The sequence below is a fragment of the Bos mutus genome, chromosome 12 (assembly GCF_027580195.1).
Source record: "Bos mutus isolate GX-2022 chromosome 12, NWIPB_WYAK_1.1, whole genome shotgun sequence".
Classification (NCBI taxonomy): Eukaryota; Metazoa; Chordata; class Mammalia; order Artiodactyla; family Bovidae; genus Bos; species Bos mutus.
In genome coordinates this window covers 24,786,864-24,931,042 of record NC_091628.1, presented here as the reverse complement: position 1 = coordinate 24,931,042, position 144,179 = coordinate 24,786,864, and the positions used below count along the sequence as shown (strand labels likewise).

General features: G+C 41.3%; 1 protein-coding gene and 1 long non-coding RNA gene across 5 annotated transcripts in view; both read left to right on the top strand.

The window, feature by feature from the left end:
- The first annotated feature begins 57,384 nt into the window (after positions 1-57,384).
- Positions 57,385-114,023, top strand: LOC138990257 (uncharacterized). The gene is made up of 4 exons (XR_011466376.1): positions 57,385-57,502; positions 109,169-109,264; positions 113,411-113,564; positions 113,847-114,023. It is a non-coding gene; the product is annotated as an uncharacterized lncRNA (long non-coding RNA).
- Positions 114,024-122,600: 8,577 nt separating this feature from the next.
- Positions 122,601-144,179, top strand: part of SERTM1 (serine rich and transmembrane domain containing 1) — a 25,132-nt gene continuing 3,553 nt past the window's right edge. Inside the window, exons 1-3 of one of the 4 annotated variants that reach the window (XR_011466304.1) lie at positions 122,638-123,074; positions 123,617-123,909; positions 124,860-124,925. Coding sequence is in view for 1 of the 4 variants with exons in the window: in XM_070380412.1 (XP_070236513.1) it covers positions 122,629-123,074; positions 124,860-124,925 (512 nt within the window). In the remaining 3 variants the exon portion in view is untranslated. The other 3 variants (XM_070380413.1, XM_070380412.1, XM_070380414.1) reach the window with 3 other exon arrangements.

Genomic DNA, 144,179 nt, shown 5'->3' with positions numbered 1-144,179 from the left:
GTTGTGTGCTTGAGTATGCCTTAGATAGAGTTGCAAATTGGTAATTCATTCTGGCACTGGAATTAAGGTGCTTCAGTGGGGTGTGAGCACAAAATTGCTCCTGGTCATGGTGAAAGGAGGTGAAAGGTCTCCTGCTTTCCCAAGAGAATTGTACTTTATGAAGCTTTATTCCATACCTTTTATGATCCAACCATCACCAAAGCATGGAAGGAGGCTTTGAGATATGCCAAAGTATCAGTGACAGTGGTTCCTCTCCACACCCTTCATGTCACAATCATGGCAGTCACCAGCTGTACTGTACTCTGGGGGGGACATTCACTAACAGAATATTATGATGTGGTTGGACTTAGTTAACATGATTAAAGAGTTTCAGGAAGGAGATCAAACCACTCAATCCTAAAGGAAATAGACCCTGAATATTCATTGGAGAGACTGATGCTGAAGCTGAAGCTCCAGTACTTTGGCCACATGATGCGAAGAGCTGACTCACTGGAAAAGACCCTGATGCTGGGAAAGATAGAGGGCAGGAGGAAAAGGGGAAGACAGAGGATGAGATGACTGGATGACATCATCGACTCAATGGACACAAGTTTGAGCAAACTCCAGGAGATAGTGAAGGACATAGAAGCCTAGTGTGCTTCAGTCCATAGGGTTGCAAAGAGTCAGACACTACTGAGTGACTGAACAACACCCATGGTTTAATAAAAGACAAGTCTATTTCTAAAGCTGGTGCAGTGCAGACAGAATGTAAAGTCCGCCCAACAGGGCTGCTGCTTTGATGAGCAGCCACCTTGTGAAAAATACCAGGAGCTGATCAACGGAGGGCAAAGAGACAGAGGCTGCAGGGGGTGGCTTAACCTGAATTCTGCTGTGGGTGGTGAATAAAATTCAAAAGTTAATTGGCCAGATTACCTATTCATAGAACTGGAAGGAAGAATGGAAATTAAGCAAATGAAATTGAAGTTTTAGATTTGATCTCTGGATTTATATCAAAGGGGTAGGGAATTCAACTCTCATTCCAAAACAGGCAACTTTCCTCTGAGGATAGTTTGTGACATCTGCTATGAAGGAACAAGAGGGTTCTTAGTTGTAAAAATAGAGACTGACTCTGGAAAGGAACTTATCAGATGGAGACTGCAAGCTCACAGAATCACTGAGAGAACCAGGCTTGAGGCTCTGCAGCCATGACTGAGACCCACGGTCATCCTGGGGAGGAGACTAAGCGGGGGACACTGCCAGGAATTGGACCGGGCAGTTTGTTCCCTGCTGCCGCTGGCCCTGGACTCTACTACCACCATCACCAGAAGATTCCCAGAGTCTTTCCTTCTTTGCTTTAATGGCCCCCAAGTCAAAGACCAGGAGCCTGGTGGTGATTGGTACCTATGTCACCTGACTATGTATAGCTGCAAGGCAGGGGGTGGGGGGGGTGGGGGGCAGGGGCTGAGAAAGTCAGTATCTCGCATTTTCAGCTTCCAAGTGGGATGTAAGCCCTGATTCTGTCTAAAATGCATATGGAGGTGCAGATGGGGAGATTCACCAAATGCAGAAACAGAGCAACTCCCTTAAGAAAAAAAAAAGTCATATTAGTTTGAAAAGGTCTGGTTTCTTTTTCTTCATTATTTATTTTTTAATTGGAGAATAATTGTTTTATAAAGCTGTGCTGCTTTCTGCTGTACAATGTGAATGAGTCATAATTATATGTACCTCCCCTCCAAATTGAGCCTCCCTCCCCACTCCCATCTCCCTCCCCCACCCCCCACCCTGCCTCAAGTCGTCACAAACAAGGCTGGGTTCCCTGTGTTATATAGCAGCTTTCCACTAGTTATCTGTTTTACACATGATAGTGTATATATGTCAATGCTACTTTCTCAATTCGCCCCACCCTCTCCTTCCCCTGCTGTACCCACGCGTCTATTCTCTGCCTCTGTGTCTCCATTGCTTCTCTGCAAATAGGTTCATCGGTACCATTTTTCTAGATTCCGTATATATGTGTTAATATACAATATTTATCTTTCACTTCATTTTGTATAATAGGCTCTAGGTTCACCCATTTCTTTACAACTGACTCAAATTTGTTCCTTTTTATGGCTGAGTAATATTCCACTGTATATATGTACCTAGTTTCTAATTGAAGGAAGAAGAGAAGGTAAGTAGTGGTGTCTAAGTGTCATTAATGACCAGGGGGATTGATTAACTAGGAGATAGTCCTCTGCTAAAAGGACCCAGGAAGGATAGTGTTCAGTGGTTCTCAGCCTTGGCTTCACTTAGGATCATCTGGGGAGTTCTCAAAAACTGCTCTTGCCAGGACTCCATTCTAGACCAATTAAGTCAAAATTCCTATTGATTCTAATGTGTGGCTGGGTTGAAAACCACTGAATTATACCTGAGGTACCTTGAGAAGAGGAGCAGTTGGGCTCTAGAAACCACAGTGGACAGGTGCTCAGAAGGGGCATTAACTCACAGCCCCTTTTGCAAGTTTGGTATTTTTCTGATCAGAGCTGCTGAGTGACAGCAGGAATCATCCCGTATTTCACTGCCATCTTTAAAGGCCTAACATGATGCAGACGTGTGAAGCTTTTTCAAATCTGAAAAGCATGTTGCCTGATTAAGAAAAACTCTCTCCTCTAAGTGATGGACGAGGCTGGGAGGGTATCTATGTAGGTCCAGTGGCAGGTCTGGGAAGCTGCAGGTTTGGAAACCAGAGCCAGAGCCCTCCAGCCAAACTCGCCTTCACTGGCCTCAGAATAACTCACTCTTCTACTCACATGAGCCGTGAGAGTGAAAGTGAGCAAAGTCTGTTTTGGGGTCTTTAGAAGAGTTGCCCTGGAGTGCTCAGCTGGGCAAAATGATCAAAGAATGCCTGTAGCCTGTCCAGGAAACTCAGGGGGAGACAGCAACACGAGGAGAGGTCTCCAGGCTGGATGCCTCTGTAAGTCACACAGCCTTCTCAGCTCAGTGCAGCCTTTGGCTTGGCTGGGAAAGATCTGGAAAGAAAGATCCGAATACCGAATGCTTCCGGGTTCAAGGACATTACCTGTGAGAGAGGGAGGTTTGGAGTCAAAGCAAATTTCCACAAGGCTAAATTTGCTCCCTAATTTCAGACTAGCCGGGAGATGAAGGGAAATTATTTAGAAAAGAATGTGTATCAAGGAGCCAAGTATTTAATGAAAAAGCCAGCGGCAGCAAATATCAATATTTGTCTTTCAAAGCAAACACCTCAGAGGAAACGTTTGGCGCCAGATGAGAGAGGCATTGAGCGTAGCAAGCAGAGCGTCGCCAGCACACCCTCAACCCTTGCCACCCTCACCCAGCTGCAGCCCAGCACCTTCATCAGTCTCTATTTGCTGGTTAGGAACATGATGGATGAAGCCACTGCCAGCAAAGATGCTGTCTCTGCCCTCTGCACTGTCCCATTAAGGTGGTTTGGATGTAACCTTGGAGGGTAGATTCTAAAGGGCACCGTACTGATTGATGTTTCCAACTTAACTATGTGACAGCCACCACTGGTGAAACCACCCAAATGTTCACATGTCTACATCTGCCTCCACCCTCTTTTCATATATAAGAAAGTGGGACTGGAATTAATCATGACAACAGAAGCTTTCTGAATGTTGTTTTATGTTTTTGGAGCAAATCTTTGTCTGTAAGAGCAGTTTTGGGGAAAAAAAGGCCATTAAGAGGATTAATGGAAATGCATAGTACTAATTAGGCTGCAGAGATACAGAGCTCTGAGAATGGTTGGCTCTTTTAGACACCTTTTACTTGACACTTGAAATTATTTAATTTCATCAACTGGAGTAGTAAAAAATGGACCTTCAAAAGATGAGTGATTTTCTTTGATAGTTGCAATGGTAAGGTTTTTGTTTGGCATATAATTTAGCAAATACCTATTGATTGTCTACTATGTTATTGGTTCAGGATGAACACTTCAAAGTCCTTGTTCTTGCAAAACTGTTGTTTTAATGGAAGAGAGAGAACCTTAAGCTATTTAATTTCCATCAAATAGAGTTAGTGAAGAATTGAGGAAAGTGAGGAGAGATGAGAGGTTATGAGAGAGGGGAGAAGTAGATGTATGGAAATTGGAGTCTAACCAGATATCTTCTCTGAAGAAGGAAAGAAATGTCAATCTGGGTGGTGTGTGTGTGTGTGTGTAGGGGGAAGGGTTGACCTCAAGCAATTTGTTATTTAGGCAGCCTAGAGTACAAATCGGGAAATGATGGGATGAAGATAAAGAACCAGGAAGGGGCATGTCCCGGTGGGCTCCGTATGCCAAGTTAAGCAGTTTGGATCTTTTTTCATACATCAGAAGATCTTGAAATTCAATTGCATTACAATAATTTAGAACCTGATACATACTACCTTAGCCAGGTGATCAACGTCAGCATCAACAGAGACAAATCATGTTGGATGTACGTACCCTAGGGAAGATGTGATGAAAATGACACTTTGTCTCTGTGGTCTTCTTTCCCCAAACCCTTGACCCCTGTCTAATGATGAGAAAATGCCAGCCAAATTCAAACTGAAGGACATTTCTAGAAAACACCTGACCACTACTCCTGAAAACTCTCAAGGTCATCATAATCATGGGAAAAAATCATTTAAGACTTTGCGACTTGAAGTGTGGCCCCCAGATCAGTTCCCTGGGGAACTGCCGCTGCTTTTTTCAAGTTCATCAGTCAGCAGAACTTCTGTGCATTCCAACAGAGTGTACTGCCAGTGCTGGCATAGTGCCCTGGTTCTCAAACTCTGGTTTGCATCAGAGTCACCTGATAGCTTCTTAAACCATTGCCGGGCTTCACCCATACTGTATCTGATTCAGTAAATTGAGGTGGGGCCGGAGAATTAGCATTCCTCTCAAATTCCCACAGGATCCTCTTTCTCCTCTCCACACACCACTCTCTATGTGAGCTCATCCCAGCCTCCTGTTGAGCTTTTTGAATCATGCTTCTCCTCAAAGCACAGCTCAAGTCCCATCATCCCCATGCAGATTTCTGGGCTTCAGTCTCTTCCTACAACCCAATCTGTATGCTAGATCGTCTCTGTGCTGGAGAGGGGAAGATATGGAGGGGGCCAGTGTGGAATAAACAAGGGCCAACCAAATCAGAACAGGCAACGACTGTTTATTCAGAGCTTGCTGTAGCACGAAAGTCAGACACCATCATCTGTGTCCTGGCTGAGACACACAGGAAGGCAGAGGAGTGGGAAAACCTGATCATCAAAAAGGGGGAAGGTTCAGGTGTGCCGTGACTAGAGGTTGTCGGCAACCTAATTAGCATCATCTTTGTGACGGGTCAGAAGTGTATATTAGACTTTCTCTGGTTGATCCTAAGTTGGAAGTAGGGACAAAAATTAGGGAAGCTGTCATTTATTCATCAAGTCCTGGATATTTTGGGTCAATTAGCAGAGAAATTTTTGTTGGGCTCCCTGGACTGTTGCTATTTGTAAGGCCTCCCCAGACAGCCATTTTGCTTTTTTGCATTTCGATGGTGTGATCACTGACCTAGAGCCAGACATCCTGGAATGTGAAGTCAAGTGGGCCTTAGAAAGCATCACTATGAACAAAGCTAGTGGAGGAGATGGAATTCCAGTTGAGCTATTGCAAATCCTGAAAGATGATGCTGTGAAAGTGCTGCACTCAATATCCCAGGAAATTTGGAAAACTCAGCAGTGGTCGCAGGACTGGAAAAGGTCAGTTTTCATCCCAATCCCAAAGAAAGGCAATGCCAAAGAATGCTCAAACTACCGCACAATTGCACTCATCTCACACGCTAGTAAAATAATGCTCAAAATTCTCCAAGCCAGGCTTCAGCAATATGTGAACCGTGAACTTCCTGATGTTCAAGCTGGTTTTAGAAAAGTCAGAGGAACCACAGATCAAATTGCCAACATCCGCTGGATCATGGAAAAAGCAAGAGAGTTCCAGAAAAACATCTGTTTCTGCTTTATTGACTATGCCAAAGCCTTTGACTGTGTGGATCACAATAAACTATGGAAAATTCTGAAAGAGATGGGAATACCAGACCACCTGATCTGCCTCTTGAGAAATTTGTATGCAGGTCAGGAAGCAACAGTTAGAACTGGACATGGAACAACAGACTGGTTCCAAATAGGAAAAGGAGTTCTTCAAGGCTGTATATTGTCACCCTGTTTATTTAACTTATATGCAGAGTACATCATGAGAAACGCTGGACTGGAAGAAACACAAACTGGAATCAAGATTGCTGGGAGAAATATCAATAACCTCAGATACGCAGATGACACCACCCTTATGGCAGAAAGTGAAGAGGAACTCAAAAGCCTCTTGATGAAAGTGAAAGAGGAGAGTGAAAAAGTTGGCTTAAAGCTCAACATTCAGAAAACGAAGATTATGGCATCTGGTCCCACCACTTCATGGGAGATAGATGGGGAAACAGTGGAAACAGTGTCAGACTTTATTTTTCTGGGCTCCAAAATCACTACAGATGGTGATTGGAGCCATGAAATTAAAAGATGCCTACTCCTTGGAAGGAAAGTTATGACCAACCTAGATAGCATATTCAAAAGCAGAGACATTACTTTGCCAACAAAGGTTCATCTAGTCAAGGCTATGGTTTTTCCTGTGGTCATGTATGGATGTGAGAGTTGGACTGTGAAGAAGGCTGAGCACCGAAGAATTGATGCTTTTGAACTGTGGTGTTGGAGAAGACTCTCGAGAGTCCCTTGGACTGCAAGGAGATCCAACCAGTCCATTCTGAAGGAGATCAGCCCTGGGATTTCTTTGGAAGGAATGATGCTAAAGCTGAAACTCCAGTACTTTGGCCACCTCATGTGAAGAGTTGACTCATTGGAAAAGACTCTGATGCTGGGAGGGATTGGGGCAGGAGGAGAAGGGGACGACAGAGGATGAGATGGCTGGATGGCATCACTGACTCGATGGATGTGAGTCTGAGTGAACTCCGGGAGTTGGTGATGGACAGGGAGCCCTGGCGTGCTTCGATTCATGGGGTCGCAAAGAGTCGGACACGACTGAGCGACTGATTTGATCTGATCTGATCTAGACTGTTGCTAGAGATTGTGATCTGACTTCCTACAAGTCTGACTTACAGATAGCAGGCTGGCATTCTGGGTTGGCTTCTATAGATCACGGGTTGGTTTCCTGTACTAGTTGCTGCAGACTGTGGGTCAGAATTCTATTTTTACATATGGTTTGGCCTTTATTCATTTGTATATTCAGTCTCTCACAAGGGACAACACTCATGAAATGGCCAAGTGAGTTACTGAGATCGGTGGGAGTAGAACAGAAGGAATAAAAGAAGAGGATTTGGTAACAGGTAGGGGTGAGAATGGACAAGGCAATGGCACACCACTCCAGTACTCTTGCCTGGAAAATGCCATGGATGGAGGAGCCTGGTAGGCTGCAGTCCATGGGGTCCCTGAGAGTCGGACATGACTGAGCAACTTCACTTTCACTTTTCACTTTCATGCATTGGAGAAGGAAGTGGCAACCCACTCCAGTGTTCTTGCCTGGAGAATCCCAGGGATGGGGGAGCCTGGTGGGCTGCCGTCTATGGGGTTGCACAGAGTCGGACACGACTGAAGCGACTTAGCAGCAGCAGCAGCAGGGGTGAGAAAGGCTTCACAGACCAGAAGAGTGGTTAAAACTCTACTGCTACCACATTGCCTGCCTGTTAATCCCATTCCTGCCACTCACCTATTAAACTTAAGGCTAATAATAATACCTATGTTGTGGTATATAATTGTTAAATGTAAATTAAATTAGTTAATATAGTGAAGTGACTACAACAGTTCTCGACCTAAAGTCAGTGTCAGCTACTATTCTTGTTACCCTAGGACCAGGGAGATGCCATTAGCTGGCAGTTTGTCAAGAAGGGACCAGGCTTTGAAGCAAACTTAGGACCTCCAGGTGATGCTCAGGAGTGAGACTGATTTTTCCCTCCACCTTATATACTTCCAAGAGTACCACAGTGCATGTACTTGCTAAGGACTTAGTGTGTATGTCCCCTCAAAATTCAAATGTTGAAGCCTTAATCCCCAATGTGATGGTCTTTGGAGGAGGGACCTTTGGGAGGTAATTAGACTTAGATGAGGTCACAAGGGTGGGACCCTACTCTGGGATTAATGCCCTTATAGAGGAGACCAGAGAGGTGCTTTCTTTTTCTGAATATATTCACCCAAGGAAAGGCCAGATGAGGACATAACAAAATGATGGCTCTCTGCACACCAGGGAGTGAGTCCTCATCAGACCCTGGACTCTGTCAACACCTTCATCTTGGACTTTCTAGCTTCCAGGGCTGTGAGAAATAAATTGTTAAGTCACACAGTCTATCGTGTTATTGTTTTTTGTATATAATATTAATATTTTGTTATAGCAGCCTGAACTAAAATGAGACTTCCTCCTGTTTTGATTAAGGCATCTCTTTTAATTTTTTAATAGGTACTATAGTGCCTGGTTTTTAATACCTCTCCCTGCAAAGAATTAGCAACATGTCCTCTCTGGCAAACAGCATTATTGGTCTGAAAAGTTAACTTACCAGCACAATGAGTAAAATGTTTATAAAATGAATTTTAAAAAATTGACAATTTTAGTCATAAAGCTATCTTACTTGCATTTAATGCTGTGCAACTTACAAATAATTATTGGTTGATAGTTATTTCAGGCAAATAAAATAATTATTTTTTGACTGCTAAGGAATGCAGAGCATGGATACTAAATTACAAATTATTTGACCCTCTCTAATATCTAGTTTTCAGTTAATTAACACCCTAGCACTTTAAATTTACACTGATATTTTCTACTGCCATTTCTAAGTAGCAGATTTAGTTTTCAAATATGACTCATAGGCATATATTAATGCTAATGAGTTATTTACTAACCTTGAATCCTATGAAAACACCTTGTCTAACCTATATTTATTTGTTTATATAAGATCTATTTTAAAGTTTTTCCCCTGATGAAGTGAATGGCAAAGAATCTGTGTAAACATCTATTTTCTTAAGTACTTTTGTTACCAGAGTTGCCACCAGACCCTTGCTCAAAACTCATCAACCCCTCTCTTGAACAGGAATTAACATATATTTTTTTTAAGTCACAGGGTCTGGACACAAGGAAAGGAAGCTATAGAAAGAGAAAAGCAAAAACTGGGTAGAATCAGCTGAAACCAAGATGGTGACAAATCTGACCTCCAACAGACCCTGAGTCTCATTCTATGCTAATTTTACTACATGAGCAAACTAAATGACCTACCTACTGCTGGCCATAGCCAGAAGTCATTGATCTAAAAATAAGAAAACAGGTAGCACCCCATTTCCAGGAAAGCCCCGCCTGTTTCCCAGAAAACTAATGCATGTATCTGCTCATCTTTACTCTCACTCCTCCCCACATTGTCCTCACTCCTTAAAAGTAAATCCCTCAGCCAGACTAGGGCCCAACTGGCGGTCCACACAACCTAATTAGGTAAGGCTATTGTCTTTTCTCTTTTTTGTACCCTGGGGCATGTGGAGATATTAGTTCCCAGACCAGGGACTGAACCTACACCCCTGCAGGGGAAGAGCAGAATTTTAACCACGGGCCAACCAGGGAAGTTCTAGGTAATGCTATCCTTTTCTTATTTTACTGCAGATAAAGAAAAGGAAAGGGTGTGGTAAGGTCCAAAGAGAGTCTTAAAAATCAAGCCGCCTTTTATCCCTGTGAATTGTAGTCTTTTATTTAAAAGACATTCAAGAAGCCTGATATTTGATTCCATGCACGTATGGATGAATTGTCATCCGTAATATGGATAGCTTTGCTCAGAAAATAAACACATATTAAATGCTAGCTGAAGTGTCATTAATTTTCCCAACAGTCATAAACATATATTAAAGATGAAATGAACAGGAATTTGTTTTATCATCATTATGTAGAACAAGAAAGATGGGCCACTTAAAGAGGACATTAAATACCTACTGAATAAAGGCCAAAATGGGCTCTGTTCTTCCCTTGGAATTTGCTAGGCTAAAGACTATACAGCAACTAATCATTCAATTTGCTGACAATGGGAAGCAAAAAAAAATCTAAAATTATGGTGATTTAACACATTGTAGAAATGTATCACATTCTTGTATTTCTTAAAAAATAATACAACACACCTGTGGTTTGAAAATGCCATATTTTCCAGAATTTTAGCCAACAATTCAATTAAATTGCCAGGCGATTTAACTATGCCTCTAGTTTCTTACCTAACCATTTGAAGCTGCTTCTCCTGTGATTAAAACCATTCAGCAAAGGTGCTTTTCTAATTAAAAAGAAATTTCCTGTCAATTAAGTAATATCTTTTCATTTACAAAAGTGACAAAATTTATGGATGTTAGCCTTAATAACAAGGCAAAGAATATTGGCTGAATAGCCTGACAGTTAAATGAATCTGTCTCAATTCTGCTTCTCCTTTCACAGCTACCAGTGAAGTTAGCTAATTCCTAGATGGACTTAGTTTTCCAACCATGTAATTTTCAGGCGCCTTGAGTTTGCTTAGCAAGAAGAAAAACAGTAATTTTGATGGAGTTGCTAACTATGGATAAAAGGAAGAGCTTAGCTTTCTCACCCTTTATTATTTTGCCCCAGATGTGTAATGTTTGCCCTTTTATTTCAAAAGACGATTTATTTTACCTCAAGTTGATTAAACCTCATGAATATTTGCAGTTTTCCAGGATTCACAACACTTTTCTCTGTGTGTTTGCAGACTTAATTCTTCCCTTTCTTGTGAATTTTCTTCTGCAGTCTGTCCTTTGGCCCACAGCATATGAAAGGAGAAAGAAGTGAAGATAAGACACAAATCTATTTTGCAGATTGTTATGGGCTGAATGTTTGTGTCCTTCCAAAATGTGTATGCTGAAATCCTTAATCCCTAGCTGATGATTTTAGGGGCTGGGCCTTCGGGAGGTGATTGGGTCCTGAGAGTGCAGCCCTCATGAATGGGATTAGTGTGCTTCTAGAAGGAACCCCAGAAAGACCCCTTGTTCCTTCCTTCCACCACATGAGGTTATAGCGAAAAGACAGTGGTCAAGGAGTGGGCTCTCACCAGACACTGAACTGGCCCAACCTGTTAGCACCTTGGACTTGGACTTTCCAGCCACTAAACTGTGAGAACAACAATTCTGTGGTTTACAAGCCATCCAGTCTCTGGCACTTTGCTATAGAAACCCAGAAGGACTAAGGCAAGGTTGTGGAGTGCCCTGGTGTGACATGATGGAGGTGAGGTGGCTGGTGGTATTGTCATAGCTCAGTTTCCTGGGCTGCTGGAGTTCTGCATTCCTAGTCTCTCCAGTGGACACACCGGGAGTCCCACGCAGTCACACTGGAGATCCATGAGGGCCACAGTTTCAGCAGGCCTTCTATGAGATGTGTTCAGCCAAGCTTGACTTCAAGAGTTGGGGTCTCTGACATAACCTGATTTCTAATTGAAATTTAGAAAATTGAACCTTGTGAAAGTGATGGCACATGATCTGCTTCTACAAAACGAACACTAATACCTGATAGTTGCTGATTATTATTATTGTTGTTACTTTACTTTTGCTGTGCTGGGTCTTTGGTGCTGTGCACGGACTTTCTCTAGCTGCGGCGTCTGGGTTCCTCATTGCGGTAGCTTCTGCTGTTGTGGAGCCTGGGCTCTAGGCATGTGGGCTTCAGTAGTTGCTCTGTGGTCTCAGACCAGGGATGGAACCCGTGTCCCCTGCACTCGTAGGCGGATTCTTAACCTCTGGACAACCAGGGAAGTCCTGCTCTGATTATTAACTTTTGTGAGTCCTGGTACTGAGTTCTCATCTAGATTTTTTTTTTTTTTCATTTACTTTGGATGACTCTTATTTTACATACATATGTATATGTGAAATCCATAAAAATAATATTCAACCTCATCCAGAGTTCTTCACGTTTATCAGGAAGGGGTAAAACAGCCAGCAGTCTGGGTAAATGATAGGGGCTGTGAATCAATGAAATTAGTGGATTAATGATCAGTATTTCATTCTCTTATATCAGTGAACAAAAGTGCAGTGCAAATAGTTTCCTCTTTCTGTTAGAATAGGCAGCCTGTTTAGGTGGCAAGCAAGAACCCCGACCCTGTGACAGGATGGACAAAGAGGTGATGCAGGCTCTGTGCACAGCAAACCATGGTTTGAATCTCAGCCTTATATTACCCGTGGGTCCTTGGGCCAGTAATTTAACTTCATCATGCTTTAGTTCCCTTATCTTCTCTGGGAAATGGGGAAATGAAGATATCTATTTTTAGGATGGTCTTGAGTATTAAATGAAGATAGTACTGCAGCATAAAAAGCAACCAACATATATTTGTTTTTAAAAAGTGGATTCCACTTTCAACTTCTGTGAAAGTTAATATCTATTGCAAACTGCAGATAATTATTGCAGCTTCCCCTGACTGGCAGTCTGGGTCGGAGGATGCCCCACTTGTTACAAGGGTGGCGCGGGAGCCCTAGCAGAGGGGCTGGGATTTGGAGGACAAATGTTATTCATGCATGAACATGACTTCCCAGGGAGCGACAAGCCAGGCAGCAGCTGGCTGATTCCTTCGCTTCCTTGGGAAAGGAGAGAAGTACAAAGCGTAGTCTTTTGTGTCAGTTTTCTGACAGAAGGATCTACCCAGAAATCTCACGGACATGGAGAATCAAGACAATCAAAGTCCAATAAAATGCTATACCACCCCATTTGCTTCCAATTGCCTTGTCAGTCTTTGCATAATTAGCCAGGCCAATCAATGATAAGTTCTCTCTTCCTGAGTTGTAAAACAGATGGAAATAAAGGAAAGAAGAAAAACATCTAGCTACTTTCAGGCTCGTCCACCTGCGTCAGGTTTTTCCTGCCTCGTGCTTAGTCGTGCTCTTTGTGACCCCATGGACTGTAGCCCACCAGGCTCCTCTGTCCATGGAATTCCCTAGGCAAGAATACTGGACTGGGTTGTCTTTTCCTGCTCTAGGGGATCTTTCTGACCCAGAGATTGAGTCCATGTTTCCTGTGTCTCTTGCTTTGGCAGGTGGATTCTTTATCACTGTGCCACCTGGGAAGCTTATAGAGTGGGTTGCCATTTCCTTCTCCAGGGGATCTTCTGAATCCAGAGATCAAACCTGAATCTCCTGCATTGGCAGGTGGGTTCTTTAACGCTGAGCCATCAGGGAAGCCGGCAGAAGCTTTTATGGCTTTCCAAATACTTTAAAAAATGTTAACTGACACACTGCTTTTATTTATCAGGGTTTCCCTGGTGGCTCAGAAGGCAAAAAGTCTGCCTGCAATGCTGGAGACCTGGGATTGATCTCTGGGTCAAGAAGACCCCCTGGAGGAGGGCATGGCAACCCACTCCAGTATTCTTATCTGGAGAAGTCCTTGGACAAAGGAGCCAAGAGGGTTACAGTCCATGAGGTTGCAAAGAGTCAGACATGACTGAACGACCAGACTAACATTTTCACTTTCACTTTTATTGATCATCTTGCCAAGCAGTCTGAAGTCATGGCAAAGGTGTACCCCTTTGACCTACTAAAGGAAGGCACAGAAATAGCACAATCATAGTACGTTTGTGGCAGAGAGAAGGAAATGGTTTCCTTTCCTGTTCTTTCTGGAAAGCACCAGCCTCCTCTGCTTCCCATGAGAATAGATGCTCTCTATTCACCCATTTGGTCAATAAGAAGATTGCTCTTAGGCGATCTGATAACAGTGCTTTCAACATGCACACACACTCCCACTCGCCACTCTGGAGACTCATAACTCATCTGGATTATTTGTTCTTGGAGAAAACTAAGCATAGACAGGCAGGAGACATATCCCAGGGACATAGATAAATACACCTAATTATAGACTGAGCTATTAGCGTGACATGAATTGCAGTTTCTGAAAATGATCTGACAGCCCAAGAAAGCTCCTCTGTCACCAGCCTGGCCTGTGTGTCAGCGAGCAGGGCCCTGCAACGAGGAGTCATTCTGTGACACTCTTCCCAGCCGGCTCTGTGGCTCCAATGCTTCAACGTCTTTCCTTTTGCTTTTTATCTTGAAAATATTTCTAATTCCTTCTTTTATTTATTTTTTTTTAGGGACTGAACACAGCTGCTGGCACCCTCATGCTTTCCTGGATGTTGCCGATATATCTGTTTACTAAGTCAACGTCTAAACCCAGGTGGACACAGATGAAGGCAGGGCCCCTTAGTCCAAAGCCCTCAGCTCACTCACCATGGAGAACTGAAAATTCATCCTGCAGCACTTCCTACCCCAGGGAGAGCTCTCGTTCCTTTGATCCTCATGATTCATTTGATCCAATCAAACACTAGTTCATTCTCACGTCCCCTATGTTCAGTGAACACAAAGTGAACATTAATTTGTCTTCTCTCTGGAGTTCTTTTTATATCATTGGGATCAATGATGAGATTCCCCCTGCCACCCCCACACCGCTGTGTTTACAAAGCACCCAGTCGTGTCCAGAACAAAAGGTAAAGGATTTTGGTGCTTGGGCCTAGACCTGGCGTGTGTGGTGGATGTACACGGGAAAGAGGATTTTTCACAAATGCAAAATGGATGTTCAGCCTCTGGCTGAGTTGATTTGGAAAAAAGGCTCTCTTAAAATGTTTAGGGACCATTTTGGAAACAAATACAGACTATGTGGAATAAAGTGGGAGTAGCGGTTACATTTGTAAATGGGTGGTATTTAAACATTATTAACAAACTTTCTTTTAGCTTACTTGAGTTTTTCACCTTGGTCTGGGTTGAAAATATTTATAAACATCTTTCTATATACAGGGATGGGGAGAGTTTGAGAAATAGTAGAGAAAGATTATTGCAGAGAGAAAGATGGCAATATTTAACTGTTCCCATGCAAACGAACATTTTGCAACAGAGCAATAGCCCCCAAAACGAGGTGGCCATTATGATAGAGAATTTGCTGAATGACTTTACTCATTTATTCCCACTTGCCTTTAGTACGTCAATGGCCATGCCTGGAAGACTCATATTACCTGATTTTCCTCTAATGAGAAGATAACCTTTCTGTCTTTGATAACAAAGCCAGGAGCCCAGACAACCAATGACATAAAACTTTCTCAGGGTTTGGGCTTAAAGAGGCAGAGGGTCTCTTCTCCCCAGTAACTGGGAAAGAAGTGAGACCCTTGCTTACATACATACAGTTAGACTATATTCTAGGAATAGAAGCAGAGAAAGAGGGAGGGAGAGGGCTACCTAAATGACTAAGTTTTATTTTTTTTTCCTAAAGTGCCTAAAGAGTCAACTTATTGGAAAATGCTGGGAAAGACTGAAGGCAAAAGGAGAAGAGGGCGGCAGAGGATGAGATGGTTAGATCGTATCTCAGACTCAATTATCATAAGTTTGAGCAAACTCCGGGAGACAGTGGGGGACAGAGAAGACTGGCGTGCTACAGTCCATGGGATCGCAAAGAGTCAGACAGACTTATCGACTGAACAACAACAACAAAAGCGCCTGAACATTAGCTTAAGCAATGCATATACACACACAATGGGTTGGATCAAATTTAAACTAGTTTGGACACTTAGTTAAGTGCGTTCTTGCTAACTAATAGGTAGAGACTTGGGAGAAATGCTAGGTCAGCATCCTGGTAAAGGGTTTAGCAAATGGGCAGATTTATGCTTCTCACTTGGAAAAGAGATGTCACTATTTTTGGGACCTGCTGAGATGCTTTTCCCTTTTGCCAAATTTTAGTACCTCTGAGAGTGACTTTCTATTTCTTTTCATTTCTTTACATTTACTTGTTTCATTTTTAAAGATCTATCCTGCATCTTGTTGAGGAAAATGAAAGTTCTTATTAAGCCAAATATAAGCTGCACTATAGATAACCTGGATGCTCTACCAAGTTAAACATGAGTTTGCAATCATTCAGGCTGTCAATTGGTTTTACTCAAAAGGAGCATCTGGCTGCGTTTATTTGGGAAAGGGGCTCTCTTGAGATTTCTAGGGACAATTTTGGAAATGAACATGGAATACGTGAAACAGGCTGTGACTTGTGGAGCCTTGTGGCATTTCTGGAAATATTACAGTGGCCTGTTTCCCTAAAGCTCTGACTGTGATCTTTGGGTCATGACCATCCTGGTTCTTAGACACCCCTTCCCTTGGAAGGGGGCAGTGACTCAGTTCAGAGTCAAAGGCACCGGGTTTGATTGGTAGCCCCTCATCTCATTGCACAGACGTCAGATGAGATAATGCACACGGAATTAAACCTTCTACAAACAGAAGCTGTTGTTCTCAGGATCTTCGTCTTTCATGTGGTGATTGAGTACTAATCAACGGTTATTTGAGTTTTCCTCAAATAGCAAGTGTTGAAACAAACAAATTTCTCTAGCCAACTTGCTTGCAAGCATCCATCCTGTATTTTTGGGGCCCCAGGGTCAGAGGTCCAGGAAAAGAGCAGATTTCATGTCCATCTATAATGACAGGAAGAATCATAATTGCTGGCATATATTGAATGCTTATGCATGTATGAGGCCCTGTATAAACACATTATGAGAATTATCTCATTTAATCTTCAGACTACCCTGTGAGTCCCAGGTACTGTTTATCAGTCCTATCTTATAAATTAGAAAACAGAGACTGGAGATATCAAATAATTGACTAAGATCAGTAGCCAGCAAGTGGTGATACTGCATCAAAAGTTAGGAGATAAGAGTCAAGCAACAACTCAGCCTAATACCTAAGCAGTCAACAACTCCAGGAAAGTTAAGAATTGGTCTCCTGTCTCATGCTTGGTGGGAGCCTGTTGTTGTCTTATTCCCCATCCACTATCCTATGGGCAACAGGACCCTAAATTGAACTCTGCTACAAATTAGATATGCAGAGAAAATACAATGTCTTTTTTGTGTCTATAATTTGGTTTTCTCACTGGTAAGCAAGGACATAGAACTAAGGGTTCCACCTAGAAATGTTATGACAACTATGATGTAGATGTTGCAGATGGATGGAAGAAAATATGTTTGGGGGGCAGTCCACTGGGGAGACAGGAGGATTTCTGAGCTGACAGAGAAAAGCCAAGGAATCTTATGTACTAGTGGAGAAGGAGAGAACCATACAGAATAAATGAGGGCTAGAGGGAGAGAAATGAGAGACAGAAGAACTTCTCTCATGTAATCTGGGGGTCCCTGAATATACATGTTTGTGCTGTAAGTAAAGGCCATGCAGTCACACAGAGGGGAGAGATTTAGGAAGGAATATATAGTGTAGTTTCTATTATTACTGTAAACAACGATTCCTATTTGTTTATCACTTTAAAGCCTGTAACATACTTTCATATAATCTCACCAGTTACTCCAGCAATAATTGTTCCAACCTCAGGTCCTTTTCCATGTGGGCCAGTGGAAAACAATTAGCTGTGTAAGAAACTAAGATGGCAGACACTCTGTGCTTCAAAGCTAGTCATCTCCCAGTAGCTTTATTTGTTCATTCATTTTTATATAAACCGTTCACTGTGAATAGAATTGGGGACAATGGGGGTTACAGCATATAAAACCATACTCAGTGACTTTAAGATGTTGATCCTTGTCCTTTGGGGAGGCCCTGCCTAGGAATAGCCCTCATACATGGTGCCAAAGCTTATAAATGAGACACAAGACCTTCAAAACATCAGTTGCTTTTATAAGGGAACACCAGTTAAGAGATTTCTTGTTGTTTTTCCAGGCTGTTTGCAAATTCAAACAGGTTTTGCTCTTGGATGGTATTCGGTGGCTGTGACATATGCTATTTTGCAGAGTGGGTACAGTTAACCCCCGACTTTGCACACATGGATTACCCAGATGGCGAGGATCAGGCTTTCCCATCCATCTGCTAGATCACCCTGAGGTCGGGGATGCGTGCTTCTCCTCCCAGCACTGCTCCTCCACCCCAACCAACTGGGAAGATTATCTTCGGTTTTCAGTTACCCACTGAAATTCATCCTTTCTCGGAATTCACTGTGCATGTCAAGCAGTCCCTAACCCCACCCCCACCCCCGCCTCCCATCAGACTAACCGCAAGGCAATCAGAGAAGTGAGGCAGTGATTATTTTACCGACAGTTAGAGGGAACAGCACGCACAGAGCACCACTTCATTTAAACTGGCAGGTTTCCACTCGGGGCTTCATTTGCCAAACGCTGGCATGGATCGAGCCAGTGGGGCCGAGTTCCCGACACAGTTGGCTGGTGGCAGCCCCTCGTCCGGGAGGCGGCTCCAGCTGTGCTGGCCGTAGTGCTTCCTGCAGGGGCCGGTCATGGCCCTTGAGAGAGCAGGTGGGTCCTTCATGGGACAGACCAAAAGCCGCCTTTCCCTCCCTTTTCCATGTTCCCCCATGAGTCCAGTTTTAGGGGTTCTCCTGCCCTCATACACTACTGTCCTGATTGATATTTAAAAGCAGTACCTACAAATGTCTGTTTATCTATCTATATAAATATATATGCATATGTGAATGTGTGTGCATGCTAAGTCGCTTCAGTAGTGTCCAACTCTTTGCAACCCCATGGACTGTAGCCTGCCAGGCTCCTCTGTCCATGGAATTCTCAAGGCAAGAATACTGGAGTGGGTTGCTATGTCCTCTGCCAGAGGATCTAACCAGTCCAGGGATGGAACTTGCCTCTCTTATGTCTCCTGCATTGGCAGGCAGGTTCTTTACCACTAGTGCCACCGGGAAGTCTGCATACGTGAACACGTGCGTGCTAAGTTGTGTCTGATTCTGTGCGACCCTATGGACTATAGCCTGCTGGGCTCCTCTGTCCATGGGTTTCTCCAGGCAAGAATACTGGAGTGGGTTGCTGTGCCCTCCTTGTACATGTGGAAAAAAAAAAATATATATATATATATACACACACACACATAAATATTTATATGAATCTTAAAAACAATCTTGTCAGAAGTGAGACTATGAGTCATGATAAAATCTCATGTTAAAAATTGCTGATGTTCTTATCCTCTGCTGGTTCCTAGCAAATGAAATACTGTACTTATTCTTCTTACGTTTGCTCATTTCCACTTAAGCCAGCATCGTCCTCTTCCCATGGACCAGAAAGATAGCCTCTGAGATTCACACCCGTAGGTGATGAGGTTTTCTCAGAAGGGAGCTAGAGACACTACTGAGCATTTCCCAGGGGCTTGGAGGAAAGTGATTTTAAAGCAAAATTGTTCATGCAAAGTAGTTTGAGTTTGTATTGGGAGGGGACAGAAACCACCAGACCTAAGTTCTTTCATCATTTGTTTCTTCATTCATTCACATAGTGCGTATTTATCAAGAGCTTGTTTTGTACTACTCAGTGTGAGACATTTTCCCCCAAGGAGCTTATGCTATACATGGGGGAAACAATTCCTCTAGGACCGCCTTCAATCACGTACTCTGTGCTTTTCAAAACACTCTCATACTGCTGTCCCCTTTGGTCTCATGGAAAGAGGCAAGGCTGGCATTTTTCTTCTCCCTGACAGGTGAGGAGACCAGGGCCTGCTGAGGTTGTGCTGTCCATCTTGGGTGGAGCAGCACCAGAACCACTCACTCACTGTGTGACTCAGGGCAGGTTCCCTGACGGCTCAGTTTTCTCATTTGTAAAAAGGACCTAAGTAATACTACCCACAAATGTTCATAAGGTGTTTGGCAGTGATCTATATAATTAGATCAGTGCATGACACAACAACTAAATACCCAATTGATATGAGTTGTCATGAATTTTTCCTTGATATACTGGATCATTCTTTAAGAATCACATCCTATTAACTCTTTGCAAGGTATTAACTTCAGGAGAAAGGGACAAACCACTTTCTGTCTCAGCTATAACTAGTTTTATTCCTGACAGTGTTTGAGGATATGTATTTTGGTTGAGGGTTGGAACAGGATTCCAGTTGCTATCTTTTATGCAAAAACAAGGGCTTCCCTGGTAGCTCAGATGGTAAAGAATCTGCCTGCAAAGCAGGAGATTCAGGTTTGATCCCTGGGTTAGGAAGATCTTCTAAAGAAGGGACTGCCAACCCACTTCAGTATTCTTGCCTGGAGAATTCCACAGACAGACGAGCCTGACAAACTACAGTTCATAGGGTTGCAAAGAGTCAGGAACCACTGAGCAACCTACATATACATACACATGCATAAAAACAAAGAAGGATCAGTTTTCTGAGAGTCCAGCAAGAAGGTATGTGACTATTGTCACTCACTGATGACCTAAGGCCAGCCGCCAGTTCTAAATACAAATGGATAACCTGAGAGCTTCATAGGAAGTTATTAAAATGAGCAAGTGTGATGTACAAGACTCTAGAAATTGGCATCAAGCATAGGACTGACTAAATCTCATCCTACATGTGACTTAAGGCATTTCTTCAGAGGGAATAAAAGCTAATTAATAAAGATTGGCTATTGTTCTTGGCAATGAGCACTTCAAAGCACTCACTGGGGGAGAAAAAAGTGGTATCGACTCATCCTTCAAGCCAGGTATTGATGGGGCAGCAGAAGCCAGTCACACAATGCAAACACTTTCCTGTCATTTTCTCTTCAGTGGAGAGAGCAGAAATCTGCCAACAGTATAGTCACAGGTCTTGTAAGACTTTAAAAGAGCACATCAGAAATATTCTCTGAGGATGACGCAGCATCTTAGAACAGGGCACTCAAGTGTATTTTCGCGTCACTCCTGGAGCTCATACCACCCCGGAGAGCCAGGGCCGAGATTAGAAGCCCAGGTCTTAATGCTCTAACTCAAAAGACTTTCTTCTCCTTTTGTTTCCATAAATTTAAAAATCGGATATTGTCTCAGTTTGGGCTGTTATTAACAAAATACCGTGGATCGTGTGGCTTAAACAACATTTATTTCTCACAATTCTGGAGACTGGGAAGTCCAAGATCAAAGTATCAGCAGGGCGAACATAGTGAAGTACGTCAGAAAGAAAAAAACAAATACTGAATATTAATGCTTATATGTCAAATCTAGAAAAATAATACAGATGAATGTATTTGCAAAGCAGAAATAGAGACACAGATGTAGAGAACAAATGTATGGACAACCAAGGAAGGCGGGGGGTGGGGTGGGATGAACTGGGAGATTGGGATTGACCTATACACACTACCGTGTGTAAACCAGGTAACTAATGAGAAACTACTGTACACCGTAGGGAACTCGGCTCAATGTTCTGTGGTGACCTAAATGCGAAGGAAATCCAAAAAAGAGGATATATGCACTTTACTTACCTCAGAAACTATCACCACATTGTAAAGCAACTATCCTCCAGTAAAAGCTTTTCTGAAAGGATCAGCATATCTGATATCTGGTTCATAGATAGTTATCTGCTCATTTCATTCTCGACTGGGGGAGAAAGGAGAGCTGCAAACTCTACTGTGAATCTTACAAATGCACTAATTCCATTTGTGAGGGCTCCACCCTCATGGACTCCACCCTCATGGACTCCACCCTCATGTGGACTTCCCTGGTGGCTCAAATGGTAAAGTGTCTGCCTACAATGCGGGAAACCTGGATTCGAACCCTGGGTCGGGAGGATCCCCCAGAGCAGGAAATGGCAACCCACTCCAGTACTCTTGCCTGGAAAACCACATGGACAGAGGATCCTGGTAGGCTACAGTCCATGGTTTCACAAAGGGACAGACATGACTGAGCGACTTCATTTTCACTTTCACTTTTCACCATCATGACTTCATCTAACCCTAATCACTCCCATAGGAGGTTAGGTTTCAGCATATGAATTTTCTGGGGACAGGAATAGTCCATAACAGATGTATTCTGTGGTCATTCAGTTTTAGAATTTGGAAGGACCTTAGAAATATCATAATTCAAATCCTTTGTTTTATAGACAAGGAAACGAAGTCCAAACAGGGGATACGTTTTTTAGAGCTTCATGCAGTAAATGTCAGGGCAGTGACTAGAACACAGATATCACTTGCTTTGTCCAAACCTAATTCTGATACTTTGGCTATTGTTTGCCATTTGCTGTCTAATTCTCTGCCATTGCCAGGCTCAGTGCTGGTTATGAGGAACGGGAAGTTGTGGACGATGCCACAGGGTGATGTTTGCTGTCAACTGGTTTCAGAGCCATAAAGTTTGTAACTGTCTGGTTGGTATATTATTTTTTAACTGCTTGATCATTAATAGTGGGCAATGTGTGATCTAGGTGGGTGCGATCACTTAACTAGAGCCAGACATCCTGGAATGTGAAGTCAAGTGGGCCTTAGGAAGCATCACTACAAACAAAGCTAAGGGAGCTGATGGAATTCCACTTGAGCTATTTCAAATCCTAAAAGATGATGCTGTGAAAGTGCTGCACTCAATATGCCAGCAAATTTGGAAAACTCAGCAGTGGCCACAGGACTAGAAAAGGTCAGCTTTCATTCCAATTCCAAAGAAAGGCAATGCCAAAGAATGCTCAAACTACCACACAATTGCATTCATCCCACACGCTAGCAAAGTAATGCTCAAAATTCTCCAAGCCAAGCTTCAACAGGACATGAACCGAGAACTTCCAGATGTTCAAGCTGGTTTTAGAAAAGGCAGAGGAACCAGAGATCAAATTGCCAACATCTGTTGAATCATCAAAAAAGGGAGAGAGTTGCGGAAAAATATCTACTTCTGCTTTATTGACTATGCCAAAGCCTTTGACTGTGTGGATCACAACTGACTGTGGAAAATTCTTAAAGAGATGGGAATACCTGACCACCTGACCTGCCTCCTGAGAAATTTGTATGCAGGTCAGGAAGCAATAGTTAGAACTGGACATGAAACAACAGACTGGTTCCAAATCAGGAAAGGAGTACGTTAAGGTGTATATTGTCACCCTGCTTATTTAACTTCCATGCAGAGTACATCATGCAAAATGCCAGGCTGAATGAAGCACAAGCTGGAATCAAGATTGCCAGGAGAAATAGAAATAACCTCAGATAAGCAGATGACACCACTCTTACGGCGGAAAGCGAAGAATTAAAGAGCCTCTTGATGAAAGTGAAAGAGGAGAGTAAAAAGTTTGCCTTAAAGCTCAACATTCAGAAAACTATGATCATGGCATCTGGTCCCATCACTTCATGGCTAATAGATGGGGAAACAGTGCAAACAGGGGCTGACTTTATTTTTCTGGGCTCCAAAGTCACTGCAGATGGTGACTGCGGCCATGAAATTAAACAACGCTTGCTCCTTGGAAGAAAAGTTATGATCAACCTAGATAGCATATTAAAGAGCAGAGACATTACTTTGCCAACAAAGGTCCATCTAGTCAAAGCTTTGTTTTTTCCAGTAGTCATGTATAGATGTGAGAGTTGGACTATAAAGAAAGCTGAGTGCTGAATAATTGATGCTTTTGAACTGTGGTGTTGGAGAAGACTCTTGAGAGTCCCTTGGACAGCAAGGAGATTCAACCAGTCCATCTTAAAGGAAATCAGTCCTGAATATTCATTGGAAGGACTGATGCTGAAGCTGAAACACCAATACTTTGGCCACCTAAATAGACTCATTGGAAAAGTCCTGATGCTGGCAATGATTGAAGGCAGAAGAAGGGGACAACAGAGGATGAGATGGTTGGATGGCATCACAGACTCAATGGACTTGAGTTTGAGCTAGCTCTGGGAGTTGGTGTTGGACAGGGAAGCCTGGTGTGCTGCAGTACATGGGGTTGCAAAGAGTCAGACACAACTGAGCGACTGAACTGAACTGCTTGATCATTAACAGGGGGCAATGTCTATGGTTGTGTAGTTTTAATAATCAGGCTTTTTTTTTTTTTTTTTGCGTTCCAAAGACACCTTTACTTTTGGTCAATGAAATCTGCAGTTTTCAGATTTCCACAAAAGATGCCCCGCCTCCCCCACCGTTTACATACGAAAGACATTCTCAGCTCCCAGGGGCTGTAACACCAAGTGGCCGGCCTGGCCTCAGGAAACCTCTAACACGAAGAAGTGCCAAGGAATGGGCCAGCTCACGGACCTGACAAGACCCCCCTCCATGGGGAGAGTGGAACCCGAGGCTTCCACGCCAGCACAACCACAGCCTCGTTAAGCAACTGAGGACAGAAAGGCTCAAACCTGAGCAAAGGCCTCAAGCCCCAAACTCGGCAGACCAGGCTTTTTTTTAATAGAGTGTTTCCCATTCTCATGGCTGCTTCTTCAGGTCAACTCAGGTGCAAATCCTGTTCTGATGTTCCGTCTAAGCAGACCCAGGGCTCCCTCCTTGGTGGCTCCATCTGCTGTTTAGATCTCTCCATCTCTCCATCAGATCTCTCCATGCATTCTACTATCATTTTTAACTTACTTGCCTGTCATCCTATTTGATCATATGCTCCATAGGATCAGGTGTCAGGTCTTTTAATTTTGTTTCCCTGGAGTCAAGTTCTTAGCTGAAGTACAGTTCACCCACCAGAGCTGAAGAGACAAAGAAACTGGCCACTGGCTCAGAGAATCAGATGAGGAGGTAAGCGCATGTGGATGTTGTCTTCTGGTCTCTTCTGCTCGCTCTGTAAAATGGAAAGCAGGGTCTCTGCCTGAGAATGAGGCTGAGCAGGGGGCAGTTTTGAGGTCAGGGGAGAGAAGAGAATGTGTGAGGTTGTCAGGCAAGTGAGGGAGGGGATGGGAAGATAGTCTTGGGGTGACATTGCTTGTCTAGGACAGCAGGTGAGGGAACAGACCAGGGAAATGTCAGAGCATTTCTAAGCAGCATTAGGTCCCACTGAAGGTTAGAAGTCATGGGTTTCAAGTAGTACCACAGACAAGGCTGGATGTGTTTTCCAGAGGCAGTCATTTGTTCAGATGAAGATTCAGAGTTGATTGCTGTTGTTGTTCAGTAGCTGAGTCATGTCTGACTCTCTGTGACCCCATGGACTGCAGCATGCCAGGCTTCACTGTCCTTCACCATCTCCAGGAGCTTGCTCAAACTCAAGTCAATCGAGTCTGTGATGCCATCCAACAATCTCATCTTCTGTCGTCCCCTTCTCCTCCTGCCTTCAATCTTTCCAAGCACCAGGGTCTTTTCTAATGAGTCAGCTCTTCACATCAGGTGGCCAAAGTATTGGAGCTTCAGCTTCAGCATCAGTCCTTTCAATGGATATTCCAGACTGATTTCCTTTAGGGTTGACTGGTTTAATCTCTTATCTGTCCAAGGGACTCTCAAGAGTCTTCTCCAACACCACAGTTCAAAAACACCTGTTCTTCAGCATTCTGCCTTCTTTATGGTTCAACTCTCATATCCATACATGACTAATGGAAAACCATAGCTTTGAGTAGATGGACCTTTGTCGGCAAAGCACTGTCTCTGTTTTGTAATATGCTGTCTAGGTTTGTCATAGCTTTTCTTCCAAGGAGCAAGTGTCTTTTAATTTTGTGGCTGCAGTCACCATCTGCAGTGATTTTGGAGCCCAGGGGAATAAACGGTCACTGTTCCCATTGTTTCCCCATCTATTTGCCATGGGGTGATGGGACTGGAAGCTATGACCTTTGTTTTTTGAACGTTGAGTTTTAAGCCAACTTTTTCACTCTCCTCTTTCACTTTAATCAAGAGGCTCTTCAGTTTCTGTTTGCTTTCTGCCATAAGAGTGGTGTCATATGCATATCTGAGGTTATTTCTATTCCTCCTGGCAATCTTGATTCCAGTTTGTGCTTCATCCAGCCTGGCATTTTGCATGACCTACTGTGTATAAAGGTAAAGAAGCAGGGTGACAGTGTATGGCCTTGACGTACTCCTTTCCCAATTTGGAACCAGTCTGTTGTTTCATGTCCAGTTCTAACTGTTGCTTCTTGACCTACCTTCAGGTTTCTCAGGAGGTGGGTAAGGTGGCCTGGTATTCCCTCTTTAAGAATTTTCCATACTTAGTTGTGATCCACACAGTGAAAGGCTTTAGCGTAGTCAATGAAGCAAAAGTAGATATTTTTCTGGAATTTGCTTGTTTTTTCAGTGATCCAGTGGATGCTGGCAAATTTGATCTTTGGTTCCTCTGCCTTTTCTAAATCCAGCTTGAATATCTGGAAGTTCTCGGTTCACGTCCTGTTGAAGCCTGGCTTGGAGAATTTTGAGCATTACTTTGCTAGCATGTGAAATGAGTCAATTGTGCGGTAGTTTGAGCATTCTTTGGCATTGCCTTTCTTTGGGATTGGAATGAAAACTGACCTTTTCCAGTCTTGTGGCCACTGCTGAATTTTCCATTTTTTCTGGCATACTGAGTATAGCACATTCGCCGCATCATCTTACGAGGTGTACGTACCAAGGGTTAGGGTTTTGCCAAGTGGGAGCCACACTTGGAGAAAGGGAAGGGTGCAGTGGAGTAATGCCAGTGAGTCATGAGATAGACCATTCAGTCGCAGCTCTGTGGGAAGCAGAGTGAGAAATGAGGGATGAGAAGCACAGTGGTGGGTCCATATGAAGGTCAAACAATGACTGAGATCAGCCTGGTCGTGGAGAGAGTGAACAGGCACCTCAAGCTTAAATGGCTGGAGGATTCACGGTATGGAGGCTGAAGAGGAGAAGAAACACATTCTCCTCTTGAAACACTGTCACCAGTGGCAGTGTAGATGGTCTGGGGCCGTATTTCAGGGAGCATGACTCCCATAGGTTCTTGTCCAAAAGGAACAAGATTCTTCTTTTCTCATGCTTTGTTTTTACTCTTTTGTTCACTGCACAGATACCTACTGAGACCTAGAAGATCACAGACCTGAGATGTGTCAGGGAAGATGAGTCACTGCAGGCTGAGGGAGAGGAAGCTCCCACGGAGCCAGGCAGGGGACTGGGTGCTTTCATTCATTCCCTCAACTTCCTCTGGGGGATCATCCACCGTATTTTACAGATGAGGAATCTGAGGTCCAGGGAGATTATATTTCTTGCCAAGGTTCACCCAGTAAGTGTATGTGTAGGGCACTGAGACTTATCCTCAGTTCTGCCAGGTTCTTTGTGCTACAGAGTATCAGGCCACCCCATGGATACCCCCACATCCCCATCCCACTGAAACAGTCCCTGAACTTATCCATAGTTTCCTCCAAGTGGCAACATTTTTTGTGATCTCCCAAGATTCTGACAGGGCAGATCTGAGTGGTTTAGAGCAGTGGTTTTTCAAGAGCTGGGCTGTGGCAAAAAGAAAAAGAAAAAAAAAAAGTGTAACATTCACGTATAATGGACAGATAGGGCTGCTGAGTATGTTCTATTTTAGTACGGTATTAAAAGACCCTTTAGCTTAATTCCTTTTTGCTGTGAAAACGTCCATCTTGTTATGATATGAAGGCAGACAGCAGATAGTAGTCTGCTTGCTTGTTTTGATGTCCATACCAGGCAGAATAAATAGTTGGCACTAGATGAGTCCCATCGTGTTTTTTTTGGTCATTTTAGCCGTCCGTGAAATTGAAAGTCTGGGAACCACTTGTTTGGAGCAGACAGAGCTCTCAAGCCTGTCCTGAACTGACCCGGCAGGGTCTGCAGGGACAGGCAGGCTTTGCTTTGTGGCTACTCAGCCTTCCCGGTGCTGATGGAAGTGACGGAGAGACTCCTGGATTCAAGAAGCCCTTTCCTTGTTGTGTGTACAAATCCAGGCCTGGGTAGACTTCTATATCATTTACCCTATGAGTGGATTTGCAGTTAGCCTGCTTTCCCTTTAGTCTCTTAATGCTCTGAGGATGAAGTGTCCACAGCCTGACATCAGGGTAGAATCTCTCAGGTTGGGACTGCCTGGAAGCTTAAAGGACAGGTGTGGAAATCAGAGCTCCAGGCAGCTGCTGCGTGCTGGGGACAGTGAATGTTGGCCCTCCCCCTCCATCAGAGGTTTGCTTCCTGACGGTGCAGCACTGGACAGGCTGGTCAGGGTTTCCTTGGTGCCGTGGTAACCAGTGGACAGACCCACAGAAATTAGAAGTTGGACAGTGAGCGGCTCCAAGGTGAAGGAAGCAATTTTTCTTGGACCAACTCTGGAACACTATCTTAGCCTTGCTGGTTTGGGCTGAGGGGGCCTGTCGGTCACATCCTAATGAATAAAGGTGAAAAGATCAGAGAAGACTAATGACTTCTCCTCAGAAAAGGCTACTGAGTAATGGCTGTCATAATGGTTTTCTTAAAACAAGTTGTGGCTGGACATAAATTGCTAAGCTTGAAGACAAAGTCTTTGTCATAGTTGTTTTCACCCTTTGTTTCTCTCACATTCTCTCCTTTATTAAAATCAATGTCATCTCCTTCCTCTTCCTTGTGTAATTTATAGATCTCGTTTCATTAACCTTGCTCGTAACACACAGTAGTGTGGTGGCCCTGAGCACAGGACCTGGACTTCCAGGATTTTTCACTCTGTCACCCACACATACCAATATTTTGACCTTTGGCACATTATTTAATCTCTTAAGGAACATTTTTTTTTTTCATATGTAAAAGAAGAGAACAGTAGCATCCATTTCTCGGGTGTTGATGTGTGTATTAAGTGAGAAAATGCCTGTGAAGCACTAGAAGTGCTGACCACAGGGTAGGCATGCAATAAATGTTAGATATCGTGACTACTTCTAAACAGTACAGAATATGCAAGGAGCAGGGTGTACAGATTCTCATCAATAAACATTTATTAAACTTATCATTGTCTCAGTGTTCTGAAGAGAACAATAGAACTGCAAAGGAAGTCTTTTACTCCCTGGTATTACACTATTAATTCCACTGGTTTTGCTCATTGTTTAAGGTATGACTTAATCATCATCTTCTGACAGTCCTTCCTTTATGTTCTTCGTCATGGGGGCAACCTTGAGATTACTGTCCTCTCTTGCTTTACTGGTGGCTCAGACAGCAAAGAATCTGCCAGCAATGTGGGAGACTTTGGTTTGATCCCTGGGTTGGGAAGATCCCCTGGAGGAAGGCATGGAAACCCACCCCAGTATTTGGCCTGGAGAATCCCAATGAACAGAGCCTGGCAGGTTACAGTTCATGGGGTCCCAAAGAGTTGGACACGACTGAATGACCAAGCATAGCACTTGCTTTACTATTTTAACCCCTCAGCTAGGGACATCATTTGAACAAGGTAAGTTCCTAGTCTGGGTAGCAAATTAGAGCTTTGGGGAGCCACTTTACATATCCAAAGTCAAAAAGTACCCAAGTGAAAAAATACAATAAAAATAAATAAAAATAAAATCAACATAGCTTTCAAAACTCTGCATGTTATTTCAGCAACACAAACAGAAAACCTGACTAAATAAGTTACTTTTCCTATAACACCTGAGCCTGTTTTATGGGATAATTTGATTTCCGGCTTAGACCTAGCAGTACTATTTATTTCTCTTGGGACAGAAACGGTGGTACATTGAAGGAATGTTGTATTTGTTCAAAAGTAATACTGTTCTAACTCCAGGAGCACACAAGGCCTGAGACACAGGGTAATATACACCTGCTGGCTCTGTGAGGTGTTCAAGGGCAGAGATGGAATACATTCGGAGACCTGCAGTGTATTGACTGGCCCTGGGCAGACGCTGCCTACCTAATGTGTCCTCATTAATAGAATTGCTTACTAATTTGGAAATTCACTAGTCCATTGCCTCTGTTTCATTGTACAAATTTTATCAGGTGTGTTCACGTTGCATTGAAGAAGTAGTCTTTCTTCCATTGCTTTAAAAACATAACATCTAAACACTAATGCAAAAAGAATCAAAATTTTAATTTACCCTCCAGTGCTTAGTAGCATGTCCAGCTTTGAATACATTGATTTTAACCTTGTTTTAAAGCAAGATGATTGTGTTCTCATAAAATCACTGGAGATCTGGGGCTCTGATCGATAAGCTTTTATCATGAGAAAAGATTTTCATTCCAAAGTGCAGCAGCTTCACTTTGGTGAAATCCCAATAAAATGACCCAGTCAACTGATACAAACTTTAAACTTGCTCTTTGATTTGAAAATTCTTCACAAGAAAAGAAAACCAAGTGAAAAGATCAAGTCAACAGAACTTCAAACATTTTGTCTTGTATACCATGTGCGACTTTTGTCCAGGTATATGCCCAGTTGTGGGATCATATGGTAGCTCTGGGCTTCCCAGATGGTGCTAGTAGTAAAGAACCCACCTGCTAATGCAGGAGACAGAAGAGATTCGGGTTGCAGATGCAATCCCTGGGAAGATGCCCTGGAGAAGGGCGTGGCAACCTATTCCAGTATTCTTGCCTGGAGAATCCCATGGACAGAAGAGGCTGGCGTGCTACTGTCCATGGGGTTGTACAGAGTCAGACCTGACTAAAGCCACTTAGCATGAATGCACGCATGGTAGCTCTATTTTTAGTTTTTTTAGGAACCTCCATACTGTTCTCCATAGTGGTTGAACCAATTTATGTCCTCACTAGCAGTGTAGGAGGGTTCACCTTTCTCCCTATTCTCGCCAGCATTTATTTTTTATAAAGGGTCTCTTTTTAATGTCAAAAAATTTGCAACCCTTCAGGGAATTGCAGTCGTGTTCTTTAGTATCCATTAATTGAAAAAAATGCAAAATGACAAAATTTTAATTGAGCACTACAGGTTTAGTGGACAGAGGAGCCTGGTATGCTGCAGTCCATGGGGTCGAAAAGAGTCAGACGTGACTTAGTAACTGAACAACAACAAGTTCTCTATGCTTTTTAAAAAAAACAAAAAACACGGGGATCTCTCCATCTTCCATAGGTCTGAACTCTTAGTTTCATATGCAGATCCAGTCACACTCGACTTCCTCCTGCCTCCTTGCATCAGTTGGGTTTCTCTGGTGGCAACAGAATCAGACTCTGGTCTTGCTTCAGTTTATTAGGAGTTCATAGAATCAGTGAGAAGTAGAGAGAACAATGTTTGGAAACAGGTAGATGGTTCCATCACTTTCTGGAAGCCGTAACTACAAATAATGAAACAGAGTATTAGTCTCGTCCTGCCACTGGTATGCTCAGGCCATGATGAAAGTGAAAGTGATAGTTGCTCAGTCGTGTCCAGCTCTTTGGGACCTCATGGACAGTAGCTCTCCAGGTTCCTCTGTCCATGGGATTCTCCAAGCAAGAATACTGAAGTGGGTTGTCATTTCCTTCTCCATGAAATGAAAAGCCATGTTGGCATTCACTAATTAACTCCTGCTGTTTTCAGACTCTTTTCTCATTGGTTCAATATTCAAATTCCAGTCAAACTGCCCTCCTTGTAGCCATCTCTTTGTTAGGATGTGACACTCAACTCTAGATGCCCAGAGAGTAGACTTATATCATAAAATCAAGTCCTGGCATCAAACACTATGGGATCAGAAATGTCCCTTGTTCATTGAAACAGGAAGCCAGAAATCCATATTGATGTTCAGTTTAATTCAACAAGCATTCATCAAGGGCTTATCCTTGTCTAGGCAGGCGTAATGTAAGTATTACAGAATTTATTTATAGTGCAAATGCCCACAATGCTATGGTGGCCTGGACACTGTGACTCTTCCCAGGAAAGTCAGGATAGGATTCATGGATGATGTCACATTTGGAAGGGTGTGTAGGGGTTACCAGAGGCAGAAGAGAAAGAAAAGATCATTTCAAGAAGAGTAGGGTGAATAGCATGGGGAGACAGTAGGCGGTTGAGCAAAACTCCAAGCTGACTTTTGGAGTGGGGGCAGGGGACTCAGAGAGTGAAGTGATCACAGAAATAGTACAGGAAACCTAGATTTTCTTATGTGTTATCTTTTATTTATTTATTGGCTGTGTCAGGTCTTAGTTGAGGAACTCGGGCCTTTAGTTGGGGTGCAAAAGTTTAGTTGATTCGAGGCATGTGGGATCTTAGTTCCTTGACCAGGGATTGAACCTGATATTGTCCGAAAGTATCTAATTTTATGTTTTAAAACAGAGGAACTAAACCCCAGAAAGGTGCAGTGATTCACCCAAAGTCATTTACAATAATAATCCAAGGTCTCCGCCATTGCCATGGCTCTCAGTGGCCTGGGACACTCCAGGGCAGAGCTGTGCTCATATTAAAATAACTGACTTGAATCTCCTGGCTCCTGCTCTCCGGGAACTCTCTCTGTGGGCTATGCAAAACACTATCCCTAAGAAATATCTGTCAGGGAAGAGTTCTGAGGTCACATAAGAACATAAGTTGGGAAGTGCAGTAGCCCCTTTTCCAGAGTATATTAATATATTAGAAACTCAAAGGAGACCCACAATAAAGGAACTTGTTTAGCTCCTTTTGACTCAGGTTTCCCATGTTTATTTAACTACAGGATCAGTTTGCCTAAAAGTTATTAAATAAACAATTACCCGCCTGGTGGTTTGAGTCACAGTCCAAAATAGGCCAGGAGATAATGAATCTACAAACTAGAAGCAGAAGTCCTAAGAGGTTACCTTTCCTAGAAAGACCTACAGGGAGAATGAAGTTGTTTAAAGTTTACATTTACCAGGCTCTAAAAACCAGCAAAAACGCTTACTTTCCCAGAAATACATAGTCAATTAGCTTTCTTTTACTTTTATGAAACAGACAAAAGTTAATATCGAGCACATATGTATGAATCAATCAGGGCATAGCCTTATAATTATGTAAGATTCAGGAAATTGAAGATGAATTTATCCCAATTCCGGGCCATGTGCACATACATACAGACTTTGCTTTTCTCACTTCATGTTGGAGACAACTATGGGTAAGACACAGTGCCACTTAATAAGGAGCTCAGGATCATTTGGACAGGGAGTTACAATTTTCTTGGCTGTAACTCTCATTTAAAAACCTGGAGAACACAGCTTTTTGGAGAGTCCAGGATTCTTCTCCTTGCAAACATGAGATTCACAAGGTATGAAAGAAACACCTAGATTCAAGCAAAAAGCAACAGTAGAGTCTGATGCTTTTTTCCCAAGTCCCCAGCATCCTTCCAGTTTTGGCTCAGGCTCTCCTGCCATCATCTTTGAGTCTCTCCTGTGGGTTCTACTGCCCGTTCTGCAGGCAGGAGCTTCTCTCAGGTGGGTCTCTGGACGTAGCTTCCTGCCAGCATGCCTCCTGGCCCTCTGCCTTCCGCATGCTGTGCATTCATCTGGAGGTCTTCCCAGACATTACCAGAAAAGAGTCTGAAAATCTCTTTCCTCTAATGGGGCCACTGCCGAGCTTGTTCAGAGGAATAAGTGGCTAGATCAATGGCCTTCTCTTCCTACATCTGTTTGGTTGAGTGTCTGCCAGGCACTATGCTAGGTGGTGGATACAAAGGTAGATAAAACACTGTTCTTGCCCTTAAGGAATTTATGGTCTATGGGGAAGTAAGTCACACTCACAGATCATTTAAATTATCTGGCAGATACTACAGTAGAGAAATAAACAGAGCATCTGGACACTGGACCTAGCCTTGGACCTAGGAGGATGCCTCCTGGTTCCAGTGTAAGTTCTCTGCTGGAATACAGCCCCACAATCAGGGGTACAGATGGTCACTGAGAGGTGAGACCTATGTCCTCAAAGAAAAACACATTCAGATTTGGATTTTCTTTTCTCCTGACTTCACTGTCACAGACACCAACCCTATCAAGGATAACACTCTCCTTCCCAGAGGCCTGGTATTCTTTCAAACCCTAAAATAAGGTGGAGTTCTGGCTTCAAAGGATCACATCTAGCTTGTCTGAGGGTTGGCTCTGCCCTCCTGGTACTTTACTTCTCCCTTCCCTTGAGGCCCCAGGACAAAAACACTCATCCTCTCAAACCTCCTATTGTTTATATTGCAAAGAAAGATTAAGTAGCATTCAATGTAATTGCAATGTAAAATTCTGTTTCATGTTGTTTAAATTCAATGGCCATGAGTTTGAGGAATCTCTGGAAGACAGTGAATAACTGGGAAGCCTGGTATACTGCCATCCATAGGGTTGCAAAGAGGCAGGCATGACTGAGCAATTAAACAACTAAGTGTGTAAAAGCAAGCATCAGAATACAGTGGTCAAAATACTATTATAAACTAGTAGTTAAAACAGATACAGGCATCAGAAGCCACAGTTGCAAGTAATTGTCATTTCTTTAAAGATGGTTCTGCTGGGCAGATAGCAAATACACTATCATAGCATTACATAAATCTCACAGAAAAAAAAATCTTACTACTTCCATAAAATTTTTACCCTGTTTTTAAATGACCCAAACAATGTTACTGAGTATGATCATCTGCCTTATTTCTCTGATTCCAAATTACTTTTGATTTTCCCCCCTCCCCAAATAAAGCCTGATCTTATCAGATGGAACGATAAAGTCATTATTGTGCTTAACATTCCTTGGGAGTTGGCTTTTCATTGTTCTTCAGAAAAAGGTTAAAATCCTAAGCACCATGTGGGAGATGTATTACTGTTAACAAATGTTTGCTGCTCCTCCCATCCCACTGACAAACAAGATGTGAGTGGAGGTGCAAATTCTAGTTCCAGATAGATGCTTTGAAAGCTGTATGGGAGCTCATCAAGAGCCTTCTCCCTCTTGATGATGTGTCCTATTAAAAGTTATTCCTTAGGATTCCCACATGGTCCCATGGTTAAGAACCTGCCTTGCAATGCAGGGGACTCTGGTTCGATCCCTGGTCCGGGAAGATCCCACCTGTTGCAGGGCAGCTGGGCCCGTGTGCCACAGCTACTGAAGCCCACGTGCCTAGAGCCCATGCTCCACGACAAGAGAAGCCACTACAACAAGAAGCCTGTGCATGGCAACTAGAGGAAGCCCATGTGCAGCAACGAAGACCTAGTGCAGCCAAAAAATAGCACACCAAGAAAGCTGAACCATGAAGAAGGCTGAGCACCGAAGAATTGATGCTTTTAAACTGTGGTGTTGGAGAAGACTCTTGAGAGTCCCTTGGACTATAAGATCAAACCAGTCAATCCTAAAAGAAATAAATCCTGAATATTCACTGGAAGGACTGATGTTGAAGCTGAAGCTCCAATACTTTGGCCACCTGACGTGAAGAACTGACTCACTGGAAAAGACCCTGATGCTGGGAAAGATTGAAGGCAGGAGGAAAAGCAGCGACAGAGGATGAGATGGTTGGATGGCATCACTGACTCAATAGACAGGAGTTTGAGCAAACTCTGGGAGTTGGTGATGGACAGGGAAGCCTGGTGTGCTGCACTCCATTGGGTCGCAAAGAGTCGTACACAACTGAGCACCTGAACTGAACTAGAAGGCCTTGCCTGATCTGCTGCCCTCAGTCACCCCAAGCACACCTTTCACCACTCTCCCCCTCTTCATCCTACTCTGTGCCACCCAGTCTGACTTGCTCTTTATTTCTTGAAACTCTAAAGCTCTTCTTGCTTGAGGACCTTTAAACAGGCTGTTCATTCTCCTTGTGTTACAGAGATCAAACCACACAACAGGCCAATTAACTGAGAAATGAGGTGTTGAGGCAAGAATATGACTTCATTCTGAAAGCCAGGTGACTGGGAAGATGGCAGACTAATGTCTCAAAATAACTATCTTACTGGGGTCTGGGTGGTAGGTTCTTTTTATAGAACAGAGAGGAGGGGGAGGATGTGAGGAGGTAAAGTAAAAAAGGCCATTAATCTTACAAATATCTCTGGAATGGCTAGCCTCAGAGAGGGGATGTGTCAGTTTATTCCTTCCTATAAGCATCCATGGGTGGACAGGGTTCCGAACAAGGGCATTTCCATTTAACATTCAGGCAGAGGGCCAAGATCCCCTGATGCAGGTCACTATGTATGGACAGTATCCTTTTAGTGAACAAAAGCAACAGAGAGCAAATGTTAAATAAAACTCCAAAATGGAATCAGTTCTTCCCTATAACACTTAGAATGGGTTTTTTTTTTTTTTTTGATGCATTCTACCAGCCCTTTATCCCCTTTCCATGTCAAATGCCTACTCATTCTTTAAGTCTTAGGGAAGCTATCTTTACCTTCTCCAGAAAAAAAGAAAAGAATTATTATAATTGTATTCCATATGTTCAAAAACTGAATTAGAGACATAAATACAGGAAAAACCCACATAGAACTTAAATGTAAGCTACAATGTCTGAAACAAAAAACACATTAGATAGCATCAACAACAGATTATATATTGCAAAGGAAGGGGTTATTGGAAAAGACAGGAAATCAGCAAGGACGTAGGTGAATTAAACAGCACTATCAGGCAACTTGACCTAACACCGATTCAACAGCACTCTTGGTGAAAGAGTTGGTAACATTTATCAAGATCGATCAGATTCTGGGCCATAAAGCAAGTCAATAATTTTAAAATAATTCAAGTCATAGAAAATATGCACTCTAATACATGAAAACAAATCCTTACCTCCCATCGAATACAAAAATTAACTCAAAATGAATCAACAACAAAAATATAAGCATTAAGACTGTGATACCCTTAGAAGAAAACATAGGAGTAAATCTTCATTACTTTGGGGTTGGGCAATGTATTCTTAGATGTGATATCAAAAGTATAAGTGAGCAGTACAAATAGATAAACTGGACTTTAAAACCTCTCATGTATCAAAGGACATTATCAAGAAAGTTAAAAGCTATCCCAGAGAACTGAGAAAACATTTGCAAATCATGTGTCTGATAAGGTCTAGTATTAAAAATACATATTCATACTCTTAACAGCTCAGTAATAACCTAATTTTAAAAACAGGCAAGGAAGGTAACTAGACATTTCTCCAAAGAAGATATACAAACGGCCAGCAAACACATGAAAAGATGCTCAGCATCATCAGTCATTAGGGAAATGCATATCAAAACCACAGTAAAATACTACTTTCACACCCACTAGGATGGCAATAACCAAAACAAACAAACAGGAAAATCAGTGTTATCAAGAATATGAAGATGGGCTTTCCTGGTGGTCCAGTGGCTAAGACTCCATACTCCCAATGCAGGGGACCCAAGTTCAATCCCTGGCAGGGAACTAGATCCCACATGCCACAACTATAAGACAATTCAGCACAGGGAAGTGAATCAATAAATACAATTTTTAAGAAGAACATGGAGAGAAATTGGAATCCTAATACATCATTGGTAGGAATGTAAAACGTTCTAATTGCTATTGAAAGCAGTTTAAAATTTCCTTCTGTGCCTAGCTGCTCAGTCGGGTCTGATTCTTTGTGACCCCGTGGACTGTAGCCCTTCAGGCTCCTCTCCATGGGGGTTCTCCAGGCAAGAATACTAGAGTGGGTTGCTATGCTCTCCTCCAGGGGATCTTCCCAGGTCTCCTGCATTGCAGGCAGATTCTTTACCATCTGAGTAATATATAATTACTATATAATCTAGTAATTCTCCTCCTAGGTATATATCCCGGAGAAGGCAATGGCATCCCACTCCAGTACTCTTGCCTGGAAAATCCCATGGATGGAGGAGCCTGGTAGTCCATGGGGTCGCTAAGAGTCATATGACTGAGCGACTTCACTTTCATTTTTCACTTTCATGCATTGGAGAAGGAAGTGGCAACCCACTCCAGTGTTCTTGCCTGGAGAATCCCAGGGATGGGGGAGCCCAGTGGGCTGCCGTCTATGGGGTTGCACAGAGTCGGACACGACTGAAGTGACTTAGCAGTACCAGGTATATATCCAAAAGAATTAAAAACCAGTACCTATACATGCATGTTCATAACAGTATTGTTTACAAAAACCAAAACTAGAAATGACATCCAGTTTTCTATAAGGGTTAGGGTTAGGTTAACCCAGACATCCCAAATGTCTATAAGTGGGTGAATAGATAATCAAATCATGGTGTATATATACAATGGAATATTATTTAGTCATAAAAAGAAGTGGAGTACTGATAGATGTTACAACATGGATGAATCTCAAAACATGATACAAAGTGAAAGAAGCCAGAAACAGAAGGGAGAATCATATCATATGATTCCACTATGTGAAAAATCCAGAATAGGTAAATCCATAAATAGAATACAGATTGAAATGCCAGAAGCAGGGGGAGGGAAGAATGAGGACTATTTAAAGGATATAGTTTCCTTCCCAAGTCATGAAAAGGTTTGGAACTGTTTTGAAATGAGATAAAGGTGATGGTTGGACAACACTGTGAATGCACTAAATGTCACTGAATTGTTTACTTTAAAATGATTGATTTTATGTTATGTGGATTTCACCTCAATTAAAAAAAATGTTTGGCACAGTGGCACTGACACTGGCACATTGTGAGTACTTAAGGAAAGTTAACTATCAGAATTTTACTGTAGCTTTATCTAATAGTAGCTGAAAATGAGAAGCTACTAATATGCATTTTAAAATTGAATTTTAAAAATTAAGGTACATCCATATGTTGAAATATTCTGCAGTCACTCAAAAACAAACACAGGGATATTTCATGATCATAGAGAATATTCAGTATGTTAAATTCAATATTTTAAGTAGAAATACCTCAATAAATATCATGTTTAAAGTCTTGTTCATCACACTTTACATTCATCTCAAATCCTGCGGTAACTCTCCAGAAGCCAAAATATTCAGTCTCCCAAACTAGAACACTCGGAACCCATGTCAATTCAGGATTAAATGTATTTTCATATCTTAGATTGATTCAAGTCCAGAAACTGAGCTTTGAAGTCTGATTTCCAGAGTTGCTACTTGAACTTGCTTTATTTCCTGGAGTCACTATTCCCTTCATGCACCACCCTTTGTCTACCCACTCTCAGTTGCCATTCTCTTCTCTTATTCTCTTCTAGCAAGGGTATTTCTCCTCACCTCTCACTCTGACTCTCACATCCATGGTTCTAGTCTTGTCAGTTTCCAGAGGAACCATCTTCAGTCCCAGCCTCTTGACTCTCTAGACATCATCCAGACGTCTCATTCTGTCTGGTGGTGCGATTATTCATGCGCTAGTCTCATTTCCCCTGCCAGACCAGGGCTGAGACCTATTCATATCTGTAATGCCCAAGGCATCTGGCAGAGTGTTCTGCTTTGATTGTAGTAGGTGTTCAATAAATGTTTATGAAATTGAAAAGAATTTCTGAAACAGATGGGTGACTGATTCAGACACAAGGGCATAAAAGCAAACACTAATGCCTGTGTTTGAACAGGCAGTGCTCTGCTCTCTGCATGGTAAATGCTGCCACATGAATATTCAGTACAACATTTGTCAACACTAAACTATAATGTCACCAGGGCATGGACTGCGTCACCTGGGGATGATTTACAACTTATGGACAAATCACCATTAGCATTTACCACTTTCACTTGACATCACCATTAAGATCCCCTTTCTTCTTGGGTGCTTGCACACCCAAAGGGCTCTTCTCACAATCACATGATCTGACCACCAGGTTACTAGACACACTGCTCAGGTTATCTTTCTATGTATGGAATGTTGAGTTACGATCCACAAGTTCAAGGTTAGTAATGTCTCTTGGTTTGCTTTATTGATTTTTCAGTTTGACATTTGAATAGTGAGATGTCTCCTTAGGGACAAGAAAGCTGAACTTTTTTTCACATATTAAATTTGTGCAGAGTTAAATTTAGGGCATATCAGTAGTGTAGGTTTGCTGGAATGAAGACACATTACTGTTTTCAGAAACCATCCTATTAGTCACTCAGTCGTGTCTGACTTTCTGCGACCCCATAGACTATAGGCCGCCAGGCTCTTCTGTCCTTGGAATTCTCCAAGCAAGAATACTGGAGTGGGTTGCCATTCCCTTCTCCAGGGGATCTTCCTGACCCAGGGATCAAAACCAGGTCTCCTGCACTGTAGGCAGATTCTTTACCATCTGAGTCATCAGGGAAGCCCTGTGTTTAAAAATGGTGTCTGTTAATTCATATAGAGTTAGATAGCACACTGTAGATAAAGTAATAACAGAAATGACAATAAAAAATAGAAGTAACAGTAGTAGAACTAGTAATAATGAATAGAAATAATAATAATACCCAGCAGACCAATTCTGTTCAAGCTGACATAGGCAACACCATTAGACTAGCATGATGACCATTGACTTAGGTAGACAGTTGCATTCAGCAGAATTCTGAAGCCAAATAGTACCTCACCTAATGCTGTTTTCTGAAAATGAGATGTTGATATTAATATCTTAAATGGAAAACTTTTAATATGCCTCTCAAGATATTCTTTAATTCCAAAGTAGCAAAAGAAAATGCAAGAGAGTTTTACTGGCAAGAGAGCCAGAAAGAACTTTTAAACAGATTTATTTTATACTTTATGCTACATTTTGACTTATAATGTATATGATCTTAAGTCAATTCAGTTCAGTCTCTCAGTCGTATTCAATTCATATTCAACTCCTGGAGCTGGAGAAGGGAATGGCAAACCACTTTAGTATTCTTGCCTTGAGAACCCCATGAACAGTATGATCTTAGTAGAACATAGTAAATTTTAAAGAGAAAAAAAAGAATGCTTTTAAAACTGTAAAACTCTTGCAAGTGATGGTTACTCTTGGAGAGAAAACAGCTCTCTGCCCCTTTTCTCCATCTCACCCTCCAACACCCCCATCCACACCTACACACAAATACACTCGTTCCACACTTTAGGTCAAGGCTACGGAGCTTCACTAGCACCCACCTGACTTGGTCTTCTGCTACCATTAGAGTAGTCAGGATCCAAGAGGAATGCATAAGAAGCTGGGTCTATCTGCAGTTACCCTGGACAAAATTTCCAGTATTAAAAGAAATCTAGCTCTTGGCTGTTTAGTTTTTGATGGTTTTAAAAGGGATTCATTGCTCTTGTTACCACTCTTAATTGCCAGGGTACTGGTCAATCATATACCACCCCAGAGAACAAATAATCAAATGAGACCCAAAGTCTCCATTTTATTACACAATCTCCCATAATCTCCAAAGGAGAACTCTAAGAAAAAATAGGACAAGTGGCTTTAGACCCGAAGTCACACTGGAACTTCCTCCTTTCTCCCCTACTCACCACTGAATGGAAGATCATGAGGCTTATAGAGTTGGTATAACCTGTCTCACTACTCAGATTCATGGCTGCCAGTCTAGCTGCATGAGAATTCTGTGTTTTCTATGTGGGGAGGGACAACACAAAAAACCCACCTTTGACAACAGGAAGACATATTTTGATTTATTTTTATAAAAAGGAATGAATATGGGTTATGGCTGGCTGATCCATTTCCACTCTCTCCCCTGACACTTCTGTGAGCAAAGACATTGGCAGGATAAATGCTAGGACCATGGGTATAATCTGTGTCTGTGGAATAAAGAAGTCCAATAGCTAAACACTGCTTGTTTACCTTAAATTACAGGAAAAACAAGGCTTTGGGAGTTTGCCTTTAAATCTTCTTCACTGGATATAAAGTATTTGAAAAAAAAAATCAGTTTTAAATTTAAATTTCAAATGTTTTCCCTTTGGATGGAAGGTAATATATTGGTCAGAGTTCTCCAGAGAAATAGCACCAATAGGAAATATATAAATATAAGTAAACAAATACATTTGCATACATGAAAGATTTATTATAAGTAGTTGGCTCTTGAGAGTCCCTTGAACTGTAAGAAGATCAAACTAATCAATCCCAAAGGAAATCAACCTTGAATATTCATTGGAAGGACTGATGCTGAAGCTGATGCTCCGATACTTTGGCCATTCATATGATTATGGGGGACGTATATCCCCAAGATCAACAGGGTAAGTTAGCAAGCTGGAGACCCAGCAGAGCCTAGTTCCAGTCTGAATTTGAAGTTCTGAGAACCAGGAGAGATGATGGTGTAGTTCTAGTCCAAAGCTCAATAAGTTCAAGATCCAGGAAGAGTCAATGTCGTAGTTCAAGGACCGTAGACAGAAAAAATTCTGTTACTCTAGCAAGGTCATCTTTTTTCATTCTATTAAGACCTCCAACAGATTGGATGAGGCCCACCCAGAGTTGTTGTTGTTGTTTAGTCGCTAAATCATGCATGATTCTTTGTGACCCATGGACTATAGCATGCCAGGCTCTTCTGTTTTCCACAATCTTCTGGAGTTTGCTCAAATTCGTGTCTATTTGAGTTGGTGATGCTATCTAACTATCTCATCCTCTTCCACTCCCTTCTCCTCTTGCCCTCAATCTTTCCAGCATCAGAGTCTTTTCCAATGAGTCGACTCTTCACATCAGGTGGCCAAAGTATTGGAGCTTCAGCTCCAGTATCAGTCCTTCCAATGAATATTCAAGGTTGATTTCCTTCGGGATTGACTGGTTTGACCTCCTTGAAGTTAAAGGGGCTCTCCAGAGTTTTCTCCAGCACCACAATTCAAAAGAAGGGCCATAGCCTTCTTTATAGTCCAACTCTCACATCTCTACAAGACTACTGGAAAAACCGTAGCTTTGACAATACAGACCTTTGTCAGAAAAGTGATGTCTCTGCTTTTAAATACCAGAGTAAGGAGAATTAGTAATACCCAGAGTAAGGAGAACAATTTGCCTTACTCAGTCTACCAATTCAAATATTATCTCATCCAGAAACACCATGACATCCAGAATAATGTTTGGCAAACTGTCTGGACACTCCATGACCCAGTCAAATAGACACAAAAAAATAACTATTGTAGAAAGTAATTAATATTTAAAACTCAAATTTCTTATCTGAGAGCCATAAGTACTGTGGTTCCATAGGCCTTATAAGTCGCTTACTATTTATATATTCTTATTACAGAATTGCAAAGAAACAACTTGATCACCTACTTCTTAAGTTGTTAAATGATCAAAGTAATGTTTCCCATTTTAATTACAGAATAAGTTTTACATTTGCACTTTCTTCCTTTTCCACTCTACTAAGCCTCTTTCTTTCAAAGAATGCCTCTCACAGGAACTGACAACTTAATATTCAAGCTGTTTTTGTACTTTCAGCTCTGGATAATATTTTGATGAAAGGCCTGCAAGCACATCAAGTTACTGCCCAGAAGTCTGATCAAAATTCTCGATATAATGATGCCATTTTCAACAGGTTCTGAAGAGGTAATAATAAGCTTTCATTTAAACATAATAAATATTAATGCAAGTCAGAAACAAAGTACAGACAGAATTGTACCATACACATTAATAGTGCAAAGGTTTGGTCTGTGGACTATATGGAGCTCCTCAGGAATTGTAAATGGTCGACAACAACACCAAGGATCTCTGGTTTACACAGAGGAAATTCTCTTTTCATGTGCCAAGGGCTTCCCAGGTGGCCCGGTGGTAAAGAATCCCCCTGCAATGCAAGAGATTCAGGTTCGATCCCTGGGAAGATCCCCTAGAGAAGGAACCCACTCCAATATTCTTGCCTGGGAAATCCCATGGACAGAGGAGCCTGATGGGTTACAGTCCATGGTCTAACAAAGAGTCAGACACGACTTAATGACTAAATAACAACTGAGGACTGAAACAATATGAATAGTTTAAAAGTGCATACCCAGATTTTCCCTCAGCTGTGAATTCAAAAGGAATTGAAAGGTATTCAGTGTAAATATTTTTTGAGCTTAATTTCTTTAGTTCTGTGTATTACTTAAATAAGAAAAAAAAAAGCAGTGTATATCATGAGGTCAGGAGATTGCGTCAAACAATACCAAAATGTCTAGGGACTCAGGGACTTAAACAGCAATGTATTAGGATGTATGAGGTCAAGAAGAGTGGATATCTTCATTAAGGATGGTTCTCAGCAAAACTCACACGAAAGTTTAAAATTAGAAGAAAAAAAAACCCAAAACCATAATTAATTACCACTACATACCAGAATGGGTTGGAGAAGGCAATGGCACCCCAATCCAGTACTATTGCCTGGAAAATCCCATGGACGGAGGAGCCTGGTTGGCTGCAGACCATGGGGTCGCGAAGAGTCGGACACGACTGATCGACTTCACTTTCACTTTTCCCTTTCATGCATTGGAGAAGGAAATGGCAACCCACTCCAGTGTTCTTGCCTGGAGAATCCGAGGGACGGGGAGCCTGGTGGGCCGCCGTCTATGGGGTTGCACAGAGTCGGACATGACTGAAGCGACTTAGCAGTAGCAGCACCAGAATGGGTTTCCCAGGTGGCACTAGTGGTAAAGAACCCACCTGCCTATGCAGGTTAGACGTAAGAGACTCGGGCTCGATCCCTGGGTCCAGGGGATCCTCTGGAGGAGGGCACAGCAACCCAGTCCAGTATTCTTGCCTGGAGAATCTCATGGACAGAGGAGCCTGGAGGGCTGTGGTCCATATGGTTGCACAGAGTTGGATGTGACTGAAGTCACTTAGCACACACATACCAGAATGGCTAAAATTAAAATGAATGACCACACCAAGTGTTGATGTGGATATGCAACTCTTGTTAAGGAGAGGCTGAACCCAGGCACCTGGCTCTCCCTGGAATCCAGAGTCAGAGTACAGGCTGGTATCAGTTAGAATCCTTAAACTGTCAGTGACATACTGGAAAATCTCTCACACCACATCTATCCTGAGAGAGATAACAAACTTTCAGGGTGTCACCACAATCACTCAATAGAGGAGCATAAAAGTTTCTAATAACCTACACCATTCACTTAAAAGCTGGAATCTAAAAATGGATTCCACATTGAGAATTTATGTTGAAATAGCCTTTAAAATCTAGTGGGAAATCATTTCAGCAAATGGTGCTGAATATCCATTTGGACAAAAGTAAACCTTGAGGCTCACTTCATATAATATATAAAAATGAGTTCAAAACAGATCTTATACCTAAATATGATAGGTAAAATGATCAAGCTTGCAGGAAAAAAAAAAAAGAAACATTGGAGAATACAATAATGACTAAAGACTTTGAGGTATGCAAATATTCCTTAAGCATGATATAAAAAGCACACATCAAAAGGAAATAAATAAATTGTACTTCACCAGAATGAAAAACTCTTGTTCATCAAAAGCCACCATATCCAGAAATTGAAAAGGCAAGCTATGGATGCAAAGAACATATTCTCAGCAACATATGTAACAGATGACTTATGCCCAAAAGATGAATATATTAAAAAAAATACCATAAGTCTATAAGGAAAAATGCAAAAGACCTAAGTGAAAATGGGTTAAATAAGTTTAAACCACAATTAGTTACCACAGCAAAAAATGGTGGCTAAAATGAAAATGACTGACACCCCAAATGTTGGCAAGGATATGGGGGAATTAGAATTCTATTGCTCATTGGACATTAAAATGTTACAATCACTTTGGAAAATATCTTGGAGTCTCTTATAAAACTAGATATACACATACCATATGATACAGTTCCACCAACTTCATTAGGACAAGAGAAATGAAAACACATGTGCATACAAAGACATTTCTACACATATGTTCATAATAGCTCTATTCAGCTGTTATTTATGATAGCAAAAACTTGGAAATAACATAAACATCCATCAAAAGATGAACTGATAAACAAACTGTGGACCATCTATATAAGACTCCTGCTCAGCAATAAAAAGGAATGAACTACTGATATCCCCAACAACACAGATGCACCTCAAAAACATTATAGTCAGTGAAAGAAGCCAGGCATAAGAGAGTGCATACCCATTTAATTCTATCTATATAGAATTCTAGTGCCAGTAAAACTAACCTATAGTGACAAATTAGATGAGCGTTTGGCTGGGGCTGTGAATGTGGACACTGACTGCTAATAGGCATGAAGGAACCTTGGGGGCTGATGGAAATGTTCTATATCTTGATAGCAGTGGCAGTTACCTAAGTGTTTATAATTGTCAAAACTCATCAAACTGCATACTTAAAATGAGTTATTTTATATAAACTATGCTGCTGTTCAGTTGCTAAGTAGTGTCTGACTCTTTTTGACCCCGTGGACTATATAGCCTGCCACGCTCCTCCATCCATAGTATTTCCCAGGCAAGAATATTGGAGTGGGTTGCCATTTCTTTCTCCAGGGGATCTTCCTAACCCAGGGATCAAACCCATGTCTCCTGCTTGGCAGGCAGACTGTTTACCCCTGAGCCACCTGAAAAGCCCAAAATCTCATTATAAATGATTTGTTTTGGTAAATTTGCTTAATGACTGAAACAGGCACTCGACAAAAGATTTCCAAATGACCAAAAAGCTCATGAAAATATGCTTGATATCATTATTCACCAAGGAAATGAAAATTAAAACCACAATGAGATATTGGTACACAACCATTAAATGGCCGAAATTTAGACACCTGACAACTTTTGGCAAGGATGTAGAGTGAGAGGGAACAGAATACACCCACAGTACACTAACTTTGAGGGGAAGCCTAGAAGTTTTCAGTTCAGTGTGAATGAGTCTGGAGCAGGTGCCTGTACAGAAAATAAGGAGAGTCAAGAATATCCCATGAGCTCCTCCCAAGGACTTTATACTATATTCAGATTCTGGACTAGAGAACAACTTGGTCCCAAACAAGCAGAATTCTCAATGACTCTCATTTGCTCTCCGTAGTGGCTCACCAAGAATTTCTTTACCAACAGACTGCTTCCTTCCTGCCACGTATTTCTGTCTTAGAACAAAGCTATTTTATGAGGACAAAGTTTATTTCATTCCTGTCTCAAACAGGGTACAGTCAGATTCTTGTCACCCCATAGTTCAAAGTATTGAATTTTGTAATATAGTTATTTGAGAAAGAAACTCTTAGATTCTTCTCTAGAGTATGAACCATAGGAACTGGCTATGAAAAGTATTTGAAAAATATATATTTTTCTCTTTTGAATTAACTAGTACAGAATCAGCTTCACTTGGTGAATGTCAGTTTTTCTTAAGTAGGACACAGGTTACTCATATAGTTTCTTTACTCTTTGAAACTCTAGGGTTGCTTAAATATAAGGAATAATGAATGGAATATTTGAGTAAAGATGCCAAGGAGACTGGGGCTTCCCAGGTGGCCCTAGTGGTAAAGAATCCACCCACCAACAAAAGGGAGGTAAGAGACACAGGATCGATCTCTGGGTCAGGAAGATTCCCCTGGAGGAGGGCATGGCAACCCACTCCAGTATTCTTGCCTGGAGAATCCCGTGGACAGAGGAGCCTGGCAGGCTACAGTCCATGGGGTCACAAAGAGTCACAAACAACTGAAGCAACTTAGCACACAGGCACAACAAGGAAACCACTTGATTATTTTGTTTATAATGAATGGAAGTCCTGGCTTCCATTCAGCATGCATATTTAAAGAGGAACGTCTACCTCAGTCCTTTGTAAACTGGATACAGTACCAATTAGATGGTACATTTCCTGGGAAGAACAACAACAACAAAAATCCTAATGTATGAGACTTTCCACTTTCTTTGACAGATTGCATATTCCACAAAACAGCCCTGGTATTTGACAAAAAAATCAGAAGTTCCTTATAGCATTTTCCATAACCAGCCAACCACTCTTTGCTCTGCCTGCTTTCCATTTATCTCTTCCGAGATCACATCTGTCCCCCACCCTCCATCTGCAAAACAGACTGGATCCAAGATGCTGCCCTTTTCATGTTTTTGCAGTAAGCATTTTTTGAGCACTTGGTATGTGGCAGACCTGTATTTGCTTGGGCTCTCAAAGTATGCAGGATAGAGCCTGTCAACAATTTTGTGAGACGGATTCTATCCTCAGAAACATGATATGAAAGTGAAGAAACGTGTCTAGATTGTGGTTTGATGAGTTGTTTATTATCTAGCAGCAGGGTGCTGTTGAGTTGGATATAGGCACCGCAACATGGATTGCACTGGGTCTGCATTTCTCTCCGCAGAGAGAAAGCAGGTCCAGAGTCAGTATTCATGAGCTATTCCTTTGGTTTCCTTGATCGTCAGAAATCTGTTCTCTTCAAATCTGCAACCCTTCCCCAGGCTCTGTCAGTCTCTAGCAAGACTGGAGACTGAATCCCCAAATATCCATGATCTTGCTATAGGTTAAAATTGCTATTCACATCTGTCAGCTTCTGCTTACAAAATGATCTTTCACCTGCCCAGAAAGACGCCAGTTTTTTCCAGGCAAGGTGCCCATCACCTTGAAGAAGATATTTTAAACCTATTAAGGAAATCAAATAAAGGAAGAATGCTGTAGGAACGTAAGTGGAACAAGATGATTTTAATAAAAGACTCTAACTTTAGTCAGTGCTAGGGACTTTAGGAGTCCAAATATTACTTTAGAATCTCTTCACCTAAATTTGAGATAGATCTCTTGTTTCATTAAAAAAAACAAATCTGTATTGGGTGTTCTTGTATACTGAATGTTTCTTTATAGGAGTCTCAACAAACCAAGTGTTTGACCTCTGCTGTCATTAGTGGTATCTTTACTCTTATTTCAGTAGAAGACACACAAGTATTTAGAGATTCCAATGGACATTTAAAATTGATGGATAATATGCATAGAATAAAGCACGCAAAGTGTGAGATTTGCTTAAAGATGGAAATACGAGGCAAGAGGGAAGCATTTTGTTGGCAAAGAAATTCCCTGTGAGCCGTTGTGGAGAGTAAATGAGAACCACTGAAAATTCTGCTTATTTGAGACCAAATTCCCCTCTAGCCCAGAATCTGAGTGAAGTAGAAGGTCTCTGGGAGAAACCCATGGGATATTCTTGACTCTCTTCATTTTCTGTACAGGAATTCCCTCCAGACAGTCATTCTCACTGAAGTGAAAACTTCTAGGCTTCCCCTGAAAGTTAACTCATTTCTCCAATGAACAAATCTAGTTGTGAGGCTAGATGGACTGATACTGAAGCTGAAGCTCCAGTACTTTGGCTGCCTGATGTGAAGAGCCGACTCATTGGACAAGACCCTGATGCTGGGAAAGACTGACGGCAAGAGAACTGGGCAACAGAGGATGACATGGTTGGATGGTGTCACCAACTCAATAGACATGAATTTGAGCGAATTCTGGGAGATAGTGAAGGACAGGGCAGCCTGGCGTGCTGCAGTCCATGGGGTCACAAGGAGTTGGGCATGACTTAGTGACTGAAAAACAACAAGTTGTGAGGCAGTTCTTTTTTTATAAACCGAAATCTGCTTGTCTACAGCTTTCTCTCATTGTTTCCTCTCAATTCTGCTCTCTGGAAAAAGAGCAAGTATATCTGGTCTTTTCTATACACAATTACCTCTCAAATATTTGAAGGCAGCTAATTATGTCTCCCCTTAAAACTTCCACATGCCAAAGTCTCCTGTTTTCTTCATTTTTTATTTGGCTATGCAGGGTCTTAACTGCGGCATGTGGGACCTAGTTCTCTCACCAGGGATTGAACCGGGGCCCCCTGCATTTGGACTGCAGAGTTTTAGCCACTAAGACCACCAAGGAAGTCCAAAAGTCCCCTTGTTTTTTGAACTGTCTCTTGAAGAACACTTCTCTTCTTCTTGACCATCTTGTCTTAGAACCTTTCAGTTTTTCAGTGTCCTTAAATTGGGGTGCCCAAAATTGAAAGCAATATCCTGCTGAAATCAGACCAGTGGAAAACCCAGCGGGATTATTATTTTCTGTGATTTGGACACTATCATCTTACTAATGCAATCTGGATTTTTTTTTTTTAATTTTTGTAACTATTGATACATCAAATTGTTGGCTCCTGCTGGGGACAAGCAAAACTCTCAAATATTGTTCATGTAAATCAGTGCCAAATTCTATTTTTCCATTCTGTACTTAGGCAGTTGTTTTTAAAGGTAAACAAAGAAGAGAACATTTTGGTTTTGCCTATCATTCCAACCTGTCAAGACAACTTTGAATCTTGATTTTATCATCAATCTTATTCATTCCCTTTTCCAGCTTTCTGTCACCTTCAAACATGAGGAAATATCTTTTATGTCTTCATCAAGTTACAGAGAAAAAAAGCCAAACAGGACAGAGCTCTGTAGCTTGCCTCTAGAGATTCCCTCCAAATTCATGACCTTTTCTAGCAAATATTTTGGAGTACTTACTGTATACCAGAAACCATGTCAAGAGAAAAATAGGTTACTTAAATATATGTGTGTGTGTATATATACACACACACACACATGCATATATATATATATATATATGGTCTCTGAAAAAATAAAACAAGATATAGGCTCTGATTTTAACTTTCTTTTTCCATTTAATAGATTGTACACTGCTATTAATATTTTTAGGGTAAGGATCTTAAAGCAACAATTATTCTATGAAATTTTGATTTTTTCCATTATTTCAGACACAGAATAACCTGGAGACTTGATCAAACACCTAATTAAGCCAGGATATACTAAGTCTCTGGTAGATCTCTATACCTAGAATGTTATCAAAAGAGAGAGTAAATCTGACCAACATTTATCTTAATAAAACTGCCTGGATCCTTAGTGATCATCATATTTTTTATAAAATGGGGCAGCAAACACAGTCCGGGCTTTCCTGGTGGCTCAGTGGTAAAGAATCTGCCTGCCAGTGCAGAAGACATGGGTCCAATCTTGGGTTGGAAAGATCCTCTGGAGAAGAGCGGCTACTCATTCTTGCCTGGAAAATTCCATGGAGAGAGGAGCCTGGCAGGCTACAGTCCATGGGGTCGCAAAGAGTCAGATGCAACCTAGTGAGTAAACAATAACAACAACAAATATAGTCCAGCATCTACTAGCTGTGTGACCTTGAACAAATAACTGATTTCTCTGACACTGTGTTTCTCCGACACTGTGTTTCTCCGTCTTCACTTTGATAAGAACAATGAATACATCACACAGTTGTTATGGGGAATGGAATTATTTGGATAGGTAAATTATCATTAAAAATTAGTTCCCTGTTTCCTAAAAGCCCATTCATCATTTGACAGTCTCTTCAAGAGTTTTTCCAGACCTCAATCTTGTTAGTCCATATTCTTAATTCAACTACTTTCTCTTTTGCCAAGCAGGATCACATTTCTGTTTCCAGTGTTCAAGCCCTTCCTCATTCTCCATGATTTTGCTGTGAGATCTCAGAAGCCTGAGATCACACCTGTGGTTCTTCTGGGCTCTGGGATGTTCTTTTCTGGCTCCAGAAATGAGAATGCTTCTCTCATGTGACCAAGTCCCTTTCTATAGCTCCTCAGTGATGTTGGGCTAAAATTTCTTCATTATATGTTTTTCTTCAGCTTTCTATTTGAATTCTTCTATTCTCTCTGAAAACCATGAAAGTAAAAATGGGAACTAAGTGGTTTTGCCTACTTTCTGAGATCAACTAACTGAGATTAGCCATGCTAACTTTAAACGCTGATGGATCTATTAGTCTTTTTAACTCTAAAAGCTTATGGATCTGTTAGGCTTGCTAACTCCACAAGCTAATGGATCTATTCTCATAAATTTAATTTCCAACCATCTATCAGGGAGTACAGGCTCACAATTGGTGTCATCCAGTGCTTTTTCAAAGTCTGGTTGAGAGAAATATTAATAGTATTTGTAATGGATTGCCTGAATGGTATGCAATCCTTATACCTCTCTAAGATTATATTACTTCCATCTTCCTGACCATCTCCCAAATTTTGTTTGTATATTCTTAGTAACTGTGCTCAGTTTGATAATGATTATATTTTATTCAGAAAATATAATTTCCATAGTAATTTGGTAATCATTCAATAATTAGACATATTCAGTGGTCATCACTGGCCCCTTCCACCATGGTCTCTCTATTCCTGAGTTCTTCATTTTGAGTGTGTTATTAATAATTATCTGGATTATTTGTCAACTTGTTTCTCCAAGAAAAGTCCTTGTGTCTGGGATTCTGAGCTGCTTCTCTCTCAAGAAGGTCTGCCTGTGTTCATTACACTTGAATGACATCTGCCCTTGGTATGACATGCTTTGGTCACACTACTTTCCGCATGTCTTGATATAAGCTGTTCCACTGTCTTCATCAAGGAAAAGTCTAAGGCCAGCCTGATTTATCTCCCCCTATATGGTACTTTCTTTATTTCTGGACACATTATGAGTTATTTCTTTTTGTTCAAAGTAGCTTAGCTCTGCCATGTATCATTATGAACAATCTGTATCAGAATTTTCCAGAATCTAGTCATCTTTTAATCTGTAAATTTTTCATTTGGTGGGGGTAGGGAGGTTCTCTTGTATTTTATCATTGAATACATCATTTATTTTTGTATTTATATAATACATCATTTTTTTTGTTTGTTTCTGAACTTGCAGGTTGTTAATTATCTTTATGTAGGACCCTCTTTTCTATAGTCTATAACATCTTTTTTCTACTTTCTCTACTTTCTCTACTTTCTGTATTTGTTATCTTAATTTATAGCGATAATCTCAAGGGTACCATAAACCACATCCATTAATAAGATGGAAACTTATTTATAAATGTCATGTGGGTTCTGACTGCCTCACCAACCAGCTGTCTGCTCATCTCTCTCCCTCCTGGGCCTCCCTATTCTCTGAGACACAACAATATTGAAATTAGGCCAATTAATAATCTGACAATGGCCTCTTGCTCAAGTGAAAGGAAGCGTCACATATTTCACACTTTAAATCAAAAGCTAGAAGTGATTATGCTTAGTGAGGAAGCCATGATGAAAGCTGAGATAGGCCAAACGCTAGTCTTGTTGGACTCCTTTCCTTTGTTTCTGCATTTTCTCACTTCTCTGATTAAACTTATTCTTTGGCTAAAGTCTTCCCACAGACAAAAGGCAGGCAGAGGACATAGTGGGGTGGGGTTGGGGAAAGACCACAGGGCCCTGCTCCTTTTCAAAATGGATACAAAGGATTTAGAATATTACATAAACTTAGTTGATAAAGCAGTAGCAGGGTTTGAGAGGATCAACTCCAATTTTGAAAGAAATTCTACTGTGGGTAAAATGTTATCAAACACCACTGCATGTTACAGAGAAATCATTTGTGAAAGGAAGTGTCAGAACTGATGTGGCAAACTTCATTCTTATTTTAGGAAAATTTCACAGCCACTTCCACCTTCAGCAACCATCACTCTTATCAGTCAGCAGCCATCAACATCAGGGCAAGACTGTCCTCCAGCAAAAAGATTATGACTCCTTGAAGTGCCAAAGAATGGTTAGCATTTTTAACAATAAAGTATTTTTAAATTAAAGTATATGCAGTTTTAGACATAATACTACTGCACACTTAATAGACTACAATTATAAGGTAAACATAATTTTTATATGCACTAGGAAACCAAAAAGTTTGTGTCTCTGTTCACTGTGATATTTGCTCTATTGTGGTGGTCTGGAACTGAACCCACAATACCTCTGAGACGTGCCTGGAATTGTTCTGCGGCTCCTTTTCATCCAGCTCATTTCAGAGGGATTCTGTCTAACGTGCCATCACTCCTGCCTACCTTCCCATTCAATCCTTCTGGAATGTTTCCTACTTGCAACCCGGTTAAGAACTTAACATATTATATCCTAACTACTTTTTCTATAGTCTGAGGAAGTGGTGGGAAGAAAAGAAACTACGGTTTGCATTTTCCTTTGAGATTCTGTTATGTGTTTTATACCTGGGTTTGTGCCATTTCCCCTGGGAATGGATCTAAAACTCAAGGACATCATCCTCAAACTTTCCAGCCTGTGGCGCTTCAGTGCCTCCATGTCCATTAGAGTCGATGCTCTACACTTTCAGCTGTTTCTCCCATTATTCCTCATTTAGAGGATACACTCTCATTCTGCTTCTTTCGGGATCTGCGGGTACTTCTGTGTCATCTGAGGATTTTCTCAACATATCAGTATGCCACCTAAAGAAAGTGGCAAGTTAAGTAACCTAGCTGTACAGCCCTTCTATGCTCTGCTCCAAAATCTGTCTGTCCTTAGTTGCCAGGTTTTCACCTGTGCTGTGTTGGGCTTCCCCTTCTCCCCATTCCTTGTTAGTTTTTTATTCTGTTTTGCTCAATGTGTTAGGTATTAGGGAAGGAAAAGTCTGTGGTGCCATTTCAACCCTGCTTTGACTTGAAAGTCCTCCATGCTGTCTTTTGGGAGATGCACAGCACAAACTTCTCTCCAGCCTCAGGACAGGGATGGTTGAATATCCAGGCAAAGAGTCTGTCTTCATCCTATGGATTCAGAAGACTGAGTAACCAATTACGTTTGTCACTTAGAATCTTATTTGAGACCCGTTTTTAGCAAAGTGAACAAGAACATAGCAAATGTATTTTGGTCCTTTCCATATACCTGATTTAATCTACTTTTCTTAATCTTATTTCCCTTTATTTTCTCACTTTTAAAAAGATCTTGCCTCATGGTAAGTGTCTTTGTGAATGATATCAGATCCTTTATGGAAGAAGGTGAACGAAAAGTATTTAAATAAACACTTGCACCAACATTCCTCACCACCTCCCCCAAGGGGATAGATCTATTTCCTATCTCTTCTAGCTTTGACAAGGCTCGAAAACAAAAACTTTGTGTTATTGTCAGTATCCTTTGAGAGCTAGACTCACTTTAGCTCTCTTGACATTATTCTTCAGGTTGATGCCAAAATTGTGTTTGTTCTTGGTTATGTGCCCTTCCTTCCATCTGCATTGAAATACAATTTACTTCTGCTTTTCTTAAAATATCTGGTTCTCTCCGCATCCTAATACAGCCTAAAGATCCACAGGCAGCCTAGGTATAGGGTGGATAAGATACCTGGATATTAATAAACTTTCCAAAAATACTTATAGCAGAAAAATTTTGAGACTCAAAGCTACTGGGCTTTGAGAAGAAAAGCTGTATGTGTTTGATATGCCATCTGAAACCTGGGTAATAAATAGGAGAAGGAAAAATTACTTTAAAATTCTGTTTGCCTTATCTTTTAAAAATGAAATAAAGATTTCAGAGAAAGTTTATATTGCTTTGAACTACCTTTATCTCAGTTCCATCTGTGCTTTAGGTTCCCATGATCATGAATTTGATGTATCAATATTTGAATTGTTTACCAGCTTTGTATACTTAAATGTGTTCCTAAATACTATTTAAATTCATATACTAAGACTTACTATCTGTGACTATGGATAGAGTATTGCGCTCCTACATAAGGGCAACCCTCAACTTGAACAATGGATTCACCCAGTCTTGCTTCATCAAGAATATCCTGCCAGCATTTATTCCTTTGTCTTTCCTGTGTCATGAAAATCTCCCTCCCTATTGGATTGTTCCCAATGGCATAATACGTGCTTAAACAATTTGTCTTTAAAAAAAAAAAACAAACAAAAACCTGCTCTAACCTACCTCCCTCCTCAACTCCCATCACACCTCTGTCCTCATGTATCTCCTCAGTTCTGTGGACACATCTATCTCTAATTCCTCTCCTTCTATTTTCTCATGTCCCCACTGGAAGTTTCCACCCTTACTGCGCCACCAAAACAGCTCCATCCAAGGCAGCTCCCTGTTGGCAGAACCAGCCATCACCCTCGGTCCTCATTTCACTTAATCCATCTGAATAATTTCACAGAGTTGATCACTCTTGGCTTCTAGAATACCTTCACTTGGCTGTCAGAACACCCCCCTCTTGTTTCACCCACTCTCTTCCTGCTTCACCGTCAGCTCTTTCTGTGTCTCCCCAGCCTCTAACCAAAGGGACACCCAGGACTCTTTTCCTTCTCTTTTTTCTCCATCCTCCTCCCCAAACAGTTTCACACAGGTTTGTGGCTTCACCACCACTGATACACCAATAACTCCCCGAATTTGCACATCATTCATGTTTTTATCTGCCAGAAGAGAAAAATCTCTCAAGACGTTGCAGCATGACAGATATCTAATCCATTTCTTCTTCGTGGGGATATTCCTCCTGCAATGGTCTGTCTTTTTGTTCTGGTCTCATGTCTTTCTAAGTCAGCATGTTTTCACCAGAAGATCTCCTCTCCTCTCTATCCTGTGTTGGAATTTTTGTTTAATGGTCCATAGAGATTTTTTTTGTTTCATTTTCTCACTTCTTTAGAGCATCATCCCCAACTGCATCTGGAGAAGGAGGTAAAATGTTTGAGATCTATGCCTGTGTGAATATGGCTCCATTCCAATCTCACATTGTTTGAATATTTGGCTTACTATAGATTCTGGATTTAGAAAGTATTTACCTTGGAATGCTTTAAAAAAGACCTCCAATGCTGTTATATTCCTTTGTATATGATTTTTTGTGCCTTTTTTTTTTCTTGAGGGAGGCTTTATTTACTTATTTTTTTCTCTTTGGACATCTTAAAATTTCACCCTGAGCCCAGTGCTAAAATTTTGTGCTGATATATCTTGATGTGGATCTTCATCCTGCCGTCTTGCTGGACACTCGATGGCTCTGGCATTCTGAGAACATGTATCTTCTGGTTCTGGGGAATGTTCTTTAAATATGATAATCAATTTCCTCCTCCTCTATGTTTTTTCCTTTAATTTTTAGAACTACTGTTATTCAGCTGCTGGACCCTCTAGATTGGCCTCTAATTTTATCTTTTCTCTCTCTCTCTCTTTTTAAATCTTTTCATCTATTTTCCACTTTCAGAGACGTCCTCTTATTTTCTAAACCTTCTAGTAGCCTTTTCATTTCTATTATCAATTCTTTTTTAATTTCCAAGGTCTTTTTGCTCTCCAAATACTTCTTTGCATTCTGTTTCTGCTTCATGATTGCAATACCTTAATTTTTTTTTTTTAATTTCTTCTCCAATCTTGCCTCTATCTTCTTGCATTTCCTTTTCTAGTTTTTCTTAGTTATTTTTTAGGGGGAAAGGAATTTTGTTTTTTACCTTGGAAACTTTCTCAGCTGGCGGTCATTGGGTTCTTGTCCTGTTCAAGAGTGGGGCAGGAAAAGCTTACTGGAGCTTTTGAATAAAGCAGGAAATCTGCAGGTGATTTGGCTGGGCTATTTTTCTTGGGGACATGCCATTGTCTTTAGATCTTGTCTCTTAGCAAATTCAAACTCCTAGGGAGGAATCTTCTGATTTCTGCTTTGAAGATATGAACCTGGTTGCTAGAAGGAAGGGATGGTAAGGGGCATTTATTTCCATTTCCAATGATGTTCCTTTTCCTTCCCTCGGACATTGCCCCGTACAGAGTCATGGTTCACCTTCTCTAAAGGATTAAACCTCCAGTCTTCTGCCAGGTGAGGAAAAAAGCTCTCTCCTAGCCACAAATAAGGAATGGATTATGAAGATCTACTTGATCTTGAATAAACTTTCAATCCATTTTCTTTTGGCCCCTAATTTTCCCTCTGCTTTCAGTACCTGGTACTACCAATGCCTGAGACTTTCTGTGATAACAAACTATTGTTACAGGGTCCTTCTTTCTTTCTTTGTTTACATGTGGCTTCTACATTATTTTTTATCCTTAAAGTGTTACTTAGTGAGATATAGAGAGGAAGGAGAGGGAACATGCATCTTCATTCTTTGCTTTACTACTTATTAATTTTTTTAATAATGTCTTCTCTCATATACATCCTTTAATTTTGAAAACGGTTTTTAATATTTTCTTTCTATGGATTTATATCCTAATTAAGAAACCCTTCCTATCTCAAGTTTATAAAGCTGTTATTTTTTTGCTTTTTTTTTTTTTTCTGTTAATAGCTAAAACATTTTCACAGGTAGATTTTCTAACCATTCTGCAATTGCTATTTAGCAGTGAAGTTGCTCAGTCATGTCTGACTCTTTGTGACCCCATGGACTGTAGCTTACCTGGCTCCTCCATCCATGGAATTTTCCAGGCAAGAGTACTGGAATGGGTTGCCATTTCCTTCTCCAATTGCTATTTAAATATGATGACTATTTAAATAAGAGTATTCTTTGTTTCCTTAGGCTCCTCTGTCCCTGGGATTCTCCAGGCAAGGATACTGGAGTGGGTTGCCATGTCCTCCTCCACAGGATCTTCCCAACCTAGGGATCGAACCTGCATCTTCTACATCTCCTGCATTGACAGGTAGGTTCTTTACCACAAGCACCATGTGGGAAGTCCATCTGAATATCCAGTGCTGCAATAACATCAATTGAGTGATTTGTCTTTCTCCCTCTGATTTTTAATGCCAACTTCATTGTATTTAAAGTTTTCATATATGATTAGGTCTGTTTCTGATCTTTGTGATTTCTTAGATTTGTTTCTTTCTGCATAACCATCACTATCTTAATACTATAGTTATGCAAGAGCTTGATATCTGGCAGGGCAAATGCTTGTTCTTTTTCTCAATTTTTGCTTTTTTGGCTATTCTTAGATATTTATTATTCCATATAGATTTTAGAAGCAGATTTAAAATAAGGTGCCATACAATTTTCCTGGAGTGATATTGATTATAATTAGTAAGCCAACTTGTGGATAACTGATACCTTTATGATATCATCAAGTTTTTACATCTATATGCAAATATACTGTTCCATGTATTTAGATTTTCTTATTTCTGTCAACAAGTTGAACCATATGAAGTTATCCATACTTAAAAAAGTTTTGACTTACAAAAAAGGAATTTCGTATAGTTTAATCTAATAGTTTAAATATTCCAGAAAGTCTTTTACATTTTTTGGTACATCCATTTCTGTTACCTTTTACCTTTTTTTTTTTCCTTGTTGTTGGGAATAGGGTTTTTTCTTGTTATGTATTCTAACTGTTTACTAGGAATGCTGTTGATTTTGTTTCATTAATCTTATAGCCAGCAACCTTCTCAACTATCTTGTTAGCTTTAATAACCGGTTCAGAGATAGAGAACTTTCCTACTTTATTCTTTATTTTCTGGAAACATTTTATAAAAGAGGAGTAATCATTGTCTTGAGCTTCCCTGGTGTCTCAGACAGTAAAGAATCCACCTGCAATGCAGGAGACCTCGGTTCAATCCCTGAGTTGGGAAGATCCCCTGGAGGAGGATATGGCAACCCACTCCAGTATATCTGCCTAGAGAATCCCCATGGACAGAGGAGCCTGGAGGGCTAATCTATGGGGTCGCAAAGAGTTGGAAATGACTGGGCAATTAAGCACGGTACAATCATTTTCTTGCAGACTTAATAAAATGCACCCATAAATCATCTGATGAGTGTAATTTTATAGGGGAAATGTAAAAAGTCAAAGTTGCATTTATTCAGATTTTCTATTCTTGAATCAATTTTGACAGTTTACACTTTCTGCACGCTTTTCATTGTATTTAAATTTATAGAATCATTTCATTAATTTGAAATAGTCTCATATTTTAAGTCTCTATTATATCCGTAGCTTTGTTACTTTATTGTTCTCAATTGTTTATTTTAACTTTTCTTTAGCAATCAGTCTTGACAGAACTTTGACTATTTCATGTCTTTTCAAAGAACTAGCTATTGTTAACCACTTTAATTTTCTTGTATTTTTGATTAAATGCTTTCTGCTTTTGATTTTCTAATTATCTTATTACAATTTATTAGATTTAATTCTTAATATCTTTTAATCCCTTAAGTTGAAACTAGATTATTGCTTTTCAAGGAGTCTTATCTAATAAATACATTTATATATAAAAGTTTCATTTAAGTACTGCTTTATCAGCATCCCATGAATCATTAATATGCACTGTTGTTATTGTTCACTTCTAAATATTTCATATTTAATCCATGAATTAATTATTGGAGTTCTGAACATTCTTTTAAAAGTTGATATCTAAGTTTATTGTATTGTTACCAGAGAATGTGGCTTGAGTGATACCGAGTGTTTGCAATTTGTTGAGTCTTCCTTTGGGATAGAGGTCTCATCAATTTTTATGTTTCAGTCTTGAGAAGAATGTGTATCTATTTCTTAGACCACAGTTCTATATATCTATTACATCAGGAAAGTTTATAGTGCCATTCAAATCTAACATCAATATATTTGGACTATAGTTTTGTCTATTTAACCTTTTATTTTCCAAGAAAGGCATGTAAAAAGATTCTACTATTATCACTGATTTATTCATTTTTCCATGATTTCCTCAGTGTCTGCTTTATATATATTTGAGGCTAAGTTATTTAAGATTATAGTTTTCTTGGTGGGTTAGTCTTTTTTTTAGGGTGAAATGTCTATCTTTGTCCCTATAATGCAATTTGCTTTGAGCTCTATTTGGACCAAGTATTAATTTTTCAAATCAAGTATCTTTGGTTATTTTTTCCCTGTTGTAACTTTTTCATCCTTTCATTTTCAATCTTTTCTTTAATGTCATTTTGCTTCATAAAGCTGCATTTTAAAAAATTTATCAATTTCAGAGTTGTTTACTTTTAATAAGTGAATTTAGGCCATGTGCATTACTTTTGATTACTGAAATACGTGGACTCATTTCTACCATTTTACCTTTCCTTTTGTATTTACCATGAGTTCTCTTCACTTTTTTCTTACTTCCTCCAGTCAGTTACAATCTAGTAACTTTTTTCACTTTTTTCACTTATGAGTAATTTTAAGTCATTATCTTGGATATTTCCTTTTTGCCACATTCACTTTTTATCAATTTCTGGGTTTCCTATTCATTAGGGGCTTCCCAGGTGGCTCAGTGGTAAAGAATCCACCTGCCAATGCTGGAGCCAGCTGCAGGAGACATGGAAGTGTTTGATCCCTAGATCCGAAAGATCCTCTGGAGGAGGAAATGGCAACCCACTCCAGTGTCCTTGCCTGGGAAATCCCATGGACAGAGAAGCCTGTCAGGCTACATTCCATGAAGTCACAAAGAGTCGGACACGACTGAGCAACTGAGCACTGGAGCCTTAATAACATTATCACTTTTCACTCTATCCACTATCTGTCCTAAATTATCTTCCCAGTTTTTTATTTCTTAACTTCTCTTGGCTATGTCCTCCAGTTCTATTTTCTTGTTAGGTAATTTCTCTTCAACTGCATTAAATCCACTGTTCATTCTATCTCTCCTTTTTAAAAAAATTACTGATATTTTCAAGATTTCCAATGGTATCATTTTTTTAATATGAGTTTGCTCTTATTACATGATCTTTATCATTGGAAGGCGGCTAGCAGCTTTTTTTTTTTTTTTTTTTTTTTTACAGAAAACCTCACAAGCAGCTTCAGCATGTATATTTTGTAATTCTTTTTAACTTCTTCAATATTTGGATCTCTTTGGGCACGAATTCTCCCATGTGTCACATCAGTTGACCGTTCTCAACTATGCACTTCCTTGTGTGTTTGTTATTTTTGTCTGATATCTTATCTCATACAGGAACTTTTTTTCTCATGCAAAGTCCTCATCTCATGTGTTTTTCAGTTGCCTCAGTAAGGGTCTCCAGGTTGAAGAGAGTCTTCATTTGGAGGCTTGCAGGCTTTATTCTGGTGAGGAGGACTAGTTAGGATGTTAATGCCCACATACAGAGGGGTTCTCACAGCAGTCTCTCTTTTCTTTCAAGATCACAGAAAGGTGCCACACTGTGGCCACTTTCTGGGGTTTCAAATAAGGTTAATTCAGGCCACTTCACTGTTAGGAGAGCTGTCTGGCACTCAGCTTCATTCTGGTCTTTTGTAACAAGAGGGACATGGCCATCAACCATTTTTTTGTGAGCCTTGTATTATTTGAAACCCATTTTCTGCATCCACTTACTCTTTTCTGGGAGCCTTGTGGCTTCAATGTCCCCTATGGCCTTTTTAGTATTCCTGGACCAGAGAAATTCTTGTACCACTCCTTTTAAACAGAGTTATCTATTTTAAATAAATCCCATATATTCTATATTTAATTTTTATATTTAAAATATTAAGTGTATTTTAATATTTAAAAATAATTTTATTAAAATTCCTATTCTCTGAGAGCAAAAAAGAGATGATTTTGTAGTTCTCATTCAACCATATTAATTGATGTCCAAATCCAGTTGCCAAATATTGTTTCTTTAAGAGTATTATATCTACCAAATAGTTCTTATTCACAATAAGAAGCCAACACAGAAACTTAGGAATAAGACCTGCACCGTGCTAAATTGCTTCCATCGTGTTGACTCTTTGTGACCCCATGGACTGTAGCCCGCCAGGCTCCTCTGTCCATGGGATTCTCCTGGCAAGAATACTGGAGTGGGTTGCCCTTTCCTCCTCCAGGGGATCTTCCTGACCCAGGAATTGAACCCCTGTCTCTTGCACTGGGAGGCAGGTTACCACTAGCGCCACCTGGGAATAAGAACTAAGCTCCCATGAAACAAAGGTAAAAGCAAAGAAAAAGAAAGATCTGAAGAATCACTATTAGACTTTTGTTTTATGAAATTTTGAAATATCATAGTAAAGCCATTTGTATCTCACAAAAACAAGAATAGTATTAAAATTTTTTTTTCCTGTACTGGACATTATTGAATACGGATTTTTATGGATATTTCATATAATTTTCATTATTATATAATGTCAAAGTAACTGAAATAATGGATATAGTTCTAGTACTCTGAAATTGTGTGGTGTGTGCTCAGTCTCTCAGTCATGTCCCACTCTTTGCAACCCCATGGACTGTGGCCTGCCAGGCCTGGGATTTTCCAGGTAAGAATACTGGAGTGGGTTGCCATTTCCTCCTCCAGGGGATCTTCCCGACCCAGGGATCCAACTAGAGTCTACTGTGTCTCCTGCGTTGCTGGCAGATACCTGCTGACCCAACGTGGTATTCTTCATTTAATAACAACTGCATATAGATCTATAATATTATTTGATTGATTTTTGCCAAGGACATTTCCCCCTTACTTTAAAATGTCACATCTTTGTATCTAGAGAAATTTTACTTGGAATGCTGCACCTCCTTCCTGCAATAAAGGTTTTGTTACAAAATGTGTTTAGTGCACACAAAGCACAATTCTCATGTGAATGTCTCTTGAAATTTATGGTGAACAAGGTAAACCCGGTTGTAATGGCTTTCCATATACTACATATTTTTCAAAAGAAGAAAAAGAAAAATCTTACTTTTCTTGCTTTATGATGTGCTTACCTAAATAATAAAACAAAGATTTTCTTGCTCCCTTAAAAATCTATACATTATGGTTTCAATGCTTTCATAATTGAGTTTCACAGTCTACATTTTAAGTACATAACAGAAGAAAAATCTTATGCTTTACAAAGTACCTACAGAGTAATCCTTATTTATTCTATTGAATATTACTGTATTTTTGTCTATTTGTGAATTATGAGATACAAAATGAGATTTAAAAAATGGTTTGTGGGGTTTCACATCTTTTTAATATCTGTATATTTCAAAGTGATAACTTGTCTCTTATTTGCTATTGATAATTAGCGTTCTCTCTTTTCTTTTGACTGGTCTAGCTAAGGGTTTGTCAAAATTAATCTTTCAAAGAACTAGTGTTTGACTTTGTTAATTTGCTCTATGCCAATTTTCTACTGTTTTTTTTTTTTTTTTGCTCCTGTGTTTATTTCCTTCTTTTGTTTATTTTTAGTTTAACTTATTCTTCCTTTTCTACCTTCTTAAAATGGACTTCAGGTGACTGATTTTATATTTTTCTTTTAAAAAAATATAGTCTCTTAAAACTATACTCTCCTTTAGTCAATGCTTTAGCTGTACTTCATAGATTTTGATAGGCTAATTAATAGTTATTATTGAATTAAAAATATTTTCTAATTTATTTTGTATTTCTTCTTTGATTTGTTAATGATTTAATAATAATAAGCATTCTATTTGATTTTTAAATATTTGTGATTTCCTCTCAAATAAGATTATTCTTACTAATTTGTTTCAGACAATATGATTATATGATTTCAATTTTTTAACTTATTTAAATTTGTCTTATGGCTCAACATATCTTAAGTTTTGAAAATGAACTATGTATTTGAAGTGAACTGTATTTTGTACTTCAACAAATGGTATTCTGTAAATTTGAATTAGATCATGAGGTTTGATAGAATTGTTGAACTATGTCTACTAACTTTTTAAAGCCTAGACATTGTATTAATTGCTAAGAAAGGAATCCTAAATATAATACTATGTAGAACAATCTGTCTTTCTCTTTATTCTGTTCATTTTCCATTTACTAGTCAGTCAGTTCAGTCATTTAGTCGTGTCTGACTATTTGGGACCCCATGGACTGCAGCATGCCAGGCTTCCCTGTCCATCACCAACTCCCAGAGCTTGCCCAAACTCATGTCCATTGAGTTGGTGATGCCATCCAACCATCTCATCCTCTGTCGTCTCCTTTTCCTCCTGCCTTCAGTCTTTGCCAGCATCAGGGTCTTTTCCAATGAGTCAGTTCTTCACATCAGGTGGCCAAAGTGTAGGAGCTTCAGCTTCAGCAACAGTCCTTCCAATGAACAGCATCAGTCCTTCCTTAGGACTGATCTCCTTTAGGATTGACTGGTTGGATCTCCTTGCAGTCCAAGGGACTCTCAAGAGTCTTCTCCAACACCACAGTCCAAAAGCATCAATTCTTCAGCACTCAGCTTTCTCTATGCTCCAACTCTCACATCCATACACAACCACTGGAGAAACCATAACTTTGACTAGATGGATCTTTGTAGGCAAAGTAATGCCTCTGTTTTTTAATATGCTGTCTAGGTTGGTCATAGCTTTTCTTCCAAGGAGCAAGTGTCCTTTAATTTCATGGCTGCAGTCACCATCTTCAGTGATTTTGGAGCCCAAGAAAAGAAAATCTGTTGCTGTTTCCATTGTTGCCCCACTTATTTGCCATGAAGTAATGGGACCAGATGCCATGATCTTAGCTTTTTGAATGCTGAGTTTTAAGTCAGTTTTTTTCACTCTCCTCTTTCACTTTCATCAAGAGGCTTTTTAGTTCCTCTTCACTTTCTGCCATAAGGGTGGTGTCATCTGCATATCTGAGGTTACTGATATTTCTCCTGGCAATCTCGATTCCAGCTTGTGCTTCATCCAACCCGGCATTTTGCATGATGTCCTCTGCATATAAGTTAATTAAGCAGGGTGACAATACACAGACTTGACGTATTCCTTTCCCAATTTTGAACTAATCTGTTGCTCCATGTCCAGTTCTAACTGTTGCCCATACACATTATGTCTACCTTATAATTTATGTCTTTTCTCATATTGAAATATCCCTCTTTATCTTTGATGATAATCTGTGCCTGGAAGTTTATTTTATCTGATACAAGTATAGCCACTCCAGAGTTTTCATGCTTACTGTGTGCACAGTGTACCCTTTCCCACCTATCTATTTTCAACCTAACTTTTTAATTAAAGTACTTGTTTTATGAGCAACATTAAAGTCTTACTTCTGTCTATATTGACAATCTTTTGTAACTGTACTGTTTTTAGATCATTATCACTTAATGTAATTATTGGTATGGTTGGGTTTAGGTCTGCCATTTTATTATTTGCCTTCTATTTGTCCCTTTTGGGTTTGTTGTTGTTGTTGTTCCTCTAGATCCTTTTCCCTGCCTCCTTTTGGATTGATTAAATATGTTTTAGTATTTCTGCAATGGACTAAATATGTTCCCCAAATATTCATATGCTGCTGCTGCTGCTAAGTCACTTCAGTCGTGTCCGACTCTGTGCGACCCCACAGACAGTAGCCCATCAGGCTCCCCCATCCCTGGGATTCTCCAGGCAAGAACACTGGAGTGGGTTGCCATTTCCTTCTCCAATACTGAAGTCTTAATCCCCAGTGTGCTTGTATTTGGACACAGGGCCTTTGAGAGGCAATTAGGACATGAGGGTGGAGCCCTCATGATGGCATCTGTGCCCTTAAGAGATGCTAAAGAGGGGATCTCTGTCTTAGCATAGATAGCTGTTTGCAAACCAGGAAGAAAGCTCTCACCAAACACCAATATGTTAGTGCTTATTTCAACTTCCTAGCTTCTAGGACTGTAAAAAATAAATGTTTCTTGTTTATATCACCAAGTCCATGCTATTTTTGCCACAGTGGCCAGGACTGAAACAATACTATAGTATATCTATTGGATCTTTAACTATACCTCTTGACTCTTTTATTATGTTTTCTAGGGATTGTATGTGCCTAACATTTCACAGTCTACTAAGAATTAACATGGTTCCATTTCCCATAATATGTAGAAATTTTGCACCTATATACGATCCGTTAACATCCCCATCCCCAGATATCTTTTACGAGTCAACTTTTACATGTCATATGTATTACATCTTTTACATGACATCTTTTACATGTCATAAGTATTACATCTACATATAATAAACATCCCACAAGACAATGTTATAATTTTTGTTTTAAACAGTTACTTTTAGAGAATTTAAGAAAAAAAGTCATTTACATTTAATTAGATATTTGCGATTTCTGATGTTCATTCATTTTTAAAAATCCTGACTTTCTTCTGTTAAATATATATTATTATCCATTTTCTGTACACTGTGACCCGTGGATTTTTCACCACAAGGCAGATTGCCTCTCTTACACCTTCTGATGGGGCTATGAGCGGTGGCAACCATGAGGACATAGGGGTGGAAAGAGTCCTGGGGGTTGGGGGTTTTCCTATCTGTGACTTGGGCATCATAAAACCCAGAATTTGAACTCTGATCATATGGGTTTGATAATTTTCTTTAATTTTATAATGAAATATTACATCTCTTACTACAGTTGGTTAAAAATAAAAACACTGTTTTAGATGTGGACTCTGTATTAATTTTAAGTTCTGAACTAAAAAAGGAATGTAGGCCCCTCAAACATTCCAGTTTTCTTATCCTGAGGCCTGTCATTATTCTTTTATTATGAGCGTTTGCGGAGGAGAAAAAAAATAGGTTATAGTTATCTCACTTTTTTTTCTTCTAAACCTTAATTAGAAAGGTTTCATGGTAAGCTTTCAGCTTACCTAATCCATTTCTTCCTTGTAAAGCTTTTAAACTTTGCACAGTCAGGAATGGCTTTTATCTGGTGCGCAAATGAAATCAAAATAAAAATGCAGATTGAGCTATCAGCTACTTAATGCCAGTAATTCTAGCAGTGCAGAGCAGCAGGTGAATAATGATAGAGGCCCAACACTGGCAGAAGAGGGAAAATAAGCTGTATTCAGTTTACCAAAGTTTCCAGGATTCTTCACAAGGAATCAGTTCACCTTATCAAAGATTTTCTTGAGGACCAACTTTCTTCAAGTCATTAAGAAATTCAAAAAAGATCCTGTCTTTAAGTAAATAAATTAGGTTTTTACACTGTATATGAAGACTGATGTTACATCATCATCTAGTAGCATCTTGTAGGTATAATAATGTTTTCACCCAGTACAAGAATAACTTGTGGGTGTTTTAAAATGTGGTGCATTTAATATAAACTTTGAGGTAGAGTAAGGCCAGTAGAGGCTTCACCAGGTGGCTCAGTGGGTAAGGAATCCGCTGGCAAAGTAGGAGATGCAGGAGATGAGGGTTCTATCCTGGATCGGGAAGATCCCCTGAAGAAGGAAATGGCAACCCACCCTAGTATTCTTGTCTGGAGAATCCCATGGATAGAGGAACCTGGCGAGCTACACTCCATCGGGTTGCAAAGAGTCAGATACGACTGAAGTGACTGAGCATGTACGCATGCAAGGCCAGCAGACCAGAAAATGACTGCCACTGAAAATATGGTTTGCCACTCACAGTTCTCAAGAGATGAGGGTATGACATGCCATGGTGGGCCACACGGGCGTTGGGGAGGGAGAGGGAGGAACTATGGGCAAAAGCCTTCATTGTGGTTCCCATGGAAGGAGCACATGAGTCAAACAGGCTCAAGATTGACTAGAGTGAGTAATTTCAACAGACTCTGGGGCATAGAAGCTTCCCTAGTGGTCTGGTACCTGACCCTGGGGTGACTAGGGTAACAGGATAAGAACACACAGCATGAGAGCCCAATAAAGGAGATGATTGGGGCGTGGGCTCTGGATTGGTTGGTTTGCATTTGGAAAGCACACTTGAAAGCCAGTTGCTTGCTTACTGTCTCTAGGAACTGGCTTACTCTGGGAGAGGGAGTCCTCCAGGGTCAGCAAGGTCCCAGATGTCAAAGCATCAGAGTACAGAAATCAAAAGACATGGTGAATACAGCGGGTACTCAATATCCATAACTCCATTCATCTCTGTGCCACTTTGCGAGTCAGTCAGTTTCCAAAAACAAGCTCAATTTCTACATTTCAGCCTGTGCACTATTTACTCAACTATTCACTCAGCCCTCAGGGTCTCAGGGATAGCAATGTAAACAAACAGAAGCTTTCTGTTGACTTTAAAGCCTAGATAAAAACAATAGCTCTGAAACAGAAGCTAATTCTCTACATTTTCACAATAACACATTTGCTCTAGAGAGTAGAAGTTGCATAAAATAGAAATATCATTGACCTGAGCACTTGAGAAAAACTCAGAGAGCCACAATTACACACAGCAGAAGTGAGAGGGAAGAATTTTCACATTATCACTTCTTGCAGTATCAAAAGCAGCCGCATCTTCTCACCAACAAATTAAAACAAAAGCGTAAGCATTTCAAGGTATACCAGAAATATTAACCTGAGGATTCCTAGGATCCACAGGAGATATATTAGACTAGTGTTAGTCGCTCCATCATATCGGACTCTTTGCAGCCCTATGGACTGTAGCTCACCAGGTTCCTTTGTCCTTGGAATTTCCTAGGCAACAACACTAGAGTGGATTGCCATTCCCTTCTCCAGAGGATCTTCCCAATCCAGGGATCGAACCAGGTCTCCTGTATTGCAGGCAGATTCTTTACTGTTTGAGGCACCTAGAGAGAACCTTATTCCCAAGAGTTAACTTGATAAACCTTTCTCTTCAGACCCAAAAACATCTTACCCAGGTCACAACGTATTTCTACGAGTTCTGGCTGAAAGCCTGACTTGTGGAGAAGGGAGCAGGGTGAGGTTGGGGTCAGGTGGCCCAAGTCTTGACTCACCACTAGCCAGATCTTCAAAGTGGAGTCTCTACAATGTAGTGCGTTCTGGTTTAATAGCCAGATTTCAGGAGTTTGAAGTATGTATCTTGCCATTTTGTTCATGTTTTATCTGACACGAGGTAAAGAAAAAAGCTGAGATTCAGAAGAGCAGTGGTGCTGGGAACCTTCCCCAGAGGAAGCTGGTAAGTGACCTGTGGCTTTCAGAAATCCATGACTGACAGCCTTCTGAATACCAACCAGATCCAAACATGGCTCTGGTGACTGTGGTCACACAGTTGGGAGAAAGGCCAAAAGGAAATACTGTGACAAGGCAAAGGAGGCTGCCTCATTCAAGTGAGAAAGAGAATTGTAAACTTCCTGTAATTTGCAACATCACAATGATGGGTTGTTCCTGGGGAACAAAAAGATGGAAAATCTGACCTAGTGGGGAGGTTGGGAACAAGGTTCCTCCCTTCTCTGAGTGAGATGGTACAGATACGAACAGCAGCGGGAAAACCTGTCTAGAAAACAGAAACAGCGTGGGCTGATTTCCTTACTATTTGTTAACTTCCCAACAATCTGTGCTTCTCCCTGGTAGCTCAGAGGGTAAAGAATCCATCTGCAATGCAGGAGACCCAGGTTCAATCCCCGGGTCAGGAAGATCCTCTGGAGAAGGGAATGGTTACTCACTCTAGTATTCTTGCCTAGAGAAACCCATGAACGGAGAAGCCTGGCAGGCTACAGTGGATGGGGTCACAAAGAGTCAGATGCTACTGAGTGACTAAGTATGCAGACCCAATCTGCAGAATGCTGTTGTCTCCATCATATGGAGGGAACAAAGGCTTCTGGGTGTTAATAAGAGATTCATGATCAAGTACCTAACAACAAAGTGAAAGAGGTCTTATTTCATATCAGATTCTTCCCTACAGCCTCACTGTCTTTCTGGCCATCAAATGGCCTATCAGAAGCACCATTCTACTAGAACACAGAGGTTAGTGTCTACTGAGATATTTAACAGCTAACCAAGCATACTGAAAAAAAAAAACCCTTAGAATTTATGGAATAATTTTTATATTGATAAAAGGACAGAACTTAAGTAAGAACCCTGTAGTCAGAAATATGGAACTTTGGTAACTTCTATTACCAAAGGATTAAAAATGCTTACAGAGGATTAAAGAAATACAAGATAAAATGAAAACTCAGACAGCAATTTAAATAAGGACTCTCTTTAAATAATAATGAGGCAATAATTATTTAGCTTTAAATTTTCTCTCCAACACAATTCTCTACCCTTCTCTTTAGAGATTTTACAAAAAACAAGAAAATTCCCAGTGAGGTCAATTCTTGATCACACAGTTGATCACCTCTTTATCTCTGGTTTCATGAAACAGTGTACAGAATGGAAAAATACATACTTCAGATTTTTAAAGTTTGAGTTAACAAATCATTTTGCATTTTTTCCCTTTCTTCTAATCTCTTCTTATGTTTCAGCCACAAAGATACTATTTTCACAATATCTTTACTACCCTCAAGAATCTATAAATTCTTATGACTAAGAAAAATCCACACAGCCCATCCTAATGGAAGGGGGAGGCATGAGTGGTGGGCCGGAGAACAACTTTTGAAATGCAGATCACAACCCACCTCTTCCACTCACCCAGGCTTCTCCTGCCACATCACAGGCAAGCACCCTGCCCTCTCAGGCCACAATTTGAAATCCTAATCTAAAAAGCAAAATAGGACTTTAAAATATTTTCTACAGTTTCTATCTTTGACCCCACAGTTTTTGAGAATTTAATTCTGACAGGAGTGTAATGAAAAAAAAAAAAGAAGAAGAAACCAAAAGCTGACTGTGGTTGAACACATCCAAGAAATGTTTTATAGAATGCGATCTTCTCAGAGTTTACACGGCTGAGTTCTACTTAGTCAATCATCTTATTTAACAATTTAAAATGGGCATATTTATTTGTCTTATTGTAAATCTAAAACTACCGTAAAATTTCCCAAGTTTTAAACATTCATGTTAGTATTTCTGTTCTTGTATTCAAAATATGAGAGGATCATCTTGGGATTGATTGCAGTGAAACTGTTACAATCTAGACAGTAAACAAACATGCTAGCACAGAATGTGTACCCAGATCCAGAGACTGATGGATCTGAGTTATGGTTCTGGTTCTGAAATACATATGGTTCTGTTATGGTTCTGAAATACATAATTTAAGCTGCCTATTCTTAAAAAAAATTCTTTTGATTTGTTATTTGCTGTCATTCCTTAAAGAATTCAGAAATTGAGAAAGTTGGTAAGTTGAGGTGGTCAAAAAAGGGGTCCTTAAAAATATGTAGGTCCCCTCCCATCAGTGCTTTTCTGCTCTATGTCAATTAGAATAAAAGTCAGATCTTAAAAAATATATATATATGTAGTTAAAATTGGTAGGAGAAAGTATACACTCAATGTCAAGGAAGATGTCCTAGCATCACTAGATTATTATAGACTCACTTAACAGGATGGTTAGAGTCTTGTAGCTAGAAAAGAGCCCACACAGTCTTTTATAAGGCACCATGCTATTCTGGCATGGCCAGAGACCAGATGATCTGTTAAGTCCTTCCATGATTTAACTTCTCTAACCCATGATGTGTAGGTGCGTAGAATCCTTACATAAATTTCTGGGCATTGCAAGATATTCTGAAGGAAGAATGAGAGAGAAGAGCTCCATTGATCTTAAGGAAACTCGTGTCTGCACATATTTCAATGCTAAAGCAATTTCTAGCTTTCCGACCAAATGGATTAAGTTTTAGTCGCATCCACAAATTCTCTGAAAAGGCTAAGGATTACAGTGGTTTAGATTCTTTTAAAATTACTGAGAGCAGAAATATTGGAAGAAAAGGTAGACAACTCTGGGGAGAGGGCCCTTGGCCTGCATAGCCCCCTGGGGTTCTGACTCAGGAAGGTAATGAAGTTGGCTTTGGTGGGTGAACTGTAAATTAATTCCTCATTATCCTATATGTAGGTCTTGCTCTCATGTGCATTTTTTCCACAGTTAAGGAAGTCATCATTTTCTGAAAAATCTCTGTTTACGGCAAATCAAGAGAAATCCAACTACACTTTAAAATTACATAAATAGAAGTAATCAGATTTACCCTGATGTTCCAACTCATCTGGGGCTCTCTAAGAAGATGAAGCCCTTATTCATTTCAGGGTTGGATTTCAGCTTGCTGTCTCACTGTATATCCTCCTGCAATAACCCCTCCGGAAATCACTTCTGCTTCTAAAAGCTCAGTACTTGGGTTTATTCTTCTAAGGTCAGTGGAGAATTGATAAACTCCTTAACTGTATCAACATTTAGCTTTTGAAAACTAGTTTTAAGTTATCCATCAGCTCTGATTATGTGGGAACAGAGGATGAGGCTCGGCCTGACCCCAATTCAGCATCAGAGCTGTATAAGGTCAGGTCAGGCCCATGGCCCTGCAGATTCTAATCCCAGAGGGTTATTTTTTATACCAGCCAATGCTACAGGGGTTAATCTGGACAGACGTGAAGTTCCCTCATCTCTATTTTTTAAATGAACTTTTGAGATTTCAAGGTGAAAGGGGTTAAATTCTTCACTTGTATCGGGATAATGTCAAAAGGACACGGAAAACTAAATGATTCCAAATTAAGGTCTTGCTCCAAGTGCATACTTTTAAGGCAGTGACATATATATTTTATGGCTTGTCTCATGACTCTAAAGATTAAAAAACCCTCTGAAATTATACCTAGAATTTTGCATATATTGACTATGTACAATTATAAACAGAAACTCAAAAAGGTCTCTGGCCCCAAAATGAGTGAAGAACCACTGCTCTGAGGAAACATTTGCTTCCCAGACAAACAGTGGTACCATTTAATTCAGTTCTGCAAATAACTGAGTCATCTCTTTGCCAGATACTTTGCTACATCATGCAGGTACAAACATGAATATGGAATAGGAGGGGAGCATCCTTCACTGAACTCCTATTGTGTGTCACACCCAGACCTATGGACTTTTTCATACCAGTCTCCTTCAATGCACACACAAGTCTTCAGGATGCATTATTACTACATAAAATTTACAGATACAGCCCCAAATCACAAGTTATGAAGAAGTGGAGTGAAGACTCAAAACTGATTTGCTCTGAATCATCACAGTTACTTATTCTGTGCTGCTTCCATGATAACACATGATAACACGGTACACAGCCAAATAAATGGCCTAAGTGCTGATGAATGCAAACAATATTTTGTTCCCTTCCTTCTCTCTCTGCCTTCCCCACCCTGATAGAAGCCACCATACCTCTCCCCTGGATGAAGGCAACAATATTTTTATGTGATTTCCCAGCCTCCACCCTTGGGGGATCTAGTGTAATTCCCACTCAGCAACCTGGCTGATCTCTCTAACATATTGTTGTGTCTTGGCTTAAAACCTGCAGTGGATTCCAACTGAGAATAGCAGTGATCATTTACTGCACGCAGTACCACTCTTAGACATGGGCAAGTGGGTTCCTCAGAGGGCCCCAACACTTTAGGGTGCTTCTCTTGAAGTTTTCTAAGAACCCCCAAGTCTCTGAGACCAGCAGGGACCAACAGAGATGTCAGGACGAGGTACCTCAGCCCCACTGGGAACCTGTGTGGGCACTGGTCCCTGTTTCTCCACTTTGAGGGCACTCCCCATCATGCCCATAAGACTGCCCTGGGTTGTTGCTGGCTAAATTCCAGGAGGGTGTGGTCTGTGCTAGGATGGCTCCCACTGACCAGTGTTGTAATTTTTTTTTGAGAGAGGTTTTGAAAGATTGAATTGCCAAAATGGTGCTGGCATGATGATGGGTGACATTCACGTGAGACACAGGACAGGTTTAAGGCTCTTGTATAAGCTTCCTGTGGGGCCTCCCCAGTGGCTCAGTGGTAAAGAATCTGCCTACAACGCAGGAGATGCAGGAGATGTGGGTTCGATCCCCGGGTCAGGAAGATGCCCTGGAGGAGGAAATGGCAACCCACTCCAGTATTCTTGCCTGGGAAATCCCATGGACAGATTTCCATGGTGGGCTACAGTTCATGAGGTTGCAAAAGAGTTGGGACATGACTGAGCATGCAGTGTCCTGTACCTGCATGGTAGTAACCAACTACCATAAATTTAGTGGCTTAAAACTATACAGGTTTTTATTATCTTGCAGTTCTGGAGGTCAGAGTCTAAAATAGGTACTCAGGGCTGCAGTGCAGTTTGCTTCTGGAAACTCTAATCTGTTCCCTTGCCTTTTCCAGCTTCCAGGGTCTGTCTACATCATTTGACTTGTGGTCTTTTCCTCCATCTTCAAGGCCAGTAGTGGAACATCTTCTCTCCTCTCTTCTCTTCTCCCTTCCTCTTTTAGGGACCTTTGTGATTACAGCAAGCCCATTTCTATAACTCAGGATCTCCACATTCTAAGATCCTTAACTTATATCTGCAAAGTCCCTGTTGCTGTATAAAGTAACACAGTGACAGGTTCTGAGGACTAGGTTGTGGACATCTTTGGAGGGCCACCATTCTATTCTATACTGCCTGTAGTACACTGTCCACCAGTGACTTCAGCTGAGGTCAAGGGCTGGGGTCACAAACCTACCAGATGCACCCCCTCAAAAAAACGTAATAATAATAATTCTTAGTGGATTAAATATCTAAGTATGAAAAGCAAAATTATAAAGCCTTTTAGAAGGAAATAAAAGAAATATCTTCATGACTTTGAGACAAAGGAGTTTCTTAGAGAACAAAATCACTCAAAAGGAAAGGGTGCTAAATTTGACGTTAGAATATTTTCTCATTTCACTGAAACACTATTAAAAAACAAGTTTAAAGATAAACTACACAGTAGGAGAAGATATTTGCAGCACACATAATAGATGAAGGATCAGTATCCAAAATATATTAAAACTTCTATAATAAAAAGACAAAGCAATCTTTTAAATATGCAAAATTCTTAAACTGGCTCATGTTCAAAGAAGGGAAGGAAAGGAAACCTAACAGGCATTTACATGAGAGTGAATTCAGCCTTATTAGTAATCAAGAAAGTGCAAACTTACACCACAAGGAGAAACCATAACATGCTCATCAAAATTAGCAAATATCAAAAAGTCTGAAAACACCATGTGTGTGCTTGTGTGAATGTGGAACAGCAGATACTGGGGTTCACTGCTGGTGGGGAGGTAAATGGGAACCTCCATTTTGGAAAACAGAGTGTTGTTACCTAGTTAGTTGGAAGATATATATATATATATACACACACACACACACACCATACAACCCACTTATTTCATGTTAGGCTTATTCTCTGAAGATACATGTTTATGTGCAGGAGAATACATATACATGTGTGTATTCTAAGTTGCTTCAGTTGTGTCTGACTCTGTGTGACCCTATGGACTATAGCCTGGCAGGCTCCTCTGTCCATGGGATTCTCCAGGCATGAATTCTGGAGTGGTTGTCCTGCCTTCCTCCAGGGGATCTTCCCCACACAGGGATCGAACCAGCATCTCTTTCGTCTCCTGGACTGGCAAGAGGGTTCTTTACCACTAACCGCCACCTGGGAAGCCCTGAATACATATGTAAGTATGCTCAGAGTAGCATAGTTTGTAATCTCTCCAAACTGGAAACAAGCCAAATTTCCATTAATAGTAGAATGGACACAGAATGATACACACAGTGGAATACTCTACAACAATGAAAATCAATAAAGCCAGTGCTCACTCGTTCTGTTTGGCATTTTTGAAATTTATTCTAGGAACTAAGCCAAGAAGTCAAAATAAATAAGGACAAAACCATCTCTTAGAATAACTCACAGGGAAAAAACACCAGGTAAACTAATATTTACAGTTCAATGTGAGATTAGTGAAGTATTACACTCAAAAAGAATGCTCTACAGATATCTCACCGCACCTTTCCCTTCCTCTTCTGGCTTAAAAACAAACAACAACAAAAATATCTTTTCTCCTTGCTCTTCTCTTTAAAATTAAAACAGAATTAAGCTGAGATATACAGTACATTAGAAAGGGAAAATGGTAAATTGCAACACCAAGAGCAAATTTGAACAACTTAAATCCCATAGACTTTCAGAGTAATTTTTATGTTATCTTATGATTAGACATAGCCAGGCCTCTCTGGGGCAATTGCTTGCTGTTTAATCTTATGGGCTCTGTGAATGAAACTAATCAAGGCTCTTTCATGAACTGGCTTCTAAATGATTAGAATCAAATTTGTATCCACCCCAGGAGCATAGATGATGCATTTTTATGTCACATTCCTTGACCTCTGATTTTTTTTTCCTTTTCCTTTTCATCTGATTCTAATGTACCTTACTGTATTCCATTACCTGCATTTAATATATAAAGGCAAGAATAAGTCCTTTGTATAGCAAGCCAGGGAATGGGTAAATGAGTAGGAAGAAATAGGATAGGTTAGGGTAGGATAGAATTGGATATTGTCTCATCTATCTTCAGGAATGGCAAATGTTTTGAGGGAGGGGAATATATTAATCATCTTTATATCCCAGCATAACACCAGGCACAGAGTAAGTGCTTGAGTCAGCTTTCCTTTGACTATGTTGCAAGATATACAAGCTCATAATCACAACAGTTTACAACGAATATTTATTTATTGTTCACATTATACGTGGTCAGCTGGGCTCTTCTAGGCTTGGTACCTTCTATTTCTTAGTCTGGAATCTAGGCTGAAGGAAAAGCCATCACCTCAGATCCCACACTGGGAGCTGGCTTCAGTCATACCATGCAATGGCATTTAAAGTTTCTGTTCAGCCATGACAAAGGTCATGCCTGGTCGTTCCCATTGGCCAAACCATGCCAGGAGGGGGAATTGTGACCTGTGAATATTCAATAAACATGTGCTAAGTGAGTATTGCAATCATTACAGTGCAGTTCAGCTACAATATGTGGTGAGATTCCTGTGCCATGAACAATTGTTCTCAGATAAACAACACCCCAGGCTTCCCTGGTAGTTCAGATGGTAAAGAATCTGCCTGCAATGCAGGAGACCTGGGTTCGAATCCTGGGTTGTGAAGAGCCCCTGGAGAAGGGAATGGCAACCCACTCCAGTATTCCTGCCTGAGAATCCCACGGACAGAGGAACCTGATAGGTTACAGACCATGGGGTTGCAAGATTCGGACATGATTAAGCAACTGACACACAAACAACACCCCACCGACCCCCAAGATTTGCCTCACTGAAGATTAGCTGTGGAAGAAGGATGACTCCCAACAACCAGAGCAAAGTATTTCCTCTATCCCCTCACAGTTCAATGAGTGGTGCCAATGAAAAGGCAGACAGGAGAGTTCAGAGGCTGATTAACTCTTAACCTGTTAGAACAAACTTGACTGTACGTAATCACCTAGGGAGCTTGTTAAAAAATATAGATTTCCACTGACACTGAATATATGAGACCAGAAGCTTATGTTTACAAACTCTCCCTGAGTTTCTGAAGCACAGCCTGTAGTAGGGACCTTGCTCTAGACTCAGGGCAGCTCTGCCTGGGATGAAGGAGACTTCTTAGGCCAGGCTGCTCTGAGATTCAGGAAGAACTAGCCTTGTCTTTCCCTTTACGCAAGGAGGTCTGTGGGTGAAAGATAGGTGCCAGCTTCCCTGGGCTCACCCCATGCCTGAGCGTGGCTCTCTTAGTGGAATCACAGGTACTGTGATGATCTGTGTCCAGGTCTGTGAACAACCACCTGAACACTAGAAACTCATCTTGTTGGCCTTCACAGCCCCAGTGCCAACCCAGGACTTAAAATAAATAAAATGCCTGTGCGTGTGTGTGCTCAGCTGTGTCCAGCTCTTTGCGACCCCATGGACAGTACCCTGCCAGGCTCTCCTGTCCGTGGGACTCTCAAGGCAAGAATACTGGAGTGGGTTGCCATTTCATTCTTCAAGGGATTTTTCCCAACCCAGGGATCGAACCTGAGTCTTTCATGTCTCCTGCATTGGCAGGCAGATTCTTTACCACTACTGCCACGGGGGAATAAACACCCACTGGGATCAGTCTCATTACTGATCCAAGTCATCCCAGCAGCAATTTTTTAGACTTTCGCCTGTGCAGAGTCATCTGGGGGACTTGCTAACAAGTCACCCACCTCACCCCCAGAGTTTCTGATTCAGGAGATCTGGGGAGGCCCCAAGGACCAAGCCCTTGCATTTCTAATAAGCTCCCAGTGGGAGAACTGCTGGTGCTGCCAGTGAGGCCCGTATGTGGAGAACCTCTGCCTTAGACTTCTGTACTTTACTTTTTCTGCCTATAAAATTAGAAGAGTAGAACCTGCCCCAAATCTTAAAAACAGGCTTCAGAATTTCATACTTTGCCATGACTTTACGTGTCAGATCATTACCAGTCCCGAAACTTAGATGTGACAGAAATCTATCTTTAGTACCCTATTCCTGGATTCATTTTAGTTCAGAAGGCCCCCAAGGGCAGGAATCTTTGGTCTCTGTTGGACCCCAAGAATACTCTCGGCATGTAGATGATACCTTAGAAGTATTTGCTGAGCGGATGAACCAGTGATTCTGGGACTAGCCTCTGGTCTTCACGCCTCACCTGATCTAGTAGTCAGACTACGCCCGGCTACTCCTGTACCCAGTGATGCTAGTGGGTGTGATTTATGGTATAAGTTCTATTTTTATGCCAAGAGTGAGCTCTAGCTCTCACTCTCCTTAGCCCAGGGCAAGGTTCTTAGGAGGAAGATGCCAGCTCCCTGCTCTCAAGAGTCTTGGTGGAAAAACTAACTCTCCAGTCTTCCCTTTTGTAAATAAATAAATAAAATTACATCTGTTACAAATCAGAAGATTTTGGCTTTGCAATGTACTGTTTTGGCTCTACATTTCATGCCCCTAATTTGGAACTCAAAACCACACATTTGACCCATTTTTTGCCATGTATATTTTTTGTGTCCTTGAAGAGCAAAGAAAACTTCATTTTTATAAGTAAATTGCTTTAGACAGGACTTTTATTTATAGACCATCTAAAGGGCTGTAAGTAAAAGGAATGAAAGAAGAATTTCATCAATTAATATTTCAAAATAGTATCCATCTACACTTTGTTTTGTTTATATATTACATGCATGTAAGATATAGTATCATGGTACATAATCATCTTACATGATATATTATAAGACCATATGACACCAGCATCATAACCAAACAAAACCTTGTAGGAAATACTCCTCTATGTGCAGGACTTAAAGCCTTTTGAAGATGTGGTGGCATCATCTAACAGCAGAGGGGATCCATCTATTAGATAGCCTTTACTGGTGGACACTGGGGTCTCACAAACTCATTAACAGCACAAATAGTTCATTTCTAGTCAAGGGGTTTCTCAAGAGAACATTCTCTCAAGAAGCCCTCCAATCACCGCCTGCTCTGTGACAATTGTAATGTACTATAAGTAATATTTTCAGAAAGCTAGGTTTGCTCCAATGTCAGGAAGAATGAAAAACAGGTGTTGCAAAGGGTCAGGCCACCTGTTGTCATCTCCATCCGGCTATTAATTCAGCTGAAAGGAACTCAGGCACCCAGACCAGGAGAATGTGAAGGGAAGTGAGGGAAAGGTTTTCTGAAATAGGGGTGCCTGGCACGTCTGGGTCCTGCTCATCCCCAGGGTGCCTGGTTTCGGAAGCAGCGGACAGCTCTGTAAACACCGACTTAATAAGGGGCTTGAGGAAGCGACTACTTATCGCTTGTCTGTCTCATACTGAACCCTTTGTAGTATCGTCTCACTTCATCACTAGAACACTTCAAATGCAAAACCAACAATGTGGGATTGTGTGTTTTGCAGATGAGGAAACTTAAGTTTGTCACTTGCCCAAGAGGACACAAAGCAAGATTTAAACCCCGGTTTGTAACTTCAAGTCTGTGCTCTGTCCACGACCACACAGATCTCTACCTTCAACGATTAGAGTAAGAACAGAGAAGCCATGATAGACAAGGGGCAATCAGAGCAGTGGGCCCTTGTCAGAGTTTCTTGCATGATAACGTGTCTGGTTTTCCTTCGCTGAGATGAACATGAGTGCAGAACCTGGAGGGGAACCCCAGGGGGTGGTCAGAGGGAGAACTCGGATTCTGTCTTGGAGCTGCTCCATCAAAGGTATGAGGAAAAGGCAGATGGTTCAGGAGACAGGCCATGCAGAGGTGGGTGAACCCACAGAGAGGTTTTCCTTGATGTTTCTCTCAAGGAATTTCTGAGATTGGCTTTAGACCGCCCTCCCCTACCAGCTCGACTCCCCAAGCATGTGGTGGATCTTTAAATAAAGCTCAAAACTGCCGATTCTCCAGGAATGGGAATAAGAGGAGGGCAGGGTGTCCTGTTTATACCCAGTTGTAGAGGGGACTTTCCTTTGGTACTGAAGAAAGCAAACCAAAAAAACACACAAAAAACAAACAAACCATTGGTTTAGTTGGAGATCCTCGTCCAAGTGAGCAGGATTAGCACTCTTCAGACTGCATCTGTCAGTCTCTTCACACCGAGACCTCAGGTGACCTGCCTGACTTGGCAGGTTTCACAAAGGACCCACTTGGGAACAGCAACATCCTTGAAAGCGTGTCCAAGCTCAGAGGCAGCCTATCTGAGAACTTCGTGAATCTCCTTCCTTGATCTTCCCGAACCTCCTTCCCGATCTTCCCTGTGTATACCCTGGTCAAGGCGAGGCAGGCTCACCTTATGGCAAATAGAGAACAGCTGTCTCCAGCTGCTGTGGGGGCTGCTCTGCCCTTGCAGCTCCTTCTCTGAGCTGCTCACTCTCAGAACTGTGTCCCTTCTATCCGCAACCTCTGCCCTGACATGTCTTTTCAGTTATGGTTGCCCCATTTCACGTCGGCCTGGCCTCCACCTTTCCACGTTCCCACCTCACCAGCTCAGCTCTGTTTGATCCGGTCCAGAGAGGTCTCCCTCGAGACACTACCAGCATTCTTCCAATGTTACTCCAAGTTCCTGCTGCTTTTTCTTGCTCCTTTTCTTTCCTTCATGGAACACTCACCTCTCTTGTCAGCTTTCTTGATAATGAACCCTGCTATGGCTCTAAACTGTCTCATACTAGTAAATATCCCTTGAAGTTTAAAGAGGTAGGGTTCATGTTCTCTTTCACAAGTTTGGCAATGTGGTAGAAACAGAAGTTCTGTTTCTAAAAATCAAGCACATTTATAAATTGGGTGAGTTTGGGAAAATTCCATAGCTTCCTGAGGCTCCATCTCCTCATCAGCAAAATGAGTGTGTGAATAATTACTTCCTATGGGTGTAGGAAAGATTAAATGAGATAAAAGGCCTATCACAGTACCAGGTTCCCAGATATATGGGGGGAAAACTTAAGTTGTTTCCTCTTCCTCTTCAAAATATTATATCTATTCCAAAAATGTCCTGGTTCTTTCCATGAAATCTGTTTTCACCACTCAACACCTGACATCACATTGCTACTGAGTGGGATTTGCAAAGCTAGTTTTCCAGAAGAATTCCCTGTAGGCTCTATGTTCAGGAAGCATAAATTCTTTGATTTATATCTCCCTGGGCTTGCATATCTGAGAAGGATAAGGGGAAAATCTCAATGGCCTGTCTGTCAATAATGCCTTTTCTATGGAAGAATTCTATTTTAAAACAATTACTATTTTTTTTTAAATAGGTTTAATCAATGGGGTAAAACCACAAGCCATTTTCACATTTGCACTCTCCGATTTCCTCTGCCCAACCCTTGATGACTGTGTATGTAGAGACAATAGCTGTTCTAGCAATTCCAGCTAGTTTAAGAAGTCTTATTTAATTGATTGTCAGTCAAGGAGAGCTCAATGCTCTAAGCATTGAGAAGCATAACCCCAGACTTTCAGCACCAGAAAATGAATGCAGGTTTAGTTTAAAACCATTATATGTTTGGATCCTTCAAATAAATTTTTACAGAACCCCCTCCCACAAAACAGTTTTCTTTAGTACTTAATCGACTTTTGGATATTAAAAGGTTGATCCCACCTCTTAATAATATCAAAACCTGAAGCTTACAGACAGTTCACAGCTTTCCCCCACTACCCACCACCAGCTCAGGGCTTGCCCTTGGCTCAGGACCATGCCATGGGCAAGAGCTGATATAATGACTTTGCCCTTTCTCTACCTAATCTTCTGGCTTCTTCAAATTATGGAAAGGGAGCCGGATAAGGGGAAGGTGGACCAAGACTCAGGCACTGGTGCTCTCTCTTGGCCAGTGCAGGCTGGCTGTTACCGCCTCCCATCTGGCAGCCATACATACAAACATTGATTTTGTCATGGCATCACTTAGGTTCCTTGGAGCCCTCCCGCACCCGCACTCCTCACCCCCAGGACATTCTCATTTCCTGACATGGACAGTGAAGTCTCTCCGCAGACCATTATAGAGCTCCTTCTCATTCCAGCTCCAGACTCAGGCAGTCCCCTCCCCAACCCTCTCTTGGAGCTGCAGTTATTCAGCTCAAGCAGTGAGCACTTTGAGTAAAGTCCCATCAGGACAGCTCAAGCCTGGTGACCATAGGCAACTGCCATATTCTCTCGGTCCTCAAGGAATTCTTGCATCTTTCCACAACAAAATGGGAAGCCCCAGCTCTCTCCTTGCCCCATGCCAGAGTCAATGGGCTTCTCCAGCTCTCCTTCTCCTGGGCTTCCTAGGTGGCGCTACTGGTAAAAAATCTACCCACCAGTGCAGGAGATGCAAGAGACAAGGGTTCAATCCCTGGGTCAGGAAGATCCTCTGGAGTAGGAAATGGCAATCCACTCCAGTATTCTTGGCTGGAAAATTTCATGGATAGGAGTCTAATAGGCTAAAATCTATGGCATCACAACGAGTCAGGCACGACTGAGCAACCGACTGACTGGCCAGCTCTCCTCCTACCTCCCATGTATTCCAGACAGAAGTCAGTCACCAGTTTTACGTTCACAGATGCCCCTAGTCTATGGAAGCCCAGTTCAGCCTCTTGCTGCCCTTCATTTCCTACACTTCAGTGCACTTGGTGGTCCCAGGAATGTCAGCAGTTCAGTGAATATAGAGCCAAGAGTGAGATGCCAAATGTCTCTCCTGTCAGGCACCCCCAATCTGGGTAAACACATCTCAGACCCACAGCTTGGCCTGGAGGTTGGAAATACCTTGCTAACTGCCTAGGCCAGTAGCTGCTTTTCCTCAATGACCGTTTCTCTTACATAGGCCGATGGCGGTAGGAGACAGGTTTGACCAAATCTGTTATCTTTGAGTTGGTCTGGTTGACATGTGTCCAGCACTTCTTTTTAGATAGTAGAAGCGTCTTTTGCCCATTTTCTCAGCTGTAAGGTTTGAACTAAAATTCCAAGAAGATAGAATATATATCCCCATTTAGCATCTTGCTATAAATTTAAGTAACAAATGGAATTATAATTAACACTTACATGCCACATACAAACTATTTTTCAATTGTTCTTAAGAATACTGGAGTGGGTAGCCATTCCCTTTTCCAGGGGATCTTCCCAATCCAGGGATTGAACCCAGGTCTCCTGCATTGCAGGCAGATTCTTTACTGCCTGAGCCACCAGGGAAGCCCAAGAAGATACAGCTAAAGCAAGATTTTAAGACAGAAACCAGTCATCTTTCTTTAATTCAATTTTTTAAAATGACTACTTTATGAAAACTTCCTTTTAATTTCTGCTTTATAGAATATAAAGCTTCTTCTTTCTATATATGATAAGAGTCATTTAGTCCATAAGCTGCTACAAGCCAATCATGACAGTAACCACTTTTGCACAACAGCACACACATGTCAAACATATACTAGATGCTTGACAGATACCTCTAACTTTTAAAAACAGCATTGCAAAGTCAATATTCTCCTGCCATGCATTTCATTTCACAAACAACAAAACTGAGACTCAGAGAAGAACTGGATCAAGGTTACACAGCTATTAAAGACCCAGCATGGAATTCTCCCTGTCTGACTCTAAAAGGTAGAGTCTTTCCATATCCATGTTATAACCCAAACAGCAGGTTATAGCTTTGCCTATTTTTAATGTCACAGAATAACAGCTTTTCCCTGGTGGCTCAGATGGTAAAGAATCTGCCTGCAATGCTGGAGACCTAGGTTCAATCCCTGGGTCAGGAAGATCCCCTGGAGAAGGGAATGGCAACCCACTCCAGCATTCTTGCCTGAAGGATTCCATGGACAGGGGAGCCTGGAAAACTAAGTCCATGGGGTCACAAAGAGGTGGACATGGCTGAGCAACTAACACTTTCACTTTTCCCAACCTAGAATTCATCGAACACTATTCAACAGGAGGTAAAAAGGAGTACTGAGGAGAGCACAGGGTATTCCAGGATCAAATAAGTTTGAGAAATGGTGGGTTAATAAAGCTGAATAGTTTTATTTACTTTACCATTTGTTAGAGACTTGACTTTTTTAAACTATGTTATTTGTTGACATATAAAAGTTGTGTGTATTTAATGTGGACAACTTGATGTATGCACAGATGGTGAAGAGATCAAGCTAAATAACTTCTCTAACACTTTTACACAATTACGATTGTATGTGTGTGTTGAGAAGATTTAAGATCTCTTCTCTTAACAAATTTCAAGTATTCAATATAGTACTCTTTACTATCATCAACAATGGATCTCTGAAACTCATCTTGCATAACTCAAACTTTGTACCCCAACATTTCCTGATTCACCAGGCAGATGGATATGTTGACTGGTTGCGTAGGAAGAGGGAGATAAGCATACAATTGCAACTTCCACATAACCCTCATTTATGGCAGTCTCTCTGGCTTCTCCTGGAACAGAACTCTGTGGCTCTATTGCTTCCTTCCTTCCCGACACAAGTTGCTCCAGGCTCACCTGCACTCCCTGACATCATGCTCTAATTTGCTCTGTCACTTTTCTCCAGATTCTGTGCCCCTGTTTCACAGCGCTTAACTTAGAATCACAATTCCTATGGTAATTAGTATGTTTTTGAATCAGTTCAATTATTTGACATGACAGACTACTCCAGTAATCTTTAATGTTAATGAAACTGCATTTAGAGAAGATAAGAATTAGGTTCATTATGAAGTATTTAATTTATACAGCCAATTATGAACTGGATGCATGAACAGAAAGAAGAGAAGAGAATGGAAGAAGGAGATAAGCCAAAGTAATTTCTATATCATTTGAAATAGTCAGACACTGACAACTAGGTACCTGCTCCCTCGCTGCCCAAAAACTTTAACAAAGAAGTGGTTCTGCTTATCTCTGTCTTGAGATCTGGCTGGACAAGAAGTGAGGAGGGCCTAAGTTTCTCCAAAGACTCTATCAAATAAATACTCAAGGACTGATGAGAAAGGAACCATCAAAAGATAAGGTTACTGCAAAAAGACATCACAGTTTATTGGTTTTGTTATAAAACATTTGGTCATCAGGCGAGGGAATGTTTGGTCTGACATAATACAATTTACAATGGACCATTCCTCATTGTCTCTACCTCAAACCAAAAGCTTCCCCTTGAAACTAACTTTCAAAAAATGGCTTATGATAATGGTATGGTGAGCAAAGGAATGCTGAGGATCACGAAATCCAATGGTCAACAATTGACTGAAAGTTTGAAGAAGATGGAAATTATTCTGGTGAATTAATATACACTATATGGCAGATTAAGGAAGTGTTAATTGTCAACATTACATTGCAGGAGAAAAAAAAGAGTTCCTTAGGAATATTTATTTCCATTTTCTCAAAATTATGTATAATATTGCACCACTATTAGAAAATCCTATTATCTCTCCATGGGACAAAGCTTCAGATGAGATATTAGAAAGTTCACACTCAGGCATTAATCAAAGCTTTCAACTTCATTCAAATTACAATTGTTTCTCTTCCCCTACCTCCACCCAGTTGAATCATGTTCCAGGGGAGAAAGGCATTACCAGTTTTCTCTCTCTTTCTAGCTACTGTCTCAGACCCCTCTGAGGTTGTAGGGAAGAAAGATTAGGGAAACAGGAAAGTTCCTGACTGCCTGACGCTGTCTTAGTGGCCTTACATTTTGAGTCTGAGTGATGTTTAAAGGTGATGCAGTCTTTTTGTATGCTTTTGTGGGGTTTGGACAACTTTCCCCTGCTTCATGGAGAATTTTCATCTGTGCTTACCTATATGCCAGTGATAATCTTGCTCCAGCTCACCTTACTCCTGGGACTCTAGTAGTCTGCCTCTAGGTACCCTGCACTGAAGCCCCTCTACTTCCCCAAGTAGCCTGTTAGACAGGACTTAACCCACAATAGTGCTCAAAGAGCTTAGTCATGTCTGACTGTAGCCCGCCAGAATCCTCTGCCCATGGGATTTCCAGGCAAGAATATTGGAGTTTTCTTCCATATCCTACTCCAGGGGATCTTCCTGATCCAGGAATCGAATCCATGTCTCTTGCATCTCCTGCACTGGCAGGAAGATTCTTTACCACCAGCGCCACCTGGGAAGCCCTAACCCACAGTGGATCAGGGAAAATCCTTTTCTCTGACAAACTTGGGAGTTCAGGCTCTCCCCTTTGGCAGACACTTCTTCAGCTCAGTTGTCATCAGCCACCCAGCCCATCACTTAATTTTTCATCTCAGAGGGAGGCGGTCACCAGTATACCATGGCCTAAGAGTTTCAGAGAACTTAGTGTGTGTTTGGAGAGAAGTGGGCCATCTGCAGGGATGACTAGCAGCACCATGATCTCAACCAGGTCATGACCACCCCAGTCTATCAGCCTCGTCCTCTGATGGGGCTACAGGTGCCACCGCCTTATGACAACACCTAGAGGCAGAAAGAAGAAGCTCCTGTCTGTCAGGTCTCCTTGCAGATGGAGAAGGAAAAGTCTCCCAGAAGCTGCCTGTGCAATTTCCCCTCCTAAGTACCACATTCCTAAGCCTCGGCCCTTCACCGGCAAGAATTATTACTGCTCTGGGGTTAGTGATGGGACTCACCTTCCAGAAAACAACTGGCCACTCAGAGAAGGGCAGAAACCCAGGCGAAATCTGGATTCTGTTAGGAAGGAGGAGTGTTGTTAGTTGGGCAACCAGGGTGGCTTCTATTGCCTTGCTGTCTCCTGTTTGTGGAGATGGGGTTGAAAGTTCTGGAGTAGATCTTCTAAGAAAGGCTCATCCCAAAGTTGCTTTCATATAGATAAGGCTTCTTTCAAGACAAATTGAAAAGGCGCCAACTTCCAGAGATCTCTGGGACAGAGTTCCACACACTCAGAAAATCTCCCCACTGGAAAATCTTTCCTGTTTGCCTCCAGACTTACATTCTTTTAAATAAGAACAAGGCTTTTAATTTTTCATAAATATTCACTGCATTCTATGTGAATAGCATCCCCTGGAACATAAAACAGAATTCAGTATTGGTGGGGTTCCCTGGAGTTGTTCATCAAAGAAACCATTAAATACAAGTCTTCAGGGGGATATATGTTGGCCAAGAAAGCACTCTAGGATAAGTGAGTTTTGATCTATATGTATGTATGTATATGTATACATATACATATACACATACACACACACATAAACATCGTGTGTGTGTGCGCACATGTGTGTGTGCTCAGTCTCTGTCATGTCCGACTCTGAGACCCCATGGACTATAGCCCACAGGCTCCCCGTCCATGGAGTTTTCCAGGCAAGAATACTGGAGTGAGTTGTCATTTCCTTTTTCAAGGGGATCTTCCCAACCCAGGGTTGAACCAGTGTCTCCTGCACTGGCAGGCGGATTCTTTACCACTGTGTCACCTGGGAAGCCCCAATAAACATCATACTTATCCACAACAGCTTTTGTTTTGGAGGGGTGGGGGCTGTGCCACAGGATCTGTGGCTTGTAAGATCTTAGTCCCCAACAGGGAACTAAGCACCCGGGCCCCCTGCAGTGGAAAACTGGAGTCCTTAACACTGGGCCACCAGGGAAGTCCCCATAACAGCTTTGACAGTGGAGAGAAGGCAACAGAACAATGTGTCTCTGACAGGGTCATTGCCAGCTAGAGTCTTTACGTAATTAGGAAAAGGCACCTCTTCCTCTGAGGTGGCAACCCCACCGGATGGTGTGGAGCCCAGACTTCCTATGACCTGGGGCTCTGGTTATGGAAAGCTTTTGAGGAAAGGGAGTCTCCATCAAGAAAAGGAAAAAGCACTTACAGAAATGGGGAAAGTATTTTGTTTGGAGTTAATCTGCTTCCTTCCATTGTGGTCTCATCATCTCACTGCATTGAGGCCAAACTTTTGTGAAATCTGGGGTTTGTACTTATTTTTTTTTCACCCATGTTACACAAGTTAGGACTACATCCTAAGCTTTCTTTTCATCTCACTCCACATATTCTCCCTGGGTTAATGGACAGTTTCAGTTGATGAAACTGTCCTAGCTTTGATTCACATTTATCTGCTCTGAACTCACAATCTGCATATCCAGCCAACCGAGTCCTCTTGGACTCTAGACTCACCTATCCACCTATTTACTGGGGACTTCACTGGGGTGGGGGGGTAGAAAGGTAGTTTAAATGATTTTATTATGTTTTTCTCTATTTTCTAAATTGTCTATAGTTAGCATGTATTTCTATAATCATAAAAATATTAATTGAAAGACAAAGTAGCAGACATGAGAAATGTCAAGTGACTCTTTACTGTGTCACCACTCTGTGAGAGCTGCAATGCTAAAGGGCTTGTTTATTCTCGTATTTAATTTCCTCTACAACAGTGGAGAGTGGGTATTATCATCTTCAGGGAACAGATGAAGAAACTGAGGCTCAAAGAAGTCATGGTCACGCAGCTAACAAATGACTGAGCTTGAATTTGAACCTAGAACCGTCTGGCTTCAAAAGCTTTGATTTTCTGAATGGACATGCTCTCCCAGCAACAGTACAGACTCAGTGGGGAAGGAAACAAACAATAAAAGAACACATCCAAATTATATGCACTGTTCCTGAAGCCCTTTACCTAACAGGACCTCATGTTTACTCCCCTTCCTTGTCTTTTATTCTCAAGTAGTGCAAGCCTTCTAAGCTTCTCTAAATATAATTTGGTAAAATGAGCTGGGAGACCACATTAGGCCTCCCTGCTCATTTTAAGTGGTAGTCCCTTATGGTTCAGCTGGTAAAGAATCTGCCTGCAATGCAGGAGACCTGGGTTCGATTCCTGGGTTGGGAGGATCCCCTGGAAAAGGGAAAGGCTACCCATTCCAGTATTCTGGCCTGGAGAATTCCACGGACTATATAGTCCATGGGGTCACAAAGAGTTGGACACGACTGAGTGACTTTCACTTTCACAGACCATTAGTCTTTACTGTTCAACCTGAACTTCTATATATTTTTTAAAATTGGTTTGCAATTAACATATTATATTAATTTTAGGTGTACAACACAGTGTTTCAGTATTTTCATACATTATGAAATGACCACCAAAATGAGACCAGTTACCATCCATCACCATACAAAGTTGTTATAATATTATCGATTATATCCCCTGTGTGTACACAACATCCCTGTGATTTATTTATTTTATAACTGGAATTTGCACCTCCTAATCTGTTTCATCTATTTCATCTGTATGACTATTTTTATTTTTTTTACACTATCCCATCATTCCAATGAATCAATTACCTTCATGAAACTGTACTACTGTTGATATACTGAGATCTCTAGATCTTGACCTGTATTTCTAGGTGCCCTATAACTATTCTAAACATTAACTGATTAATCAAACAACTATAAAACCCACTAACAGCTCAAAAATATTTATTGAGCATCTACTTTATGTCAGGCAAAATGCAAGGGGGTGGGGGTACAAAGATGCATAAGACAAATCACACATTGTTTGTCATAGGATAAATGGATAATTGTGATGCAACCTGATACATGATTAAGCTAAGGAAGATTCTGAGGAAAGCTCGCTGATGTTGTGAGAGCTTGCTTTCACAGGCAATGACTGCTGAGCCAAGATGGAAAGATGAACAAACTAAGGACATGCATTTGGGAGCCATCAGCAGATGGGTCACCGTAGAGGCCCTGAGGCGATACAGAAGCCCAGGGAGGTGATGTGGACATGGAAGCTGAGCAGTTGAGAAAGAGAACTCTGGGGAGAACAAGAGATTGGAGGTGGCCAGGAAAACAGGAGCTATGAAGGAGGTCATTGAGGAAGGGCAAGAGAAGAAGAGGTAGAACTAGCACGAGATTCTTCCCAAGAACCCGTGAGTGTAGAAAATTCCAGGGAAGAGGGAATAGTCAACCGTGTTAAATGCAGCAGAGAAGTTTAATAACAAGAGAGCTGAAAATTACTGTTCAGATCGTATGTTATGACAGTCATGGGTGGTCTTTCCACAGAGATGTTGCCAGGAGGTGAGGACGAAAGACACTGCAGAGGCTGTAAGAGTGATGCAGTATAAGTAATGACAGGAAGACTTTTTTATTGTAATACAAGTGCCAGACATTAAGCTTTTGGTCATGGAGGCATTCATCTCAAAGACATCCATCTCAAGTCAGCATATTGCAAGCTGCATGACACAGTTACTGGCAAAGCAAATAGATAAGGAGCTGGGCAACCTCCACCCACGAAAAATCTCTTTTAGAAGGCCTGGGGTAACACAAATGGCTTGAGTGACCTTGCTTCTCCCTTCTTACTCCTTAATTACCATTCCTATATTTTAACTTTTTCAATAAAAAGTGAGCCTATGAAACCCTAGACAACCTATCCTTAGACCTTAATAAAGGCAAGTCCCAGGTCTACTCTTCCTGTCTCTCTACCTGAGACCTTGTTGTGTGGTCCTGAGTGTTCCATGTACCTTTTGGGACTTGTGGGTAATAAATCTGTTCTTCAAAGTTCCCTGATGGTTGTTGCTAAGGTGTGTCCTGAAATCAAAATAAGAACCACAGGGAGTGGTCCAGTCACAGCATCCGTGTGGACAGGGACATATCTGTGGGGTTCATCACAAGCAATACGGTTTCAGGTGAGGGTCTCAGGCATTTCTAGCTCCTAACATCACTATGAAGAGCCTGAGACCAACACAAATGAATGCACGGATCAGGAAGTAGACACAGTCAATGTGGATTAACCCTTCAAGAAGCCTGGTTGTGAAGGGAAGGAGAGATGGAGGCAGTAAAGGGACAATGCAGGCTCAAGGAAAAGAGTTTGGGGGGTTTGACACTTCAAATACACTTTTATGGATTATGAAAAAAGAACCAATGATGAAGAAAAGCTGGAAAATATAAATTCCAGGAAGGTACTTGATGGAACAATGGCATTCAGAGGGGAAGGGAGGGTAGAGGTTGGTCTTATAGAAGAGTAAGGATACGTTCTTTGAAACTAGAGGGAGAAGCTGAGGAAGAGCACAGAAGCAGCAGATAGGCCAGTAGATGGGAACAGAGGTACTACATAATCCAAAGGGTGAGAGGTCTGGAGGGCAGGGACTAGAGAGGGAGCTGCGGGACTGTGGAGGCTTGTGTCAGACACCAAAGGAAATGAGTAGGAGGGAGGCTGACCCTGGGGAAGACTGCAGATGTGTGACGTCAACAATCTCCCAAGAACGGTGATTTTTTTTTTTTTTTCCTAGAAGTCTTTGGTTGCCCCAAAGCAAGAAAGTAGATTTGGGGAATGTTCTGGGGCTGGTGGTATACCTCAGATGAAAAGAAAATCAAGAATTTTGATGAGGGAATGATTCAAGTTATCAATTTCAACATCTGGTCTGAGTAGGGACACGAGTGAGGCCAAAAAGGACTGAAGACCTTCTTCCACTGTCCATCAGATGATCTTCCACAGGGAAGAAACCAAGAACCAGGAGCAGTGCCTCTATGATACTCAAACCTTATCATAATGATCGCTCTCCCTAAATTGTTGAAGGCCATCAAAAATCCTTCCAGGATCAGCCTTAATCTTTCCTGACTGTATATCAGAATCACACAGAGAACTTCTATAAAAGACAGTATGCAGATTCCAACGACAATGATTGAGGATGAGGCCGTGGTAAAGGCATTAAAAAATATATCCTGATGATTCTAAAGTGTATCCAGAGTTTTAAGCCATTGGTTTAGTCGGTCAATCTCCAATTATCCATGTCAAGAGCAAGTTGGTAGAGAACTGCAGGGTCTAGGAAGAACATAGATAACTGAATTCTATAGACAAGCCCAAATCCCAGTGATGCTAATGGATTCAGCCCTTTTATTTATTTTTTAACTAGGTGGTAATTAGTACCAAAATCCACTGTCTTGATTTTCTTTTCTTATTTCTGTCACTCATGATAAGACAGAGGTGCTAATTAACAGCAAAATGACCTAAAGGCAGCCAAAAGGCAAGAGAAAAAAAGGGAAAGAGAAGTGTGTGGTTCCATAAATGGGATCTTTGTCTCTGTAACAGCAGGGTTAACACACATATGGTCCTTACTGAGTGTCAGGCTCCATTCTAGGAATTCCACACGTAACTCAGTTCTTTTCACTGAGTCGCAGTCTTCTGTTATACCCATTTTACAGGTGGTACAAAGATGATACTGCAGAGTCATAAAGCTAGCCATTGGTGGGGACGACACTGCATGCAGGTTTTCTGATTCCACGGTCCTCTCTCTCACCATTACACAGATGCATTCTAGAAGCTAATAAACTCATTAAGAAAAGGAGAATGCACTGAAGAAATGAAAAGTTGGAGAACTCTATAGTTACCATTCAGAAAGTCTCAGATGTAGATTTTTAAATGGATCTATTTTTTTTTCTGATTGCATTGTTGATTTACAATGTGGCAACAGTTCCTGAGCTAACACTTTAAAGAAATTATTTTTCTGATGCAAAGCCAGTTTTTTATTAGTCTAGTACCTAATAAAAAGTGAGGCTTCCCTGGTGGTTCAGTGATAAAGAATCTGCCTGCCAGTGCAAGAGACTTGGGTTGGATCCCTGAGTTGGGAAGATCCGCTGGAGAAGGAAATAGAAACCCACTCTATTATCCTTGCCTGAGAAATCCCATGGACAGATGAGCCTGGCGGGCTATAGTCCATGGGGTCGCAAAAGAGTAGGACACAACTTAGAGACTAAACAACAATAACAACCTGAAAAGTAATACACTTTACCTTAGAACTAAATCCCTGGATGAACTGGTTGATAGATTATTGCCACCCTCCTAAAAATATATGCTTAAATGAACAAATAGATGATAAGTAAATTTTTTCAACTCTCCCCTTGCACAGTTTTCCTCAATAATAAGATTTCCATCTTGCCTCCCTCATTTGTATGCATTGCACTTATCACATAACAGAACCTTCATTCAATTAGGGTTGTATTAAACCTTCATCCTGTAGCTAATTCTCTTTCAAAATGTCAGAATCTACTGCCTCATGGAAAGCTGTGTATAGTCAGTTTATTTGTGACCTAGGTGTTCATAGTGTGCTTTGCTTGCCATCATGTTAATTAAATTACTTGTTGTATAAATTATTGCAGAATGTCCCAGATGATGGAGATCAGGCAAATGTCAGGGTGCTCATTAACGTCTCCTCAACAGTTGCAGGAAGGAAAACATTGCTATTTGTCTCTGGTTCTCCCTCTCCCAGGTGGTTCTCAACCTCAGCTACACGTCAGAATTGTTTGGAGATCTTTAAAAAATATGGATACCTGTGTCCCACTCCCAACGGTTCTGATATCATTGATCTGGGTATTGGAATGAGAGGTTTTAAGATACTTCCAGGTGATTCTAACGTGTAGCTGGGGTTAGGAATCCATTTCTCAGGAGCTGGCAAGGCTGTGGGTAGAAGCAGCAAATGAAGAGAGGTGTATTTTCCAAAGCCACCCACATTTTTTTTACACTATGTGACTCACAAATCTCTAGGGCTGTCACCTTCCTCTATCTTTTAGAAGCTTTTTTTCTTTTGAAATAGATATAACCTTAGTATTTTATTTGAATACAGTTCCTTTGGGTAATTGTACTGTGCACTTATAAAATGTCTCAGCATTTCACTTGAGTCACTGAGACATCATGTAAACCAATAATTCTTTAGGACCCACTTGTGTATGCTAGGAACACTGAAGCATTTTAACTGGGAGATTTTGCTTCTGGTCCAGTAGTTGAAAAATTGGAGAAGCATATTTACAAGCAGACAGGTTTCTGTGCGAGTTCCTGAAGCAACACAAAATCACACACCTGTGTTTGTTTAATAGGACATATCCATCTTACTGATTATAGGTAAATGTAACTGATTCAACAGGTTTTTGAAGGCAAAAATACAATTATTTCCCTGAAACAATGTGACTAAGAGACAGTTTCAACAGTTTCCCACAACCTACCTCAAGAAAGAATAGGGAATATAACCAAGAAGATGACAGGGTGTCCAGGAAACTGTTTACTGTCATTGAGCACGAGGTCCTTTCACCCCACTGAACTCCATCCCCCTTTAACATCATGTGACCATGGGTTAATTAGGTAGCCCATCCATGCCTCTGTTTTGTCATCTGCAGAATGGGATAATAGTGGAGTGGACTATAACTCCTGGGCTGATGAAGGTTAAGTAAATTAACACACCTAGAATTCTTAGACTTGGGCACTTGGTAAGTACTCAATAAATCTTAGCTAAAATAATGTTGTTTTTTCCCAAGACCCTATGGTTGGAAGCCATCCATTTCAACCAAAAACTCAGCTGCCTCTGTGAGAGCAGAGCCCCAGGAAAGGTGACATCACTGGCCTTGGTGGACACAAGGGGCAGGAGACTCACGGACCCCCAGCAGTAGTCTTTCGCCTTCTTCCTTTAATACTTACAGGATCAAAGAGGCATCTTCTCCACATACTGGTTCCATTCCACTGTCTGAAATGCATTTTCCTCATTCTTCAGAACTTCAAGCTCCATGAAAGCAAGGATAAGGTACATTTTCTTCACCAGTACACACCCAGTAGTTATCCTGGGGTCTGGCAGCACTCACAAAGTGAGAAACAAAGTGTGGATTAATCTTGGGGTCCTGGTAGGATAATATATTATCAGCTACTAACACTTCGGCTTGGAGAAGTCAATGGCAACCCACTCCAGTGTTCTTGCTTGGAGAATCCCAGGGGCGGCAGAGCCTGGTGGGCTGCCGTCTATGGGGTCGCACAGGGTCGGGCACGACTGAAGCGACTTAGCAGCAGCAGCAGCACTAACACTTCGGCTTGAAGTCAATGTCACCCCACTCCAGTACTCTTGCCTGGAAAATCCCATGGACAGAGGAGCCTAGTAGGCTGCAGTCAATGGGGTCGCTAAGAGTCAAACACGACTGAGCGACTTCACTTTCACTTTTCACTTTCATGCATTGGAGAAAGAAATGGCAACCCACTCGTGTTCTTGCCTGGAGAATCCCAGGGACAGAGGAGCCTGGTAGGAGGGCGTCTATGGGGTCACACAGAGTCAAACACGACTGAAGCGACTTAGCAGCAGCAGCAGCAGCAGCAACACTTCGGCTTAACTCAGAGCATATACTTAAGTTCTGTTGTCTAATGGTTCTCAGGTGTGTATGAGTGTGCATGCTAAGAAGCTTCAGTCATGTCTGACTCTATGCGACCCTGCAATCCTGTGGACTGTAGCCCACCAGGTTCCTCTGTTCATGGGGATTCTCTAGGCAAGAATACTGGAGTGGGTTGCCATGCCTTCCTCCAGGGCATCTTCCTGACCCAGGGAGTGAATCTGCCTCTCTTAAGTCTCTGGCATTGGCAGGGGGTTCTTTACTACTAGTGCCACCTGGGAAGCCCCAATATAGCACAAGTTCACTCAAATTAATTTAAGACTGCGTGTTTATAGTTGTGAATGAGAGAAATGTGAATGCAGAGAAATTTGAACATATCCTTGGAACACTGTGGAGGGAATCAATGAACAAAAATTTAGCAAGCAAGAAGTAGTGTTAAAACTCAGGGCAAAGCCTAAGGAAGCAGAGAGAGACAATAGAAAACGTTTTGTCAGCACTTGAAGGGGATGTACTGAAATCCAGTCCCTCTCTACCAGGAACATCCTTTGGCTTTGGTTTCCTTCTGAGAAAATCTCCACCCCCATCAGCCTACTCCAGGAAGTCTATGATCTGTGAGAGCTGAATGTGAACCCTGGGGAAATCAACAGTTGGAGAAGCCAAACATTGTCTTGAAAACTGGCAAGGGTGAAGAAAACTCTGGGGTTAGAGAATAACAGGAAAACTACTTCCTCACTGCTCCCAAACACTTCCCATGTAATAATGCCCTTGTGGCATGCCAGGTTGTGCTGGCTGCGTCTACACACAAAACAAAGCGAACCATAAAATGTACCTCTGTGCCCAGGATTCTTATTGGAATTAAGTGCTCATCCTCTAAATTTTTGCCACTAACTTAATGACTTGCCGATTTACTTAAGGTAGACTATGTCATCTATTAGGTTGGTACAGAAGTAATTGTAGTTTCAGACCGTGAATTTTAAATCATTATAAATAGGCTGAAAAATCTTTTTTCATCAAAATAGGAACCATTACAATCAACACATTTTTGCCAACAAGAAATAAGTTTTGTTTAGTCCTGTACTGAAAAAACCCATGCTTCAGGATTCGACAAACTCTTGGAAAGGATTTTCTGCCTCTTGCTGGTTGTGGAAGCCTTTTTCCTGGCTAAAAGTTGTCGAGACGCTTGAAGAAGTGCTGGTCGGTTGGTGAGAGGTCAGGTGAATATGGCGGATGAGGCAAAACTTCGAAGCCCAATTGGTTCAACTTTTGAAGGTTTGGTTGTGCGAGTGCAGTCAGTCGTTGTCATGGAGGAGAATTGGGCCAATTCTGTTGACCAATGACGACTGCGGGAGTTGCAGTTTTCAGTGCCTCTCATCGATTTGTTGAGCATACTTCTAAGATGTAATGGTTTCGCTGGGATTCAGAAAGCTGTAGTGGATCAGATGGACAGCAGGCCACCAATGACCATGACCTTTTTTTGGTGTAAGTTTGGCTTTGGGAAGTGCTTTGGAGCTTCTTCTCGGTCTAACCACTGAGCTGGCCAGTGTTGGTTGTCATATAAAATCCACTTCATGTTGCACATAACAATCCAATTGAGAAACTGTTGTTATGTAGAATAAAAGATGACACTTCAAAACGACAATTTTTTTTTTTTTTTTTTTCGGTCAGCTCATGAGGCACACACTTGTCGAGTTTTTTCACCTTTCCAATTTTCTTCAAACACCAAATGGCAGTAGAATGGTTGATGTTGAGTTTTTCAGCAACTTCTTGCATAGTTGTAAGAGGATCAGTGTTAATGATTGTTCTCAGTGGGTCTTTGTCAATTCCTGATGGCCGGCCATTATGCTCCTCATCTTCAAGGCTCTCATCTCCTTTGCAAAACTTCTTGAACCACTGCTGCGCTATATGTTCGTTAGCACTTCCTGGGCCAAATGCATTGTTGATGTTGCGAGTTGTCTCCACTGCTTTATGACCCATTTTGAACTTTGTAATAAAAAAACTGCTTGAATTTGCTTTTCGTCTAATGTAATTTCTATAGTCTAAAATAAATATAAAATAAACATAAAAAGTAATTAGCAATAATTATTGCCAATAATTATTAAGTAATTAGTCATAAGTAATACGGAATAAGTCATTAGCAAAAAACATAAAGCGAGAAATGTGCATTAAAATGATGCATAACATAACCACATTCATTTCAGAGTGTATTCCAGTATCAAACGACAAAGCTTAAAAATGTAAAACCACAATTACTTTTGCACCAAGCTAATATTTTTACGGTTTTAGTTTAAGGTGGGCTTCCCAGGTGGCACTACTGCTAAAGAACTTGTCTGCCAAGGCAGGAGACTTACGAGACACGGGTTCGGTTGGGAAGACTCCCCGGAGAAGGGCATGGCAACCCATTCCAGTATTCTTGCCTGGACAATCCCTATGGCCAGAGGAGCCTGGTGGGCTACAGTCCATGGGGTCGCAGAGTCAGACAGGACTGAAGTGACTTAGCATGCATGCACTGATGGTTTAAGGTGCTGGTTCTCAACCTTTCCTGCACATTTGAGTCAAGTGAGGAGTGGTTAGCAATCCAATACCCAGGCTGCACCCCAGGCTAATTAAATCCGAGTTTCCAGGGATTTAGTTCCCCAGGCATCAGTATTTTGTAACTCCCTTGGTGATTCCAATGCACAGCCAAGGTCCAGAGCCACTGCTCTAAAGTAATATTTACTTTTCTTCATCCTTCTCATGACAATTGTAAAAATGAAACAAGAAAGGAATTTAATCAAAAAAAGAAAAAATGCAAAAATTCACTCCATAAAGAATAAAACAAAACGTCATGGTAATTATATTATTTTCAGCCCTCACCAGATAAATGCCTGTGTTAAATACAACTTCTTTATGTCATTGTGTTATTCCTCAGCATCTGGCTAGAATTTAATACAGAAAAAACAAAAGCAAAATTACAGAAATATTGCTGTAAGATGTGTCTCCTAGCATGAGAAGAGGTACATTGATCAATTATACCTTAAGAAAAGTAAGTGGACTTCAATACAGCTCAGAAGGTTTCCAACAGACATACGCTCTTAATTGGGCTCAAAGTCTTTGTTCTAACCATCCGTCAGGGTTTTTTGTTTTGTTTTGTTTTGTTTTGAACTATAGTTGATTTATAATATTGCATATATTAGTTTCAAGTATACAACATTATGACTTGGTTAGTATTTTTCTGATTATAATTGATTATACATTATTACAAGATATTATATATAATTCCCTGTGCAATATAGTAAATCCGTGTTGCTCATCTATTTTCTGTATAGTAGTTTGTATCTCTTAATCTAATCTGTTCTTTACCCTTCCCTCTCTTCTATCAGAACATGAGGAGTGAACAAGGCTCTTTCCCAGAGGCAGAAGTCCTCTGTCCACCCAGATATAAAGCAAGAGGGTCTTTATTATGCCTGAAATGGAGTTTTCTAGTAACCTAGTGGGCTGTGGGCTTAACAAAGATTAATCTTGACCTACAGGTTTTAAAGAATGTTAAATGTTTACACTCCAAATTATAGAGTAAAATTCATACCAACTAACCTGGTGCTTCACAGACTAACTTAGTCTCAAGAGCCAAGGGCTATAGCCATCAAGACACACATAAATTCCAATTCCAAGACTGAGTCACTCATGTAAAGAGAACAGACTTCTAAACAGGCAGTGTCACCCACTTTTGGAGCATCACCAGACTTTTCAGGACAAGCCTGAGACAGATTTGTCACCAAAAGTCCACGAATACTGTATATGCTTGAGACATACTTTTGTTTTCACCTCTGGCCATTTCTCTGGGAACCAGAGTGCACCACTAAGCAGGGAACGTGTACACAACCTGAGACTTGCTCTCTGTAAGCAAATGGCTTTTCACTTACACATCCAATGAACTTTTACAGAGTTTTTACTAAACACCAGTACTGGAGAAAAAACACTGAGGGCTATCCTGGCTAAAGTAGGATTTAACACAGGCATTTACATCTGTTCTCTCTTTAATTCCTACTAAATGACAGCTGAAGACATAAACTGTGGCAACATAGAGGGCTGGAACTGAGAAACAGTCAGAAACACGTGGCAATGGAAAGGCAAATGGAGGAAAAGCAGCTGACCTTTTAGGCCAGAGACGGCTGCAATCTATGCTGGCAGAAGTGGAAACTAAGGAGCAAAGTGATTTACCCCACAGAAGCTCAGAGCACGTCAGGAACTGGCAGTACCGGCTGTCTCTAAAAGGAAGGGCAAAAGTGAGGCTGAAGACAGCAAGACCTGTTAAAACAGTATTTCAGAAGCAGCCAAAAACCAGAGGTTTACTCTCCAGAGAGGTTGAATCAGAGGTATTCTGAGGGCGGGGGACACAGCACAGCTGACAGCGGGTGGGATTGCTGTAGTAAAAACAGGAATTAGGTGAAGGTCCAGGGACTTGTGTGACCCACACCCCCTGCAGGCCTTCTAGACCACGGGGAGCCGGGCCTACACAGGAGAATGGAAGACAGTTCAAGGGGTAGAATCTGAGCAACCCAAGGGAGAAGGAACAGGGCAGCCAGATCACTTGGGAGTGAAGCCTGACAGGGAACAAACTTTGAGCTTTCACACACAACTTCCAATCAACAACTGGATGACCTCAGTCTCAATTAGGACCAGACAAGGAAGGGTCCCTGGATGCTTGAGGATTAAAGTAAATAAATAGGGGAAAGAAGATACTCAGAGGAGAAGACACTGTAAAAACAAAGCCTTTCATTAATATCTCAGAGACATGAGACTGCACCAATGAAATAAGAACAGAGGAAACATTCAGAGAACTAAAAGCAAACAAAAAAAAAAACCTTTAAAAATAAATAAAATGAGAGTGCTATTAATTTTTTTTAAGTAGGAATGGGAAACTAATGTGGATGGAAAATGAAATTTATGAAACACTCCAAGAAATAGAACAGAATCAAGAAAAGGAAAACAGGAAAGAAAAAGACAAAAACAACAACAAAGAGAGCCCATTCAAATAACAGGAGTTCCAAGAAAGGGGAACAGAAAATAAAGACAAATTCAAAAATATACATTCCCAGGTTATTTGCTACTCACAATTGCTATTCAACGATGGGTTCTAGGAGAAGGCAGTGGCAACCCACTCCAGTACTCTTGCCAACTGAGTGACTTTCCTTTCACTTTTCACTTTCATGCATTGGAGAAGGAAATGGCAACCCACTCCAGTGTTCTTGCCTGGAGGATCCCAGGGATGGGTAAGCCTGGAGGGCTGCCGTCTATGGGGTCGCACAGAGTCGGACACGACTGAAGCGACTTAGCAGCAGCAGCAGCAGATGGGTTCTAAGCAGAGAATGACATAAGTAGAATAGCAGCAGTGGGGAAGGTGAGTTGAAATGGGTCCTGAGGAGGGAGGCTGAACGAGGAAGCTAGTCAGGAGACTCCTGCAGTAACCCTGCACGCAGAAGAATTAAGCAGGAAGGGAGAGAGTGGTCGGCAGTGGGGAGGAGAGGATGGAGGCTGAAATGAGAGAGGAGACTGCGAGGGCTCCTGGGTGACCGCCTACGCAGGCGGACCAGAAGGCAGGGGTGCCGTCCATCAGGACAGGGGTACAAGGGGAGGACCAGACTGGAAGGGAGCACAGTCAGACATGTCAACTTGGAGCTGCTTACAGGCTGTGCACGTGGAGGTGCCCAACAGGTAGTCAGGCCCCTGGGTGTGTAGCTCAGCAGAGGGATGTACAAAACTCATCACTGCACAGGTGGCAGCAGAGTGCACCCACTTGAGAGAAATCAGAGGAGACAGAGGAAGAAAACGGGATGGCCAAACTTGGATCCTGGGAACATTGGCCTTCAGTGAGTAGATGAAGGAACAGGAATCACAAAAAGAGATAATGCATGATTCACATACATCCAAACTGTGATTTTGTTACCCCAAAGAGCTCTCTGCTAGTCCTTAGAAATCTATGGTTTCATTGAGGTCAGGCAACTTAGGAAAGGAAAAGAAGAATGAGTCCTCTCCCCCTGTTGGCCATATAAGACACACATGAAGAAAAAGTAAAAAATGAGTCCCGGATGTATGGGCAACAGAACTGAAGATGGGCATAAGAGACCCAGAAAGAACGCTTTGGGAAGAAGACTACGAGTTCCATTTTTTTTTTTTTTTTTTTTAATAAAACTGGCAGAGGTTAAGGGTAGGACCAAAAAGAAAATTTATCTTCTTGATCACATCATGCAATGAACAAGACTTGTACAGATCACAGCACAGAGTCTCTCAATGAACTCTTTCTTCTTTCTGTGGCAACTCTCTCACACGTGGCAAGTGAATTCAGCCTCTGCATGTTTAGAAAGCATAGTTTAACATATCAGTGTGTGCATGTGGGCTAACTGAGTTTGTTGCCTTTTGCAACAGTTCTAGAGGTTTTTATTAAAATGATCGGGTTGAGTGGCTAAGATAGGCGGGCACTATCTGACCTTTGGGCTTCCCTGGTGCTCATTCGGTAAAGAATCTGCCTGCAATGTACCAGACACGGGTTCGATCCCTGGGTTGGGAAGATCCCCTGGAGAAGAAAACGGCAACCCACTCCAGTATTCTTGCCTGGAGAATCCCATGGACGGAGAAGCCTGGGAGGGCTATAGTCCACGAGCTTGCAGAGTCGGACACGACTGAGCAACTAAACCAGCATCGCCACTTGGCCTTTAAGGCATCATCCATCGGATGCTTCTCTCTTAGGGAGCACAGCTAAGCTCAGAGAAGTTTTAGAAAATTTCAATGCTACCTCAGAAACTGTTCTTCTATCTTTGAGGCAGTGGGTTCAGTGGTGCGAAAGAAAAAAAAAAAAAAGAGAGAGAGAAACTGAGAAGAAAAAGATCATAAGACCATCCATTATTTCTTGGCATTGTTAGAGCCATCAGAAACAATCTATAATACACACTGAATACGATGGGCTGCTGTCCATAAGGCAAAATATGCAACATGCTCTGACTTGCAGTTAGAGAGTGAATTAATTTTTGAAGAGAAGCTAAAGCAGTACCTCCAGAACAATAACAAGGAAACTTGTGCTACAGACCTTAACTGGCATGTGGTATAAGCTGGGGAACATTCTTCTTCCTTGCTCAGAAGTCAGACTTCTAAAATAAGGACTGATAACAACATTGACCCTGTTCATAGGAAGGTTGTTAGGATTAACTTAGAAATCATTATAAAATTATCTCACAAATATTGTATTAGATCAGAATACCTAACTCCAGGCAACATATCTTTACAGTTGAAATAAAGTTTGAAATTTTCTAAACTGTTCATCATTGCCATAAAAATGGAATGGAATACAAATACATTAGCAAATGTTAAAGTCACTTTGCCCCTAGTGAGTTAATTTGGAACAACAGATTACACTGCTCAAGTAGTCACACAAATCAATGTGATTTCGGTTGAGTTACGTGCCAAATCCAGACAAGTTTTTAAAAGATACTTGACGGTTTTCATCAAATAAATTAACATCAATTTTAGAAATGTGGGTATAAGAATATTGTATCAAACAGAGCTCTGGCAGGTGATTCAAGGAACTTTTGTAAAAATGTGGGCCAAGATAAGCAACTGATAAAAGATGTTGATGCCCCCAAGAAATTAACCACAGAAGAAATGGACGTAACGAGATGGAGAAGATAAGACCTTTCAAGAAACCAAAGAGTTGAAGAATCCAGATTCTGCCAGAAAAGTCTGCCTAAAGCAGAGATGGAACAGGGAAGATACGGCTCAACCTCCCTCTCCCACCACTTACCTTATTCACCTCTCCTTCAATATTTTTATTTGAGAATAAAATCTCTACTGATTCAGATCACTAAATCCTAGTGCTGCTGCCTTTGCATGACAATGAGTACATCACAGGCTTACAGACTTGATGCATAATTAAGTATTTGGGGAACTAAATACAAATGCAAGGTAACAGTACAATTGGGCTAACCTTGAGAAGCAATTATATTCATATTAAACATCAGTACTATGTTCTAGTCACTGGATTTGGGAACATGAACGAGCCACACTAAAGATTATCTGTTATGCTTCCCAACCTCCAGTCTCCTTCCTGCTGGTGCTGACCACTGTTTGAAAAAACAGAAGCCAAAGAGTCAGGGGATGCAGTTCACAGGGTTAGCCTCCTAGGGCTCAGAGGAGGGTTGAGAAGGGCAAAAGTTGATCTGAGGAATGGTCAGTGGAGAGTGACCAACATAAATATAACCCTCAGGATTTTTAAGGCATCCTATCAGTCCAGCTTTAAAAATAAGGTTTGTGTCTTCCTTTTAATTTATTCATGAGTCACTGAAATATCCTACACTATGTTAATGTTACGGTAATTCCAATAGGCAACAAGTTCTATATAGGCCCAGGTTTTGATCAGGTATATATTTGACTGTAAGAAGCAAAAAAACTTGTGACTTTATTTATTTATTTTTACAATGACTTTAATAAGGTGGGATTCACCCATACGAAGGGCTTCCCAAGTGGTGCAGAGGTAAAGAATCTGCCTGCCAATGCAGGAGGCAGAAGAGACACGGGTTTGATCCCTGAGTTAAGGAAGATCCCTGTAGTTAGGAAATGGTGATCTACACCAGTTGCCTGGAAAATTCTTGCCTGGAAAACTCCATGAACAGAGGAACTGATGAGCTACAGTCCATGGGGTCACAAAGAGTCAGACATAACTGAGTGACTGAACACACCCACACACCCCCATAAGAAGTTTGGAGGTAGTAGACTGCTGGCATTGTCAGCACTCAGGGACATTGGAGCCAGAGTCAGCCATTTGGGGGGCTTTTAATCGATGCGTTTCACCTCAAGGTTGTAAGAAAGCTGCTGCAGCTCCAGACATCATACCTTCAAGGAAAGAGGAAGGCAGAAAGGAAAAGAGCAATGCCAGTTACATCTATCCATTTTTATTGGGAGAGCAAACACTTTCCTAGAAAGCTCAGCCAAATTCTACCTTTGTTTCACTGGCCCAACTACAGTGCACTTCTAACTATAAAAGAGGCTTTGTAAGCACATAGTTAGGCAAGTGTTTTTTGTCTTTAATAAAATCTGGCTTCTGGCAGCAAGCAGGAAGTGAGGAGATATTTAACAGGCAACGGAAAGTGTCTGCCACAGTTAAATATCATTCATATATTTTATGTTTACTACATTAGCTACTCAAAAGAAACCCATTCACACTCATTAAACATTAGATAACAAAAAGAAATGCTCGTTTACTCTTCCTTCTCTAGTGAATAAGCCAAATAGGTAGTGAGCCTGTCATCTGAAAGCCATTTTCAACTAACATCAACCCACTTCTTACAGTAGATGGGAGAACGGGAGAACTGATTTAAAAGTAATATCTCAACTTATGAATATGATGCTGTCCTTCTCAGGATAATTATGTTGTGTTCTTGAATCCTAGTTCTTACTAGGGCTTATATTTAGTACTAATATATTTGCTTCTCAAAACTAGCCTAATTATGCTGTTAGTGAATTCGTATTTAATTCCCAAATATACCCACTTCCACATCATCTCTACAAGACTCTGTGATCTACTGATTGCTATGCAAAGACAGCAGCATTAGGATTTAGAAATCTGATTCAGTAGAGGTTTTATTATCATTAGAAATATTGAATAAGATGTCCCTGGATGTACCATTTTGATCAGTTACAAAAGATAACATGCTATAGACCAAGAGATATTATACTCTAATTACTGCCTTCTATTCAGTGATCCTACTGCTCATGTTAATGAATAGCTGCCAAGTAATAGTCATTTAACAGAGAAGGGAGCACAGAAACCACATTTCAGACTTCAGTATGGCAGTGATCCATCCCCCTTGTACAAACCCAGCATGGTGTGTGACCTTGAGTTGCTGTCATTTAAGTGGTTTTTGATTTTTTTAACCATTGTTTTATTCTGCATTGCATCTATTATTCATATGAATCCTAGGGCGAAGCTAATTTTCCTGCCACATCACCTTGTTCTGTCACACAAACTTTCTGGCCATTTCTGCCCCAGAGCACTCTTGATGGAAGCATTTGTTATACAATCAGTCTACAATGTGGGCTTAACTTGGCACTGACTCGCAAAGGGGAAGGAAAATCTCATTTTATGGTGCTGAGTTTAAAATCTGAACAATTCAGGTACATCCAAAGCACTGAAGACAATGACATTTCAAAGGCAGCTGGGTACAAAACACTAAATGATATTCAATTCAGTCAAACTGTTTTATGCTTTAGTTCATCAGTATTGTTGACATATAACAGAAAAAGATTCCATGGCCATAGTGAGCCCCAGTAGACTGCAGACTATAACTCTTGTGATGCTTTAAAAATTAAAAGTGTGAAATGGGGCTGGATGATCAAGAAAGTCGGTCCTTTGTATATTAATATTATGGACAAAAAAACCTTAGGCACCTCCTGAGATGTTTCCTTAAAACACAGCTAGTAGGACATACCACAGTTTTCCCTCTTTTTCTTTTGTCCTTCCTCTATTGTACTGCTGAGAATGTGGGTTGAGCTCTTAGCACCATTTTGGATCATGAGGATAAAGGTCACATCTTAGGGATGGTGGGATAATGAATTGGAAGCATCTTGGGTGCCTGAGGACTTCAAGGACCAGCTCTGGACTTTCTACTCTAGAATCCCTCTGTGAAACTGAAACAAGCTTCTGTCTTGTGGGTCTTTATCGCTCAATGTCAAACACAGTACTAGCAGCTACAAGCTCAGGTAATAACAAAAACAACAGCTAATATTTACTGACCTCTGACTTTGTTGGATAGTGTTCTGGGCACTTTATTTGTGTTAGCATCTTCAATCTTCACAACAACCCAATGAGGCAGGTACTATTTTACAGAGGAGAAAACTAGAACTTGAGAAAAATACTTAACTGGCCAAGGTGATGCAGCCAGTGAGTGGTAGAAACAGGACTCAAGCCCAGGCATCTGACTCCAGCATCCATGCTTAGGACATTAGCCATGGTGGAGGCCATATTTTTAACTATGACTCCTATTTCCTCTACATAGTACATCTATCTCATTTTGAGCAATATTTATGTTTGCCTTAGTTTTTGGAACTCCCCTACTTCCAACACCCTACTTGTTCAACAAATGCTTACTTTAATAGGTTACAATACTCTGTGTTATCCCAAGGTTAAGGAAGACAAGTGAAATTTATTCTGATGGAATAAATATCGGAATTTATGCATGTAATTGTCTTGTGCTCTGTAGCAAAAGACATAATTTCATTCTTCTAAATGCTGCACAATAGGGAAAAAAGAAGTGAAGGATAGAGACAATATCTTGAAGAATGATTCAGTAAGGAAGGACATGGTCAGAGAACAACCTGAATTCAGTACTCTTTCAATGCAATCTTCCACAACGGCATATTCAAAATACTTTATAGATCAGTAGCTTAAATTATTTTTTAAAAAGCAACTGTCATTATCCATAAGAGGAAAATATATTTACTCCATACTTAGGGTGGCTGGTGCTTAAGGTCATTTTATGCAAATGATGTTTTTGTTGATAAAGTCAAGGACAAGGAAACCCAGTTTCTATGTAAGTACTAGACTTTTTTTCTGGACCCTGGGCTTTTAAATATAATTATGACATTGGAATGTCCAAAGAGAAGTATACATGAAGGATAAAGGAGATCGGAATTAACCCTTTAACCTTATTCCACATGACTGCTGCTAAGTCTGCTGCTAAGTCGCTTCAGTCGTGTCCGACTCTGTGCGACCCCATAGACGGCAGCCCACCAGGCTCTCCCATCCCTGGGATTCTCCAGGCAAGAACACTGGAGTGGGTTGCCATTTTCCTTCTCCAATATTCCACATGACTAGAACCTCATATCAAATGCTAGTTTCACAATTTAAGACTCAGAATTTTGAGATAGAAGGAAGTCAAGAGGCCATAGTCCAGTGCCTTAAATTACAGAGGGAAAGAGGTCCAGTAAGCACCTGGTCAAGACTACACAATAGGAAGAAGAACAAGTAGAAGTCAGAATCCCGAATCCCTAATTGAAGCTCCATCCGTTAGGCCATATGGCTCAAGAGAGACACAGAAAGCTTGGAGAGCCTCAGAAAAGGCTGAGGGCTGGAAAACAGTGTAATGAAAGGTCAGAGGATCTGGGATTATTTAACTTGAAAGGAAGAGACCAAAGAAATGATTTAATAATTACTCAGTGCAATGGTACCCCACTCCAGTACTCTTGCCTGGAAAATCTCATGGACAGAGGTGCCTGGTAGGCTGCAGTCCATGGGGTCGCGAAGAGTCGGAAACGACTGAGAGACTTCACTTTCACTTTTCACTTTCATGCACTGGAGAAGGAAATGGCAACCCACTCCAGTGTTCTTGCCTAGAGAATCCCAGGGATGGGGGAGCCTGGTGGGTTGCCATCTATGGGGTCGCACAGAGTCGGACAAGACTGAAGTGACTTAGCAGCAGCAGCAGTGCAAAAAAAAAAAAAAAAAGCCAAAAACAGAAAAACAAAACAACCAACAAACATTTTCTCTCTCCTAATGAGACAGATAATAAGGGTTTTCTTCACAGTGTTGCCCATGCTATTCTTTCTGTTTTAAACATTGTTTTACTTTACTGTCCACCTACCCAAATACTGGGCATCCTTGGTGGCTCAGCAGTAAAGAATCCACCTGCAATGCAGGAGACACAGGTTCGGTCCCTGGGTCTGGAATATTCCCTGGAGAAGAAAATGGCAACCCACTGCAGTATTCTTGCCTGGGAAACACTATGGACAGAAGAGCCTGGAGGGCTACAGTCCATGGAGCCACACAAGAGTTAGACACGATCTAACAATTAAACAACAATCCAAATACAACTTCGTTTCAATGTCATTTGACAAGGCCTAGATCTTTCTAAACCGTCCCCAGATGAGTCCATTAACACTGAACTTTATTTTCTCAGGTTTCCTCCTTTAGCACTTATGGTTAGGACCGCAAAGATTGACACATGCATTGTCATCATGACCAAATGTTTCATTGGGGTGTTTCTCCTTTGGAGAAATCTATTCTAATCCTTCAACTCTTAATCCTCCTGTCATGTAAACCTCCATGGAACTTCTATCGTGGTCAGAGTTGAGCTTAGAATAGAAACTCAATACTTATAGAATTTAATCAATCCAGGGCATTGTAATTTATGTTAAATATAAAATATATTTTTCTAATGATGAATTAAGTATTATTTAAGTAATCATTAAGTAATATACTAATTATACTGTAAACTTTCTAAAACCAGATATATTATCTATCTGCAAAATGTAAGGTCTGAAGGTTCAAGGATTGACAGATAAACCACAATCCTTTCTCACGTCTGAGCCTTATGATTCTGTCATTATCTACATTGACTTAAACAACACATCCTCTAGATCTCAAGGTTTCAGCTATCTCCAACATTGACTCAAACCACTGCAAAGTCAAACTGATGAATTAATCAATGAGATATTTGTAATAAGTTTTCTGTGGCACAAAAATAAACTGAACAGCTGATTCAGTAATCATGTGATTAGAATGTTCCAATTCTATCCATGTAATGAGAACCACAAGCTAGAAGCCGTATATATTGCTCTGATGTTACAAAAGATGAAGGATTATAGATGCACTTACCTTTTATGGATCTATTACCTGCAGTATTTATACAATATCATGGTTTCATAAATTTTTCTGGAGACTATTTTTTCACTTTTATTATTTGTACTCATGCATTTAGTAAAGTAACTGATATACTAGAGAAGAGAGGATATCACTAAATAATCTTGGCAGATGAAGAGAAGAAAATCCCTTACAAGAGACCAACTTGCTGCATATTTTAAAAGATCACTCTTACATATCTCTATGGCTGTTTTAACTGACATCACTCTAATCTCATGCTTCTGAGGGTTTTACCTTCACTATAAAACATATGCATGGGGATTTGCCCTTTTATTAGCATGTCAATCTATTAATATAATAAATATGATATTTGAGATAACGAACTACCTGATCTCCAGTGGAGATCATTAAAATGTTGCCTCTCAAATTGCCTTCCTAAGGGGCAGACCTCTTTAAAAAATTGATGGGAGTCATGAATTGAATTTGTGAAATTTGTAGAATCTCCTTTCAGTAACAGCCATAAGTTTTCTATAGACAAAGATGGTATTTGGCTCACTCTGAGAGGCTTCCTTGTCTAATAACGTGAAATATAATACAATTTTAGAATAAGCAGGCCTTTAAAATGTCATTTTAGAATGACATTTTAAATGCTTAATGAAAAGCAAGACCCTAAGTGTCTTTGTCACTGCAGTTTATTTCAAGATTCTACTTCGCCTGATTTAGGGTCACTTGAAAAACAGCCAGATTGACAGCAGGATTTGAAAAGTGGCAGTATCTGGAATAGACAGTCCTTCCAATGCCAAAGTGGATCCACAGTGAAGTTAACAAGGCTGACCCTTTGGGGCTCTCGCTTGCACAGGTCTATGAAGGCAAGAAGCTATGAATGTCCCCGTGTCCTAGGAGGGGCCAGCAAGCCAGGTGCTAATCAGGAAGCATTCCTATGTGTTCATTTCTGGTAAGTTGGCCTACAGAGATCTCTGAATCTTCAAGCCTTCCATAATTTGTTGTGATTTACTTTTTTTTTCATTTTAACTAAGATCTCTTTTATAACTTTGTATTTGTTTTTTTTTCTTAGAGGGATCCCAAAGTCATGTGAATCTCAGGCCCTATAAAATCTAGATTTGCTCCTACCCAACAGCAAGAAGGATTTCATTACAAACGAAATTTGTTGCAACGAATATTTTTAACTGACATTTTCTAACAGAGTTCGATTAGCTACACTAAGGCCCTCAAAGTAATTTGTGTGAATGTAGCCAAATGGTCTGCATAAATCATCATTTGGATACTGGGAGTTAATGATGTGACACAAAGCCTCAGAGATAAATGAGAGCCCTAATTTAGATGTAGCACCATGGACTCTTAAAACAATAGGTGGATCAGTGCAACAAAAATGACCAAGCAGATGTTAATTCCCAACTTATTACCAAGTAGGAAACTCCTACAGAGATTGCATGAGGTTCTGACACACCTAGAGTAAAAGTTAGGGGCAAAGGCATAATCTATCCTGTGTCGAACAATAATCACTACTGAGGCTGAAAAGAAGAGCTTCATTTGGGGTCTTAAGAATTGCAATTCAGGAGACATAGACTCTGGTAAAACTGTTCAGAGTGGTCCCGGAGAATAGAAAGTGTCTGGGGCTTATCAAGGCAAAAGCCAGAAGGTTGTTCAAAAATTGTGACTGACCCTGATGCAAGAAAGGAAATATTTGTCCTTAAGGGATAGGCTGTCACAAATTATTTTAGAGTAAGTAAGGGCTTCCCTGGTGACTCAGTTGGTAAAGAAGCTGCCTGTAATGCAGGGGACCCAGCCAGGTTCAATCCCTGGGTCAGGAAGATCCCCTGGAGAAGGGAAGCAGTGAGAAAGCTACCCACTCCAGTATTCTTGCCTGGAGAATCCCATGGACAGAGGAACCTGGTGGGTTACAGTCCATGAGGTCACAAAGAGTCAGACATAACTGAGCAACCAACACTTTCACTTTCAAGGGTCAGATACATATCTTGGGTTTTTGGGCTGATGTTCTGGATGCCTATGTTATGATAAGAAGTGGTCCAAGTTCAGATTTCATCTGGGCTGAGCAGTGCTTGAGTCACACTTCTTCAGTGGCCTCTTAGCTCTATTTCAGATGCCTCTCTTGTCAACACTGACTCCATTTTGATTCTCCTTTTATACCTGAAACCTCTCTGCAAAAACTGAGTTTAGACAAACTGAAAAAATTCAGTGGTCAGTGCATACCATGACAAATAATACGGTGCAGAGATTCAAGTCAGTGTGACAAAAGAAAAAAAAAAAAAAAAAAGGTATCAAAGAATCATTAGTCCCTCTGAACATCATACATTGTGCTGACTCTATTCTGCTGAGCTAAGGGGTCACAGCTTGAACATGGATCCACTTCTAAGTCACTGATACTTGTCACTTATCCTGCAAGAGGTGGGCTAAGAGCACATAAATTGTCAGCACTCAATTAGGAAAAGAATATTTCTCTCACTTTTAGTTTCATGACTTACTAACATGTCCTATACTTTAGAAAATTCACCAACATTAATACCAAGGCTATGACAGTCCTCCAGTGGAGTTAAGATGGTTGTTGTTAACAATAAATCATTTTAAGGTAACTTCTATCATCTGAATGAGATAAACTTTCAATACTTAAGGTAAATCTTTTTAAAATATTCCCCACAAAACTTAACAAGTCAGAAGACAGTCTCTCCCAAGAAAACAAGTACAGCCCCTGGGCATATTGGGTAAAGGCAATGGTGGTGGGAGATGGCTGGTGGGGAGGGGTGGAGATAGGAAGACAGAAGATCAAGGTTAAAGCTTGTGAGAAGATTCACACAAGACACAAGACTTTCTCAGGAGAAATCAGTCTTTAGCCAATGCCTTAGGACAGCAGTACCCCAAATACGGGCTGTCGGCCTCTGAGGGTCATTGAAGTTACTGTCAAGTATAAACTTACAACTATTTTAATAATACTGAGACATTATTTGTCTTTTTCATTGCACTGTTTTGCATAGATGGTACAAAAGCAATGATGGCTAAAGCTGTTGGTTGCTGCTGCTGCTGCTAAGTCACTTCAGTCGTGTCCGACTCTGTGTGACCCCATAGGCGGCAGCCCACCAGGCTCCCCCATCCCTGGGATTCTCCAGGCAAGAACACTGGAGTGGGTTGCCATTTCCTTCTCCAATGCATGAAAGTGAAAAGTGAAAGTGAAGTCGCTCAGTCGTGTTTGACTCTTAGCCACCCCATGGACTGCAGCTCACCAGGCTCCTCCGTCCATGGGATTGTCCAGGCAGGAGTACTGGAGTGGGTTCCCACTGCCTTCTCTGAAAGCTGTTGGTGGCTAAACACAAATCGAGGCAATGGCTTCTAAGTGTACTGGTATCATGTACTAGTTTTGTGTGAAATCAGTGTGCTACTATAATGCACATTGTACTTCACTGCCACTCACTGGCAGGAGGGGAAAAAAAAGCCAGAGAACAGTTTCACCTTACAATGACTGTTAACAAAGCAATACAAATTATTAACTTTATTAAATATCAGTCCTTAGATGTACTTGGTTTTTTATAATCTGATGAAACGGGAAGTGTTCAAAAAGTACCCCTGCTACACACTGAAGTATGATGGTCGTCTCAAAAAAAGGACTTGGACAGTTGCTTGAGTTCTGAGCTGAATGAGCAACTTTTTTCAGAGACTGCCATTTTTACTTGATTTGGTGAAGAATCATGCGGAGAAGGCAATGGCACCCCACTCCAGCACTCTTGCCTGGCAAATCCCATGGATGGAGGAGCCTGGTAGTCTGCAGTCCATGGGGTCACTAGGAGTTGAACACGACTGAGCAACTTCACTTTCACTTTTCACTTTCATGCATTGGAGAAGGAAATGGCAACCCACTCCAGTGTTCTTGCCTGGAGAATCCCAGGGACGGGGGAGGCTGGTGGGCTGCCGTCTATGGGGTCACACAGAGTCCAACACGACTGAAGCGACTTAGCAGCAGCAGCAGCATGTTTATTTAGACATGAGTATTTGGCAGAAACTTTCTCAACAATGAACCAATAAGACTGTCACTTCAAGGAAAGCAACTGACAGTTTTGTTGCCAAGGATAAGATTCAAGATTTGCAGTGAAAATCAGAATTTTAGAAAAATTGTATCTACCAGTGCAAGCCTGGCAGTTTTTCAATGCTCAAAGACTTTTCTGATGATTAGCAACATTAACAGATAAAATATTTTACACTGTATAATGAAATATGCCAACATTTGACAGAGCTGAATAATTCAAAGAATCAATATTCCAACTGACCAATGCATCATGTTACAGAATGCATCATTACAAAATAAATGGGTAAAATAGCGATTCAAAGCACAAAATAAACCAATAAATTTTAATGTAACAGATTTTGAAAAGTTCATGGATATGGTTTCAGATTCTATGATGCAATTCACCTTTAAGAAACTTAGTATTTGGTGTTGCATCTAAGAATAGCCACAAACTATTTAAGAAAGTTATTAAAATATTCCCTTTTCCAAGTATTGAACTGAGATTTCTTAAAACATATCAACCAAAACAAGACATCACAACAGCTTGGTAGTGTCTTTAAAATATGTCCACAGACTCTCTGACAATCCTGTTCTAAAAAGGTGTATTCTGAGAGTCAGACTTTTTTTTTTTTTATTGAAGTATAGTTGACTTACAATATTATTTTAGTTTCAGGTAGACAGCTGAACTGAGACAGCAAAGTGATTCAGTTATGCATATATGTATATCTATTCTTTTTCAAATTCATTTCCAAAATATTGGTTATTACAAAATATTGAGTGTAATTCTCTGTGCTATGCAGTTAAGTCCTTGTTGGTTATCTGTTTTACATATAGTAGTTATTACAAAATATTGAGTATAATTCTCTGTGCTATGCAGTTAAGTCCTTGTTGGTTATCTGTTTTACATATAGTAGTTATTACAAAATATTGAGTATAATTCTCTGTGCTATGCAGTTAAGTCCTTGTTGGTTATCTGTTTTACATATAGTAGTGTATATATGTTGATCCCCAAAACACGTGAAAATGAAAGTGTTGCTTAGTCATATCTGACTCTTTTTGATCCCACAGACTGTAGTCCACCAGGCTCCTCTGTCTGTGGAATTCTCCAGGCAAGAATACCAGAGTAGGTTGCCATTTCCTCCTCCAGGGGATCTTCCTGACCCAGGGACCGAACCTAGGTCTCCTGCATTGCAGGCAGATTCTTTACCATCTGAGCCACCAGGTAAGCCCACGTTAATCCCAAACTCTTATTATTTGTAGACTTTTTATGATGGCCACTCTGATTGATGTGAGGTGATACCGCACTGTAGTTTTGATTTGCATTTCTCTAACAATTAGCGATGCTGAATATCTCTTCATGTGCCTTTTGGCCATCTGTATTTCTTCTTTTCTGAGGCTCAGACTTAATGATTCATTTCTAGCAAACAGTATGTGACAAAAGTGACAATGTGTGACTTATAACAGTTCAGAAATGCATCGTGGTTTCCTCCTTGCTCTCTCTCAGAAAACATGGGAGAAGTCAGCTGCTACTTTGTGAGGACACCCAAAGATCTGAGAATCTTGGCCTTCAGTGACAGGAAAAAGATCAAGCCGGATATCCGCATCTTGATTATGTGAAGCGAATATTCCTTTTAGGTAACTTCAAGCCTCAACCACTGCCCAGGCTTCTTGTGGGTCATGGATAATGTATTATATTGGGAGTTGGCTAAATTCAGCTTACTGTCTGCTTTTACAAATAAAGATTTATTGGAATACAGCCAGGTCTCTGTTACATATGCTCTTCGGCTGCTTACAACAGCAGAGGTGACGTTGTCACAAAAACACCATGGCTTAAAATAGGTATTATTTGGTCACTTACAGAATGTTTGCTTACCCTTGTACTACATCAGTGTTCTTCAATTTGCCCTCTTGAAATTTCAAGGTATGACTTTTTCAAGGAATCAGAAACTTTCTCTTCTCTCCCTCTTATTCTTGTCTAATCAACACCACAGTGTGAAAGGGTGATTGGTTAATATTGCAAATGCCATTACACTGACGATTAGTTTTCAACTTATAAATTTTGAGGGGACACAAACATTCAGTCTATAGCAGTAATCAAGGAATTTTAGTACCATATAAATTTGGTACCCACCATCATCCATTTAAAAATAGATAAAAGTGCTCTTAAATTGAAATTTTACATCTTTCTTTTTATTTGAATCTGTTCTTATGGTCCACATATCTTCCCTGGCAACTGAGTTTCACAATGTATTTTTTAAATCACAAGTTCTTTATTTATCACCCTCACTCAACAAACATATAGAGTTGCCCCCTGAACAGCACAGGTTTAAACTACACAGGTCTGCTTATACACGGAATGTTTTCAATAGCAGATGCTACAGTACTACAGGTTCAGGTGTTGACTGAATCCCAGGATGAAGAACCACAGACATGGAGTAACTGAGTACGGACGGCCAACTGTGAGCTAAACTCAAATGTCTGTGGGGAGAGGTGACGCCCCAATCCTCCACTGTTCAAGGCCAACTGTATACAAACTGAAGTTTTAATGTAAGTTTTATATTTTCTGTGAGCATAGGGTTAAAAATTTTCTTCTAAATTAATTACTATTATAATTATTAATATATAACTGATGAATAATTTTCATATATTAAAGCTTTTTACCAAAACATAGATTTATTTTAATTTTTATAAATAACTATTAAACATACAAGCTAACATTTTATTGAAAGTTCTCTTAATAAGGTTAATATGTATGCTCTGAGACTCGGTCATGTCTAGTTCTTTGCAACCCCATGGACTGCCAGGCTCATTTGTCCATGGGATTCCCCAGGCAAGAATACTGGAGTGAGTTACCATTTCCAACTCAAGGGGATCTTCCTGACGCAGGGACTGAACCTGTGTCTCTTGCATCTCCTCTGTATTGGCATGCAGATTCTTTAGCACTAGCGCCACCCGGGAAGCCCAGTAAGGTAAATAAGAAGTTTTTTCTAATTATTTCATCCACAGGTGAATTTACTTCTTTCTAGATTAAGCTAAGCTAAGTCACTTCAGTCGTGTCCGACTTTGTGCGACCCCATAGACAGCAGCCCACCAGACTTCCCCATCCCTGGGATTCTCCAACCAAGAACACTGGAATGGGTTGCCATTTCCTTCTCCAATGCATGAAAGTGAAAAGTGAAAGCGAAGTCGCTCAGTAGTGTCCTACCTCAGCAACCCCATGGACTGCAGCCCACCAGGCTCCACCGTCCCTGGGATTCTCCAGGCAAGAACACTGGAGTGGGTTGCCATTTCCTTCTCCAATGCATGAAAGTGAAAAGTGAAAGTGAAGTCGCTCAGTCGTGTCCGACCTCAGCAACCCCATGGACTGCAGCCTACCAGGCTTCTTCGTCCATGGGATTCTCCAGGCAAGAGTACTGGAGTGGGGTGCCATTGCCTTCTCCATCTTTCTAGATTAAGTTATAGCAAATATAGGCCATCGGTTATATTCCTATTTCCCATAGTAAGATTTGGGATCAGTGAGGTACACATCTTTCTCATGTGTAGTACGAGAAAGGGTATTACAAATGCTTGTAAATTCTCAAGGTGGTCAATTTAAGAAAAATACTTGATATAAAATTGAAATTTCCCTTAAAACTATTTTTTTTTTTTTTTGCACAAGTCCTCTCTTGGGAAGTCTTCCTGTACCTTACGGGCACTGAGTTTGAAGCCCACTGGAGTAAAGACCCCCGAAATCTCAGAGGGGGAAAGACGGAAGTGAGAATAAGAGCAGATGATCAACCATGAAAGCTATAGGGCCGCTGGGTGGAAGAGCTGGATGAAATTAAGTGGAAGTTCATGATGAAGTTCCCTGGTGGCTCAGATGGTAAAGCATCTGCCTACAACGTGGGAGACCCAGGTTCGATCCCTGGGTTGGGAAGATCCTCTGGAGAAGGAAATGGCAACCCATTCCAGTACTCTTGCCTGGAAAATCCCATGGATGGAGGAGCATTGTAGGCTACAGTCCATGGGGTCGCAAAGAGGCGGACACAACTGACCGACTTCACTTCGACTTCACTTCATGATGAAGTAGGTAAAGGAAAACCAAGAGGATGAGAAAATAGGAAATAAAATTTGTTTTAAGAAAAAAACTAGAAAAAGGCAAGATGGGAGTTTTTGCACACTGGGCAGGGGTGAGAGTGGTGGGGCGGACCACAGTATGTCCAGAAGGGTCTGTTTTCTCAGATATTTTCCTGATGATCATCTACTCCAGCTCAACTCTATCTTATTCTGACTGTGAACAAGCTCCAGGCACAAGGGAGGTGCTCAAAAAGGTCGTGCTGACTAACAGACCATGTTTAGGAGGTTTAAACTGCAAGGCGCTATTCAGGGAAAACATTCTCTACCTATCTGCCTTGACTATCGATGCAAGAGGTGGAAATACAATTACTACCCTTATAGTTTTTATAGCACCACTTCCCAATTAGTGTCATGTGTGCTTTGTACAGAAATCTCTTCTGGAGGTTTTCTAAAAGACATTTTAGCATATGAAAGAATAGGGCCCTCTCTGCAATAGCAGTCCTGTCGGATCTTCGGCTCTTCCCTCCCCTCCCCCTTCAGGGTTTGTGGGAATCTCATCCTTCCTATTCTGTACACATAATACTCATATTTATTATGCTGAATCAAAATCCAACCCTGGTTTCCTCTCTTCTTGACCTTAGAGCACACGGGCTCAAGATGCCTATTTTCCCAGGCTGCTGATTGCTGATTCGTTCTCACCTGGATGTCTGGGGCAGTGGTGCCCACACACCAACTCTCCACGTGACAGTCAACACCACTCACATAGCACACAGCACACAGCACTGCCGACTGGGATTGCTCTGAGTAAAGCTGCAAAATAAGGCAAAGAGCGCAGCAGATGTGTTTGGCTCAGAAACATTTCAGTAACGATTTTCTTGCAGATGGTCAACTCAAGCATTGTTAAACTATCATACGTCGGGGTTTTTAACTGTTTTTCCACAAGAGCAAATATATTTTCATCATCTGAAGGCTCAAGCCCTAGTAGATTTTCCCAATGGTATTTGAGGGTTGGGCTGAGGCATGGACAGCAAAGTTATTGGCACACCAAGGGAATTTCCAGTGCCAGATATTATGGGGTAGAATTCAGCCCAAATATTTCAGCTTCCTCTACTCACCCTCCCTCCCAAACTTATTTCTTGCTAATTCTTTCAAAATTAGCTTTTCTAGCCTAACACCCCAAAGTTGCCCTTTTGCTGTTATGAAATTGCAAACCACTTCAAGGCAAAGCCGTCTCTGAGATGTACCTGAGAGGCACATTATGAACTGCAAAGCTCCCACGGAGCAATTTAAAATGATGAATATCCTTTCCAAACATCCTTTTCAAAATTGCACATGGACTCCAGCCAGTCACAAGACAGAGATGTGGAGGATGCATTCAACTCCCCGTCTGCTTTTCACATTGCTCATCGCTGATTTATAACTCACAGTAAGTCACTTGGCCACACAAACAGAACTGACGGGCAAGCAAAGCTCCCAGCAGATGCAGTGTGTAGCTAAGAAAGAAAAGATGGGTCCCTGGCATTATGTTTTTTTTCTCCTACCTGCACCCTGATGTGACTCACTGCTATTCTGAGAAGAGTTCTACCCACTAGTCTCAGAAGAAGAAAAACACCAAACCCTGAGGTACATTTTAGACTTTGACAAAATAAATAAACCACTATAGAGATAACTTCAGACTTCTGCTTTCATTAAAGCAGTTTCAATGCATCTTCTCTCCCTTGAAACACAGTAGCGTGTGTAAATTCATTCCTTCCTGTGTCAAGTTTCATTAACAGAATCACTACTTTTTTTCTAGAATGTATACCATTCACTGATTAGATGAGACACATAGACACTTCCTTTTGCACAAGCCATGAGAGGGCACTGTATGTTTCGCGAGATAAAATGAAGGCTGTGGTAATGAATTCAGGAAACCTCAAGGCACAGCTAATGTAATTTCTGAGCAGAACTGCAAAGCAAGCAGACAAGATGGCCATCTTATGCTGCCATGTTAGCTCAGCCCAACTTGCTACGAGAGCTGAAGGGTACCGGAAACTATGCAAAGTCACGCTCTGGAGCCGGCAGAAGGCAGACTGTGAAGTGCACGCCGGCTGCCATTGTGGCCGCGCTGCCCCCAGCACTCCACACTGGCTGCCCAGAGGGACATCCCCCCATGGGGAAGTGTCCCGGGACCTCTCACCGCCATTTTCTATCATCCCCTCCCCCACCTCACCCTTGTGTCCGATTTTTCTGCCCTATAACCAGCTCATCCCCTATCAGACCTCTGCTGCTGCTGCTGCTAAGTCGCTTCAGTCGTGTCGGACTCTGTGCGACCCCATAGACGGCAGCCTACGCGGCTCCCCCATCCCTGGGATTCTCCAGGCAAGAACATTGGACCTCTAAGTGTTCAAATTTAAGAACGAACTCATTTAATTTGCTCAGGTGCTAATAGCTAATGCAGAGAGAAGTACCTCTGGTCCGTCTTTCCCTCCGAGGAATAGAGCACATTTTAAACAGGGGCTTCTTATAAACTAGTATCTTCTGGCCCAGAGGAAGGGTACTCCTGCTGGGAAACTTCCAGGAAAATAGGAAACCAAAGGACATCTTTGGAGAGGCAGGTCAGTGACTACTGAAGTATAACACTTGACAGTTGTCTACTGGGTCCTGGGTCTTAGCATCACTGTAATCTTTGGGATCCTTTGATCATATGGAAAGTCTTATTCTGGTTACCTCAAATAATAGTGGAATTGTTATAAGGATATACATTGAAAAGAGAGCACCTGGAATTTCAAGGAACCATGAATAGCTATGGCTAATCAGTTTCACAGAAATGGAAATGTAGTTTGGAAAATGGAAAACAGTTCAAATTCAAGGGTGATCTAAAGCTTGGAGAGCAGGGGTTCATCCATTCCTTCCCCATCATGGGGACTCAGTGCCTCTGACTTTTGCTTCCTTGCAGCTGTCAGCCAACCACCTCTTCCTCCCTTCTGCATATGCTTTGATTTCTGCTAGCTTATAACTTTTGCTTGTTCATAACTTACTCACAATTTCAGCCTACACAGTCCCTGCTATCTCATAGCCCCTGGTTGTGTGTTTTTAGCTTCTGTTCTGGGTTCTGATTGACCGACTCACATATTTCCAATTTGAATGTCCTAGAAGGAGAAGTTACCTGGATCAGTTAGCTAGCATTCTCCTTGTTGAGGTAGAGACTTTGTATCAGCAGTCAGCCAAAGCATTCTTAGTTGCTAAGAACCAGTTTGGCTCATTTAAGAAAAAAATATATATTGAAAGGATATTGGATCAGAGAGAGGTTCAGAAAATGAACAGAAACAAATGGAGGCTGAGAAGCCAAAACAGCAGCCAAGTCATACCTCCAAATTAGCTGAGGGTGGATACTCCTGCCATCCCTGAACAGAAGAAGCCATGACATGTAACTGACACTGGGCGCTGGAAACCAGGTCTCACTGCTTGTCCCCCAGCCCCCCTGGAACCTGGACAGTGTCACAGTCACTTCCAGAAAGCACTCTCCTCATCTCAGTTCTTTTGTGTGACCAAGTTTCAATTCCAGGTCCAAGGGAGGTATATTCGACTGTCCAAGCCTAGGTCACATGCTCTCACCCCAGCTACACTGGTGTTAGGTGGTGATCAGAGGATGGGAAAGAGTATACGGCCTTTCAGGCTTCATCAGTGATAGATGGGCTCTGCCTCTCACAAAGTTTCAAACAGTGGCACGATGACGGGTGGCTAAGAAAAAAAAAAATGTGGACATCCATCACATGAAGACAAAACCAATAAGCTCTGCTCCGGGGCAGCAGAACAGGGCTCCCCACTCAGCGGGGGCTGTGGGCAGGTTGAGTACTTTGACTGGCCAGCCCGAGACAATCTCATGACCACAAAAGCACAGGGGATTCTTTCACATGCACTGTTTGAAGCCTCACAAGGCACACTTATATTCAAAGTAGGTATTTATATGTCTGTCTGCCCGGTTGAACTGTAAGCATTTTAGAAGACTTTGGCTTTATTTTTTATCTCCCTAGTGCTGGGGCACTGCTTGGCATATAGCAGATGCTCAAAAATGTCCGTCAAATTTAATAGGACCGTGGTCCAGGAATTTTTCCACAGCATTAGATAACATAAATTTCTTCACACTTTGGGGGCAATACTATGATTTAAACAAGCAAATAAACAAAAAGGACTATTGATAGTTCATGAAAGAGCAAAAGAAGTAAGAATTTTTATGGCCCACAGTCTTCTCTGAGTTATCTTAGCTCCTTTACAGGGCACAGATCTATGAAATTGTGGCAGATGGAAAGGGGGAACTGCTTGAAAGAAGAGAGATGGAGGCATGAGAGAGAGGACAGAGTTTGAGAAGGAATCATAAGCAGGGCAGAAATGAAGGAATTAAGGAAAAGAAGCAGAGAATCTGGGGATATTAGACACAGAACGTAAGATTCCTGATAACCTAGAAGGAAATTAGAGAATGGACAAAGTAATTCTGAATGCTGCTTTGATGGTAGCAAGGAAGAAAAGATGGACCTAATATTTTTAAGCATTTATTATATGCAAGGCAATTGCTAGGAACTCTGTGTGTATGTATATATGTGTGCAAGCTCACACACACATTTAACCATCACAACAACATAACAATGTGGACACTATTATATTGAGGCTTAGAGAAGTGATTGGCTTAAATCACACAGGTAATAAATGAGAGCATCAGAATTTAATGACTCTCCATCTGATTCCAAATTCCATACTTTTTGAAAAAAACATTCATCTCTCTCTGAATAAGGCAGAAAAGGGTTGGGGGAAAGATAGGGTGATCATGCTTGCTAGAAGCTGGTACTATGTCTCTAAACTGTGCCCACAAACTCCCAGGACCTTGAATGGTGCCTAACCTACTTTTGAAGACAGATTTGACAATTAACATTTTCTAAATCATTTGTACATGAAAATTTTTAAAAATTAATAGAAGAGAAGCTTTGCCTCTCACATCAGTTTTGAAACAGTTTTTGGAAATTTGTTACAGCAGCCCTAGGAAACCAAGTTCAGGAAACACCAAGAAAATCCTCACAGATTATTTATTACTTATTTTGTATTGAAATACAATTGGTTTATAACAAAGAAATGATTTCGTGGACGTTACTGCTTATGAGGAGGCTAAATAGAAATCTAAGTACCTAATAGAGCAAGTGGTAAGTGGATGTAGGACAATTCATGAAAGTAGCATGTGGACAGTAAAGTTTAGGATACAAAGGCAAGTGTGTTGCGAGAAAAACACGTCTCCTAATATGCCCTCTGGATAGTGCAACTCATTCCAGCATCCTGCTTTTTAGATCCTATACACAAAGAGTCACACAGAAAAGATGAACATATGGACAATCTCCCTGCAGAAGGAAATGGGAGAGATAGAGCCTTTGCTCTCTTAGCAAAGGGGGCTCAAAGTTAAGCCTGCCACCCCCATCGGCCTCTACCTGGAGAACCACTGAACAGGGGTACAGCTACCATGACCGCAGGAGCTGGACGCTGGTAGGTGGCAGTATCTGGGCAAATTTACATGGTCACCAAGGCTTGAGCAGCATCTTTTTATATTGATTTGTGCTCCTGGCCATCTCATCAGGGAGATGACACCAAGGTGAATGCAGCCCGGCAGGCAGAGCAGGGACCGGAGGCCACGCCAGGGACACCTCCCAGGGCTCAGCCCTTTGCAGGCCATAGAGGCCAGAGGGCCACTTGGGTTGTTGATTGTCAAAGTGGAAGAGACCTCAGACATCAAATCATCCAAGCCTCTCGCTTTCCAGTTGAAAAAACAGGAATCCAGAATCACTGGGGGAAGGTCACAGGGCTGAGTGGTAACCGGTGTTAGGCATACCAGTTAAAGGCTCCCTGTATAGAGTTCTTTTAAGATGTGTGACTCTCTGAGCCAGTGGCCCAGTAGGGAATTTCTAGGATTGCCTGTCTCCCTGTCAGTGATGGAAACTGCAATCCTATTCATCTCATCTGATGATCTGGCAAAGGTCTCGGAAGGGGGAAGAAGAGAAACGCTGGAGGAGAGAGGTCTGAGGCGAGGCACATCACAGGACCGGGCGATGCCCCCAACGCAGCTCAGAGCTGGGCTTCCTGAGATGCACCGAGACTCGTGGTTTGGAGTTGGGGGCTGCGTGGGATTCACAAAAGAGGGGAAGAGTTGTCAGAAAGTAGATGCTTTTGCCTGAAGAGAAAGGTCCCTAAGTCCCCAGTCGCCTCCCTCAATGCGTGCGCGCGCGCGCGCACACACACACACACGTACAAAAGTTGAGGCCACCACATCTGCCTTCCCCAGATGGGGTTCCCTGCGCAAGAGTCTCCTCCCGCTCCAGGATTTTCCGACGCTGGCGCAAGCTCCTCCCTTGCCGGAGCCTGGCTCCAGTCCTAGCACAGAGTGTCCGCCCGAGCAGGGGCTGGGGGGCGGCAGGGAGTGGGCCCCGCTCGCCGCCATTGGCTGTGTGGCTGCCGGGCGGAGGGAAGCCTCCCGCTGCGCCCGCCGCCAGCCCGTGCGCCCCAGCCGCGCGCAGCACCGGTGCGCTCCACCATTCCCGCCGACCGCTTCTCCTGCGCAGATCGGCGAGACCCGGAGCGCCTGCGAGGAGCTCGACGCAGCCCGTCCCACCCCGAGCTCGGGAGCCGGCAGGGGACATCCGCGCGCCCCGATCCGCAGGTCAGTGAGGGGCTCCCGACGCCGCCCGCGAGCGTAGGCAGAGGAGTGGGAGCCGGGGAGGCGCGGGGTGCCGAGCGCTGGAGGGGGCTTGCCCTGTGCCACCGGCACCCCGACTCCTCTCCTGGGGTGGCCTCGGGTCCCAGAGGCTCCACTCCCTCCCGACCTCCCTCGCCAACTCTCCCCGGCTCCCAGCGGTTGAGCTCCTTGTTCTGGTCACCCCCGAATGTGTCCCCTTCGCGCAGGCGAGCAGCTTCCGCTGCCCGTCTCTGCCTATTCTCCGGTGACTCCTCGGGGCTACAGTAGGACGCCGTGTCCTTGGTCCCGGGATGACCCGCTTCTATCCCGGACACGGGGCGCCGGGGATGTCTGCCCTCGCGTCTGCGGCTGCAGAGATGGGTTGATTCCCCCGCTTAAGTGCAGGCACTTCTACACTTTGCGGAGTGTGTCTCGGTGCACGCTCGCCTCTGCGAGAAAGGTTATTCTCGCCTTTGCAGTGTGTGCGGTCACGTTCGTGTCTGTTGGGCGCCCACCTGGATTTCTAGGGTAACCCCTCCCTTCCTGAGGATTCGCGGCGCGCACACTGACCGCCCGCGTTGTACCTTACCTGCCTCGCGTGCGTCTTCACCGGTCCCCGGCGGCTCCAAATCCGAGCAAGTTCTACCGGCGCGGAACAGGCTGCCGTTCCCCAGTCGCGGTTTTCCGAGTCCTTGTTGTTGGAAAACGCGTCGGCTTCCTCCCCGTTTTCCCTGATCTGGTGAGACGCTGGAATCCCGCGTTTTCCTGACGAGGTCCGTGGACCATGGGCAGACTGTCTGATTTCTAATTGAGGAGGAAGGTGAGTCCTGCGGGGAGCATCGGACTCCTCCATTCACAGACTCGTCTCGTTGAGTCCCAGGCACCCGCTCGCTTTCCACCGCCAGACGCCTGGGGCCCCGCTGTTGCTGGGTTTGGTGCCAGACTCCAGGGATGGGGTCCGTTTCTTACTGTCCTTCATTTCCTCTGCTTGTAAAATTTCCTTTGGAAAATTCTGTGCTGAAGTAAGCACTTGGATGGTTCTTTGCGGGCGAGAATGGGATCGGACGGCTGCAGGACGTCTCACAGCCTTCGCATTTAATTCAGCCCAGACTACAGGTGCCAAGGGCGGGAAACAGGCGGCGATATGTCCTGAGCATTCCCGGGCCCACCATAGGGACCACGCCCCGAAAGGCCTTTTTTTTTTTTTTTTCCCCAGGTGCTTTTCACTTTAGATTTTCCAGATTCACTGTAAAGACAGTTGCCTATCAACAGGAAAAGAGGCAAAATAAGTGATACCCTTTTCTTCAAAGGTTTAACCCCCTAATGCATTAAGCCCAATGCATCCTCCCTAAAAAGACAAAAAAAGGTATATTTAACTAGTTTTAGCTTATTTGTGATCTGGCTCCCAGGCATGCTCAAATATATTGGCACTATTTTACTAAGTATAAAGGCATTTTACCCCCACCCTCACCCCCGCACACACATGCACACCCTTTATAATCTGCACACAGTTGATCTATAATGTATAGACAAATGGCCTTTTGAAGTGTTAGTGAGGCTGTCTTGCATTGACACCAGCCCCACAGAGGATGCCCCAGTCACCTTCAAATGCTGGGCATCAGGCATGGGGAACCGTTTGCCAACCTCAGAAGTAGTCTGGGAATAGTGAGTTCCAGAAAATGGGTGGAGTGTTCCATTTCTGTGTTTGGGTTGGAGGCTTATTATTTATTTGGCTTATTTATTTACTATCTTTGATTCCTCTACATAAAGGCAAAGCGCTTTGAAGAGCTCACCACACACACCTTTATGGTTCTCTTTAAAGAAGCCTCACCGAAGGTAAGATCCATTCTGTTCTCTCTGCCGCTGGTTAGTTCAATTCAGCAGATTTTCCTGGATGTCTGTGATGTAAAGAGATACATAATGTGCTGGTGTACATCTGTACATCCACTGGCCTTTTCAGGTCCAGGGTAGCAGACTACTGAGCCACATTCTAGGGCCTCAGCACCTCTGATTCTGACTTGTAGTAGATATCTCTGTGGGATCAAGTGTTCTGAGAAGCTCAGTCTCATGACACGGAATGACTCCTTCAAGAGTTCCCTATGAATAGAACCCATGCTCACCTTTGGAACCAAGACACCGTCATTGTTAAGTCTACACTAAATTTTGGCAACAAAACAATGAGGGTTCTGAATGGTCAAGTAGCCATATACAATTTAATAGTATATCTAAACATGAAATGGCACAATCTAGCCAAAATAGTGTCTGAATTCACATCAGGAACACGAGAGACTGTCATAAATACTTTCTGAGTTCCTAACTTTTAAATTGTCCTCTATTAAGTTGTGATGGCATCACTGACTCAATGGACATGAGTTTGAGTAAGCTCCGGGAATTGGTGATGGATAGGGAGGCCTGGTATGCTGCAGTCTGTGGGGTCGCAAACAGTTAAGACACGACTCAGCAACTGAACTGAACTGAACTGAAGTTGTAACGGCTTCCCAGGTGGCGCTGCTGCTGCTGCTAAGTTGGTTCAGTCATGTCCGACTCTGTGCGACCCCATAGACGGCAGCCCACAAGGCTCACCTCTGTCCCTGGGATTCTCCAGGCAAGAACACTGGAGTGGGTTGCCATCACCTTCTCTGAGGTGGCGCTAGTGGTAAAGAAGTCGCTTGCCAATGCAGAAGACATAAGAGACATGGGTTCGATCTCTGGGTCAGGAAGATCCCATGGTCATGGCCACCCACTCCAGTATTCTTGCCTGAGGAGCCTGGTGGGCTACAGTCTGTGGGGTTGCACAGAGGCAGACATAACTGAAGTGACTTAACATACATGCATAAGTTGTGTTAAGATGGGAGATCAGACTCTTCCCTGGTGGCTCAGATGGTAAAGCATCTGCCTATAATGCGGGAAACCCAGGTTCAACCCTGAGTCAGGAAGATCCTCTGGAGCAGGAAATGGCAACCCACTTCAGTACTCTTGCCTGGAAAATCCCATGGACAGAGAGCGTGGTAGGCTACAGTCCACGGGGTTGCAAAGAGTCGGACATGACTGAGCGACTTCACTTTCTTTCACTTTTCAGTCAGTCCAGATTTATTATTTGTACAATATTACAGGCTTGATCTTGATGTTGACATTGTTATAGACAATAGTGAACAGGTGTGGAAATTATAAGCCTATAATAGTTGTTAAAAAGTGTAACTTAAGAAGGTAACAGACCTGAATACAGTTTTTGATGGAAAACAAAAGGATAGGTGGCTGTTAAGAACCTATTTCAAACTCACAAAGACAAGAAGTTGACTTCAATCACAGTCAAAACACTAAAGATATTCATTCAGGGAACATTTAGAGGACAGATTTGCCCCCTGGGGTAGCCAAGACAGCAGCTTTCCTTTGCCATGGTCATCTAGTACTCATCAGACGTGACCGGCAATTTGCCAACTATTGCCAATCATGCTGGTTTGGTTCTTACTCACTTTCACTTTTCCTGTGACCAGGATCATAGCAGAGGGACTTACTCTTCTCGTTGCTTAAACAGAACATTCAGAACATGCTGTAAAATGCAATTGTAACAGAAAGTACAGTCACGTCTTTTTGGGCAGGTTGACTTACTGGCCTCAGCCTGAGAGTCTTAAACTTTGAAATAAAAGGTACATATGAACCACTTTAAAGGCTTGTGTTAAGCATATACGTTACAAAAAAGAAGGAAGGGGAGAAGAGAAAGAGTTCTGGGCTTAATCAGGAATATTTTACTTCATAAGTTATTATTAAATTTTATTTCTATTTCTTAATGAAGATACCTGCATTTTCTGATTAAGATTCATTTTCTTGTACCAACATTCAAATGCAGACATGCACAAAATAGAATGTGAACATGCCCATAATATCACCTGCTAACAAAACCATATGTTAGCAACCTGGTACATAACCTCTTATCTCTTTTAGTTTAGTTTGGTTTGGTTTTTGCATGTCACTAAAATTGTGTGTGTGTGTGTGTGTGTGTGTGCGCACGTGCATGCATAGCAGCAACAGCCAGGCTGGTAATCATTTTATAAAAACAGAATCATACTATGCACAACTCTAAAGTTTACTTTTTTACTTTGCCAGACATGTCCAGCGTCTTTCCATGTTAGAAAACATAATTCTTTTGATTATACCAGAATTCCCTATTTGTACAATCTTGCCATCATTTGTTTAACCAATCTTTGACTCATTGGTAGTTCCAGTGTTCAGCTACAGAGTACATCTTTGTGCATGCACCCTTTAAATTTGTCTTATTTTTCCCTATAGGGTAAATTCTCAGGATTTATTATTTGTATTATTGACCTATCAGATCAGATCAGTCGCTCAGTCGTGTCCGACTCTTTGCGACCCCATGAATCGCAGCACGCCAGGCCTCCCTGTCCATCACCAACTCCCGGAGTTCACTCAAACTCACATCTCACAAACTCAAACTCACATGCCATCTAGCCATCTCATCCTCTGTCATCCCCTTCTCCTCCTGCCCCCAATCCCTCCCAGCATCAGAGTCTTTTCCAATGACTCAACTCTTCGCATGAGGTGGCCAAAGTACTGGAGTTTCAGCTTTAGCATCATTCCTTCCAAAGAAATCCCAATGCTGTGCATTTCTTCAATAAAACAGAAAGGACTCAGTAATACATCCAACAAGTAGTAGATATTCCCCACTGTGATCCAGAGTATCTTCTATATGCCCAACATATTTTTCCCACTTAAAAAGATAATTTTTATTGTTACTTAACATCCATAGTGAAAGTACACAAGTCATAAGCACATAATTTATGATTTTTTGTGTTCAATTTGAACACACCCATGCAGATGGAACCCAGGTCAAAAAATAAAATACTTACCAATACCATCCCTCGTGCTTCTCACATGCCTTGGCAACCAATTGATTATTCTAACAATTCCTCATGAGAAAGTCGTTGGTGAGCTTGTTGACCTCAGTTTTCATGATTCAAGTGCTAGATTACGGGCACCGTGCTGTTCAGATTGACAGTGTAATATTGATTGATGCTTTTCAGACCTTCAAAGATTCCTTGTCAACAAAGGTGGCCTAATTTAACGGAATTAGTTTCCAAAATCCTTCATTCTGTCCTCATCACTTTATCATTTCTATCAAGTTTGATCTTATATTTATCCATTGGACCGTGCCTGGCACATATTTCAATTGGTATCATGAATTAACCTCTGGATAACAAAAGAAATTGACTAACTTGTTTTTCATCTGATTTCCTATTGTTGGCCACCTAGCCCAGCTGAGTTAGTTGGATTTAAAATCGGGAAAGGAGTCCTAGGCTCTCATTTTGTGGCTTCTTTCTTCTGCCTTCTTTTTCCATTAGGAGTATAATCAATAACCTTCAAAATTCAGTTAACTTTCAGAAACATCAGTTTCTTGATTTTTAAGGACTTCCAACTCTTTGATTCTATTAAAAAAAAAAACCATTATCCTTTAATGTATAATTAAATACATATAACTTTCCCTTCACGGAGGAAAGTCAATATTGAGAGTAAACGCAGGAAAGAAGGAATGTGTTAGATGCATGAAAAGTGTCTTAAGTTAGTTCAGTGAATGAGGAGAGAAAATATTTGCTCCTTTTGTGCTCCACTGTTTTCATCCCTTTTATTATTTTCTAAGAAGCGGAAGTCTGGATCAGTTTCCTAACACAATACTGCTGGGGAGATCACTGCTCACATTACCATGGCTGCAATCGAGATGAAGTGCTACTCAAAGTACAGTTCACGCACCAGCGCTTGAATTGTTAATTACTCATTCACCAGGAGAGACGGAACTTGAGCCAGAATATAAATCAAATAAGGCATGAAAGCAGACTTTTTAGCTTGGATGATTTTTTGGTAGTAAAACCTTCTTGAAGGAAGCAGTGCTTTGAAGTTCCTCTTCTCACAAGGACTCATAACCCACCTATTCCTGAGGGAGTCAAGTGGCTATTCGAATAGTAGCACTGATCTCTAAGGTGGGCTTTGTAGTTAAATTGAGAAATTTGTAAAAATGTAAACATTTTCTCTTCCTGTGCTCATTTTCTATTGAAATTGGTTTTTTTTTTTTTTTAGTTTTTTTTTTTGAGCGGAAGGTATATTTAACTTTGAGACAGAGAGACTAATAGCACCACAAAACATAGTGTTCCTGTACGCAGCTAATTATAATACCCTTCCCTACAGTGATCAGCGTATTGCCCTTGACCCTTTTTACTTCCACAGATGAGCAGAGAGACAAGGACTGTGATTGTACAAGACTTGGTGATTTTCAAAGAATGGGATTATCATAGACTTTATATTTTAAAAAAAAACAATGCACCCTGTTTCCATATCCAGTCACATCTTCACTGATTCACTATGGTAAACTCCCTTTTGATTTTTATTGTGCTCTTCAGAATACATTCATTCCAGCCACGCAACTACATTCATGATAATATATTTCAGTGTTGACAGCAGATTCCTCCATTATCCTGGTGGACAAGAAACTCAATAAAATCTTTGTTGAATATTGTTGAGAGATACAATTGCTTGATAAAAGTATGGTCCAAGTTTGCTCTGGAGCATGGAACTATTCATTTTATTGCCCTAACTAAAATATTTATAAATTTAGGGCATGTTCATCATTTTTTTTCACTATTGAATAGCTACCCTTTGCCTTATCAGTATGATTTAATACAAGATCATTTATTCCTTCATTCAATAAATATTATTGTGAATCCAAAAGTAGAATAGATAGAAGCTATTCTATCTATTCTATCTATCTATTCTATCTATCTATCTATCTATCTATCTATTCTATCTATCTATTCTATCTATCTTCATTCAATAAATATTATTGTGAATCCAAAAGTAGAATAGATAGAAACTAGCTCTCCAAGAAGCTTCAAGTTTCTCATTTCTTTTACCCTTTGATTCCTTCATTCCTTCAAATACTTATTGAGAATCTTTATAATAGAGATTGCTGATTCATAGATAGAAAGATTAGTCCTCTATTCTAAGAGTACATAGTCTATCAAAGCAGACCAGTGGGTCAACGAATGTAACAAGTATAATAAAATGTGAGAAATGCTATTGTAGAAAGGTATAGAAAGTATCCTGAGAATACAGAAGAAGGAGCCAGAAACTTGCTTAGAGAAAAATAGGTAGGGATTTATATTACGAGTGAATTACCAGATGAGGCAGATGCAGGAAGGTTTGCAGAGTCTTAAAGAATGAACAAATTGGATTTGGGGTGGAGTTGGGGAGAAGACATACAAATATAAGAATTAAATATAAGAATTCAAAATATATGGGGAATCTATAATAGTTTAATATGCCTGGAACACCATTCTCAGAGACAAGAGAAAAATGAGACTGGAAAAGTAGGATGTGGCTATGTAACAAGGGACATATAAGGTAGGTAATATAAGAGAGGATTTTTAGAATTTTTAATCAAGATGGTCACTATAAAAATATGCATGTGCATTAGACTCATGCACATATAGTAATATTTTATCACCTTACCTTACATAGTACATGGTTAACAAGTTGTTGAGTTAATCATTGATTGTATCAAAGAATAGTTTTCTTAACCAAAGTCACTACCACTATCCCATTATTTTTATAATGAGTTGTTTTATCCATTAGGGGTCTTGAGTTAGTCTTCATGTCTTTATTGTCTCTCCCCTAGTCCCTCTTGAGGGCTTCCCTGATAGCTCAGTTGGTAAAGAATCTGCCTGCAATGCAGGAGACTCTTCAATTCTTGGGTCTGGAAGATCTGCTGGAGAAGGGATAGGCTACCCACTCCAGTATTCTTGGGCTTCCCTGGTGGCTCAGCTGGTAGAGAATCCACCTGCAATGCGGGAGACCTGGGGTGGGAAGATCCCCTGGAGAAGGGAAAGGCTACCACTCCAATATTCTGGCCTGGAGAATTCCATGGACTATATAGTCCATGGAGTTGCAAAGAGTTGGACATGACTGAGTGACTTTCATTTTCACTTTAGTCCCTCTTGAAACCATTTGTGCAGGTTAAAGCGACAGCTGGGCAGGACTGTCCATATAAAATAGCACCTCTTCATGCACCCTAAAGGCAATCAGTCCTGAATATTCATTGGAAGGACTGATGCTGAAGCTGAAACTCCCAATACTTTGGCCACCTGATGTGAAGGACTGACTCATTGGAAAAGACCCTGATGCTGGGAAAGACTGAAGGCAGGAGAAGGGGATGACAGAGGATGAGATAGTTGGACGGCATCACTGACTCGATGGACATGAGTTTGAATAAGCTCCAGGAGTTGGTGATGGACAGGGGAGCCTGGTGTGCCACTATCCATCGGGTTGCAAAGAATCAGACATGACTGGCCAACTGAACTGAACTGAACTAAATGCTCCAGCTTGTCAGGGAATGTGTGTAGCTGTATCAATAGCTCACTCTCATTCCTTTAAACCTCACTCTTGTATGAAATTAAAGCTAACCAAAAACATGCTTTACAACCTTCTTTCTTAGCAGTGCCAAAAGAGAGTTTTAATATAATATATAGTAATTCATGCAGCTCTCCATTATTCAGAATTTGACTGCTTTAAAGTCAGTTTGTTATATACCATTGTAATCTCTGCTGTCATAGTGAGTCAGTCAGTAGAAGGTAGATGATGCTACAGTACAAAATAAGCGAGTCATCTCAGTGGCTTAAAACAACAGAAGTCTACTTACTGTTCACACTAAGTGCTCACATAACCAGAAAGGGGTGAATGCATTGGCTTTGGTCACCCAGGAACCCAGATTGGCAGAAGCTGGCCCAAATCCACAGTTATTGCAGCAGAGGGAAGGCAAATCTCAAACGTGAAAGAAAGGTGAAAGTGAAAGTTGCTCAGTTATATCCAATTCTTTGTGACCCCATGGACTATACAGTCCATGGAATTCTCCAGGCCAGAATACTGGAGTGGGTGGCCCTTCCCTTCTCCAGAGGATCTTCCCAATCCAGGGATCAAACCCAGGTTTCCCGCATTGCAGGCGGAATCGTTATCAGCTGAGCCACAAGAGAAGCAAATTCACACAGTGATTGGAGCAGAGGGAAGGTATGTGGCAAATCTCACATGTAGTCTTGCATTTTATACCCACAAGTAACACATGTAAAATTTTCTGCGAATTTTACTGATCAAAACAAGTCATGTGGCCACCCTAGTTTCAGAGGGGGTGGAAACACGCAGCCATACAACATGCCTGGACAGAGGGAGGGACAGCAGAAACATGTAAGCATCACTGATGACCACAGGTCTCAAATGTATTCCTCCTTTATCTTCAACCTCCCCAGAGAGAAGAAATGGAATGAACATAAAATGTGGAGACATGGTGATATAGATTTGAATTCCAGTCTGGCCTCTAAGTGTCTGGGTAACCTTGGGCAAGCTTTTGAATTCTCTGATCCTTAATTTTCTCATTGGTTAAAGCAAGGTAAGGGATAATAATAACTACAGTACAGACTTGTGAAGATTAAAGAAAATACCCCTGTGCCATACACACACACACATACACATATACACACAACTAGTATATGCTTTTATTGAATACATATCAGCTGCTGTCATTCATTGTGCTGCTGTTTTTCCAAACTCGTTTATCTGGACATCCCTTCTCCTATACAAGCATGTCAGATCCAGCTTCCTCTGCCTGTCACATTCTGAAGACCTCCTTTCATTCCACAATGACCTGGGGATCCTTGCACCACCCCCTGCTACTTCTCACCACTCTTCTGGCACGATGTTGCCTCTACATCCAGTGCACATACACTGAAATAAAAAAGCACTCAGATATAAGAGAAATGAGTGATGTGTGAATGCATGCTTCTGATTAAGGGTATTCCTACAAATTTAATTAAAAAAAACACAAAGCACACAGCCTGAAAGGTAAAGTGGAGAGCTCAACCTTCATAAAGGGCAAAGCCAAAGTCTGATAAATCTTGTATAAAAGATCCTCGTGATTTTCATGAGTAAAGCCATATTTATTTGTACTTTTAAAAGAATGTATAAGTCTTTTATATAGGCCAGCAGTGTGGTAGTCTGTTTTCTACAAATAATGACTAATTATTTTCCAGTTTGACCTCTTCCCATTTTTAAAAGTGAAATACATTCTGGGAGCATTTGAGCCTACATTTGCTTATTGCTTCCATATTGTCTTTGACAAATTCTAGTCCTGGGTTGTTATCTCAAATAACAGGTTGCCAGGGACTTGATTTCCTCTACATTTGATAGTCTGCCGTGTCATGGTGCTCCATGTTACAAGGAACACGTAGACATTCTTTTTGTTAGCCAGACTTTTGAGTTTATTGTGCTGCCTGAGAGAGAAAAAGGAAGGATGAATGAGAGAATTTTAAGGCAAGCTCTGCTGCTCTGTTTACACAAAGGATTAGCAGGACCATGGGAAGTTTCTTGAGGGAACATGCTTTCCTGATGAAGGACACACTGTCCTCATTTCTGTCTCCTGCCTTTGCTGGTGAACTTGGGAATCCTGGTAGAAGAGTAATTTCAGAGCCATGAGAGGGCACTTTGTCTCCTTATATGGTTGGTGTTTTATGTAACCTCTGCCTAAAATCTGACTCATCTGGTACTCATCAATTTAGGGTACCTACCTAGAGCCTCAGTCATATGATTGCTTATGACTAAAGAAAAGCACTATTAATGTCAATGCTCCATATTTTAAAAAAATTTGCAGCTGCATTTTTCAATGACTAGTTTCATTCTTCAGAGAAGGCAATGGCAGCCCACTCCAGTACTCTTGCCTAAAAAATCCCATGGACAGAGGAGCCTGGTAGGCTGCAGTCCATGGGGTCGCGAAGAGTCGGACACGACTGAGCCACTTCACTTTACTTTTCGCTTTATGCATTGGAGAAGGAAATGGCAACCCCCTCCAGTGTTCTTGCCTGGAGAATCCCAGGGACGGGGGAGCCTGGTGGGCTGCTGTCTATGGGGTCGCACAGAGTCGGACATGACTGAAGCGACTTAGCAGCAGTAGTAGAAGCAGCAGTTTCATTCTTTAAAAATTATTTACTGGCTCCTATTTCAAAAGATGCAGACCCTGAACTGTAAGAGAGTTCACGTATTTGGGTTTATTCTTCTTGCCACAATAGTATTAGGACGCACCCAAACCAGAGCGATCAGGGAGGTGGCTGCTAGATTTGAAATGCAGGAAGCATGAGTTCTTTGATCTGCTGAACTTGGAGTTTGAAGACCGATGCTTGATGCCTAAATCAAGTTTCCCGCTTTTGCTGAGTTTATTTGCTTCTGTGTTTCCTGTGGGCCCTATGTGGAACCTGGACCTCATTGGCTATTGGGAGTCTCAGTGACCTTCCCCAGAGCCTGCCAACACACTAGCCTTCAATAGAAAATGACTCTCTCTTGGATCTTGAGGGCAGTATACTAAGTGAAACAAGTCAGACCAAAAAACAAATTCACACAATCTCACTTATATGTGGAATCTAAAGAACACAAAAACAAGCTCATAGAACAAGTTGGTTGGCGGGAGGTGTGTGAAATGTGCAAAGGTGGTCAAAAGGTACAGACTTCCAGTTATAAAATAAGTAAGTCATGGGGATATAACATTTGTCATGTTGACTGTAGTTAATACTACTGCATTGTATATTTAAAGTTGCTAATATCTTAAAAGTTCTCATCATTAAGAAAAAATTACAACTGTGGGTGGTAGCATATATTATCTTCTTGTAGTGATCCTTTTGCAATATACAAATATCTAATCATTTTTGTACAACCAAAAACTAATACCATGTTATATGTCAGTTACTGCTGCTATACTAAAGAGTAATGCATGCTCAGTTGCCCAGTCATGTCTGACTCTTTGTGACCCCATAAACTATAGCCCGCCAGGCTCCTCTGTCCATGGGATTTCCCAGGCAAGAATACTGGAAGGGGTTGTCATTTCCTCCTCCAGTGGATCTTCCCTTCCCAAGGATCAAACCTGCGTCTCCTGCATTGGCAGGCAGATTCTTTACCAATGAACTACCTGGGAAGCTATATGTCAATTATATCTCAATTATTTTAAAAAAGAAAACTACTCTTTCTTGAATCAGGATACCTACAAAGCCCCTCCCTTTGACTGGGTATTTAAAGTGCAGGAAAGATATCCTGGGCTGCCTCTGAGGATGACTGATGACGTAAGATGAACATCGAACACCTTACATTCATCTGGAGGTCCAGACAGAGATTCAGACCAGTGAGTGGCGGCAGAGTGAAGTCATGAGCAAGGCTGGCTGGCCAGTCACCATTCCTGGTGTTCAGGCAGCCTGTCCTGCCACTATGGATCTAGTTCCCTAGGAGTATTAAACCTCCTCTCTCTCATTCTCTGAGACTTCACTTCCTGTACCTCTGGGCATCATAAGCTGATGGTGCAGCAAATATTTGAACTTCTCCAAAGCGCACTGAAAAGTCAGGCTTAATCACTGTATTTATTTAGAAGCTTCTAACATTTTTAGTGACTTACTGCATATTATACCAAATATATTTTCTTAATACCCTTGGGGATAAACCATCTTTCCCTAACTTATATGTTAAAGATCACCAATCCTACTGAAAAACTATGAGAATAATAACAATGGACACCTATATATCCTTTAACTAATCAGTTGCTAATATTTTAACACATTTGTTTCATCATCTTTTCTTTCTGTATGTGTGTGTATACTAATTTTTTTTTTATTTTGGCTGACCATTTGAAGGTTAGTTGCTGCTACTGTGATATTTTACTTTGTACATGTATTTCCTAATAACCAGAACGTCCTCCTATATCACACTTAGGAAATTTAACTTTGCTACAATGCAGTTATCCAATGTACAGTCTATGTCCAAATTTCCCCAGTTGTCATAATAATGTCCTTTATAACAAAGCTATTTTTCCTTTTAATGGGCCCAAGGATCTTTCATTGTATTAGAGGATAAATCTCGACATCTGCATCCTACTTTTTCTTCTCTGAGTATTCAGCTGAATACTAAATAATGTAATACAGCCAAAACTGGTTGTAGCCAAAACTTAGCCTGCCTAAGCTGCCAATTACCAAGCATTATTATTTTTAAATACCCGTTTCACTGTGGAAAGCATCATCATACGTTGACTCTCAGCCATGGAGGACTGGAAGAATGAGAGAATGTATTTAGTAGAATCCATATGTATGAATTATACTAAGCACTGGGCTAATATCCAGGAGGGTTGGGCAGCGTACACGCTATGTAATCAACTAAGGTTCTATTTGTAGTTGTAGTATGAGGGGCGATGGTTTATTAATTCAAGTAAATGCTTTGTTGAAAATGTCATCAGATGGAAGACTCTGTGAGCCTGAGTCCTTGCTGGGAAATGCAGGACTTAAAACACACATACTTGTCATAGTCCAGTCCATTTCTAAGAAGAGGCTATAAAGCATCTTAGTTTAAACAAATACATGACTATAGTTGTCAACAGAGAAATATAAATAAATCATGGCCTGTTTAATTAATTTGCTAATACTGAAGTTCTTTTCAAACAACCTATATCATCACTTTTTTTTTTCAAATTGTACCTGTACACCTGATTTTTATAGATAAGAGAATGGTTTGTTAGGTTTTGGCATATTCTTAGGTGCAAATTTTATAAGTGGATATATTAGATAATTTATCTTTCTGTCTTCCATATGCCTCAATTACCAAGATATTTTAATGGAAAATTAAGCTTGGGGTTTAATTTATGAAGTGAATAAAACATTTACTACATATCCATTCTTATAAGCTGAAAATTTATAATGCTAAGTCACTTCAGTCGTGTCCGACTCTGTGTGACCCCATAGATGGCAGCCACCAGGCTCCCCCATCCCTGGGATTCTCCAGGCAAGAACACTGGAGTGGGTTGCCATTTCCCTCTCCAATGCATGAAAGTGAAAAGTGAAAGCAAAGTCGCTCAGTCATATCTGACTCTTAGCGACCCCATGGACTGCAGCCTACCAGGCTCCTCCATCCATGGGATTTTCCAGGCAAAAGTACTGGAGTGGGGTGCCATTGCCTTCTCTGGAAAATTTACAATACAGATGAAAAATTACAAGATAATGTATACACAAAACAGTAATAGACATATACAGAAGCATATGCCATCAGAAAAGTTTTCACTGAACACATTTGCCTAGATACCTATGGGAGATGGAAGGAAATGTAGAGAAAGAGGGATCAGGTTAGTCACAAACAGAAGAATGTGTATTTAAAAAGGAAAATAACAATAGAAACAAGAGAATAAAGAGTGGCATTGGTCAGGAGTTGTACAAGCTCACTTACTTTCTTCTTATGCTGCATGGTCCCAGTGGCCCATAGTTGCCTACTTCAGAGGAATCTGCTTAAATTTAGGGTGGACTTTATCAAAGCTTATAGAAATCCCATATTTCCAAGCTCTTCCTTGTCTCCTTAGAACAGTTTTAGGGGCACTCAAAGGCCCCTGGAGCCTGAGAGAGTTGACCGGGAATACCCTGTGGTCTACCTATAAAAGTTTAAAAAAGTGACTTATGGCAATTGCAAAATTAAGTTTACAAGAACAAAATCTTCCCAAATATCATACTCCATAAGGAGACTGTTAGGAGCATTTCCTGATTGGACAAAAACTAAACTTAATACAAATTATTTTAATTGTGGAGATAGAATGAAAGGCAATGGGAAAGAAGGAAATGCCATTCTCCAACCAGAGCATGGTTCTCCAACCACAGCATGGTTCTCCAACCAGAGCATGGTTGAGAATTTTTTAAAACATGTCTCGTCTTATTAAAAATAAGCAAGCAGGTTTCCTTGGTCATCCAGTGGTTAAGAATCCACCCTGCAATGCAGGGACACAGGTTTGATCCCTGGTCTGGGAGGATTCCACATGCCCTAGAGCAACTACGCCCATGCGCCACAGCTACTGAGCCAGTGTTCCACAGCCTGCTCACCACGACTAGAGAAAGCCTTCTCACAGCAACTAGACAAAGCCCTTGGGCAACAAAAATAAAATTTAAAAATGTTAAAAAAAAATAAGGAAGCTTTTTTGTATACTAGTTGCTCCAAGAATTAAAATAATATATATTTTTCTTAATATTCTTCTAAAAAATTGGAAATGATCAGAGCTGAGTGGAGGAAGGGAGTTGCACCTCAAAGTCCTCATTAAAAATTCTGTAACATCTTGAAAGGTCGATCTTGGCTTCTTACCGTCTTTCTTCACACTGATTCATTTCAACTTTGCCTGTGATCTTCAAGTCATTTCTCTGACGGTTTGCTTTTTCTTTAAATCAAGTGTATAGCCAATAATCTTTTTTCCTGCTCCCTGAAAGTGACTACATATCATGTTCTGCTACTTCTGAGCCAGTTCCTGCTTCCTTCAACCTTTAAGTGGCCACTTTTCTCATTTTGATTTGATTCATTGTGTTAATAACATAGATGAGTCCAATTTTCCCAAAGTGCAGGGTAGACCTCTTCTTGGTCTTTTCTAAACATCATTACAAAATCACAAAAATACTATGCCTAATACTGGTTTTATATTTGACCTTTTTAATCCAGAAAATGGGGGCTTCCCAGGTGGCACAGTAGTAAAGAATACGCTGCCAATGCAGGAGGTGAAAGAAACTCAGGTTTGATCCCTGGGTCAGGAAGAGCCCCTGGAGGAGGAAATGACAACCCATTCCAGTATTCTTGCCTGGAAAATTCCATTGACAAAGGAGCCTGGCAGCCTGTAGTCCATGGGGTCGCAAAGAGTCAGACACGATTGAGAATGCATGCATCATGCATCATTGTCCAGAAAATTATCCACTTAAACTTTCTTTTTTCTAATGGAATATCATTTAAAAATAATTATTCTTACTAAGGCAGAGATTTTGGCATAAAAATGTTCACAAGAATGTAGCAAAACTTTATTACAAATAATAGTTTGATTTCCCCAGGAAAACAGTGCTATAGATGCAAGGGAACTCCTATCTATAATTGCTTTTGAGGCTGTACAAGATAGATGGTCACTTAGGTTCCTATCTCCTTTTGAAATAGTTTCTTGTGTTGTTTATTTTTATTTTTTAATTTCATTCAATCTACACTATTTTGCATATCAAGAAAGGTATATTCTGAATATTCTGTGAATTATACCTTATGTGGATAACTATTTTTTAAAGAATCAGAACAAAATAACTAGCCTAACATAAAAGTATTCTGAAAATAATTTAATTATTTTGCTGAGGAAATATTTTACTGAGCCGGAGGCTAATCCAGAGAGATAAAAGCCATCACCGAGGTAAAGAGAGATAGTAAGGGATTGGACTGAATCCAAAGCCACCTAATGACCTACCCTAGAAACTGGTTTTGAAAATAAATCACAGATACTAAGCTGTTACTCCAACACTTCTTTAATTTTCACCAGAGTACTATGAAGAAATTCTGATTACATCTTCTCATCATTCTTTTGAACTACAGATAAAGAGGACTGTTCATTTTAATTTTTGGCTGCCATTATCCAGTCCAGGGGAGCTTCCCAGGTGGTACTAGTGGTAAAGAACCCGCCTGCCAATGCAAGAGACAGAAAAGATGCAGGTTCCATCCCTGGGCTGGGAAGATCCCCTGGAGGAGGGCATAGCAACCCACTTTAGTATTCTTGCCTGGAGAATTCCATGGACAGAGGAGCCTGGCGGGCTACAGTCCCTAGGGTTGCAAAGAGTTGGATGTGACTCGACTGAAGTGACTTAGCACACATGCATCCAGACCAGACCATGAATTCTAGGATGTTATCCAGAAACTTCATCTCTCCACATTTCTTTTCAGAAATGGCTCTCTAACTCCACATTGAATAGCAGATAGACTCAGTTTTTTTCTTTACTTGGTTTTATTTTTTATTGTGCTGACTCAGGGAATCATAATGAGATTCCACTAATTTTCACACAAAATTCTTCTCCCAAAGCACTGTACTGACTAAGCAGGAGCAGTTCTCAAATAAGCAAATATATGGCAGCCCACTCCAGTATTCTTGCCTGGAGAATCCCATGGACAGAGGAGCCTGGTGGGCTATAGTCCATGAGGTCACAAAGTCAGACAACTGCAGTGACTTAGCATACATGCATGGATGGGCTTAATCAGCTTTGAATAAGGTTAGTAGTAATATAATGAACTTTATTTTCATTATTGCAAGCCTAGGGGTAAGTGTTTGCCATTGACTGCAAGTGAAGATTTACATTTAAAGTATGTATTGTCAACATACCTTCTCTTACCTAGCATGACCTAAAAGGCCACTAGGTGAAGGAAAAGCATTAAGAGAAAAGAAAATCATGCAAATTGTAAAGGAAAGTTCAAGGTCCTATATAAAACATGTTCTTTTCTAAGTAGAACTAGAAACAGCTGTGCTAAGATATGATAAGTTCCCCTCCAGATTCTGGAAATGGTAGTTTCTACATGTCCTACAAAGAAAGGGATCAAATATATCATCTAAAACTATTCATTACATTATACGATTACATTTTACATTTGTAGACCTGGAAAGAGCCTTTACCATGCATGTTAATACTGTATCAAATTGTTGCTAATGGTTTGGGAGGCCCACCTTTTGGAGAATGACACAGCAGGGCAAGATAACGATGAACTGTTGATTCAACATCCTAACAGCTAGGGCACTCTAAATAATGTCCACAAGGGAACAAAGCAGCTTGTCCCAGTTTTCCACAACAACAGCAACAAAAAAAAACCTTTCACAGAGTTGCTATTCACATAGAAATGTATTTAAATAAAGGTCAGAAACTCAGAGACTGCTGTGCCAGACTGGAGGCTGACTGTAGGCTGGGTTTAATCCACCACTGTATTGTAGAAGTCAAGACCCTGGCAGAGGCCCCTCCCACAAGCTGGCCACCCAGGGGTCTTGCAGTGCTTCTGGGAGAGCACTCAGAGATGAGGGCTTATCAAATCTCCTTCCTTTCACTAAGCAGGAAGGTACACACAGCAGAGAGTATGCTTTGCTCCTTCAGAGCTTCACAGTCCTCATAATCACCCCCTGGGAAGGAAAGCTTCCATTCTTTCAGAGGAGTCACAGAGGCTGGGCACTGAGTGACGTGCAACGGAGGCCCGCCCCCCTCCACCAGGTCTGCCTTAGCTGTGCGGTTCCTCTGACTCCCCACCCCACCGGACTCACAGTGAGATCACATGCCCATCCTTCCTCGCTTCAGGAGGTGACTGCTGTTTGTAGACTTCTTCCCAGCACATTTTTCTATTCCAAGAGACAAAGGGATAGCTGGCTGATCATGAACTGAAACATCTCCCCAGATCTTCACTTATAATGCAATCTGTCTCTTCTTCCTTTCTCAAAAAAAAAAAAAAAAAAATTCTGAGAATGGGTCAGAGGAAAAAATAATGCATCTCAATCCTCACATGGCTTTAGGTGCCACATGAAATGAGAGTCTGCTCTCGCTGCCCCTGGATGGGTCAAGGCTATGCATTTCAGATGAAATCGCTTTCTTTTTTCCTTTGAACCTAATCTGTTTGGGAGAAACAACCCAAGAAGCAGCATCTCGAAACACACTTGTTTGATTTTGTTTCCACAGTACCACCTACAGCCTCATTCACACTGTTCAGTGACTAAACACATACACTCTGGGTCATCCTCAGCATTATACACAGACTCAAAACATTCACCAGAGAGAAAAAAGAGTTATCCATTTTTAAGACATCTATAAGAACATAAGAAGTGATGTCATCAAGTTAAAATGATTCTAACAGTGTGTACACTCTATTGTTTTGGAGTAGAAGAGTGAAATGAAGTTTGTAGATCTGTCATTTTAAATTAGGTAGTATTCTGAAAGTAATAGTAAATCTAAAATATTGGGGGAAGAATATTTAGAGAAGATATTTAATTGTGAAATGTTGAATGAGGATGCAAGTTGTCATCTGTTCATTTCTACCATTATCTCCCAAGGCCACTTGGAAGATCAGACACTTTCCCCAAACATTCTCAGCCTCAGTTGCCATAAACTCTTCCATAGACACTTGAGGCTCACAATGGGCTTTTGTCTCAAAGAAGGTGATCTTCAGGAGGTGAAACATACTCCTGGAATATTTACATTGTAAATAGATACCTTGGATTTAGCAACTAGTCTGGCAGCCAGTTGTGAGCTCTATCATTGAATTGCCAGTGACTGATTCGGTGCCTCCAACCTCACCTCCAGAAAATGATACAGAGCTGAGTAGCAAAGGTGGTTTTAGAGAACTCAGCCAATTTCGGCTGAATGTATGACCTGTACGTGTCAGTTATTGGACTAGCAGAGACCTGGAAGTCCCTCTAGTCCTTCGAGGGATTGAGAAAGACCTATATCTACTGGTCTTTTACTTGGATGGACTTTTTTTATTTTCAAAGCATGATTTTGGACACAGTGTCACATCCTAACTTAGGAGCTTGTGGAGAGGTAGAAAAGGTATCATTGGACAGATGGGAAAACAAATATCAAGACTGAACTGTAAACTTGTCCAAAGTAAGTGGCAGGTAGGAACTAACCGAGTGTCGTCATTTTCTCTTCCTACCACAGTTGAGGAAAGTAAGAACACAGTTCAGGCATGGGTTCCTCTCTGTCCTCTGTTACTGACTAGTTGTGAACCCTGAGTAAATCACAATTTCTTTGTTGATCAGTTTCCTCATCTGCAAAATGGAAATAATAATTCCTGCTCTGCCTCTCCTACAAACTAGTTTGTGTGAAGAACAACACAAAATGCACAGCCCCTACCTTCTTACCGATGCCAGAAAAAGAAGGAGTAAAATCATTACTACCAAAGGATAGGAAAATTGAGATTGGATGGTATAAAAGGTGGAAGTTCTGGCTTATCTTCTAATTAGATACATTTATTTTTGTCATATCAATGCAAGACAGAATCTTTGTCCTTAGTTTCCTCAGCTAGACTTAGGAGGTCTTATCAGAACATCTTGAATATTTCTTTCCATTCAGTCTACACGATTCTTTCCTATGCACCATGCTGTCTCTGAGTGAAAGTCGCTCAGTCATGTCAGACCCCCATGGACAGTCCATGGAATTCTCCAGGCCAGAATACTGGAGTGGGTAGCCATTCCCTTCTCCAGGATGATGTCTCTGAGATGCTGCTATTTTCCCTACAGATGAATGGCTAGGGCACTTTTCTGCTGTATAAGGCATGGTATTACTACCAGATCAGTGGAACATGTTTGCAGTCCCACTGTGATCCTCTTTTTTTTTTCCAAAGGATCCTTAGGAGCCTATAGCAGCCTAATGGAATTAAAATCACCAAAGTGTAATGAGGAATGGGAGTCTCATTATTTTAGGAAATACTAAGAGCTTGTCCCATGGCCTCCTCTGAGGAGTCACTGAGATTGTTAGCTGGCTTGACTGCCGCCAGGGCAGCCCTCTCAGAGGGTCCCTCCTTCTTGGGAATCATTAGTGCCGCTCAGCCACAGCCACAGCCACAGCGGCCGCTGTCAGCCCCTCAAGGAATCAGTCACTTAATTAGATTTGAGGAATGGAAGGAAAGGCAAGTTGTCAAGGTAAAATGCGGGCAGAGGTTAGGGAAAGGGAAAGCCAGGGTACAGAGGCAGCATTTCACTACATCTGATGCAAGGAAATCTGGAAATTTACAACCAAATGGTCCAATGCCATAAAGAGCTAGGAAGAGCATCTTTGCTGGATTTGAGGAAAGAGAGTCATCCATCAGAGGGATCATTCTCCCTCAGGCTGCTTCCCTCGCCCCCACACGGACTAGGCAGAAGAAGCTGGCTGGGACTTCTCCAGTCATGGACGCGAGGGTGGTAGAGACACACCGCACCCACACCCACGCCTGGAGCCTGCAGAATCACACACCTTCCCTCCCAGGATGCCCACCTGGCTCCATCCACTTTGTTTCTGGCGTTCCTCACAGGGACCACATAAGGAGGGGAACATGGCCAAGAGCATTTCTTTCCCTGTACTCAACACACACATCACACATATACACATGCACCTCCCCCCCCCACACCACACATACACATGTACACTCCCACACACACCCATACACATCACACCCTTCACCCCCACCGCATGTATACCCATACATACACCCATACACCCACACACACACCCATACACATCACAC